This window comes from Achroia grisella, unplaced genomic scaffold (assembly GCF_030625045.1).
Source record: "Achroia grisella isolate CSIRO2021 unplaced genomic scaffold, CSIRO_AGI_Agris_v1 utg544, whole genome shotgun sequence".
Taxonomy (NCBI): domain Eukaryota; kingdom Metazoa; phylum Arthropoda; class Insecta; order Lepidoptera; family Pyralidae; genus Achroia; species Achroia grisella.
Genome location: NW_026712929.1, coordinates 2,014,500 through 2,158,678, shown reverse-complemented (window position 1 = coordinate 2,158,678; position 144,179 = coordinate 2,014,500). Strand labels below are relative to the sequence as shown.

Below are 144,179 nucleotides of genomic sequence, written 5' to 3'. Positions count from 1 at the left end.
CTACAACACAATCAAACAAATTCACTAATTAATTATTCAAAGTAGCAATGTACCCATATTAAGTAAGTATCCGAACCAATATTAGATAAGAGTCCATGAACACTATTAGTTTTTCGCTTACTTAGTAGGTAGAATATTTAACTATTTGTATTGCTTCATTAAGTACCTACAGTCTTCTATTACCAGACCGATATAGATATATCCACGATACCTAGAGGTACCTATTTATCAAAGTCATAATTATAATATATTAGATACTTACATGGCTTTATAGACTTGACCTTTTATGTGTCTAGTATACAAGCTGACCTCCCACCTAGGGAAAGGGGTAACCGTCGTCGATAGATATGAAATACCACGGATATTATGAACATCACAAAATACACTGTAACGCTTATGAGGGGTAGTACACATGTATTGCTAGTCTAAATAGCGAACGTTTTATATTTCCGTATTATAAGTAATTTCTTGCCATTAAAGGTAGCTTTAGCATTTAAAATGTTTAATGGCAGCTTGGCCAGCAGAACAGTGTTTAATTCCCTCTGTGTATTTATATAACTAATTCAAATTAATATTTACAGCTACTTTAATGTTTTAATACAAAATGCAAACATGAATTTATACTTAATAATATACAATAGAGTAGGTAAAAATGTGTACCTACCTATAGTTGATTTTTATTATTATGCTAAATTACATAAGGCGATACAATTTTTAAGGCGCAATGTAGAAGAAATCACGAATAAACAGAAAATTAAGTTAAAATATTGTACCTAGATTAACATAAAATTCATCTGAAATTATCTAAACATTATTTAGGTTAGCCAAAACTTGTATTGAAGTCTGTCTCCCTATTTCCACAAACTCTACTCTTTACTACTAAACCATATATATAGTAGGTAAGTAACTTACTCGTATGTAAAAATGTCGGTATATGCTATAAACAATTAATTGACTTTGAATTAAAAAAATTGCACAAATTGTATTTAAAATTTATATGGAAACACCTATATACCTATATCGTATCAATATTATAAACGCGAAAGTTTGTGAGTATGGAAGGATGTTTGTTACTCTTTCACGCAAAAACTACAGAATGGATTTTAATGAAACTTTACAGCAATATAGCTTAGGTATACATCAGAATAACATATAGGTACTTACATTGGCTATAAATCCTACGCGGTTGAAATTACGGACACAGTTGCTAATTACATACACCTAATATAAACATGTAAGATAAGTTATAAGATGAAAATAAAATAAAATAATTGTAATAACATCTGTATTTTATTTCACTTTCGTAATTGCAAACTTAGAACTCCTATTTTCTTGACATATAACGAAAATGAAGTATTTTGTATACCTAATATAATTTAATATAGTAACTATCTCATAATTTCAAATTTAGGTATTTGTAGTAGGTATATATATCAATTTATATATATTAAAAATAACATATTTCAATACTGTTTAAATTAATTAGGGAAATAGCGTGAGCGACTCAACTAAACGGAAAAAATGGCGGTTTATTTTATAATAACTGACGTTAATGGAAGGTAACTTCTAGCGTAACTACGAAATGATGTAAATCATGTGAATGAAAATTCTAATATGTAAAATTATTAATTGTAGTACCTAGATAACTTTATTCTATATTTTAGTTCAAATTTCTACAGATAAACATCTATCTTCTATAAATACTTCTGTTTTATGTATTAATATAAATTTAATTCTTATCATAATTCCGTATCAGTGACAAATCTATTTATATATCTCTAGTTATTGGTAAAACAACAACAGATGATAAAAAATAAAACACTTATAAATAAATTTATAGGATATGTACTTAATAAAAGTAATAAAGTAGATATGTAACTAAAATTTAGTGTGCCTACTTAAATAGCTATACTTACCTAATAGGCATATACCTACCTACAATGTACTTAGGTATATAGGTACAATTAAATGGCTTACCTTTATTTTCATACTAATTTTATATTTACTCTATTAATGTTACCTATATGAAATATGTTTGTACTTATTCACAATCAAGTTGTCATATAAACATTTGAAAACATATTAATAATATTCAAATTAATTAGCTATATCTCACGACGACATACATAAAACTATTCAAAACACAGTTGCGCACTGCACCACCAACGATGTTTCTCGTCATTCAGATATTTATATTACACAATTTACAAATAATTAACATAATTAATTAACACGACGCGAATGTGACTTAACTGTATAAGTCGACGGTTGAAACTAAACCAAATTTTGTGGTAATGTCGTTAGTTATTTTTATAAAACATTTGTAGGGCCAATGTCACGTATTGTGTTTTTATACTGCCCTATAAACGACTTGTCCCTTATGGTATTGTGGGGTAACCCTTTAGTACAATGATAACGTTTTTACATTGGCTTTTTGCTCTACTTTTTACTCGATACCGCAGTTACGAAATACATTACCGATCATTATTACAGTTGTAGTAAAAAGTTAGCAAAAAAGCGCACAGTTAGGTACAATTGTCAGGTTTGGATAAAAAATGAGTTTGGATTGCAAAGAAAAAACCATTTAGGCACTATGAAATGCATAGCGTTTTATGAAAAAATTACAGCGCTTTATAACTATGTACATACCTATTACATATTCTACATTATATGCTTAATTTTACTGTGCTTATTTAGACTATTAATTAAGCAATAAATTACTTTGAATCAATCTCTAACCGCTCTACATAAAATGTTGCTTACTTATGGATAAATAAATTGTTAAACATTATATACCTATATTGATATAATTAATATAAGTAGATATGCATTTATGTAAAATTTTCGCAATTTCAATTATGTAGTTTTTTTATAGGTATTGCACTGTTATTATGCAATGCGGGTACACTGGTGGTTGGTGACTTTAGATAAACGTATGATCTACATACGTATGTATATCTTTTTAAAATCCATTGTTATTTACCTATATTCTTTATTTAATCAACAAATAATAAACTTCTGAACAATGACAATTCAATAATTTTATAGTATAATCCTAACCTATTTCGAATTAGTAAAACAAAACATAACTAACAATAACTATAGCTAATATGAACATAATTTACTTATAATAGGTACTGAATAATAGATAGATAGATAGATATACCATTAAGAAAAGGAGTTATCTAAAAATTATTTTTGAATTTTTCACATAAAATTGATCAAATTAATAATCCCCTTCTTTGTATTTAAAAATAATGAAATATAAATATGACATAGGTATAAAAAAAAATTTTAGAAAAAAGGCCTTTCCCTCACCTTTATTTTTCCAGCACTATAAAAAGTTAAATTCCTTTAACATAAATATAAATCCTATCTATTCCTATAATGTACAAATAAATCCATACTATCTTTCCCCTGTAAATTGTGGGTAAAAACATGGATATAATAAAAAGTTATTTTTTTAGCTACTACTGGCTGTTATACTAGTGCGTTTGTGTGAGTAACGTTGTAAATACGAGTGAGGGACGTGAGATGCGTGCGACGCTGTACTTAGTAGTTCTGCTATTTGATACTAGATAGCGCTGTACAGATTACTCATTCTTGAATCAACTTAAAAGGTAAACTATGGAAAAATATATTTTAATGTAAGTAATTCGATAATTTTCAAATATTATTACTTAAAAGAATAGTTTTTAACGAATGTTGTTAAACAACAATAGGTTTTGGTGATTGATAAATTTACAATAATTCGTTTGGTGTTTTTTTTTTAAAATACACAAAATTGAAACATAATTTTATAAATTAAGGTATAGATTTCTAAAAGAAAAAATATAAAATAACCTACCCAGTGCTGCCACTCGCCATACGGAAAACCGTGGAACTAATAGCCACTTCCCTCAAATGATGTTGCCGTAACGACTGCGCCATTCAGAAAGCTATAAAACGTAATAAAAACATAGTAAGGCCTGTTTTTGAAGACAACCCATAGACACTTACGACATTTGAAAATTGTCGCGACGTTTAATGTGTTCTAAGTTGCACTCGTATATTTTATAGCTTATAAATCGTTTTCGCGCCAACTTTAATTCAAAATACAAACCGTAATAGATATATTTATTACGTAATGTAGTAGACCACCCATAGCAGTAATATTATAACTTAGCGCACTTGTTTGGTAATAATTAAGATAAATAAGTATAGGTACTTAGTAGATTAGTCGTTAAATAGGCATCTGTAGTAATATTAGTATATACCTAACCATAGTGTACTACCTAATTGATAAAAACGGGGCAGGAAATTACTAATAATGGCATGTTAGATTGACCTCCACGCGATTCATCCCGGAAATTAATGTGGTTAGGGGAAGATGGGGGAAATACGGACTAACATAGGTATATCTGCTCAATCCTAACCTTCCGCGTCCTGTTGCCATGATCACGCGTTACATTTCCCCATCTTTAATGGCCACCAAATACTTCTGATAGAAGGCTATACCCACGTTACAAAGTAATTAAAATTTCATATTTCTGTTAATTTTGATCCAATTTTTGGTATTTACTATTTTGAGTGTTATTCATAAAGAATAAGTGTCAGTAAAAAAGTCATATATTCTGTCGATTGCTATGTTAATGAGGAGTAAATAGCACAATCGATTGTCTTGATAAATTTTGTTAACCTAATTTTGATATATTTTCTTTCCTAATTCGATTGGTTTAATTGCGGACAAAGTATCTAGGGTAAAAACGGATGACGTATTTCAGGAAAAATCTCAACGAATTTCGGCAAACATTCATAACTTTCAGGATTTAAACAAAACAATACCTGGATATGTAATATTACCCAGTTTAAGTCAGTAAAGCTGGTGTAAATTAAAGTATTACAAACTTAACTAGTCCAGCTCCCTTACTAACACTTAGTGAGATAGTGCAAGTACCAACTCTACCACTTACTCGAACAGATTGATACAAAATGATTATTTAAAAAAAACAAACAGTTCCATCATTTTCACCAGCGCGCCGGAAAAATTAAACCTAGAGCAAAAAAAAGAAAGAGACAGTGAAAAAAAAATTGAAAGAGAAAGAACCTGGATCAAAAAATGTCTAAAACTACAAATTGAAAATCAAAAAACACTAGAGAAAATCGACAAAAGAGTGTAAGAAACTTAAACAATTCGAATGTGATAAAGAAAATAATGAATATTTCTGCATCTATTATCGGGAAAAGTATTGCGACCGAAGACCGAAAACTTTATATAAGTTTAAAATACAAAAATTGAGCACATGAGAATTGCAGTGCTGGGTCTTCTTCAAGAGGATACATTTTTGAATTCTGTAAATAAATTGACACTTCGTCCGTAAATAGGATGTTGTCTACAATTAACCCAGCACTTGTCCATATTTATCTACCCCAAGAGCAATGGGTAATTACGGACATCTATGTTTTTGTTTTTTATTGAAAATTAGTAAATTAAAGTTGATTGATTTATTAAAATAATTAATGTTGATTTTATAGGTATATAACTATAGTATAATAACGAGTAAAGACATACTGATTATTATTAATTGTATGGATTTTAGTTGTAATTCCGGTTAAGCGTCCGCAATTCCCCCATCTTCCCCTAATTCCTGATAAATTCATCACGATGGGCTGACTGATCACATGATCTTCAAATGGTGCTTGTACCGGTAGCACAGGCAGATACCTACACAATTCCATATTTATCCATCAATTGACAATAAGAGGTAGATATAAACTTACCTTAGTATCTAAGTATCTACCCAATTCTGCGTCGCTTATTTTTGTCGCCAAGAAGCTTAGTAAGTCATTTAGGTATTTGCATTAAAGACGTACCTAGGTATCTATAATCTAATATATTTACAATTATTAATGAATTAATTTTCATTTATATATTATTTATAATTCAAATAAAGTGCTCTAACAGTCATTTGGTCAATTTATTTTTTTAATTAAATCCTGCTCTTGCTTTATAAGTAAACTGTGTTTCAGTATAAAGGGCGAGATGGGCCAGTGATATGAGTGAGTGAGTGTGAGTCACTCACTCATAATTTTACATTGTGAAACTACTTGCAAGATGTTTTGACCCTGTGGTACAAAACATCTTACAAGTAGTTTCACAATGTAAAATTTAAGTTTATGTTTGCGTTTATACCAATAGTATTACCTGATTATAGCCAAAACTTAAGATAATATTTCAGAAATGATAAAAAATGGTCATTATAGGTAGGTAATTGATTTGCCTGCAATTAGTGAGATATCTAAATATGAAACTCATGAAAAGTTATTTTAAAGTAGGTAGGTACCTAATACCAAATCGTAGTAAAAACTTATGTTTTTACTAAATACACAATACACAATATAATAAATACACAATAATAATAAATAAATTGTTTTATAATCAAATTATTGTTCGTAATAAGATGTACCTATATTGCTCAGGTGGACTATTATTATGTTTAGCATTAGGTACCTATAGTTACCATAAATAAAATATTTATTCATTACTTCAATAGGCAGGTATAGGCAATATATATGTAGATAAGTATAAGTAGGTATACTTATTTTCTACTACATCTTCATTCTAACCTCTGAGGAATATTAAATATAATAATGACGAATTTTAAGAATCTATATAAAAGAATTGTTTATTCACTCTATCCGATTTCCGTTGGATACCAGAAATTCAGAGCAATAAATCAATATAAAATCAACAGATGAATAATATAACGCTTGAAAGATATTTTAGTACGTAGCTTTTTGTGAGATAGTGCTAATTTCTGTCAAGTAGTAGTGTGTGTAAAGTATAGATTTAAGTACAAATTTTGTGCAAATTGTGTGTATGTTTTAATTTAGAATTATTGCATTTAAATACTGTTAGCCTATTTAAATTGTGATACTTTATAAATTTCAGTAAACACCTACCAGTATACCTACCTATATAATAATAATAATAATATAACACTTTATAGTGTACAAAAAAAATATAAATAGGTACAAAAAGAACACTGCTTCAATGTGCTTAACAAAAGGTAGCTTTATCGTTTAAACCAATCTTTTAGATACAACCTCCAAGATAGAAACAGTGAACAGAAAAAAAGGTGACGTAGCCTTTATTAGGTAGATACGTAAAGGCATCTATATGAAGACTGTAACAAAAAGTTAGAAATATATAATGAGGGATTGCAAATTGAGAGGCATGACAAATTGGTTTATTAATTTGGAAAAGATCAAAAAAACGTGTAACGTTTTAGGTTACCTAATATTTATTCATTTATAGCCAATACAATTAAATACATTTATAATATTCCCCATATTAAGGAAACAGAACATTGTAAGTAGGACCTACGTACTTAGATATACGTATGATTAAGATCTTTGTAGATAATTGACTGATTATTTCATTTCATCATTATTGCCTTACCTTATCCCATTAATAGAGTCAGCGCAGCATCTCATCTTATTGCACTTGCATCTCTAACAAATTATTATCTAGCAAGGGATTCACTATTCCCTACTGCTAATAATCCTCTCCTTCTCTCCCATTATATTATAGTATAACAAACCTTTGTGTATCTTGATATAATTAGATAGATATATCAAATAATAATAATCTCAAGACAATACATACAACGCCCCATGTAAACCCAAGTTTCCTAAGCTAGCTAAAGCTTGTGTTATGGATTGGTACTACATAAATGATACAAATACATAGATAATTTTTTTTAGTAAATAAATCATAACTCTTAGGTAGATATAGGTACATAAGCCAGCCGAATATAATGGAGGTATATCTAAATTAGTATATTAAATTCGCATAAGGAGTTTCTCAAATTGATCACTTATTTAATTGTCTATATTAAGTAAAATAGAGTTTTACTTTTTCGTTTTACCACATTTGAGTTGGTAGCTCCGACTCTATCATTAGATTTTTTTAGTGTTTTCATAAGACTAAGAACTCTTGTCCATGTAATCTGTAATTTATAATCTGCAACCTTACAATCGAAACACAGCTTACAAAGCAAGCTATTTGGTAACTGATTAATTAATATTAGTAAACTTAAACTTAGCCTATGTGTATACCTAGGTACATGATGTTTAGAAAATAACTAGGTAGGTACACATTAGTTTTTTAAGTAAGAGGTATACCTAGGTATATCTAATAGGAACTTAGAAAATACAACTGCAATATAATTACAAACTTTAGTCGAAATAGCATAATAAGTAGGTATATATAGTATTAAATCTAGGACCATTTCAGTTTAGGTATTTGCACCTTAATGTGAAACATTTACTTAACTTGTATTTACCTATTTAGAATATGCTAATATTTGTGTCCGTTTATACTATAAAGTATTACGTGTAGTCAATAGATGGCATTACTGTACTAATATATACCAAACCCTTTTTTATGTAAGCGAAATTTATCACAAAGACCCGCCCGCACCAGGGGAGGTGAACTGGTTTCTACTACCGGATTCCTACGGGCTAAAAAACCTTACCATACTTACAATGCTTTAACTTTATAGGCCACAGATCTTTTCCCATAAGACAAGGTTACCAAGGCTACTAACCCCAACATTGGCAAATTGTTTAGGGTAGAATTTTCGTTATTTTGATTTTCTCTTCTGTTATACACTAGTGTATCAAGAGGTAGCTTCAATTTTTAAGGGGAAAGAATAGGATATAATAGAATGGAAAAGAATAGAAAACCATTTATTAAAATAAACTTAATTTAAGCACTTTTGAATAGTCATAATATTTTTTTTTATCTACCGCTCGTTCATAAAGCTGTCTCATCACAAGAAGAACGAGCAAGAAACTTGTGTGTTGCTCTTTTAAATAATCCTTGTAAGATTACATTTACAAGCCGAAACATGTGAATACAAACTACCAACCATCACTAATTTATTTGGGTCAAATATAAATAAGATTAAATAAGCTAGAAATATATAGCAAGATTAAATGAGTCATAGTGATAAAAGGAAAATTTTGGGGTAAGTATGAGTTAAATAACAGAAAATAAAAATTATTGCCTTGACAATTTTTAATAAAATTCAATTTAGCTACTGTTTGCATACATTTCCTTTTAAGTATACCAAATAAAATTTGTTACTTCTGCATTTATACTTTTTAGAAATAACTGTTTTAATCTAACTCTTTAAATAAAAGCTTTCAGATTTAATATGCATAGATGTACCTACCTAATTATTTAGATTCTCCTAATTGATTAAAGAGGTTTTATTGTAGCAGTAGATAGCTACCATTGAACATTCGTTCCTTTTACCTACCTGTAGGGTTGTCAGTTAGCCATATTTTAAAAGTTATAAATACACTACAAGAAGTCAAAGAAGAATTCAATGTTTATTAGAAAATAAGAAAACAGTTCATAAACACCTATCTACCTACTACCAACAGACTATACTGTAGGTACCTTAATTTAAAAAAATTGGCACTAAAATTAAAAAAAAACAGAAGTATCTGGCCTGTTATGCTATTTAGTTAATTAATATCATCATTACATAGTATAAAATAAAGTCGCTGTCGCTGTCTGTCCCTATGCATGCTTAAATCTTTAAAACTATGCAATGGATTTTGATGCGGTTTTTTAATATATAGTGATTCTAGAGGAAGGTTTATATATATATACCTAATACACCTAATAAAACCTTATTAACCTTATTAATATCAGAGGAGTGGAAATATTACAGGAAAAACTAATTTAATTATTTTGTTTTTCACAATTACAAAATTTTGGTAACAGCTGGTATTTGGTAGTAGTAGGTAGGTATTTATTTAATTATTACTTATAACACTGTACTTGTAACAATAAATGTTTTGTGTTTGTAAACCCACATATTGTATACATAGGTATATTAGATGTTTGCTTTGTAGACTGAATGTGCCAAATAAATATACTTTTCTTTCTTTTTACTAAGTATACCTAGTAGGTACATATTTGTACCATAGTATGTTATCCAAGTAGCTAGGTACATTTATTTTATTAGTTCTTTACCTTGTGAGTACCCAGTTATTACCTATACTAGGTACTATGCCTGCAGGTAGGATATAAAAGAGCTGGCTTACCATAATAGATAATTCACAATAAACGATACAAAATATAGGTACCATAGGTATCTACAATTTACTATTTACTTAGAGTTACTAGATACTGCGTGTGTGTAGGTAAGTAACATACCTACACCCAAAAAAATTCGCATGATTTATTCACTGATGTTAAAAATCATTTACAACATATTTTATTTATTTATTTAATCTTAATTTCCCATATAACTATAATTTTTAAGTAGGTATAGATTTACCTACCTATATTTTAATTTAATTTTCTTCCTTCATATTTGGTTCCACATTATAACACAAATATTGTTTAAATAAGTAGATATACCTATTGTATTTTACGAAAAGAAAAACTTCCAGGATAAATATTAATTATATAAATAAGCCTAATACTTAATGTCGTAAAAGTAGATAGCAATTCTGTAATAATAGCATGTAAGAATCTCATAGTCTAGGTAGAGAATGTCATAATGTCTAATAGGGTTAGTTGTTAAATCTATGTAAATTGGGTAAAAATATTTTATTTTATATTTTTCTTTATCTATGTATTCTATAATAATCCCAACGCCTGGCAAATCTATAGGTATAATTATAGTAATCAATATAATTGTGAACCCTAAAGAATAACACTTTAAGCATTTTGATATACTTATCTACTTTCCAATTGTTTACTTACTTATAAATATATTGGAAGTAAGTATACTTAGTACCTATACCAATATACTTACTTCCAATATATTTATAAGTAAGTAAGTAGGTATATTTGTTGATATACGAATCCTTATAAAGTTATAAATAAAATAGGAAATGTATCAATGAAAAGAAAATAATTAATGGAAAAGGAAGGAGAAATACGATTGCGCCCGGAAAGAACGTCTTCCACACTCCGAACTCCCCAAAGTACCTAATCGTTAATCAATTACGTATATTGTAATAATAGAATCAATAATTTGCTTGTTTTATATAGTAAGGAGCGTCCTTTTCATTCCAGTTCTTATTTTCAATTGTTTTTTTCTTCTAAATTCAAAATTTTAAGTGGCCATATATTTTATTTGTGGCCAGTATTAGGTCTATAGGTAGGGTTATACATAGGTATTTACATAAGTATCTGTATATCTACTTAATAATAAAACAATTGTAAAATGGACAACATAGTACTTACATAATTCTAACCATTGTTACTTTGACATTAACCCCTAAGGTCAATGACCATAACCTAATAAAAATAGAGCAAATTTTAAAATGAGTGTATGTAATAAATATTTATTTAAAATAGTTTTCTGTACCAAATTAAAATATTTGTAATAGAAATTCTATTAAAAAGAAATAATTGTCTAATGGACGCAACGCTTCCTATCCCATACGCCATGTTCATACACTAGTCAAACCAAACCAAAGAACTAAAACACATGCTCCGCCTATTTCATCATGGTGGTATTTCTACCTTGGCAGCTTCTCATAAAAACTGTCACAACTAACAGCCATCTGTTTATCTCCCACCGAACGAGATATCTACATATAACTCTACATGTATCAAAAAGAGATATCGACTTATGTGCGAGAGAGATAACTATATTTCAAGGTACACTCCACGACGCAAGGTAACATCTTTAGCGCAAACTAAATAAAAGTAATTTGCATTGCAGCTGCCACCTTATCTCATGAACAAGAGGGTTCTATTTGAGTTGCGCTACTGCACTGACGTTATCATACAACTTGTGTTGGTTGGAAAGAGAGCGGTAGCGATTCGGTTTGTATATTAAAAAGAGAGCGAACATATACAATAACCAATGGTCATAATGTAGTAAAGTTCATACAATATCTTAGTGAAAACTTTGTAGTGTACTTTACAAGATGGCGCCACTTGTTGCAAACAGACATTGTATGAATAACTATAATTCTTTTACAGAACTCAAGAGAGAGATTTCAATAATAATAGTACCTATAACATCCATAACATACCTACCTATTTTGGTATTATTTCTAATTGTTTTTGGGTATTTATAAAATACCTAATGTAGGTATATAGATATCTATCTAAGTGTCGTTATATTGATGCGGTGTAATAAACAGTAGGTATCCTTATTAGTAAGGACTGAAGTAACGGGTTTTTCAAATAATTCTAATTTAGATATTACTACAGTTGCCTAACAACTACTAATAGTATATATATTAAAACTATTAGGTACCGAAACAAGTAATAGGTAATCTTTAAAAATAGCAAATAACAAAAATAAACCTTCTAATAAAGTGAATGAGCATAAAAAAGGTAAAATATGTACACGAATTATAATTTTTTGCTTACTAAAATTGTATAAGTTACATATTTTTAGGTTATAACTTGCATCTGCTCTGACTCTAGGTAGAGCAAGGTTCTAATTTAGTAATTGATAGGTTATATACTAATGACATAGAAGCATGATAAAGATACCTACATAAAACCTGAATGAGTACCAACATTAGGTATTATAAATAGAGAACTTACTGAAAGTATATAAGATATTTTTGTATTTAACTCAACATAGACGACAGGAAAATTCGTCTATTTGTTTATAAATGAATACCTACACGAATATAAATGAAAAGAAGTAGAGTAGGTATTTAGTTAAAATGAGTCTGCAAGAGATTGTTTAGATATAATTATAGAACTGTTTGTAATGCACTTTCTACCGCACAGTTTTTTTTTATTTGTTCTGTGTCTGGGCTTTATAAAGAGTTGTTATTGTTAATCTGAACTTTGCACGTATTAATGAACTCATTATGTATTTCAAAATATACTTACTGATGTTGAAAGAGGCGCGTAAACGTCAAACTGGGAGGAGAGGTGATCGCGTGAGCGCGCCGCGGCGGCTTGGCACGCGGTCCGCGCGACAACTCCAACAAACATCGCTCAAACATTGTTTTTACACGAAAAAACATGAAGTTTCACACAAAAAACACCATAATATTTCGGTAAAAGTGCGGAGCGAACCGAGATGTGTCGTCCGTGGCCGCGTTCGCATCTAAACGGCCCGAGTTTTATGTTAGATTACAGACGTAACTTTTATAGATCCTCGGTGCTATATAACGCGGTGGGCGGGTTTAGGGGAGACTAGCTCTTACTGGGCGCTAGTAAGGAGCATAATGGCATGGCCAGACCGTTGCACGGGTGTCATTAAATGTCGCGCGACGAGGGGCGAGGCGGGCGGAGGTGTGTGGGTAAAGTTTTGGGTATTGATTGAATATGAGACGGATTAGTCACTAATGATCAACAATTGGATGTTTGGCGCCTTATTACTGTTATGTTTAGGAGTTATTGTGGTGGGGAGGTTTCTATATAATAATTAAATAACTACTTTAAAGTCAATAATCAAGTAATATCTACTTAACATTTAGTCTTAAAACATATCTATTTGTTAGTTTTAATAAGATCTTCTTCGATCCAATTTTTTATGCAAAGTAATAAACTTATCCATTACTTATTCTCAAATATCCCCTACAAAGAAGAATGTGCACATTGGCAAATTTTGAGGGCGTTGAATTTAAACTGAACTCGACAAATGACAACACGCCGGTTAACTACAGTTCTGTTGAAGGTTAAGAAATTGGCGCCAAAGTTATAACTTTGTATATAAATACCTACTTAGTTAGGTACGTTACACAGTCGCATATCATTTTAATAAACTAGATATATAAACTAGATATATTTTGAATATAACTTTAAAGTACATAGATACATACGTTTGTGATAATATACAATAAGTAGGTAGGTAGGGAGGTATATTATCTACCTATTTAATATTTAGGAAGGTCTTAATAAGTGGCTATTACCTCTCTACGTAAATGCTTAGTTAATGTGTAAGTACCGTACCTAATACTTTCTGGATAAGAATAAAAAGCCTGAGATTAACAAAAAAAATCAAAATATGACGATATCTGAGTAATAATTTAGGTACTATCTAACTGAAATAGACAAACACTACGTAAAATTATTCAATAATATATTATACGAAACCCTACAGAATTCTAGTCTAATCTTTTAAATCTAAATAGACATCATAAGTATGAGTTTGTTCTGATGATATCTCTATACAAGTTACCACACCGATATAAGGAAGAATATCTGGTACTAACTGTTATTTGTATAGCAATAGAGTTGAAAATAAATTTCATAGGGTATTAAGGTGACCATGAGCTCTATTACCTATATGGGTAGGGACGTTCACCGTACACGAGTCGACAAAAACAATTAAGTTTGGAAACAGAGCATAAGATTAGGAGTGTTCCAGTTTCTGTCATGTTTCTTGTTACCAACACATAGGTAGTAGCTAAAAACGTAGGTATTAATATAGGTAGGTGTTTAGTTATGTAATATATACGGTTATATAAAAATAGGTTGGTAACTGGAACACACCTAAAATTTTGATCACCATGTAATATGGCAATTTTTATTTAAATGGTAAGTAATACGAACATATATAATTAAATATCCGTAGCTATTAGGCTACTATACCGACCTAATCATATATTCAAATATAGATATAGATATATTATATTATCAACTCACGAGTCCCATGATAATAAATCTAGTCACGCCCTTTGCTACGTCAACCTGCTAGCTATAGGCATGTCCTAATCAGTATCTCAATCTATGATAATAGATAAGCAATGAACGATCAACGAACAGAATAAATACGAGACAAACTGCTTTGCTGGGCTGGCGGTTCAACTCACCGTCTTACTTCTTATGATAGACGGTTCGATATCTCACACGGTCAAAAAAATTGCATTCATGGGTTTAACGTTAATTGTATTCTATGTATATTATGTACTTAAATTATAAAAAAGAATTGTTTGTAAATCCTAATAATATGCTCTGCTCTGACGAAGGTTATTATTATTTAGGTATTACGTATAATTAAGAAAAAAACTATTTATAGTTCCTGCTTTTCACTGTTATTGCGGTAGACAATAAACAGAAGTGCATTTCTGTATTTACCGAATACTAAAAAATCTAATTAATTTTTTAATCTAATAAATTATCTAACATTTAATTTTCCACATATAAATATAATACTTATATTAATGTTTTATGATTAAAAATAAACCGGTAGTTTCTCTCAATATTGTAGATTTTTATACAACAAAAAATTTTGTGATCCTGATTTAAATTTTAGATAGAGCGAATTGTCATCAATGAACCGATGTTAGGTTTTTTTAAATAAACCGGTTCAATTATAGCAACATCTTATATTCGTTTTCGGAATTATAAAGACTAACGTGTCAAGTTTACTGTGCTAAGACAGCGAAAAGATGGCAGTATTTTCCATTCCTGGAACAGTACCAATGTGAAACTAGCATTACACATATAAGAGGTAGAGAGTAGAGAGGTCTTTAAACATATAAGAGGTTGTATACAATACTGATGTAAAGCTACACTAACACTACAATACCTAATACAAAATTTTAAAAGGTAATACGAAAAATATTTTCGTATGATAGCATTGTACTCCCGAAATAAAGAAAAAAAGTAGTTCCATTATTCTCTACAGGTAAAGTTTATATTATGATTAATTGACAAATTTTTCCTGACTACCCGAGAAAATTTACAAAATTAAGTAAAAAATCGTTTATGGAAAGCTCTTCGAATTAGAACAAATCCGGAGACGTCAGCTAGAACGGCAGCCTTACCAAGACCATTCACATCACTTAGGTACAGCCTACCTATCTATAAGTTCATATATTGACAGGAGTAACAACGCATCACTTATTTATATAAGACTTATACACATTATTTAAACGTAATATAATGAAATAATGAAATAGATACCTATGTATATAAAAATATACCTATCTAATCTATCTAGAAATGTAGAGTCAATTTTTAATTTTAATTGAAAAATGTAAAATTGAAATATTTTTATATATTAAATTTTCTTATCCTTATTTAATTTTAATGAGGTGTGGTGACCCTAGCACCTATCGGCAAACTAGAAAAGGTTGAGTTTCACACGTCGACGGTATCAGATCGATCGTGGACGCAGCTTCGGGCGCAATCAACTGGCGTAGTTTGTATTCGAATCACAATGTTGGTACGCTTCACTTCACAATTGGTACCCTTACACTGGCGTGCAATATAACCAGAACCATTGTTAGGTACTAATAATAAATCTATATTGTTAATTATTATTAAATAGGTTTTGTAGTAAATTTATACGATTATATATATGTTTTAAAATTATACATTTTCTAACCAGATAAATGTATAAATGGCTTAGGTGTCTATAAGTAAGGCAGCACTTTCAATTCTAATTTCTTAACATGCATTCTATGTTGCTAATTATCCTAAATCCAAGACAGTACCTAAATAAAGAAATTATTAAATATTAAAAAGTAAGCAATACCTACTTTCGCTTTATAACCACAAATTGATGTTGATGTAGGTACTACATTAAAAGTTTCTCACTGAGTTTTATTTCAAACGATCAATCAACGTAAAATATATTATTTATGCAAATTTATCTCGAGTGAAATTATTGGTAGCTTAGATTAATTAAACGATTAATATTATATTAACGACTAGGCAATAACTTTGTAGTAAAGAAATTAAAGCACATTTTCTGTTATCATTCAGATAGGATTATAAAATTAATGGATTAGATTATTATATACCTACGATGTATATTATTATAGATATACTGGCTATTTTATACTAAGTATATTCACTAAATAAAATATACCTATATGTACATATATCTGTTTTTACAGTGGTGTGGTGTAGGTAGTGTAAATTTAAAGTAATATTAAAATACTTTGCTTCACGTAGTACATAATAATTAATTATTGCTTTGTCTCAAAGAATATCAAGTTATTCTAGTTTTATTAATTATTTCTCTTACTAAACATAAACTCCAACAAAATAAATATTTTACCATTACGAAATTGTTGATATATCTACGTGTAAAATTTCAAACACATTATTTTGGCCGTCAGTGTACACGTCCTCTACCTATACGTATTCGCGGATAAATTCATCCATTTATATATAACATAAATACACATCCACAAAATTGTGCTCACATGTTTCGAGTTTCTACCTGAGCGGGCGATCTCGATAGGTAGCTACAGACGACTGCAGAATATCAAATTATTTTTTCAACAGGGGAATTTCCTGACCATTCACTGTAAGGGACGCAGTGTTACCATTGTTTATGTATTTTATAGATGTGTTCTTACGTCTTTAGATTTATAATAAATATCTTGGTAGGTATGTAGGTATATCAAGTATTCATTTTTGTTAGGTAACAGTCTTTATACAACTAGCCATCCACGTGTAGAAGTAGGATATATAGGATAAGATACTCCATTCTATAAAAATGAGTAAGAAGTTGTCGAGCATGACTTTGCTCGCACGTCGTTAATATGTAGTTTTCAATAATTATTTCTTAGGGGTTTGTCATATTATTTAATATTTTTTCCCCTATTTCAACTTCTTATACTACTTACTTTGATTTGCGTTGATAAACACAACATATAGACAATTTTATTACTACCTACTTACTACTTGCTATATAGTTTGTATGTATTCTTAATTACACGTAATAGGTTTATTTACATATTATTATTTATTGCCATGCATTTTAGCACCTGCAGAATAATTTTGTAGGTATATGTGATGTTTAATTTCGTTGATCACATTGTAATGACCTCTTTATGCAGCAGGTGATTGGTCGATGACATATCTTTATTATATTAAGTTTGGTAGCACAGACAAAAACAAACATGTTCACAGCTTATCTACCTAATTAAAAACTACCTACCGATATATATGAAGCATATAGCTACAGGATGTTTCAAAATAAATATTTGATATGTATAGCACTTATGTTTACCATAATGCCTTTAAATTTTAAACTTTACCTCTGATACGTACCTAAATTATAAAATTTATAATAATTCATGTGGTATACCTACCTACTTAACTATCTATAGAAAATTAAATATATTAGACTTAAGTACCAATCCTAAAAAGAAAATGTACAATAGTATAATCGGTAATCATCTAGGTATGTATCTTTAAACGCAATCATCTCCTATAATGAAAATATAAGAAAATTCTAATTATCTAAATACGTTCTAATTATCTAAATACCTAACGTATTTAGATAATTAGAATTTTCTTACATTTTCATGCAAAAGACCATAATTAACATGTCACATCTTTAAGTTTGAAGTCATTATAGAGGGTTGTTGATAATTTTATAGTACCATAATTATAATAATAGATAAAAGTCTTCTCCAGTGGTATATTATTAATTTTATTAAAAAAAAAAATCATGAAGCAATACCTATTATTTCTTAAATTGTTGGTTCAGTTGTAAGAAATTGGTAATAAAATGAAAACTTGTTTCACTTGACGGTTCGTGTTTAGTGTACGATAATTATGATAACGAATTTCCGCTTAATCAAGCTTCGTTAACAAAAACAAAGTTTATTCAAAATATAAAGTTAAAGTAATGTCAAATTTTCACAAACAGCGTAATATAAGGTTGGGAAAATTTAAACACCGCAAAACACGTCTGAGAAAATTAAAATCCTCAACCCTTCACGAGGAAATTTCCTGCCGCAAAAAGAGTGCCATTAAGGGGTCTTAAGTCTTACTCCCGTTTTAGTTCCCTCCGCGGGGGTATTGCCAAAAACAAAGAGCTTTTGCAGACGGGCCGAGGGGGGTGGCAGGGTCGGTGAAGCGCCGGGGGAGGGGAGGGTCGTATGGCTCTACGGCTGTAACAGTTTTACGATCGGATATACGGAGTGCTCATGCGCTGTGCAGTTAGGTGTTCGTCTAGAAATTTGCATCAGATTATCGAGCCGTCCAGTCCTCTTGCAGATAGGTATATATTATTGGCTAGATTATCACAGCATTTGCATTCTTCACTGAACTAGATAATGGTAAGTAAATTGGTACTACATTACAGTGTAGGAAATAGATACAGACGTCAGTACATTTTTATATGTACCTAAATAATGTTCAGCATCATAAACAATAAAGACAACAAAATGTCATTAAAGACGAATAATTGTTTCTTATCAACTATTAAATTATATACTACCATATCAACTATTTAATTGTATAATAAACCAATGATTACTTCTATAAGATATTTAGGTACTAAGTACTACCTAAATAGCTCTTAGAAGTACCTACCTACCTACGTATCAATATGGAGATTTAATAAAAAAGTAAAAAGATATTTTCACAACAATCTAGTTGTAAGTACGCAGTTATATAGTCAAGTGTAGTAGCTAATTGTTACAGAAATTGAAGTTGCTATTCTTAATAATGACTGAATTTGAATAGGTAGTTAATATATACATTGATAGTTATCTATTTCTTCTAACAGTGTGTGACATCACATCAACTCGTTACGTCCATTGAAGTCAAGTGACGAAACGGATGATTATTATTTTATTAGACCCTGTCTATAATTCATAATTACATCAATTGTCACAATAGCGGGACGTACGCCGCGTTTCAATTGTTTGTCAATTAGATGAGACAGTTTCGAAAGTTTTTATTGTAGATATCTACTTACGATGTTTTCTTGGAGGGTTACTAAATGATAATATCATGAAAGCAATGAATATACATATGATTTAATTTATACGACACATATATAGGTAGATTGTAGGTATAGGTTTTACTTTGACAAACTGTAATAATATTAATTCCAAAGATGTTACTAAGACGCATATATTTTTTAAATTTTATACATACTTGTAATAATCATTTAATTAACTCTCCATTGTATACCTCCTACAAAATAGGATTGTTTTTTAGGTTTCACGAGAATTCATTCTGGTCATCCTGATTTGCACAGCCAGACGCATAGCTGCCTCTAATTGGTTATTATTTGTGAATTAATGCTATTTACAGAAGTACATACCTTACATAAGGTATTAATAATAATATACTTATAGTTTACATCTATGTTTATTATTTGAAGCAGAAATGGAAATAAAACGTTGCTACAAGACAGGTTAACCATTTGTATATTTTAGTACATAGATAAGTTATATAAAACGCGTAAAGGGAACACTTATCTATTCTACTTAGTAAAGTTCAATAAAAAGACATCACGTTGGACTTGTTTTCTCAGAAACAAAACGAACAGCATGAAAATAAGATCACTCCAGACTCTACAAAGTACAGATGTGGAAACCACTGAACAATAAATTATATTTTTAATATATAAATATACGATCAACATTACATAGGAAAAGGAAAAATTGAAGACCTTAAGGTAAATAAGAAAATAGATGTAATAATAGGTACGCACGAAAATAAAACTGATAGTGATATAAGTGTATTGTATTTTGATAATCTATTAAGTTATCTACAGACTGTAACTATACTGTATAACTAATTTTAAAATATTCCTGATTTTATGAAATAGTAGTCCGAGTTCCCTTATACATTTTATTAGAAATATTTTAATAATATTTTTTCTTATATTTTTTGTAAATTCAAATTCATGCATACAATAGAATACCTACATTTTATTATTTAAGTGGCAACATCATAAATTAATTGGAAACTTCATCTAAACAACTACTGTGATTTTTTCAAAATAGAAATTATACTAAAAGGAGTTAATGCGGTGAGATACGTTAATCCCTTCTTTGATTTGGAGCTAAGAGGGAATTTATTACTGCGGCATACGACAATGATGAACCTTTTTTTTCTATGTCCATCTGGCATCAGTCGAAGACTATGAACAGATTATCAAGTAATGATGAACCCAGATACGATATTTTAAACAAATAGAATTCTATTTTACCAACTTATTGTGAAATATCAACAATAAAAAGACATGTTATTAAATCAATTAGGTAAAATATCCTTGATGTATTTCATGTAAGTATTTAAATGTATTAATGTAAGTAGGTATCTACACTATGTAATAAAATTTCACTACACACCAATGAAAACTATCACATTAAAAAAATTCAGTACTTCTGTTCATATTTATTCCACAACTGTACCGTAAGTTCGAGCTAAGTTTAGAATGCATTCGTGAAGGGATAAATGTGATCCGACGCGTCGGTTTTATCCGTCGATTTATGAACATTGTCGTAGGTGCAACTCTGTTGCAGATGTATCCAGTAGATAGGTACCTACTATAATAATAATCATTATACCTAACGTATAGCTACTTTTGTCTGTGACTTAGGTAAGTTAAAATTAAGTACCTAAGTGAGTGTCATTGACAGCAATATCACAGATATTAAAGAACTTCCTTATCTTGTATTTAAATATTTACTGCTAACAATAAACTAAATATTTAAAAACCTATTTAGTTAAAGCTCGAGGGGGAGACAACAAACATTTTTAGTACATATAATATATCTACATTATAATTCCTGCAGGACAATATTAATTGTCTTGATTCAACTCATGACTACAGTTTACTTATAAATGGAAAGTTCAAAAAAGTAATGAAGTCACAATTAGGATGAATAGTATAAATGAGAATATCTTACCTAAAAGAAGAAACGGTGATGTAAATTAGTTATTCCAGTTAATTTACTATTACCTACATAAGATAGAATATAAATTATGTTTGAAATAAATTCTAACACAGTTATGTCCTGCAAAATACAGAAAACTTACTATAACATACTTGTACTTCAACAGTAGGTACCTAAGTAGGTAGTACCGAAGTAATTCCGAGCAAAAATATTTTATCGTTCGAAATTTAAATTCTTGCCAATTGAAAGTCACGACAAGAATGGATTATGGAACCGGTTTTACAGAATTAAATACATTGTGATTGCTGATAGAGGAGGTTTTTATATGCACCGGTCACGAATACCTAATACCTACATATAGCACATATTTATTATACATATAGGTATATACACAAATTCCATATTACATATGGAATTACAAAAGAATGCTTAAATAATAGCATATCTGCATAACTATAGATCTATAATTTTAATCTATTATAATATTATGTAGGTACTACAACTTATGATGATAAGTGGTAACTGTTGACTATATATTATTAGCTTTTTGGCGGCTGAAATGATTTAGACTGAGGTTTTAATAATTTAGACTCACTTTTTAATAATTGATTCGTCAAAATTGCCTTGCCATTATCTCATTATTTTAGGCGTAGTATATCATCTTTTTGCACTGATTTCTATTAGCCGTCATATCTGAGCTTACTCTCCTTTTATACATATTAACTTTTTAAAAATTAAATATTCCTTAAAAATGAATAGAAAAAAATTAAATTATATGAAAAACAATTTAAAATAAAAGAAATATTTATTTCTCGCCGTCACTAAATAAGAAAGTCTGCATTAAATAGGCTTTAACTTTACGTAAAATAAAAATGTTAATTAAATCCAACGTAGCCTGTGTAAAGGTACTATTAAGTACGTAGCTAAACGAAGCATCCGCATAATTAACTATAAAATGACCACTAATTAACCAATTAACTATATAAAATATGCAGAGAGCAGCAGTCGTATCTGCGTACTTAATCGAACGAGCAACATTGTAAGCACCAGACATATAGGTATTTAACTTATGTGTTTATATAAACGGACAGACGTCTTTGGCTAATAGTGAATTAAGTACGATTCCGAAGACGAAGATCCGGGTTCAATGGGTTGAAAAAAATAAACATGAAAGATATAGTACAACATGGGTCAGGTCAGGTTTAATTTTTAATTGATAAATCAATAAAAATTGAAGAAGTATTCAAATGATTATTACGGTTTTATTTATCCTGCCAGTTTATTTTTTTTAGTGGGGTAGTTGTTAAACATATCTACCTACTAGTAGCATGTTCCATCCCTGTTCCGCATTCCGAACTTCCTTAGTCTAAGTAGTTTGTATCACCGGCTTGTTTGCTGGAGTAAAGGGCGCTTGATACCTAATACTGGCAACAAATAAAAACATGTGGCCACTTAAATTTCGAATATGGAATAAAAAAAATTGAATATAAGAACTGGAATGCAAAGGACGCTCCATATTTTTAACTATTAACTAACTTGTTTTAAACAAGAAAAATATGGATTTATTTGATATAATATCTATTTTTTAAGAAAATATACACTTTCGAGTGTGTGGCCACAAAACTGTACTACACATCGGGATGTTCCTTGGCAAAGGTGAGTAAGTTCCTTTTCCAATAATTATTTTGTTTCAAAATATGCAGTCCACTCTCTATATTTATTTATTACTTTACAAGGATTAGTAATCCAACAATCCCCATATAGTAGGTACAAGTAGATATACTATAGGTACTAGCAATGTATCATATCAATTGAATAGGACACGTAATCACCTTTGGAAATCGTGTCAAAGGGAATCAGACCGTGATTAATACTTAGTGATTTTTTTACCATGTCCTGATTGACCAGACTTTAAGTACACTATAATTATTATCCTTCAATGTTGCCTCGCTAATGTCTAGATACCGTTAGCACCTACAGGTTCAATATCATATTATAAAAAAAAACAGAAATGGCAATAAATGAAAAAAATTGCAATAATATTTGCTTTATTTGTCATATTTGAATATTCTGTCAGTATTTACAAAAAATCTGTTTATTACTCACTCTACGTCTACTACGATTTCCAGGTAGCTTCCTAGCCTACTTGGCATGAGTACCAACCCAAAAAACGATGGGCATTCTTATGATAATGTATTTATAATGAACTCTTATCGCATGATTAAATACTTGTATCATGCGTTCAGGCAGTGTTGAATTATATAATTCTAGATAACTATGTGTTTACTATAAAATATGCTCTTTTGATCTCCTTCTCTGTGTATTTGGTTAAAGATAAATAGGTACCCAATTAAGTAATACATGAAGAAACCCCCCCATTTCTAATTATTTCATTCTATTATAAAAATATAATTTTTTTATAACATTAATGTTATGCGAAAGTATGCCTATTTGGCAGTCTGTTTATACAATGTTCACAACTATTCGATTGAACAGATGTTAATAAAATTTTACATGAATATAATTTTACTGTAACAATGTGAGAAATAACAAATGTAATATGTATGAGTACATACTTGGTTAGTTGAAGAACTGTTTGTTCAGTTTATTCTTTACTAATAAATGGAAAAAGAATACTATTTAATTTTAATTTTAATAATTACCTTCATATATAAAGAACAGACTGGGACGAATGCCTATTGTAACAGCATTATACTACACACATACAAAAATTACACACCACACAGAAACACACTCGCGCACAAACAATGAGTTAAACTCACTATAACAATATTTTTTTAAATTACTAAACACTATATTCAATTTTTAACACACTACACTAGTGTCACGAATGAGTGACGACCACGTTTTGTTATTCAAAAGTTACAAGGCCGTGTTCTAAGTCTAGGTTAATTTGCATCAGAATACTCGCTCCCGTCAAGCGGATGGCATAACAAAAACAAAGAAACAAGTGTGGGTGCCCCACTTTCTAAATAGGTTTGATTTTTTAAATATTTAGAACATAGTTCATTACATACATGAACTCAAATAATTTTACTTTAAATAAGGTAATATATTTACCGCTTGCGACGTTTCCACTAGTCGAGTCGAAATACAGTAGAAAATATCAATGATTAATATTTATTTAACTATCCTCACTAGGATGTATCCCAATACAATATCGCGTCTATACTCACGATATACACACTTATTGAACTTCAAAATTTAAATTTATTTATTACTAATAGACTTTAGATGCTTGCAGATGACAACTTCCAGTCATCTTCCCAGTTTGATTTTGAGTATATTTTATATCTATTGCCTCAATTACCTACTTATGAGCAAAAATGGCGGCCAGTGTAGATAGCTTTTGGTATTATACATACGTATGTTATTCCCTCCAATGGAGTGTCCCAGGATTCAGCAGATGAACGGTAGTTACTTATTTACCTGTGATTTTGACAACTGCTATGTGTTCTTTAGTATTTTCATGGAAATTGTATTACTACAAGCAATTTCCATGAAAATACTGGGGAAAATAAGGGGTTTACTATGTGAGGAGGCAGATAGTAGATATCACGTTTTATCATAAAATTTTTCGTGTTAGGACCCTAATAATTAATAATGTGTACTCGAAAATGTTTATAAGTAACTATTATTACTTTTAAATCAAGAGAAACCATAAACAATATGATAAATTGTACCCTTTAACCGATAGTACGTTGTGACCTTTCCCTTATATCTATAGTCTACGGCATGTGAAACTTAAATTCTATCATTATCTGTAGCAATATATTATATAATTTTATTGAGCACACATAAAGAGTATTTTTATGATTTTGTATTAGTTTAACAAACGTTTTGAACAATCATACGGGATTGTGAAACTTTTGATAAAACTGCTGAAAAATTAATAAAACTATAACAATATTTTAAACTTATAAGATGGTACCTACTATAATAATGTGTAATTACGGCTTAGGTATTTCACTTTTGTCTATTATAGTTTGACTCAAGACAACTGAACTGTAACTGAAATTAAATTTGCATTAGAGATGACCAACTTTGATTGGTTAATTTATAATTTATGAGTATTATATAGGGTTGATACTGCTTGAAATTGCATTTTGAGTTTAGCGTGCATTAACACTCTGACAGGATATGTAAAAAACTTACAAAATATTAATATTTTCAAATACAGATTTAGAACATGATTATGGGACGAACATGATAAGAGAATCATAGGCAACATTAGAGAAAAATGAAGAGTTCTAAAAATAGGATGTAATAGGAAATATTTTTGTGATGGTTTGAATACAAAATCAACTTAAAATTATAATAAAAATGAAAAAATTGTCCAATTAGATTACGTTACTTATAAGTATAATAAAATAATAACGCAACACGATATTTTCCATGTCTAGCCACAGTTGTAATATGTCAACTGACCCTTAATTATGTAGACGTAGGTGATTACGTCATAGCCCACATAATGGAATACATATAGAATAAACTTCATAACTTCATTTAGGTAATTTCTTTAATAATATTTATTTGTTCTTTAGTCATAATGATATAACTATACCTACTACTTAAGACTAATTTCATTCGTGGTGAAAAAAATAATACTATGTACTACTATAATACTACATACTATACCTACGTACAGCACCATTTTTTTAATTTTTTATAGTCAAGTTGAGAGTAGTCCTACTAATGTGTAAGATAGGTATACCAAAGATTGATGTAAAAAATTAAAAACCAGTGTACCTAAAACATTTTTTTTATTTCACGTGTCGTCCGCCGCAGTGACCTACGAATGAACTCGCAGTAGGTAACGTGATGATTTAATAAATATTATTGTTTTCGCAATTGAAAGTCATCATAATAAAACTTGGACTTTAATATGACCTCATTACGCTCCAGGTTAGTTTATAAGATTACTGTTTAATTAACCTTTTCATAATGTTCATCTATCACGCTATATTTTATTATTAAAATTCTACTTGAAATTTGTTTTCACGTTCTGTTTTACTCTAAAGAGGGAAAGGAATTAAGAAATAAATAGATTTCTACTATACCTATACCTATTATTGGGGAAAATATAGAAAAGATATTAATAATAAATTATACCAATTTTAATATTAAAATTCTATTCACTATTATGCATATTTTATTGTAATTATAATAAACAGATTGTTAAGAAATTGGTAATTAATGTAATACTAAGTATTAGTTTAGTAGAAACTATTACATAATATTAAAATTAAATTAAATTTATCTAGGATGCCGCGATCGGTATTTTTCACAGGAAAAAAGCAACAGGGCTATTGTTTTGTTTTTTCTTGTAAAGCTGGACAATCGACGTTCCAAATTTAAAATTATTAATTTCATTTTTAATGAATACTTAGGTATTCCTATCACTAATATTAATAAAAATAAATATGTTTTCTAAGAACATTACCTACTTGTAATAATTTTAAAGACATACTTGGATATAAAGTCGTCTTATTACCGTATACAACAACTACAACTCAGATGGACTGAGGAATTTCGGGACGCTTCTATTATTATGGTAATGCAGTGAAACTACTGAGGCTGCTCGTTCTCATTAGATAGAATACATGAAGGAGGGACGGGACCAGAAAACTTTAACATTATAGAGATAATAATAGATAATAAACCTTTAATAATTTTAGAAATTAAGAGTGCAAAAAAATTATACACCTTCAGAGTATTATACATATATGAGGTAGTTAGAGGCGATGATAATAGTTACACGATATATGTAGCTCTTAACATCGCGCAACATTTGCTCTCAGGTACTTATATTCAATTCATCACAGCAGTAGGCGAGGCTACCACCATCTTTCTGATTACTTTTGTTGCTGACATTACCGGAGAGTCAGAAATATTATTGTATAAATGATGAATATTATAGAAATATTATGATAATTTAATAAACATTTTTTTTATCTGCATGACACGAAAACAATCTAAGTCGGGGTACCAAACTCTAAAACCACAATCACTATTGTAAAATAAATAGGATATATTTTTTTTTATTAATTTGTAATAAAAATAAAATTATTACTACTGTGCCAAATAAAAAAATCAGTCGAATTTATATTAGATATTCGCTCTTGACCGATTTTTCTGTATATAGAATAGATAGTAGTAATTTTTATTACTTTGCTTATTTATATCTATGACTGTGGCGTAATATAGAGATTGGGCAGAATAGTGTATGCTATTGAAGTCGTAGTCTATGTGCATGTATTTTCACATACAAACCTTCGGGAATTCATTTACCTAATGATAGTAAAAAAAGTAATACAATTGCGTGGCTTAGAGATAAGCAGAGTAATAACTGAATCAGAGAATTCTCTTTGAAGATACAAAGAAAATTCTGTTCATAGATATTGTGTTAAATAATTACTTGCTTATTACTTGCATTTCCTGCGAAAACAGTAAAATAATTAAATTGTACGTACTTTATAGATAGATAGTAGACATACCTATATGGGTAAGTTAAATATAGATATAGGTATAGCTACATATCTTCTGATTAGGAAATGCTGATCTCGCGTATGTCAATTAAACTACTAGTGAATAATGCCAGGATGCGCAACGAAATCAGGACAACTAGCCCTATGTATAGTAGGATATAGGTAGCACTGTAGTTTACATAGGGATCTCGTCGAAACCAATTTACTAGTACTAAAAAGGAAGTCAATAAAATCCCCCATTATTAGTAATCTTTTCCTCCTTCCATTGTCTGTATAACATAATCAAACATAAAATGATTTAGAATCGTTTCACTAAACTTGATAGAGCTATCATCTACAATTATGGACATTGGGGTAAATATAAAAACCTTTATAAAAACCTTCACGCAAAGGGCATGTGTCTCTATGATTATTTATATTTTACTGGGTTATATATTTACAAAAAAATGTACCTATTTAAGTATTTGTATAAGATTTTGCGTAAGATAAGCTCTGCGATCTTGAGATTAGAGGGCGCTGTCTTGATGGAGATGTATTGTCCAGGGTCCATTTATTATTATATGCAATTTACAATATTGAAATTCTTGTAGGTTTTTGTTTTACAAGGCATAGCATGATTGGCACTATTAATTGCACATGTATAAGTTCCATGTATATATTAATATAATGTACTATTGCAACATTGTGTAATGTAAATTATAGAGATAAATATCTTTATTTTGTAAAAGGTACCTATACATATTTATTAACAACACACATATGTAAATACCTATCACAGACACATAAATTGTTATCTGTAGTAGACTGCAGTGTGAGTGCCTACAGTACAACTAGTAGATGCATTTATTTGAATAAATGTGATACATTCTTATAATCTTAATAATATTATAGAGTATAGATGGATGTTTGTGACTCTTTAATGGAAAAACTACTTAACGGATTTTGATGAAATTTTATACATATATTTTTAGCTTATACATCAGAATAACATATAGGCTATAAATTTTATGCGGGTAAAATCGCCACATCTGGTAGGTTTATATATCTATAACAATATTATTGTACATGTTATTATACATATGTGTATATCTATGACAATATTACACTTGTTTTTGAAACCTTATGTTCAAATGCATTATCTATTTCTGGAGTTCGTACCAACTAGTCATTGTAGTGTACTATAGCATCATCTTGATTCATTATAACAAAATAAATCAAGAATAAATATTGAAATATCTCGATGCCTCGCGATTAGATACCTCTGTCTCGGGTGCACGCAGATCCTACCTTCCTTCCTTCACGTCGATCCTCACATAACACAAACTTTTGTAGGTATATAAGAGCATGACTAATTGTGTTAATTTGGATATTTTCTGCATATATTGTTTTTCAAATTTAGATAAATATGTATTATTATCAATCGTTTAGTACCCATAATTTAATCTTACTAGTTTTTACTAGATGACACTGTGTGTGTGTGTGTGTGTGTTTAGAGGTAAAGTAAATATCAAACAGCATATTTAAGACCATTGTCAATAGTTTGGGTGAAAAAAGTATCATAGGAATTTTGATGATATTTTAATGCAAATAAGGCAATAGTAAGCCTTCAATGACCCTTTCCAATTCTGAAAGAGATTGTTTCCATACAAACGTTGGGTGTCTGTTGTTATGGTAATTTGTGAAAGTTCGACAATCCTTTAGTCATGCTTGTGAGGGTGGTTTCTGTTACATTTCCTAGGCAATATAAAAAATTATTATTCAATAAACTGGAATAACAATTCTCTTATACACTACTAAACAGCAAAAGTTCCTAAAAACATACTGCAAATCGATAGACTCTTCTATGTACTTAATTTACACTTATATTTAAGGTAGTTTTAAGGTATTTATGGAGCCAATGGGTGCCTGTCTTAATTAATGTGACTGTGCCTGTTAATTCTATTGCTGCACACAGGGTTGTGTAGTTTAAATCTATTTTGATAGAATTCTGATTTGATTGTATGAAGATATAGGAGTGAACTCTTTCATTCTTCTCTATCCTACTGCCCAAGATCTTGATCCATGAAATTCTTGTGACGCCTTTAGCAAATGATCATGACCTGCGGTAGTCGCTTAATATCAGGCGAAATATATGGTATATTGTGATTTTAGGTACCTATATAAAAATAGAAACTTATCACAATGCTGACATTATCGTATTAACCATTAGGTATATATACGACTATACCTATTATACTATATGACCTGCAACAATGATACAATACGATACAATGACACAGTGCCTTTGAAAAACTAAACAAACAATATGTATATAGCTATAAAGTTATACAAGAACCGGTTGCCAACTGCGAGAAATAGACGCAATGGATCTCAGTATGGAGAAGACGAGCTTAGAGTTTTGACGTGTAGAACGCTTATGAATATAAATTGATAGCACTAGATATACGCAATGATCTTGAACATAAATAGTATGTAAATGAATAGGTAGATTGATACTCACGTGCGATGCTGAACAGACGTCGCGTCGCATATCAACAAGTCGCAGTCGCATCGTGCTCATGTCGCATGTCTCGTGCGTCTATACCGCATGTCGCGTCTTAATCGCATCAACACACTGTACGGTGCACTCGTTCACAAATGTCCTTCCGTCTTGACACTATCACTCGCGTATCTACGCTCGCGAATGCGGACTGATTTTTTTTTTCTCGCGTAACGGCCCATTAAACTTGTAGATTTCTATCTCACTCACTGCCACGATAGCAATAAGAAGCGAGACAAAGAAAGGTTGTGGTTTATGGGTTGTTGATAGAATTGGTATCCGCTACGTAACGTACCGCCGCCGTGTTGCATATTTTTATATGATGTGGCTTTGCACTGGCGTGCGAAATATGACTACTTATATCGCGCCTGCAGCGACAAAAATAAAAAAAAAACTGTAGAACACATTTAACAGACAATAACTATGTAATAATTTTATACTCCTGAAGTAAATTAGATTAAGTTGAAGTATTCGGATTTGTATGTCTTTACATTATGTATACAGATTTACTATTTACGTGCCTTCTACACCTAACTCCTTCTAAGTTGCAGAACCTTAGAAATTTCATCAAAATGATGAAATTTTGTATTATTTTATAGGTTTTTGAGTTAGTTAATTAGGTTTGAAAATATAATTGGACATGGTTGGTGATGTTGCTATCGGTATATTACCAAATTTGATTTGTTTTTTTTTTGAACAATTGTCAACATTTTTATATACAGGTCCGGCTATTTATCTAGGCAATAAAAAGAATGGCTCAAATTTTTGTAATGTTTAAAAATAAATTGCATTAATAGATCTATCTTATTACCAGTTCTAGTCCCATTCTAGATGAAACTTACCTAAAGAGTAGACAAAGAAAAATCTTTAATGTAAATTACGAATAATTAATTCGCAAACATTTTAAATTCATGATTTTTTGTGATTGGATCACTAGAACGTCCAAACCAATATTTAAGTAATATAGCTTATTGTTTATTTATATGTAATATATGTTACACTCCCAGTATTATGAAAAAAATTGTACATTAATCTCATCTAAACATTTTTTTTATCTTAAAAGCCCTCACCTGAACAAGGCCACACCGTACGGAATTATAACGCCAAAAGATGTTTAGGAAATACCTATAGGCGTCACCCAGAGCGCAGCCGTACATCTTGCTTTATATCGGCCCCGCCAGCATTGGAGAGCAGAACATCAAACGACGTTATTGCCCCCGGACGTGCCGACCGCTCTCGCCAGAAAGGGATGGGGATAGAAAAAAAAAGAGATGGGAGATTTTTGCACGTCCAATTCTTTTATTATTCTACACAACAAACATTGGGTCCGAATATTATATGCGAAGTACGACAAAGTTTGGCAAACTTAGTTGTAGGGACAGAACTTCATGCCATCTCTACATAAACATTTGGTGGATTTAGTTACCTATACTATTCACTATGTTCAATACTTGAATTTATTCTTATTATAGTAATTAAGAGTCCAATTTTATATTGATTACAAATATATAGATTATTAACTCGACTGAATGTTTTTATGAAAAACATTCATAAAAAGAATTAACCAGGGATTATGCTCCTTTTCATTATCACTTCCGTATATAATAAGGAATAATATTGGAATAGTTCCTATTGTTATCAATTTTTTAGATTAGATGAATAAGTTTTGTTGGTTACTGTTAATGTTAAGACTATCAGTTGTGTTAAAAATTCAATTATTTTTTTAACACCTATTATCTATATAAAAAATAAAAACCTTGTAATAAATATCTGATACAAACGACAAATACATATGCAATATTAAAAATATAGCTTCAAGATGAAGTCGACAGAATGTGTTATGTTATATTATTTTTTTAATTCTATAGTTAGAAAAAAGGTATTTAAAGAAGAATAAATACATATTGAAACTCATATACAAAGTTGAGCGTTCTTAAAATATAATGGAACAAATACCTCCCTATTTAGATTTAATTATCGTAATTATAAAAATTATGGGTTTATAACTGTATAACAGATGTTACGGTTATTATGGATTTTTCACATATTATAGGAAATTACTGACTTTCTTAGACAGACATCAGACTTAAAACAATGATTAGTATCATTACATGTACACGTGTAGATGAAGGAATCCATTATTAGTTAGCGAGTCGTGTTAAGTGCTATGAAAGATTAAAAAATAATGTTGATAAACTACATCTTATATATTGTTAGACGTTGCACTATTATATTGGCCTACTTTTTTTCTATATCGATTGAAATAAAAACAGAACTAACATGTACATACATATATAACGTGTACTTATATAAAATATTACATACATCTACTTATCAAAATTGAATCCTTCAAATACACGTACGCATTATAAGCAACAGCTCTGCCATTTTATTTACATTCGCGCAAATTGAATCTTTGGTTCGGCGCCAAGAGGAAGCGCGTTCACATATTCATCCCGGCCCAAAGGGGGGCGAGGGGGCCAAGATTCGATTTGCCTAATAGCAGGCGTGAGCCGGGGCTCGGGGGCGCACTCAATTACGCAGAGTGAGCCGAGGTGTCTCGTAACACTCAGTACATAATTACATTATCTGGTAAACGGTTAGAGAGGTTAGAGTTTTACGTTTCGTGAAAAAATTCCAACGACATTTTCAGAGAGGTCTTTTGAAAATGAAAAAGTAGGTTAGGTTGTTAGATAAACATTTTTACGTTATATTACGTAGACAAAAAAAAATATAAGGATGGGCTTCCTGCCACATTATTTAGTGTTTATTTATTTAAACTTTATTACGTTTTGTAAAATTAGCAACCTGACGTTGTAAGGGCTTAATCCTTACATCACCAACTGATTTGATCCCTACTTATTTTTTTATATAGGATTGAAAAGTTGATTAAGTTTTGGGCTACATACATAGCGCTGTGTAATATATACATATATACTAGGTATATGTCTACAGGTAATATGATGCGGACAATACCTACAACTTGTGATATAACTCCGAGTAATTATTGCTGCTCCGTTTACACGTTATACTGCTATCTGCCATGTAGTTATTATCCTGTAGGCTCTACACTGCTCTATATTTGTTTGAAAAATCAGCAAACTAGACGTTTATTTAATTTTTTTAACACAACTAGCATATCCGATATTCTACTTATTTTGGTAATTACTTATTATCACAGGGTATTTTATGTATGGGTATGTAAACTAAATATTACAAAGACAACGAAATATTTTAAAATTTCAGTGACATTGTTTTATCTTTAGACTGCATAAACGTATTAAAACAGGTTTGAATACCAAATTCTCGTTGGTGGAGCCAGTAAAGATTATTATTAAATAATAATCAAAATATTTAAACCATATTGAGTTTACAACTTCTGCATAAAAATGTACAAAAATACTTACATTTCCATAATTGGACAAATAAGTGTTGCTATAAAAATAAATAAACTCAAATCGAAGACGCCATTGGGAATCTGCGGTATTTGCGTTTATGATTATAAAATATACGTAGGTACATAATGAATGCTAAATCCATATTCACCAAATGAGCAGAGTTAAAATCCTTATTAAATTTTCTGCACAATTATCTCTTTCGTAAGAACTTTCTACAAACTATTAGAAATCAAATAAGAAAAGTTTAATGAAATCGGTTAAGAACGACGAATCGGTCAAGTTTTGGCATACTAAAGAAAATAGGGATTTATTTGTATACGTGTATATTCTTTAGATTTTATGTCGATCTAGTTAGATATGTAACGTAATACCTATACCTAAAGGTATTAAAGTTTAGTTTGCGGAGCGACCAGAGGAAAAGTGTAGAAGCTCTGCCAACTATGCTGTACTAAAACTTCTTGAATTAGTAGTAGATCACTTCGCTAGGCTCACTCTATCTGATTATGTGAATATTTTGGGCACTAGACTATTGTAAAAATAAAGTTCTTTTACAATAGGTAGTCATCAAGTATTTAGATTTATATAAAGACTGTCTGTTGTCAAAATAAAGAAAATAAGAAACCTTATCTGTCTTACATACTTCTGCCATCAATCACTAATGGCAACGCATAAGAAGCGCCATAGTAGATAAGTACATCACTCGTTGTATCTATAATTCTATATACATTATTCTGTTTCTAGTGATGTATGTATTGGTGATAATTATATAGGTACCTACTATTATCTGTTATCCACCAAGAGTGTAATTATACTAGGTTTCAGTGTATTTTAATTGAATTTCAGCTCTTACATACTAGTTATTTATTTTACTTATAGCTATAAATATTATAATAGTTGTTTTCGTTGCTCACCATTTGTTAAATTTAATTTGGTATTAAAAATATTCCAAATGCTAAAAAATATACCTACTAGCCTTAAAATGTTTTCCTAATATCCTTATTTATGATAAAATTAGGTACTTATATGTCTGGCAACGTAAACACGGTCAGAATATATGCCGTAACTTACACTTAATCCGTATTGGCTTTCAACATTTAATGTAGTACTGACGGGGATAAAGGCAACAAAACCGAAGCATAACAAAATGATCCGTGTTAAGGTTTTATTAAACTTTTCAAGATAAATAAGAATGGGACTTAGGCAACACTACACCATATCTGGATGAGACGACTATTGAATATTAACACAAGAAATCCACTGGTATTATACCGGGGCTAACATACCCATAACACTGTACAATAACACTAAACCACTGATTTCATTATGGCTGCATATTTACCTACTTTATATGTTCGCGCCGACTTACAAAGTAACCTTAATGTCATTGCTTAAGATATCAGAATAAAAATACATTTGTAGGTGTAAAATATTGACGATATTTTATCGTAATTAACGCTTGTATTGCTCAAGCGCAGATTTAGCTAAAGGGAAGCGGCAAGAGGACTACGATCAGCCAATAGCAGCAAGTTCCACATTTAAACTTGTAATGCGTCCAATTTAAATGGAACCATGGATGTTTCCGTATCATTTGGCGTAGAGGACTTGTTAAAGAAGGGAGAAGGGTCGTGTAGTAATGGCGGGATAATATAAAGTTGTTTCGGTTCAGTTCATTTATATGCTAATCAGTGAGGAGGCGGCTTGCTCCAGAATAACCGGTAGGTAGAAATGGTAGAGCTGCGTAAGGGCATTGCTTTGTATATGTCATGCTAACTTGATCTACAAAGTGTACTTTGTTGATATATAAAAAAATGTACAATATATATATCACTACCACAAAATATGCGAATACAAGACAGTAAATATTAAAAATAATATTCTGTACTGAGTAGCCAGCTGGTGTGGTAAATGCCTAGTAATCCTTCCCTTATTTATATCAATAAGCTTATTATGATATGGGATTGAATAAAAATAATAGAATTTTAAAATTACCTACCTACATAGTTAACTATATTCAGACCCACCTGATAGATATAACCTTATATCTATTTATTTTATATTATCATCGTCGCAATGTGAGTAAAATTAAAGTTTCATAGAATATATAACGATAGCCATACTTCCCCCAATTTATATCATTGAAATAAAGTAACAACGAACGCATTATTAGATCATGGCAGAAATATTAGTGGGTGGTCTAAGACTGTGTCGCGAGTACTAGGTACCTATATATTGTTAGTTACAGATACAAAATTATACTTGGACTCTGTAGGTGTCTATTGCTATATAAATACATTAAACTATAAAATTCAGTTAGGCTCTAGATGGCGCTATATCTGCAATGTACACTGTAATAACGGTAGAGACAAACTTTAACAATTTGAATGTATTTTAGAATTATTTCTTTTAGAATAAACAAGAATGAAATATTTTCTATAATTCTACCAATGATTCAATCACATACAAATTTTTTTGTAACTAATACTCACTTTTAAAACAGCAGCATGGTGTTTCGAAGACTTCCTCCACTAGATGTCGCTATATAACGATGGATATTAAAAGGACTGTCGTATATTATATAAATTAAAATATTCCTAGCGAACTTGTCTATTACCTGTTATTTTACACGGTGTAAAATAATATATTTTTTATATAAATAGAGCATTCGTGTGAGATACATAGATATTACGTAATTCTACATTAAACCAACTGATCAACTTAACTAACTAGCAAGCTATTTAGGTAATTTTTTTTATGAATTTTCCCTTAAAAACGACTGTAACTATATTCAGACTTATAATAAAATATTAACTATGCTAAGCACTACAGTCCACCTATAATAATCCCGTTTGTAATTAATTAAAGTATTGTTAGGTTTAATTTTCTTTTTCAGATTAGTAATTATTTTCATTCTAGACAATCCAACAGTTGTACCTATAGTATTTTTCCAAATTTGTCCATACCTACCTAAATGTTCAACCCTGGTCTTACCTAGGTACGTAGGTAAGACCAGGGTTGAACATTTAGGTTAAATTTTGTGGTACTTACTCAATATAGGTACTTACGAGTAATTTGACTAGTTACTGATAGGTATAAGTGTATTGTATTGTCCAGCCTACGTTATGAGTTACCATTCCTGAAGACCTTAGACTGCATGTTTAGTTATGCTTCCAGACCCACTAATTTTACTGCCATATCTCACCCTTCCTCACAGATGTCGACAACACGTAGCTTATATCTAGATGTCGAAGACTAGTCAATCTCGGTATAGATTATTTTATTAAGTATTTAATTCAATTAGTAACTACGTTTGTGGTTTGTTTCTCTTAGCTGATATAGATAATCAGTTGAACATTGATATCTCATCCGAGGCAGACGTTTCATGTTTACCCACACGAAACAGTACAAAAGTAATAAATGCAGTGTACATGAAACCATCAATTATTTATTCAGATGAATTTGGCATAGATAAATATTTAAAATTATTAAAAATTTGACGTTCATAAGCGGCTAAAATGTATTAAATATTTTTGAATTTTGAATTTTTAATAATACTTTATGCAGATGAAAATTTATCGAAAATTAATCTACCACGTTATCTAATCACGAAACAATCCATTAAAGTGCAACTTAGTAATATAATTGTCTCTGTTCATTGAAACGGTTAATATACTACTTATATACTATAGAACAATTAGCTATCACCTAGCTATCTGGATCCTTTGTGTTATTATCTGTGTTTAGGTATCATCTATAAGTAACGATCCTGTCTATAACAAGATTTGATAGTGATATCTATAAAGAGTCTTTATACTTACTAGAACCACAGATAACATAATATTTGCTAGAACTTAACTTATTCGGTTTTTTGTAGGGAAGGCGTTTTTAGTTAGTTTTTAATGCAGGTTTAATTTAGTTGTCTGCAATTTTGCATAAAACGGTTTGTTGTATCTAATATCCTGTCTACAATATAACTAATACAAATGTGCCTGTCATGTATTGAGTTCATCACAGTGCCAATAGGTGTCAATGTCTCGGACTATCTCAGTTGAAATAATAGTCGTGAAGATATTTTAGACAGCATATAGTGACGGACTAAAGCTACAATATGGTAATTCTTTTCATCCAAGGAGGATAAAAGTGATTATTAGTGATGTAGACTAGTATACGTACTAATGTTACTAGTGACCTCGCTTCATATTTATCCATTCACAACTCTTTACTATCCAATGGGTGTCATAAGGGGTGACAAAGGTAGCATATTACATACTTATTGGTGCTAGAGGGGAAACCTTGAAACTAAAGCGCCTAGCTAGTACAGTAGGTAAAAAAAATTTTCTTGAGAACCTTAGTCAAACAGTGTGCTGACAAGGAAGTTTTAAAAAAAAATCTGACTGTTCGTAGTAATCAGATAAAATATTTCAGCTGAACCCTTTTGAGTATCTACTATTAATATAGGTACTGTTAAAATTTAATTAATTTATCCACTGGTTAGTATTAAACATTGCTACTACACCTGTAAAGATAAAATTTTGTCGTAAAGAAAAAATAACCAAGACACGACGAAGTATTTAATTTTTTCCCTTTCATACATTCTTTTCTAAATTCGTCATAAAATTGTTGAGAGCACATTCATTTTTAATTATACATTATTACTTAACAAAACCTCACATTTTCTGGCGTGATTAACTACTTTAATTTATCTGTACAATAATAATTACGAGACCTTTAATTATTACAATATAGTATAGATAAGTATGTTTCTATTCATAATGTCTACTGAAATCGTTGAATATACAGTCCGTATTATTAAACTACAATATGTGAAGGCTTCATCTGAAAAGCAATCAGCCTGTATCATTGGAGAGTGACATGTAAACCAATCGATAAATATGTTAACTAAGTACTTGGCCAATATCAAAAGGTGATAAATTTTAATCTAATTCATGAGCATTTTCATTTCAGTTGCTTTTCAGATAAAGTTCGTAAAGTAAAACAGACAGGATTTTTCTTTTTCGGCTTATTAGGTAGAGAAGGATTGTTGCTAATGTAACAATCATATAAACTTAGTCATCGAGTCATCGTCTAGTAGCAAGCGCACGGCAATATGTGCCTCGCTTAAATTGAAATTCGGTCACCTAGACGAGGTCGCCATTTTGTACAAAAACATCTAATTATTCACTATAAAATTACGGGACAATACAGATTTAATGAATTAGATCCAAGTGAACTACTAAGTTTACAAGAAAACATTTATTACATAGATATAATACGATAAAATAGGGAAGATGAAGGTAGCTAAATAGTACAAAGATGATAATCCTAAAACTGGGTTGAATCAAATTAGATTCTAAGGTCAAATAATAAAATTTGTAAGAATTTGTACACGATGTACATACTTATAGTACAATACACAATATATTCGATGTAGACAAAATACAATTATTTTAAAATTTCAGTTATATGCTCGTGTATAAATAAATAATAAAATATTCAACTAAAACAAAAATAATAAAAGTAATAAGAGAGGCTTAAGCGAACAGTACAATGAACCAATAGGGGACAATATTAATGCACTTGCCCATAATACCTAATTGATTATAACATCAACTTCAATATTTAAAAAATGACATAACAGTAACTTAATGTATAATTCTACTGGAACCAAGTTAAAGCTTTGTCAGAAATCCATAATTTAAATAACAAAATTTACGAATTATCAGATAAGAAATTAAACAGTAATAAATATTTGATCATAATGCGATTGCCATGTTTGCATACTTTATTGTAATATATTCGATATTTAGAGATGTGATGCGTCGTTGGTAGCGAATATAAACTATATAGTACTTACATACAATGGCTGCTACCTATCAATGTCGCACGAATATCATATCACTATGATAGACATCTATAAAACTGCCACCGAAGCAACCCGAGTAATTCAACAATTTGGTAACGAAAATAAAATGTTAACTGATTATGACTAATCACCCTCTGAACAGCTTTACGAATACAACAATAAGCAGTCTCACAAAATATTTTACAAAATTTATTTCAATAAACTATCTAGAAACTATAATCATGGGTGACGTCTTTAATGTTCGTATTTCGTACTTAAATAAACAAATACATCAGCGCTATACTAGATATTATTAATATCAGGAATCGTTATCTATTCATGTACTTAGTCTCGTTAAAATTACAGAACATTATTTCGTAATTAATACTATACACAAATCGACAACACAATAATTATCTTACTATGAGATTCTCTGGGACTGGAGCGCTCCTGGCGCTTGCTCAGCGTCCACATTACGTACGAAACGGCATAGCGTGAGTATAACGTTCCTTTAGTCTATCCGGTAACAAACATTGGACGTAAACGAATCCTCTCGTAACCTTCAAATATTAAGTACGACCACTTTCACACTCAAGTCCTATGGAACTTTCCTTCCCGGTTCGTCTAATTTAGCTGGCTATACCGTGATGAAGGGGATAAGTCCCAGAGAAAGGCGCGGGTCACTGATGGTGTTTGGCCGGTGCGGCGTGGTGCAGCGCGACATGGTGCGGTGCATGATGGTGTCCGCCGTGGTGGTTATGGTTGTTAGCATTTGAATTGTTGTTGTTATTCTGCGCCGCCTGCGCCGCTTGTCGCTGCGAGTTCTTCTTGTTTTTCATCCGTCTATTCTGAAACCATATTTTCACTTGCCTCTCGGTTAGGTTCAAATTCCGCGCCAGCTCCCATCTCTTCTGTTTCGATACATAAGCGTTGAAAAGAAACTCTTTTTCTAGTTCGAGAGTTTGGAACTTAGAATAGGGTTTACGTTTTTTGCGGACCGTCACTTGACCAGTCCAGTCGAGGGGGTTTGAGGATCCGCATCCAACACCGACGCCCACAGACATCGATAGAGAACCTGCGCAAATAAAAAACATTTCAGAAAAACAAAAGCTTAATGATAATTCTAAGATTGCAGTCGACATACGTTCATTTCCTCTTACATGAAATAATTGAATTGATTCGGTATCTAATTCGTAAATATCTATTGGCACGACTACACTGCTCTATAACGCAAACAAATGGTTCTAGGAATGTCTGTGAGGAAATCATTATCTATCAACGAAATTTTTAGATTCATATAGGATATGATGATACCTAGTGTCTGGAACGCTTCTGCCTTTGTTTATTCGTCCGGCGTTCATTGTAACTGCAACGTGCATTCCGGTAGACGATCATACGTTACGTTTTAAACTAGGCATTGCCATGTTGTGTTCATAAAAACAATTGGAAGCGAGCGTAGCGTACGCCGCGTTAGAAGTTTCACACAGAGGGATTTATGTGAGCGGTCCTTTTGATGAGATCATCGTCAATAAACTTTGTATGCGAGCGGGCGACCTTCTCGTTATTCGATGCGTGCAGCACACTGCACCATTTCCTATTATACAAAATGGTACTAACATGAACATTGCGAAATAGATGCCTCATTGTCTAGCAGATGAATGCGCGTGTCGTAAGCGAGACTTACATCTCCAAAGGAACCGACTAACACACATACACGACGACTTATGTCAGTCAGCTCAGTGACTTAAATAATTTATTTAATATATATAATTATACTTGTCTGGTTGGGCAGTATATTTTGTGCAATAACTTACTGTGACAGATTTTTTAATTTTGCTACTTTCAATTAAATACTTTTACTCTACTAACTCTTTCTTACTCGGGTATTAGCGATCATTCAATAATTTCTACAGGAATTAAATATTTTAGCATTTGATATATATCTGCTTCAGATAAACAAAATAATAATTATAGTATTATAGAAAATTGATTCAAATCTAAACTTCGGAATTTACATGCGAATGGGAGATTAGTTACAATAGATGTTTAAGAGAAATAAATTATCCACCCTACCTACAGTTTTAGAATCTGCGGTGATATCAAACTTAGATTTGTTATTTCCTTACCGAAATGTACTGAACAATAACTAATTGTTTCTTCATTTCTTACACAATTACAAATTGTTTAAACTTTAATTGTTTAAACAATAACTAATTGTTTATACTTGATAAGAAGTATTTATTTATAGAATTGAAATCCTATATAAAATCTTTAATTGTTCTATGTTTACATTTCACTCGAATAGTTTGTGACAGTAGTTCCGCCCACTCCATTTTCGTCTCCATTAAAGAAGTGGCTATACTAAGCTTCATAAAACTGCCCTACCGCAAGTCGCCTACGCTTATAGTAGATATTTTTTATATGCAACTCGAATATTTTACAAATGACGTGAACCTACAAAGTAGTAGTTAATTCATGCATGGGTAAGTATAACAAAACAAATTAGGAAATTTCAAAATACATACTAAATTAATAGATATTGTTTTCAGTAATCACGTAATATAACTATTTGTAATGGATTCATTGTTTTACAAAGAATACTAGTATTTTTTTAATAATTGTACCTATATATCTTCGAATATGATAAAGAAAACAGACAAAAATATTATAAAGAAAACACTGGTTACAATTATTCATATATCTACATATCGAGTCTAGTTGGCTAGTAAATTCCTGGAAAGAATCGGCGATTGTTTAAAGAGAACATAATGACAACTCGAGTTGTCAATTATGAGGGGATAGGTAGCGATCATTGGCTATAAAAGTGCGGGTTCTTCGCCCATAAAAGTTTACCTACCCGACCGCGGGCATTGTCTTCTGTGTGTACCAACATTACTTTGCTGGCTGACAACCATCGACCAATCGTAACTGAAAGGGATAAGGTTGAAAATCAACAACTATTGCTTGTTGTCAATTGCCAGCCAGCAATGATTGAATGTAATTTGAAAGTCCTGAGTTGTTCTAGTACCTACAAGCAATCTGATTTACAGTTTGTTAAATAAGTATAGTTAGGTATATTAGAAATGAACACTTATCTAACTGAAGTTGTCAATTCAAAACGAAGCTCATGTACATGCTCATGTCACTAACGGGTCGTCCTAGCACGCTCTTACTATGGGCCCGTTCCACCAACCGTTTACTAAGCCGTAAATGCACAAATCAAAGTCAATGTCAACCTCAGGTGGGTCATAAACACACAATCATAAAGTGACGTGAACACTCGTATAACTTTTTCAACAATTGTTTCCTTTTAATGGGCCATTATATGCGCGTTTTACGCAAAATTATGTCAAGTTACACCTCTGCCGTAACAGAGGCACGATAAACCCATCTTTATGGTTAGCCGGCGATCGAAAGTGAACTAGCGACGAGCGTTTATGAATGGAGCCTTTTTATTGCTCTCATATTGACATGGCGGTTGTAGTTTCGTAATTACTACTTACTAGCGCGATTTGGGGAAGAAACCAGTACTATTGCATGTCAGTGACGTCGTCGCGGTTTTATGATTCATAAAAGTGATATGTATCTACTACAGGCGTGGAATGAATCGCTCGGGTACACTCCGAAGCACTCCGCTGCCGCTACGTAGACTCCTGTCTAGTTTTTTATCGTCTCATCAGTCTATAATGTGTTTATTGTAGCAATATTTGGTTTATTGCTACTACTCAAAGATCAGTTTATTGTCTTAACGCTCAGGTATCGTGTTTATTTATTAGTTATACATTTTTATTGGCGCTTTATTTTACGTAAACTTTAATTTATTGTCGGTTGTAGAACGCCGTTTTACATAGCCTATAAAAAGGTGCTTACGGTACGTTTTTAAACATTTGTAGCACGTGTTTCATTCATTCATCAAATTTATGGTGGCCTGTGGGAAAATGTTTTGATTTGGATGTTCAGTCGCTTTCTATACAGGGCTTAAGGGCTTTCGTGCGAACGTTATGCCAATGTTTATTTATCTCATGAACGATTTTATTGACATGTTTCGTATAGCGGCCAAGGATTCAATATTTTGGCGTAAGCAGGATAGTATATAGTAGCTGGTCATGTAGTTTTAGTGGTAGTATCTACATATCGTATGTAGGTACCTATTTATAATTTTATTATCAATTAATTATAACTTATTAGTTTGAGAAATAGGCAATCTGCATATACATGGGTATATTATATCTGCACATGTTTAGAAGTCTTTTCTATCATTTATATAAATTTACTAGCTAAAGGCTTAAACTCGTTAAATAAATATTTCATACCTATACTGTTACTAGAGCGGGAACACAACTACTATTTTAATAAAAACCAAATACTAGTAAAAATGTGTATTCTTGCTTGTCTACCATTCTTTTTATAAACTTTATATTTTTTATATCTATTTTTTATAGGTCACTTTTGACTAACTAATATTGTTTTGTTAATTCTCGCTGTAAGCCCTTTTGTGAAGAATACACATTTTTACTAGTATATGGTTTTTATTAAAATAGTAGTTGTGTTCCCGCTCCAGTAACATATACTTTGTCATCAACATCTTGTTCATGCTACTGAACGCGATTTTCAGCCTTATAGTTCTAGTTATAAGTAATTAATGTCAATTTATAGGTACATTTTTAATTATGTACTTTGACAAGTCTACATATTTAAATTAAATATTATTATTATTATCAATCATTTAGAATAGTATCTACATACAAACGGCTATAGAACCTAATAAAAAATAAAAGTAGATATCTAATTATACAAATCCAATAATGACGCAGTATGCGTAATCGTGCCAATCAAATGAAACCAAACTTTCAGAGAAAATATGCAGTCAGACAGTGCAGAAGAGTGCATCAAGTGCCGATAATACAGCAACACCCTCGCACCCACACTTGCACGGTTGTTAGTGTGCGCGCAACGCACACACTTACAAACACGGTTGCTGTGTGCTGCTGCCGCCCAACGCCATCTAGCGATAAGAAGGCATCAACTACGAGGGTCAAGGCTGGTAAACTCTTAATAAATTATTTACAATTAAACTTATCTACGTTTAGATTGTCATAAAAAAGCTTAATTCTAAAATATAAATATGACCAACAAATGAATATTTCCCGGACATGGCTCTCAAATTAGCTTAGGAAAGTACAGAATTTTCTAGCTTACATTGTATTTGTTTATGAATTCAGGGAATGTTTTGCTCAATTCAATGTTTGATTCTAGAGCACACGATAAGTTCAGTTAAAGATTACAAACAGAAAGTGTACTGGCCGGATGTTGAAAAATGTATTGGGTGCCACGTTCTGGGAATATTCCAAAATATCTATGAGTAATTAATTAATGTTACTGACCCGGCAGAGATCCTGGAGGTGGGTAAGGCGCGCTGGATACAGTCTCTGGCGCGTAATTTCGTAGGCCATATGCATCGTGGGAGAAACCAGACGCCTCGGAGACTGCCGTCCGTCGTTCTTCGCCACTGACGTATGGTAAAGGCTGGTCACCTCTCGGTGCTCCATATGGGTAATTCCAGCAAGGTTGCGAGAAGCCCTGGTGGCAACCACCATCTGCATAGGGTTTGTACTCGCCGCTACTCGTTGGCCAGAAAGGTAACGTTGACTTGCGTTCTCTTTCCACAGGTAAGTTATAGTAGGTAGGACCGGTGGGGTACTGCTCAAAGGAGCCTGGCGCGTCAGGTGGGTATCCCCAGGGCTGCTGCGCGTGACGTATAACGCCCGGTTCCGGCTCATACCGCTTAGCAGGAATGTGCAGTGGCGGTTGTGGGGGGTTGGAGCCGACAGAGGCCGGCGAAGCGCTGGATGCGGAGGGCGGTGCAGCTGCCGGTGCGGCCGGTGGGGAGCCCCCGGGTGGCGACGCGTGCGCTTCCTCGTACAGCGCGCCGCCGACCCCGTTCATCATGGTCCACCAGGCCGGCCCGGCGGAGTGGCCGGATGCGGGCGCTGGCGACGCGGCAGCCGCGTCGCAGGGCGCGCCGAGGCCCCCGACATGGTTGTCAGGGTACAGGGTGGCGGCCGGGCAAGCCACGGGGGAGCGGGAAAATCAGCAGCCGGTTCACGCGCGCCGCGGGCACATCGCACCGCGCACACACGCGTCCCACACACGGCAGCGGCACATGAAAATTAAAACGCGATTCCCGATTTAGCTAGCCGACCGGACGGGAGTTGACCACAACGTTAATGTTCAAAAAGTACAAGTTGGATTAAAAAAGTTTTAGAATTTATTTGAAATTTTTCAGAATATCCATCGAAAAGTCACTGATATGATAAGGAGTCTCGTAACCTCGAAAAATTGTCTATTTAATTAAAAAACTGTCTCTATTTGATCGCAAAGTAATGTAAATTATCCACAGACTACTTTAAATTGGTTCTATTGGAAAGAAGTATTTTTTTCCGTGACGCAACAGTTTTCTTATTTTGTTAAATCGTCTGGCTAACGTTGCGATGTTGTCGCGAGCGTGTCGTGTTTATAGCGGAGAGAGAGGAATACGCGGAGCGCGCAATCGGCAGCGCGGTCGAGCGCGGAGTGGCGGTGGCGACGTGTGGTGGCAGCGCACACAGGCGCGCGCCTTCGGAGCCCCATCTAGTGGCGGGCGGCAGAACCCGCGCACTCGCCGCACCGGCTCACATCAGCCCATAGGCGGGCGGCTGCTGCGCCCAAAGCGATTGCCAGCGCTCTATTTATTTTAGTTTGAATATAGTAGAGTTCTTGCACAGACAATGGAGATATTCAATACACGCCTTAAAAGCATTTTTGTAACAAACTTTAAAATATTCAACAATGTCTAATATACATAACATAACAGTCCGCATTTTAATTATGTACTAAATATCAATAAAGAAATAAGACACTTTATCTAATTTATTAAAATGTATGCGGTAGTGATAATTTTAATCATAATTAATAATTTATAGATTATATAGAAAAATTAATAAATTGAGAAAGAAAATTTAATAATATTGATATCTATGTTATTTATACAATTAAAATTAGTGAGGATTTTTTTTGCGAGATTAAATTTGGTTATTATGTACTTACTTATTACTTGTAAATCTATATATAAAGGTATATGCTTCTATATATGTATTATAGTAGCTATAGCATATATTAAATATATAGCATATATTCTGGTACCTAATATCTTCTATCTAGCTAAGATATATCAAAGATCTGCATCGCAAGGGTTGTCGAAAGCTCGAAGCGCGGGTGCGTAGTAAAGCGATTAATGGAGGCAAAATAGCCATAAACTGCCGTTTAACCAAACTGCAAGCGTCATTCGGCCATCGCCGACTTGCCACCAATAAAAAACGCGAGACTTTATGACGGCAACTCACTCACATTTTATTGTGAGTATAAACTTAATTTTATCGTCTGTTAATTTCACCACAAATAATACTAGGTACTAGATTAAATTATATAATTTTATTTTATTGCCATTGTCAATGACAAGGCCGTGGACTAATGCCTTACATTTCGTATTATCTTGATTTAGAATTAGTAAATCAATTTATTTCGTTTTGCTTTGGTATGAGAGAAATATTTGTAAGTATTAGTACTCGTGTTTCATAAATTTATCTGTAATTACTGTAGGGCCGTGCCAATCCTACTACCGAGTACATGACACACATTCAAGTAACAGTACTGAAAAACAGCAAGGCATCTCTCAAGGGTAAGTATGGGTTACCCTTCCTTTCATACACTCACCGACACAAAGCGAACAATAAGTCGTACAACCAATAAATTTGCTTACAAAATTTCACACCTATACACACGTTGTTTACACAAGACACGGCCATAAAATATATCAGGTGAACAAAAGAAAAACATACATGACCCGGTAAGTAATGTAATCAGTTGTTACCACGTTCATTCCTATTATGTTAAATAGCAACCGAATTGTCAAACTAAAATACGCGATTCGGCGATAATTTCCCACACTACACTCAGGTAATTACTACAGATCAATTGTGTGAATATGTGTTTAGTGCCATCAAAAGGTTCATACAGCGTAATAAAATAAATTTGTCATAGTTATGGACGTGTCAACAAAACTAATACCTTGGATTAGGTTACCAATAGAAAATTATTTTCAACACAGGAGTTTCTATTTGAAATTGCATTGCATGTAGAATATATAATAATATTGTTTAAGTATATTTTATGGGATAAATTATACTCTTTGCATCGATAAGTTACATTGTAATATGCATATTAGCGACGTGTAGAATATGAATTAATATACTAGTAATTTTGTAATTTAATATAGGAATACAGTAAACCCTTTGATAGCTTTCAAATAAATTTGAAATATAAATACCTACCTATACTCTGCATATAATTTTTTCCATTAATTAATATACAAATTTATATTAAAAGTAGAAAGTTAGACTCAATTTAATCTAAGTCACTGAGGAAATAAAATATGTTAAAAAATTCAACTTCAGCTACATTGGAAATCAATCGAATATATTAGTCACATATCAATACGTTTAATTAAATATAATGTTTTAATATCTATAAATAAAATCCCGTGAGAATTATGAAATCTACTCAATTATGCACACGTTCCTGTGTGTGTATTACTAAGTTAAGTAGTATTATGACATTCTTTAATCTATTTTTATTCTGATTATAATAGTTTTCAATGGGTAGGTACTTACTACAAATATAAGAAACTGCTAATGGCAAATTAAATTATAATTGCTTGAACCCCCAAGTAACACTATTAAAAATATCACATGATCCTAAATATCACGACCAAAGCAGTCCCTATTGCATTACTGTTCTACTGAGACTAGAGAAACTATTTTTACTCTTGTAATAAGTGTTTGCAATGTTTGTTAGACCGTTTCACCATTAGCTAGTATGACTAACAACAATTATTAGGTGCAATATTCAATCCCAAGTAGGTAGTTTCTCTGAATGTCAAGTATTCTTAAATTATTCATTGTATATATCCAATAAAAATATATAATTAAGTAATTTTTATAATATTTAATGACTGAACAAGTTTGTAATTAAATCTTGGATACCGTTTTAAAATGCTATTGTATTAGAAAGTAGAAACAAATGTGTTATAAAATGGTTCATTATATAAGAATAATTTAATATTTCAATTTATTATAAAAAATAACTGAAATTTACGATGCGATTCAATCTACCTATATACTATGGAATAAGAAATCTTTATAAATAAACATTTATATACCGAAAATTCCCAAAATGGAAGTGACATAACAGACGTGATTCAGGCGTCTTGGCGCGTTGAATGACAGAAACAAACATAGGAACAAGTGTGCGCCTGAGTCGGCTATAAATATTTACGTTTGGAAACTTCAGGCCGACGACGGTCCGTCATACTGCGCGGGCGCATGTAAATAAAAGTATACTTTCTTATCTCCACCATGTGTGTGGTTGGTTGTTGCGCAAACGTTTCTAACTCAGTATTGTATTTAGAGTAAAATATTCCTTCAATACTTACCTACCTAAACGGCAGATAGGTAAAAAACGGGACTTTCAGGTGAATTATTAAAACAATTCACGTAATTCAAGTAACTTGAACGAATAGGTCATTAGGTATCTCTATATCAGCTATTTCTACCATTTAGGTTAGATAGATATGCTAGTATTTTTTTAGGTACGAAAACATAATACTCTAGCCCTTAGGAACACCGCACTTTAGAATTACCACACTACATTTGGTAGTGTCTGTAGGTTCATGTCTAGAAATTATTACCTACCATTTTCTATCAGGATTAGCTTCCCTGATAGAAAACGGTAGGTAATCAGCTTGTCTCTATTAAATATTAACTGTAAAATGTACCTACCTAATACCTATAAGTATTTCTTAGTCTATTAGTTATTTGTTATATGCACGTTAGTTAGATATAATGTTAAATTTATTCACTTAATTAGATAGGTATATATATGTAGATAAGTAGTTTAATGAATCAATATTTTAGCTTTGAAACTAGAAATGCATCGTGACTATAAGATATGTTCAATTATAAATTTTATAGCAATAATGTTAATAACTTTAACATAGAATTAAGTTGTACAGATTATATACTACCTATTGGTAGACACTTTCATTATCTTAATTAAGCGTAGTAAACGTTAATTTATCTAATTTATTGATACAAATTCTTAAAAGGATTTAGGTACTTATCGTATTATTTAAGATTTAGTTTCACTGCAGATAACATAAGATGTCACTAAAAGCTGTCTTGATTTCATTTGTTATAAATTAATTAATTCAAGAATGTATAAATAAACAGAGTACCTAATTGTTTAAGACTAAAACAGACTTAAATATATTCTTTCACGAGTTTGATTTAAGTAATTTTCCATTAAGTACCGCGTTTCTCCTAAATTTAATGTACTAAATATTAAATAAATCGTAGAGATATTTTACGGGTATGGTGTGAACTAAGGACCCGTTACCGGTTATACCTACGTAGGTAGGTAGATATTTATAAATAAATGATTATTATCGATCCACAAAAAGATTAAAACCAGATCAAACGAGGTTAAAAAGCTGTACTTTAATTTTGTTTCGACTTCCAAAGTATACACATAATCTTAATAATTTATTTTATATTTTTATATGAGTGACTTATCGATGAATTTCGTATGAGCATTCGTATACAAATTACGGTAAGACTTTAAAATATGTACCTACATGACCATTATGAGTATCTAAATACATTATAAATTACAAGACTTTTATCTATACCTATCGGATATACAGGTTATGTAGGTATTTTATTACAATACAAAGTAAGTTCACCAACCTACTTGATGTTATGCAAGCTTGCCAAGTCACCATTTGGTAAGCCTGTATAACGTCAAATTCAATCGTAAATAAAGTGACATAATACTATCAATGAAAACATTACTTATATTTTATGGTTCTATATATTTTGTTAGCACCCATTAAGAAAAGTTATATTATTTAAGTTCAAGAGTCACAGTGTGAGTTTTCAGGATAGCAATGAGATCATTAGGTTATAAATAAAATACTATATTAAATCTGAGTTCAGTTTTAATGAACTTGTTAATCTCAATTTTCTGCTAAACGAAATGAAAACACTATCTGCTGTTCATTTTTACTATGTTTTTCATTAATTACATACATATAAATACTTTAATAACAATATATAACCACATGTGGGACAATACCTACATCTAAGGGCCTGGGTGCAGATAACTAATAAATACGGGTTTATATTTATTACTAGGTATATTTTTAAATTGTCAATAGAATTATATTCACCTTGTCGTAAACTTGCGAGCGACGTCTGCGTAAAAGGGCACGGCAACCTGCGAACAATTATAATCCTGTATAATATAGTATAATATACAGCTATAGCTTACAATAAGGGACATAATTACATGTGGCGGGTCAGGTGTGTCCAATCAGTAAGTAGTAAAAACGTTATTGGAGTGCGCGCTTTATTAACATGGTTTCACATGTTAATTAATACGTTAATAGCAGACCTACGTGGTGGCTACTTATTATGTATGTTTAATATGTTGTGTATATTATTTTGTACATATTTTACTGGGTTTAACAGTTCTTGGAACTTATTGTGACAACGAGTGAAAATTAATGCTTTTCATTCATTCATTCGCAAGATTTTACACAACATAGTTTTATAAGAAATATTATTAACTTCGAGTATGAAAATTATATTTATTTACTATTTTTCACAAGAATATTATAAATTAAATAAATTTAGGTAGTTTATCTATTATTATATAATATAACCTAATTTACCTACTTCTAATATTTTCATTACATTTCTTTCTTTCCAATTATGGTAGTAATATTATACCTAGATTCGATAAGACTCAAATATTTGTCAATTCTTCTACTGACTTCTAAATAATAAAATATGTTTATCCAAATGTATTACATTTGCAGCAATCCAACTATTATTTTAATAATAGAAAACCTCATATTACCTATGAGTAGGTAATCTGTATTTATTATTAGTTTTTTTTTTGCAGATACTAATACTACTACATAACTTACTCGTATTACATACTAGTATTTTTAACAACTTGCTGCACAATAGTAATTTATTATTAAAATGATTAGTGAGTGAAAATTTTTATTAATAGATAAACATGAAAACGGTAACGCAATGTTTCAGAATAATGACGTGACTAACAAGCCACTGGAACTCGTACTAAATCATTGCTGAACATTAAACGTCTCAAGCGATCATTACTGAGTTTATTTTTAAGACGAGAGAGTCTGGCACACCCACAATCATCTCATTGACAAAGTTCTACAGTTACCATTTTATTTCCTAGCTCGAGCCTCGATACGAATATAAATAAATCCTTTCTAAGTCATTCGATACGGCGGAAAGTCACGAAGTTTACATAAAATAGGTGATTTGCGCCGAATGCCATGGTTTTTTTTACAGGGTGTAGTCGGGGGTGCGACGTTCCATCCACCTACTTTGGAGAACGAAAAAAAACATGTTTACAAGGTTTTTTTCTCGTTAACGATTGCTGGCTGGCATGGATACGTATTTCGGGATCGTAAATTCTGTTTTGTGTTACCTAACAATTATATGCGCTTCAGTAATGATTGATTTTGAACTGTTTCTACAAGAAAAAGCGTGTGACCCATGTTTATATATAATGATAATAGAGGCAGAATAATTTCTACACAAATTTGTATACTATACAATCTCTTATGAATTTTTTAAAATTCATAGTTATATTTAGGTACTTGTATTTAAGTAAAATGTTATCCTCTTTGGTAGTTACTACTTCTTTATCAAAATACATTTGTTTATTCATATTACGCTTTCAATTCTGTATACTCAAGTTGTGGATAGGTAGTGCATTTAATTAGAGATTAGGGGCTAAGACCATCTATCCGAGAAACTTGAGCCATAGCTCGGAACTTTGACGGCGTTCATCTAACTTTATTTCCATTCTAACTCGAAACTCCTATCAAGAATCGTAAGCCGGACGAACTTTACTGAACTATGTTTTTTTTCATCAAGCACGAGTAAATGGAGCAGAGAACCGATGGCTGAGGGCACTCGACTTGACATTTACGACTCAATTCCAAAGCAGAGGCCGCCGTCCGGGTGTGTTTTCTACCGGTTTAATTAGATCTCCCACTCCCCCCACTCAACCCTCTATAATCAAATCGAAGCTAACTATTAACACAAGTTTGGGGACCTTGTTAAGTTAGTCGGTAGTTATTTAGGGCGTAGTGACAGCCGAGTCCGGCCACATTATACCAAGTTGTCAAGTTCTGTTATCTTGGACACAAGTAGTAAGTACGTGTTACAGGAATGTCTCTCCCACGGTTGGATGCCCAAAAATTTACATAGTAAACGTTTCATCCCATAAGTTATACCCAACGCTTGCTTTAATTTAATTAATAAAGTTATTATATAGTTATTAATGTCCTTATTAAAATTATACGTTCAAAAATAAGGGATCATGTGTAGAGTTTAGTGTGAGGAATTATTGTTGATATACCTACTGTTATAACAAAATCATGTACTTATTCTAAAACTGTATATAGAATAGCACAGAATATAAAAACATAGATAATAGTGTACTACATAATCACATAGTATTTATACTTTACTTATAATGTGGGTAAGAATAAGAAGGTACCCCTATTCGATTTTCTTAAGTAGGTATTTTGCTACCATTCTAAAGACATATCTATATATATGTCTTAATATGGTTTATACAACAATATGAAACACTTATCATATTACCTACATATATAAAACAAACAAACAAGTCATAGGAAATGTTATTTGTATAGTATAACGACATATTTACAATAACAGGGAGTGGGAGGCGGTCCGAGAGGTTAATGGTGCGAAAACTGACTGGATCATATCCCGGGGTTTACGACACGAGAGTAAACGGCCGATTCATTTGCAATTCTAACTGCGACTTAGCGACGTATCGCCTGCGATTGTGCGGCGGTTCGATCGTCACTAGATTCAAACACTACATAATAAATACCTACACACCTTACTTATCGACGCCTGAAAGTGATAAGTGTAGTAAATAAGGTCGTTGCTTATCATTTCGTACTTATCCCATACCTATACTTAGTTGTCAGTTATACCTAAATATATTAACGGAATTTTCCGATAATTTTGTATTTAATATTTTCAGATCCATCTTTAACACGTATGTTGTTAATTATAAGTATACCTGTGTGTATAACAGTTACGGAAACTTTTCTATTAAATAAATATTTTTGTATATAATTTTAAAATGAAATTAGACATTACTTTACAAATCATCGACAAAACTGATGGATGAATATTACAGAAGGTGTATTCTTTAGGTGTATTTCTTTGTATTATTTTTGGTAACAATTCTTATTTTTTTATGTGATTACGGTAATATCGACTTTATTCATTTCATAAGTAAGTTCAAAATTGAAAGTACGTACTTATTTTAGTTTAATTGTGTACCTACATTATATACTCATTCCCAAATAGTGCCGGCCTATAGGTGGCCAGTCACACATTCTAAATTCACCTATTTAGACATCGATCGACCGGTGGTCCCACTTACTTAGTATTCGATCCATTCTCACAGGCTGATTTTATCGGCAAGGACACTTATTGTGATTCGTAAGGCCCGGAATTGATCGACAGAACGATACACAATGATCGTGGATTAAAATGTCTACGGAATTTCTATGACTCGTTTGCGTGAAAACTTTACATGAACGTAGACTACCTACCTACTGATGACGATATCAATGTAAATATTACTTGTTGTGTTATTGGTGTATTAGGGAAGTAATATATATAGACATTTCTTGTGTTCAAATAGTTTGCAACTGTTTATTTTTCTGTATTGAGAAAATAATTTTAATATTAAAATAAAGTAGGTACCTACCTACCGAAAATTTTAGTCACTTGAAATAATTGTACGACAATAAGGCATTTCAAATATAATGCATAGGTAGATATATAAATATTGGACATACCTATGTCAACTTTATATAGGTCTATACCTACCCCATATTTATGCTTTTATAAATACAGATAACTGATTAGTTTATTTCACGTGTAGACTTTTATTTGAAATATTAATAACGTAACAGTACATGGTTCAAGCCATACGTATGTACCTATAAACTCGTTATTAATAGCACGCAAGTACAAACGTGTACACATATATAGACCAGGTATGTACATATCTACATACACAGTTATAAGAGGCACCTTTACAGTGAAAACGTTAGATAAAACCTAATTTATAGGCTTTAGATATGATGTTATTTTATTTTTAATAATTTCATAAATATGTAAATAATTAGATATCTACTATCGAAACATGCAATTTTTGTGCCCAGCATTACATCCAGTAGTAGATAGTGAATGCAATTTGGTAGAACCTTATTATATATCTAACAACCGCAGTTATATTTCTCATAAAGGTTGAACATATTAGGTATATATATTTATGTAGTACTGTATACGTAAACAAAATTAAGTGACTGGGCAATGTGTGGTTCACTTTATATTGGTGTATTAACTTTAAGATAGAAGTTTCCACTATAATTTGAACTCTGTCTGTGATACGTTCTCCACAGTTGTAGAACTAACAATCGTCATTTTGTAGTAAGTATAAGCCAATCCTCGTTCTTGACAAGTAGGTACGACTTCAAAAGGAGTTTCTCTATTTATCTTAATCTTTTTGTTTAGATATGATATCTTCGGCTAATTTGATTTGATTTGATAATCATTATTGATGATTTTAAAATTTCAGGACTATGAGTATAATGTACGCATGAGAAGTAAGAATCTTTGTACATATATATATAGTTGATAAATGTTTTAATTATCTAAACTAATATTATGAATATAAAAAAGATTAGATACTTTTGATTTTCAAAAATTCATCATTATCTGCTAATAGCACTAGAGAACCCTACAATCATTGTAGGTCGTTAGTTATCTATATAAAAATAGTAATTTCATATTCTTTCCATTACTAACCATAAAATGATGACAGAGGATAAAAACCTTTGATTGTCGTTATAGGTAAACTTGAATTCCTCGAAGCGTTTTGCCATCAGATTAAAACGTCGCAGTGAATATCACAATCGCAAGAATGTTGCAACTTTGTAAAAAGGTTTATAATTTGCTGGACCATAAATTAAGGCATTGAATTAATATGACAGGGCAAGTAGGGTTCCGACGCACATAAGTCTGTAGGCACAGGTGTTTGGCGGCGATTGGGGTGTAGGTATACTTATATTTTAATTTTTATGTTATATTGTGTGCTTATTTTATGTTCATAATAAATACATATAAAATTTTAGTGTTCAAAACAGATAAGAGAAATAGGTTAGATCTTCCAGATTCATCATAATGCTTAATAGAATTAATGAACATTGTCTTTTAGTTTATAAATTAAATTGATACCTATAGTATTAATTATGACAAAATATTGTTTTATTTGAAGATATCTATGCCTAATTTATTTGAAATACCTAAATGTGAATAATAATGAGTTTGTTCCCATTTGACGGTTCAATTGGTTGTTGGGCATACTTAAATAAGCTCAGTTAGCTATTTGAGGTACAAAGGGGACCGACTACTTTTCTGTTTTAAATCGTCGCGGATGCAAACTAGTTATATCTTATAAAAATATCTCATAAAATTGTGAACTAATACGATTAATTTATACCTACCAAAATCTACTTAGTATTTAAAATATTTATATTGGCGTATTTAAAAGGAATATACATGTATTGTTTTCTTCGTTTTGGCGGTCCAAAGCTAAGTTTAAACGGACACAAGTGTACACGCAATAAAAATGTAAATGAGTACGTGGGCGATTGCACGCCGCTATTCAGGCACGTTTTGTCGTGAATGCACATATTATGCAGTATCATATCATGCCTACGGCCCTCTGCATTTTGAAGGTTGCCAGGTATACTTTGTAAGCTGTGCCTTTTATATTACTTTACCTACAAATGTAAAATTTACTTTATATTATAAAGCTGGAGATAAAATGGTACATAAATGGCGACGAATTAAAGTGCATATAAGAATTGTAATAATTATAATGAGTAAGTAAGTACCTATCTACTTAAAAAATAATTCCTACCTATCTACCTTAATCTGTACAAAAAGTATTGTGCTATCGAAAGTAAAATATTATTAGATAATACAAATTAAAATGCCTCTCGTTATAAAAAAGTAGCAATGTTAGTTGTGGTTATTGTATTCTTACTTAAATTCAACAAAATTACAATAAAAATTATAGTAAATAATTTGTGTTAAATAACAAAAAGGAGAGTGTGATATATGGGATTTAAATAAATTAAAAATAATGAAATAAAGTAGAAATTCAAACCTTAGTATCATGTTCTGTGTGGCGTCGCCGCCTCACCTGTTAGTAAGGTCGACCGCGAGTTGAGCCGCGCTCGAACCTTACTCGAAACAAGCCTGTAACAATACCATACAAATATTACTTACTTTCAAAGTAATAAGTAGATAGGTACTAGAGATATGTGGATACACTACAAAAATAGCCATTTTGAAACAAAATCAAAATCTTGTAATAGATCCAATAGGTATTGCCTACACCATTTTGTAATAGCTAATTACTAATATTTCAAGTATTACACATAAAAATCCCGTTGAATGTTATAAAATAAAGGACAACAAGAAATAATTCCAGTTTTATAACGGTTGTGTACGCCTAAAGGTACAATAATATTTACAATGTTTTTTTTATTAAATTATATAATAAAAAACTGCATTGTAAATAACATATTTTTATTACCTACTTCAAAGATTTCGATCAGTGTCTTACATTTTCGTAGTGAGCCTTGTGGATGCATAAAATCGATTTGAATCGATATAATTTTAAGAAAGAACAATGTTACATTCAGTGACGCCTACATTTTACCCACAATGTAATTTAAATGCATAAATTACAGTAATAAATAAAGTAAACACATTTTTCGAATTTAACTACGCAATAAAATAAAACAAGCTACCCTTTTTCTCACTATTATCCTTGGTGGCACACGTTATGTATTTGTTAATTGAATTTATTTACTGGAACGGCGCGGCGTTGTAATTATTTAATACAACCAGTGTTACCAACTCTAAAATCCTTAGTATCTTAGTATTATGACTCGTTTTTGTAGGTCTCGTACTGTTGGCATCTCTGACCGAAAATATTTACTTTTCCATTATAAATCTTATAAAACTGCACGGAAAATGCCTACCTGCCATTCATAAAATTCTTTTTCCAGATATATATGTAGCTATGATAAAATAGAGTTATATAGGTACTACAGGGTGCTGAAAATGATTGAAAATTTTACTGCCGAATAGGTACGAACATATATTTTTTATTATTTTTAGCAATATGAATAACTGGTGTTATATATTTTATAAAGCGGTACCAGGTTCACCTAATTTCGTTTCAGCGGAAAATTCAATGAATAAATATTTTCCAATTTTATTGTCTCAGTTCTCTCAAATGAATATTCTGAATCACATTGAAATATCCGAAATGTCACAATATTTATAATATAATTCGTTATTGCATATCACGTATCATACAAAGCACAGATTATTTTTCTATTTTATATTAAATGTTATACATTTTCATAATTTTCCTGTGAATTTCAAAATAAATTCAAAATGGAATTCTAAATTTATAAAGAAACTGCTACCATTGAAGCTGACTTTCTAATTGTCTACCAAACATATAAACTACCTAGATAGGTACATCCAGTTATCTTCAGTAAAAATAAATATTAATGTAAAAAAAAATTATAGGTTCTTTTATTTTTTATTTTGGTTATTTGTCAACAATTACTACATAATACCTATTTACTTCATTTTCTACAAAGTACACAAATTCTTACATCCTGTATATTAAAAGTATACGTGGAGAAAAATCTTATATTTTAGAACACAAATAAATTATTCCTGCACACCCACTGAGTTGTATTCGTTGAGTAATATATTGTATACACGTGAATTTATTAATTTTATGACTCCTTTACAACACTTAAGAATGATGACGTTCTATATGTATATATAAGATTCACTACAATTTCAATATATATATATTTATAGAAGTAGGATATACACTTACATAATCTATAGTATATATTAGCTATGGCCGCGATTATCGTACACGTATAACTTATTCGTGTGTTAACCCATTGCAATAAGACAACAAATAAATGAAAAGTGATGCGTAGGTACTACAATATATTAGTTACAACCTTAAAACCAACCAAATGGGTTAAACCGTTCAAAGATTAGCGCGCACAAATACACACATACAAACAAACAAAATTTCTAACAATTATTGGGTTTCAATAAGTCCCTAAATAATAGTTTTTTCACATACATTTAACTCCTAAGTACCTACAGCGATCAGTTACGTTTTTATAATATATATAGATAAATAAATAGGTATTTTTATTACCTTCTTAAAATAGTAGTAGCTCAGTTCGCATACAAATCGTCCTAATTAACGTTGTAAATTAGCTGAATTGGCATTTCCATAATATGTCCTCTGACATAGCGTCGGCGACTTATTTAAAAAGAAAAAATAACTTCATTTGATATGTCTGATATAAACTATTTTAACATTTATATCTTTATATGTTTTAGTTTTATGAGTTAATTTTGTTTAATTAGCCCAATGGTATGAATAATACATATATAGGTATATATGGAGAAAATTAGATTCCATGAACATGCAATGTTGTATATAGGAGAGATGAGGTGGAAATAATTAAGGCTATAGCCGGGGGGAAGGAACTCTCCTTATACCAATAACCCCAGAACAGCGCCATCTAGTTTCAGGCTAAGCAGGTACTAGACACCTGACATAAATACGTACATGCATTTTTTTAAAATACATAAGTACATAATATACATAGAAACCATTCAGTCGAATACAAACAATCATGCTTTTACAAATATTTGTACTGTACAAGCAATCGAACCCGAGACTATCGGAACCAAGGTGGTGGCTAAACCACTAGGCCGAGGCCGTCAATAATATAATTATAATGTAATATATATTGTCTATTATTTTATGGTTATTGTTTTGTTTTACACCTGTCATATAATTAGTATGTATTGAAGATCCGAAAACGATAGTCTTGTTGGTCGTTTTATTTAATCACTATCTAATTACAATACGGTCCCGTATACTTTCAACTGTTATTACAAATATCTGCCAAAAGATAGATAGGCCTATTAAAAAGTAGTACTGAAAATATCCCTATATATATTCCAAAATTTGATATCAACACTTCCAAGTTCCATTAGCGTATATACAATAAGCGTACACCCCCCAGAGAAAGCTCTAGAAATCTCAGCAATAAATACCCACAAGCGAGAAATTTATTTTTATCGTTTGTACCACTTAAGGAATAAGATTGAAAACTGCTCCCGATATTCCCCGGTAATTTGTCGTATTTTTTCTCTGGGGTCATAAAATATTTACGTTGTTCGAATGAATTCACGAGTGGATTTGTGAGCGTCCTCGTTTACCGCCCCGATATTAATTCATTTTCATGAATAAACAATATTCGAGATTCTTTGTTAAGTGCACTTAGGTACATATTTAGTGAAATACATTTATGGTAGGTATTAACTACACGTAGAATTAATTGTATATTACCTACAAAAAAAAATATTGTTTTTTCCAAGTGAATTCAAATAAAAGAATCATATATTGATATTCAAATCAAATGTCATCCCAATTTCTCTTTTTTTGTTATCATAAAATATGTAAAATTACGGAACAACTGTTACCACGTACTACACTTTCTTTCGTATAAAAACATGAAATCATAAAAAATATATAAAATGAAAATACAAGGTAAGTACATATAATGTATATAATTTATTAGGGCGGTTAACATTTGGCATAACGACATTCCTACCTACTAATAAGTACGTGGTTATGCAAAAATTCAGTGCGACGCACTCGTGTATTTCTGGGAAATGCAACAATATCAGTGATCTCGTTGTCCAGTCGTTACTCGGCGGATGCAGCGATGCACTCACAGATACGACTGGCTCGAATCCACAAAACGCCTACATAACTTGTAGCGTTGTAATGGAACAGGTTATATACAGCCTTGTATAAAATTGTCTCATAGTGCTATAAGTACTTTACATCTGATTCATAACGTATGATAGAATCTCTTTTGAAAGCTATACAGGTAAATACCTAAAAAAACGAGACGTTCACTTAATTAATATAGTTCAAAATAGAAGATGAAGTTAAAAAACAATACCCACTTAAAAGTAGGTATAAATTAGATAAATAAACAATTTTTGAAGATTGTCGTCCAGTCCTAGACTGACTAGAACTTTTACTATAAATACCAGACATATATAGATGCTTGAAGGTATTTTGTTTGGTTAAATATATACCTACTTAATGTAATATTCGCAAATTAAAATATATTTAAGTCCTATATATAAATGTTTAACTTGTGCGAGTATTGAACGTATATCAAAAACGTCCATCAAAAAGTAAAGCAGTGTAGTGTATCACTAGAACAAAGAGTTGGCCAAGCACTGTCATTAATAATCAAGCAATATAATAATGTCAGTACTCAGACATTCATGATAAGTATAACCCGGTACCTTATTATCTCTTTATTATTATTGGTTAAACAGAAACCCAAATTGAAACACGAATCTCCATGCAGATATAACGTGTTCATGACACGAAGAAAACAATTACGAATAAAAACAACTTTATAACTCTGAACTTGACATTAAAGCTATGTTTTGTGACATCTGTGGCACTCTGTAACGTGTAGTACACACTGGCGTGATACGAATAGGGTCAGACTACACTATCTGAGTTTTAAGTCGACGCCTTTTGAAAAATTGTCGGTTCTCGCCACTCTTCCGCCGTAAAAGCGCTAATGTAGAGTCAAGTCTGGAATTCTAATGATTTTTCTAATGGTAAATTGATTGTCTAATATGGTGTGTGTATACTTTATACCTATATATGTATATCTACACAAGATGCATTATGCATTGAAGTTTCCTAAGGGTATCCCTTAGGAAACTTCAACTACAATGAAATAAAGTAAATAAGTAGTGTATCACGCAGTATTGTGTATTCACGAGCTCATAGCACTTCATTATTATAAACATCTTCATCTAGGTATAGTAAATTTACCTATAGATATGCATACAATTGATACTGTAGGTATTTTATAGAATTCACTGTTAATACATGTCGCCGAAGGCAACCTTTTTGATACATTTTTTAATTTTATATTTTGACGTTCTGTTTTTATATTCCGATTGTTTTCTAATGCCATATTCCTTCTCTTTACGTTTTTGCTAGCGAACTGAATACACATATTTTATCTCGGAGCGTGTCTCATTTTAAACCAGCTTTAATACAGTCCTTCCGTCACAATATATATTAAAAATAGTTCTTTACTCAATCGCATGTATGGCGAGGTATTAGGTATGTACTTACCAACTTACATGTGCATGCATGTGCATCTGAGTAAGTTTATGGAGTTGAATATCATATTTAGGGGGCGGAGATGACTGCATCTCTTTGTTTCGCTGGCTTTATGTTTGCCTTTATTGCGAGGTCGCTATGCTCATACCTAAAGTCATATAAAATATTAAGGTGATATCACAATTCTTAATCTACTCAGCTTATATATATTTATATGTATAAAATATATTTCAACTCGTGTATGCTTTTTGTTTAATTTAGATATGATTTTCAGAAACACATATTATCCAAAAACCTTTTTAATCGAATCAAATGAATTTCAATTATCACAACTTTATTAAAGGACTGAATTTTGAAACAAACTTTAGATAACATATCAAAGTATAAAAACCTTTTATTTATTAAAACCTTTTAGATAAGCTACGGCGACATACTAAGTGTATTTTATTTATTAATTGCATTAAAAATTTCTTCACCCATGTTTTCTTTCACTATAGCCGAGGTAGACTTAGAAAAACATAGCCTCCGTTAGTAAGTAGTACCTCTGTTTACTTAATTCAGCCGCAGCAGTGTTTTGGTTGTTGGGATAAGTAAATTAATTACTAAGAGTCAGGATATCTTAGTTCTCCTGAATGGTAAACAATAGGTACGATAATTACTAATTTTGGATATAATTAAAAAAAGGTTAATCTGTAAAGAAAAAAATATTTAGATATGTTTTATTATTTGACTAGCTACTCGCCGCTGCTTCGCCCGGGTTTTTGTATATTATATATATAAACATTCCTCTAGAATCACTCAATCTATTAAAAGTGGATATTCCACTTAAAACTCCATTGCGTAGTTTTAAAGATTTAAGCATACATAAGGACAGACAGCGACAGCGACCTTATTTTATACTATGTAATGATGATACATCTATATTATTAACATAACATAACATAACATTTTCGTTAATTTGGGAATTTTGGTAACGCAGTAAAGAATTGACCGCAGTCACATAACTAATTAAATACCTTGCCAAATCCCATTAAAGCACACAGTATAGCAAGAAAATAATTTAGAAATGTAGAATGTACCTATATCCTACCTACCTACGTACCTATTAATAATACCTTCCATAATAATTGTTATTCAACATGAAAGCTGTTTACTAAATTCCGAGAGTAGGACATACGGTCTTATGTAATTGCCTATACTATTATAAATGTGTGTGCGTGTAGGTATACATATATCACTCAACATATTTAGTTAGGTATTGTGAGATAATTTTTATGAGGCTTATCAACAAAAACAAGTTCATTTTTTATAAGTCGACTCAATATATGATAAATTAATAATTATCTATTTTAGTTGAAAATTTTAGTTTGTCTTAAAGACTCATTAATTTAACAATGTGATATTAAATAATTAATGACAAAATATTTGTTTATGATAGTAGATACACGTACAGTAAATACAAGTTCTTCGAATTGAAAAATATATCATCAAAATACTAACTCTAACTATAAGTTCAAAAAGTATATTCAAATTATAAAAGTTTTAGTTTAGTTGTTTTAGATGTCTATTGTATAATTAACATGATCTACTAATTTTATATCAACGTAAGTCTATAGGTACTCATTCTAAGGAGTTTCTAATCAAGAAATCCGAAATCATCATAGTTGATAAAGTAGCTTTAGTGCTGGATTTTTAAATTATCCTACATATAATAATTAGTACTTCACAAACATCTTTTATTCATCGACGCTTTATATTTTCAGCATATATCAACAATATTGGTCTTACCAATATGATATATACTGAAAATATAAAGCATTAAGAATATGTCTATGAAATAAATAGTTCCATATTTTTTAGCATGTAACTTGATTTATAATGTAGATAACTAACTACCCAATAGTATGTAGTAACCATCGCCTATTCATGAATCATCAAGGATATCACGAATCACGTTATCATGTGACGCCATTAGTTAGATAGTTTAATCACAGATAATATAATATTACATAGTTTAATATTCCGCAGAACTAAGATGGCGTGAACTTGTACTGTCACTGCCTTATCCACCTTTCAACCGAAGCAGAAGTTAGGCAAATAGATACAGACGACTTGGTACAAAGTATAACGTGATAAACATACATAAGTATCTAAATATAGGTAGATATAAGTACTTATATTTAGAAGTATAATACTAAGGTCTTGGCCGCCCGCCGACGCTGCCATGTTTCAATATAATCCGTTTTGACACATGTTCACTAACATTCAGCCTTATATTAAACGGACTTATTTGGGCAAACAATATCGTGGGGTGTGTGTTTCGTAAGTAGACAAATATTGGCGTCAGCTAGATAGTGGGTATCATGGCAACACATTTTCTTTATAGTATTATTAGAAATAAGACCACGAGAAGAATAGTAATATTTTTAACCAGGATGTATATGGACTTACAGAATTGGGCAGGTTAGGTACCTGTGTAAAAATATATATTATATGGGCATAGATACTCACTTTGTGTATGACAATCAGATAAGTACATATCAATGTATTCTTAGATACTTGTAGGTATTTAAATATATTCACCAAAAATCCAATTACATGTAAGTATTCAATAGAATAAGAAAATATTATTCACAAATACCTGATTTATTTAAGGAAATTGTTTTTCTATAAAAAAATAATGTATAAATAATACAATATTTTTTTAAACAACTTTCCCAATACGTATAGGTACAATTAAATCCACTCAATTTCATGATACAAAGAGAAAACGAAAATCCTAAAGTGTATTTTTCTTTCTTGTAGTAAAACCTGCTTACGTTTAGGAAAGCTCGCATATTCCCTTTTATCTTGCTGAATATCCGCGCGTAAAGGCGTATTCACATAAGATCTACGGAGAGGACTAAAATCGCTGAGGGAATAGGGAAAGATGTATGCTCAAAAGGTACGTCTTCTTTACAACAGTGATTTAGAAAAATGTAGAATTAAACTGTTTCTTTGAGAAGTCAATAAGTAAACGGAAATGTAGAAACTAAGTAATTCATTTAATATATTCCCTGGTGTTAAATTAAATTATTCTTATAATGATTTGTTACGAGTTTATTATTATGTTCGAGCGTAGAATGTAACTAATGTGTATAACTTTAGTCTCATTTCAGCACATAAACGCACCAATGTTTATGCAGTCTACGTCTGTTTATACTTGTATGTAAATAATACCTACGTAGTTACCTATAGATGTTTATACATACCACGTTGTTTGTTACATCTGGGCTGAAAATTATTTTAGCCGCGTTCCTAATTCTGGTACATTTGCGATGAGCTTAACAAGAACGGGCGAGCGGCGCGCTTTTCATCTTTGAAGCGCAACATTTACATTTTCGTCTCATTTATTTGCTATTTCGGGCCACGCCACCACCCCCCGCACACCAACGGTACCCCTCCCACGCCCTTGCTCCAATGAATAAGTCTCGGCGTGCGTCAGGCGAGAGTAAAACGAAATTGGGAAGGAACGCTCTATAAAGTCTAATTAAGTTTGAAGTGAATGCACAAATGTAAGGAAATATAAAAAGACCCGTAAGAAAGGAGAATTTATTTTGTGGCCGCCTCATTTCAAGTTCCATTCCCGGCTCCCATACCTAGATTGAAAGTAGTTATTTAAATTTGGTCTCAATTAATGTCTACACATCGACATATTCTAATCACACTCGAGTCGTGTCAATGGAGTGAGGTAATATCTCAATCATTAGAGTAGGTATGCGTCGGCATTATGTATATCTACGTGCGGGTACGCAGCGCTTATTCAGCCCATAAAACACCCGATATCCTTTTAAATGGTCATACATCAAGTTAACCAACGTAAATCAAAACCAACAAAAACATTCTTTTAACGCTTTAGTAAAAAGGAAGCTAGATAGCGCATGATCAGAATGTAATCACGTAATTCCGGTTTTTATTAAGATATTTTACGAAGAAAAAGCCGTCGCGTTGTTATTCAGGGATCGTTCTGTATAAAAATAATGCGTCCCTTTACCGCGAACCTTTTGTTTTGAGGCGAAGGCGGCCCCCGCTATAGATATAGCCGCTTTAGATATTATTTCGTTGTTCGTGGCACCAACAACACCACCCCCTTACTTGTCATTCGCGGCTTGCATTTGTCAGGATGCAACCGCTCTCCGTGATTGAATTTTAAACATGGAACATGAAAACGCTTTTAGCTACGAACTGTGGGTTTTAAAATATAGCTTAGGTATTTTGACTATATGTTTTATATAGATATTATCTAATCCAATTTTTAAACAAATCTATAATACCTTATCTATGCACTGTAAAATATTTTCTTATGGCATTATACGTACATACTTAAGAATATTTGTAACAAAAGCATCGACTTATATAACAAGAAAAAACAATATCAAATTTGATAACATTTGTCATTGATTATTGTTTTTTTTTATGTCTAGCAGAGTTCAAAGTTCTAGGAGAGTCACAGATAACTAAATGAAATACACGTAGTAATACATCAAATGGAACTGTGAAATAATGGTAATAGTAGGTCATTTAAGTAAAATATATAGGTATTTTTGGTTAATAAATGAGATGAGGTTATCTATGTAGAGATATATACATTTTCATTAAATTAAATCGCAGACTCTACAAATAATTCCAATAGAACCCGTATTACCTTCAATCTTTACGGTATGAATACCTCAGCTAGATTTTGTGCGATAGAAAACCAAACCAACCGCTCGCTCTCCGCGACTAGGGACCCGGGGACCGAATATAAATCGCCTTGTTATATTTTCCGGGACATTGGGATTCATGAAGTTTGTGAGCCCTGACGATATGATACTACAAAAATACTATCGTATGTTTGGTACCTCTAGGGATATTTTGATAATTTAGAATAGTAAATCTGAGCTCTATGTACGTATATCTACAGTGAGTTATTATATACATAGTATCTGAAGAAAGTACCTATAAAGTATGTATAATTTCTGGCTGCTAGATAATACAAATATTTAAGATTGACTTGAATTGACAGCAAACGGACATTGCTGCTTACTATAAACCTCCAATAGGTATACCAAAATAATCTATATTATTTGTGATAACATCCACTTTATTATTATATAGATAAAGAGATTTAAACATAATAATCAACATTTGCAATTCCGCCCTCGCAATATCTTGTCATTACTTTCGCAAAATAAACAAAATATCGCATAAAATCCAAAGTTCTGTCTAATATGCAATGGAATGAAGTTCTCTCCCAGCGGGGGTTTTAAAATCCCTCACAGAGTCCATCTCCATTGTAATTATAATGCAAAGAAATGCAAATTTCGCGTAACTATGCTGGAAACGTTATTCAAGAGGCCTCATGAAAAATAAATTGCTACTTAGTACGTAGAACGAGACGAATGTACCTACAGAAATAGAACTAAGGTTCGATATTGGTATCGACGCGGAGGGAATACAAAGTGCCTCTAAATTAAAAGGCCACATGTGCAGACTACGCGATATCCTCCAAATATATACAGAGAAGCTACAATAAAATAACCCACGTACGATTCTGTTTTTCTCTTTGCCTTCCATTCATAAGTATTGGTGTTATGTCATATAGTAAGTATATACAGTGGTACATTGTAAATTATTAGCTGATAATTAAATATATTGATTATTTAAATATAATATTTAAAATAGTGAAAAAAAAACATAGATAATCTTCCATGTTGGCGTCTGCCTAATTTACTTAATAGGTATCTATGTCTACCTAAGTGTGATAATAAAAAATAAACTGCACTGCACTAATAAAATGTACCTACTGCACTAGTATACAGTAAGTACATATAATTACTTAGGAATATAAGAATATATTGAACTTATTCTTATAAGTATTTTGTATCGTCAAATTCTATAAATGTATAAAACAAAATTCATCATTTATATTTAGTTTATCAATAACAACGAATTATCGAAGTATTGAACTAATTCATACATATTATCATGCAAAAAATTTGTACCCTTTTTCAATATTCAACTCAATTTACAAATTGTGTCCTCCATTTCAGAAAGTTTTCGTCGGTCCGTGTCCACGACCTAAATAGACCTTAAGCCAGAAAACCAGTTTTGAGGCAAGAGCCTCGCTGAGACCAAGTTATTAACATTCGTATGTAAATCAGCCATTTTGTTCAGAGCCTCCAGTCAGCGAGCCTTTATCATCTCGTTAGGAGCGAGATAAGTATTTTTTTTCTTTAATTTTTTTTCGAGTCATCTTGCATAGATAACATTTAAGTTGATTCGTGATAAAACTTATGTTTGTTGAAGGTCAGTTCATGTAGGTTTCTCATAGAATAGATAATCTTCAATTTATACAGCATACGCATATCACTGCACTTACACTTACATAAATTTACATAATGAGCTAATAATATCATTAAAACTTTTAGCGCAATGGCAGTATGTTAACCTTATGTATATTTAAATAACTTTTAAGTACTACATAGTTAGGTAGGTACTATTTTTGTATTTTGTTCTGACTCTGTTAAATTTGTAATCATCAAATAGGTTTTAGAGTTATACCTACCTACCTATTTCTAATTATCTATAACTACTTACAGATAATAATAGCATTTTAGAATGGTAGTATATATACAATATTTGTCAAGGCATAGGAAATAAGAAAGCTGAGAAATTTGTTATAGGCCGTAATCGATTCTCATAGCATAATAAATAGGTAAGTACATAATTTGATTAACAGTAGGTATCTATATACTAAAGCAGGTGACAAAAATGATACTTATAAGTTAAAAGTTTTATGTTAACATAAACCCCGAAAATTGTAACATAAAGAAATTTGCATGTGAAGGCAACGATGTTTACTTTGATGAATTTATTGCCCTCAAATGAATTGAATGACAACGAGAACGGGGTATAAAATTAACAAAGAAGAATAGGGTAACAAAAGTGCGTTACGTAACACGAACAAAGGGTGAAAGCCGGCATGAATATGAATGGCTTGTTGGGAGAAATTGGCCCGCGCGGGTCTAAGACACAATTTACAAACTTTTCCCTTTTTTTTAATGAAAATGTTTATTTAACATGTTGGAGTTACAATTTATTTTCAACGTTCATGAATATTACATAATATACCAAAAGAATATACGTAGCAATAGGTATAATTTATTAATCTATTTTATATACTCATTTATTAAGCATTCCATATGGGGCGAGCGGTAGTCACAAAAACTACTATTAAATTATCTTTAGATACATCTACCTATATATTTTTTACAGGTTATATTTATGTCGTGTATGAAAAGAGTCATAAATTGAAAAACAAATAAACGAAATTAGTTCAATTTGGCTAAAATATATATAAAATTTATATATATTGACAAGCCTCATGTGAAAAAAATCTCCCCATCCCGAGTTGGGAATGAGTTTCCTCAATTGTTTTGGGCGGGTATTTATTAAATTACCCGGGGTAACTACAGACCGCGAACTAAGCCCGTACGTCTCTTAATAAAGGTCTAGCTTAATATGGAGTGCGCGTACAAAAACACACATGTGTTTGTTTTGCTTGAATTACATAAAATGCATAGATATACCGATAGCGCTTAGATATAGATATAGCAGTATAGTTACCAAATATGAATACCTACCTAACTGTTTTTTCTCTTTTACATCGGTTCCATGTCCTATTTTGTTAATCTGGTCGGCGGTTATGACATTTGACGGAAACATTAAGAAAAAAACTTTGGTATCTACGTCAATTACTAATTACCAAAAAAAAAGAATATAGTTGATTCAAAGTCACAGCTTATTTTCTTAGTTATCTAGATGGAGTAGGTACATACTCGTATATCTATTTCAATATTAACGTAAACAAGGAAAGTATGTTTTCGTGTTTTTGAAAGCGCAACCGGAGGAATACCACAGCCGCAGCTCCCAACTCGTCCGGAAACGTTATCTTAGCCGAACTAAACAACTCACTCCGAACGAATGAACTATGAGCAACAAACAGACCAAACACAAAAGTAACACACTATGAAATGTGCTCTGTTACCTATGACAAAAGATGCATTCTCTATTGCTATAGTTTTGTAATTAGGCTTTTACTGACGCGAGAAGAGAAAAGCAATGCTGCCTCAGTAAACCTCTCCGTGACGAGTTAACCAGTTACCGCAAAACTGAAACTATTCAAATAACTTATAGTGTACTTTATACGCCGACTAAAATAGATGGGTAGGTATTTATACCTAAGTAGTGGGTACCTATTATCTGATGAGATTTGGTATCACAATATTTATGTTCGATGTATTCGCTATAAAATAATCGACTTAATTCATTAAAATTACGAGACAGAAGATTGTCAGTTATGGTTGTGGAGACTGAATGTGCTGAATTGCTGAGCGTCTAAAGTGCTCGTAAATCTTGTAAGTTCGTCGGATGAAAATACACGACGCGACCCGCTACGTAAAGAACTCGATGCCAATGCTCCCTATTGTAATTATTTGAGAGCGAAAATAAGATTTTTATTTAGAAATGATGTTAAATATATCCATAGGTATGTTTATTATGTTATTTTTGTCTACATATACGTAGATAATATAGGTAAATATAACTTATTGCTATCTGCAGGTATATGTAAATTATATCTTATATACGAAAACCTATCATTGGACGGCTTTATCAACATAATACAATCCAACAAAAAGATTATTTTAAATTTTTATTGTTTATGCGTTTGTGCGCGCGCTATATCTAAGTAGGTACTCAGAAATGGTTTAATAAATTTGATTGCGATTTTGATCCATATACTTAATCGTAGCAATCACCACTAAAATTTGCGTTCGTTTTATATCGGTTTATAAACATAAATATATATACACATAATAAATATATATATAATAAATAGAGACGTTAAAAACACAATGACTCAACTAACTGAATTAAACTCATTAAACAGAAATACTAATAGGCATTCTATATTTAAAACATTCAATGGGTGCGTTCGAATGTAGTTTTTTTTAATACACACGTGGCAAAGGCAACCATGTTGCTACGAACGCCAATCACAGTCCGTTCTCGCGATGGGAGAGAACATGGCCGGTACCTACCTACGTAGCGAACAGTATTATACCTTTACAATTATTATTAATCGAATTCGATTCTATACATATAGTACCTACCCACCGTAGTTGTATTTTAAAATAAAGTGTCTACACTTATTTCTTAGTCATCTATCAATGGATAGATGACTAATCTAATTAAATATTAATAATAATTAAGTACTAATTTCATTAATTATTTTGACGATTTCATTAGATGTAACTAATGACTTCATACTTACGTAGGCAAGCAATGTCATTTACCTAGATCTTACTAAGTGTTTATACCTGAAGCATTGTGTCCTACAAAAATCTATTGTGCGTGCCCTGCTTCAGAATTCGCTACATAAGCTCTTGATGAGCTGAAAATGAGATAAAAATTTTAAAATATTCTTAGAAGTGATGGTTTACATCTCTTCCAGTTTTTATTAGCAGTAATAATTAATTATGTCTTATGTCTAGTCCCAATATTAATATTATTAATTATATAAGGAATACATTATTTTCTACTATCTTATTTAATCGAAAAGGATAAACATTCGAAAATAGATATATGTAGTTAGTTTGGGTCAAGTCCCATTTAGCGTTATCAACATGGTACTTAAAAGCCTATAAATATTTATGTACCTATAGTGTCCTATAGGTAAGTACAAGATATTGATAGTGTGTGACTGAAATATGAGAACAGATGTTCGGGGTGAACGACCCTCTGAATCGTTGCGTCGTTGCGACCGCGCCAGCCGTTGCACGATCTGCCATTGATTTATTTATGCGCCTACGCACTTGTCATTTCATAACAAGTCGATACTGAGATATCTGTATTGATTTAATTAGACATTAACCTATATAGTATATAGGGTAGTATATTTCCATTATGAAAACGGAACAGTGTTTCATAAACAAAGGTAAATACCTAAATACATTTTTTTTTCTAATTCAGTAACACTTATATAAGTAAGTAAGTAACTAAGTAAGTAGGTCATTTGTATGTAAGTATAAAGAATTTCAGTCTAACTTTTAATTGTTTTGTTAGATGCTGAAACTAAAACAACTCTGATTATTTTCTCATGTGGATTATGTTTAAAACTTTTTTCATATAAAAATATTTTAAAACATTGAAAAAAACAATTGAGATATATACCTACATATACACATATGTGAACAGACAACAATCTTTGATTTTCATAAATAGTAGGTAATGTAAAATATAATAAAAACAACCGCCAAATACATACAGGTTATTTATAATCTTATTAAAATATACATATCTACTCCATAGTACCAATACTTATCTACATACATTTAAAATTTCTTATTCCTATAGATACCTAAATACCTACCCCTGAATATCCTACCTGGGATATCAATTACGAAGTAAACTATATATATATATATATATATTATTAATTATTATGCAAATATATATAATGCTACTAATTACCTACTCCTTAAACTATGTACTACCTACTTAGGTATACCTAAATAATATTCTCACATCGAACCCTCAATGATACATAATTAATTAACTTGGGATTTCTTGTGAATATTCCAGATTAATTTGCATTCATATTATATTACCTCACACTAGAATACCTTATCTCAATTCAAGCCTTCTTGAGTATAATTTTTTAAACTCCAATTTAAAAATTCTAATCTCCTACAATTATGACTTCACGTCTAACTGATATGATAGTAAGTACCAGGAGGGCAGAAAAGATAGATGATTTAAGAAAATTACATTATAAAAAGAAGAAAACACAGCCCCTAGGGAGAAGGGCGGCGCGGGCGTTTCAAAGACATTATTATAAAATGTACCAATTTAAATTCAAACATAAACCTTGGCTGCCGTATTGGGACCGCCTCGGTATTGTTATAGCCTGGACCGATTTGATATCAAATGAAATAATATTTAGATCGAGTTATTGGACGCATGTAATATTTCCTTACAACAATGAATTATAGATGCACACCATTTTTTTCTTATATGATTTTTGTCCAACTAATCTAAAAGAAATTTCTGCTATACATTTAAGGTGACAAAAATTTTATTTTAACTATTGAAAAATTGGTAAGTATGTGTTGTTATTTATTAACTATTTTTAAAACCTTTAAATGTACAATATCAGCATGAAAGCATTTGATCTGAAACTCTAAATCTACCTACGAGTTAAGTTTTATTACTGCCTTTTTCTTAAATTGGAATAGCAGACACGGGTTGAATTTACTCTGCAGCGGGAACTTGGCTAATAAAAACTTTCTTTGTTACCCGATACTATCGGGTAAAGAACTCTTTCATTCCACTCGAACGCTCTATTCCAAGGGAAAATGACTAAGACCTCGGCTTAAATGACGGTTAGCTACATCTACCTATGTAGGCACTTCAAGTATGTAGTATAGGCAAGTACCTATGTGGGTAGATATTCTGATAAGCAACGAGGGAAGGTGAACTTTCTTGTAAATTAGTCTTATCATTTTCATGAATGTTATTAAAACTTTTTAAATTAAGTATCAGATAAGAATTTAAATGGCTGCCACTGCGAGAGGAATCAGTGTCTATTTACACACCTATAATGTTTATACGTAGATATAGTGAATTGGTGTTTTTATGAAATTATTAAAGAATTTCTATATAATGCCACCTACATGGATGTAAATTATTGTGGAGATATTTATCTTAATCTGATTAGTAGGTTCATTTACACTACATAACACCAATTTTATATATTATTTATAATTAATAAACCGAGTGTCAATTATCTGTATTTTAGATATCTACAAGCATCCGAATAACAAAACAGTTCGCTAAAACACAAACCTACATAGGTATGACATGGCCAATTTCATGTGAACTGCACCTGCGAGCTTATTAATTAAATTAATAGGTATATTGTAGTATAGATATAACAACGTCTAAAAACCAAGAAAAATTATGTTTTAGGTACCATACCATACAATACGACTTAATATCTTAACTTGTCAGAGAATTTCAATTTCATCGCGGTGTCATAAGGTGACGGGAATGAATGAATATCAAACGGAATCTCTCGGGCTTTCAGCTGCAATTACAAAATATTCTCGCATCCAATTAAAACGCTCATCCGCAAAATTCCACGGGGTCGGAAACTTTCGAGATTCCTCCCCGTCCCCCATTCCCCCCATCCCACGCTCGGGTCGGAGTAGATAACGGCTCACATTCTTCAGATAACTCGTCTAGCAAATGTTTCTTATTCTCACTCTAAATGGAACATCAGCTACGTGCGTGGTTATATTATGTAACAATTTACTATTTTAATCTATGACGCCAGTTTAATTTCTGTTGGCATGTTGGTATGTCCTACAACGCAAATTAGTCGTATAGGTTACAATTCCGCGTTGTAATTAAACGTAACAAGACAATATAAAAGAGTTTAACACCTACCTACATCACTTACATATCTAAAGGAAGACATTGGATGGAATGCGAAAGTCTTTTTTAATCCCAACAACGATGATCTCAGCACGCTCCTCCAATATTTATAAATAATAACATAAAACAATCTAACTGTAGCTCTTAAGAGAACGCTACATAAAGCTCGCCCCGAGAATAAATGGATTACTTGTGTCCGCTGTACGCCATCTAGCGGGGGGTGCGTACAACTATGAGTTATTGTTATTACATGGATTTCCCCGCTTCCGAACATGTTTTCACTTACACCCCTCATGTATGAGGAAATCGTAAAAATCTGGCCGAAATATTTTAGTGAATTGATTGGTTTGGAATGAGTTGCCAATAATATAGTAGAACTATGATTATATTTTTTACTAAAATGACAATCCTTATGTTTCTCTTAATTAAATATACCTAATTAATATACCTTAAATAGGTATATTAGATTTTTCATTTTGTTAGGTTCTTAATTAGGAACGCTCAATGATAGGTTATATATGCACCAATAAGATATATTAATACTATACTTTTCTATACTATATAATATTATTCATACTATATTTATAAATATTTTTGAAAAATCCTATCGTGGCGAGATTAAAAGAAATGTGTTTGTATATTAGGGGTCGTGACTACCTCCGTTAAAGATCGGTACAATGATTTCAAAGGCATTCTTTATTACAAATTTATATTTCTTTTGAATATATTTGAAGGATTTAAGGTAGGTATATACAGACGGCCAAGCTTATTAGTGGTAACGAGGACGTAAACCCGTTCGTTAGCTGCGTGGACGCGGACACATAATTTAGCCGTGATGCTGGAACACCCGCGTCGAAATGCTACCGGTACTCAGTGCATATGGTTTTGTCATGCTTTTAAGTATAATATATATATATCTTATATTAGGAAAATATCATTACACAATAATTTATCCTTATCATTTTATTTTGTCTTCTAGCCTATAGCATTTCGTAATAGAATGCTAAAGCGAGCATTACACCAACAAAGCGCCCCTATACCTATATTCCGTGTGGTTTCTCGTAGGTAAAATTATTGGGTAAAAATATATAGACTGCTTTCCTTCGTGGTTGAATATATTGAAGATTCTTTAAATATTATGTAAGTATGTAGCAATAGGGAGTTCCCTATTGCCACATACTTACATAATATTTAAAGAAAAAATCTCAAAAACATTTAAATTATTTATAGTTTATAATTAATTTAAATAGAGAGATTTTAGAACGGAAATCAATCAGTAGGTAGATTTTTATAGGTATTTATAAGAAAATAGAACAGGTAAAAAAAAATTCCAGCAACAATTATAAAACAATTTGTCTATGATTTTTCAACATGATGAGATACACTCTTTACTATTTATTCTAATGAATAATTTTCAAACTGTTTGAAACAGGACCAAACAAAACATAGAAATAGAATATAGAAACATGAAATTTTGCGAACCGTTTTTAATTAACTTACCTAAGCAAATACTAAATAAGAGTTTGCGATATATTACAAAGGTAACAATTTTTTTAAACTATCTGCAGGTACACCTATAGCTCTGTAATATTTTTACTTAGTCATTAATATGTTAAGTTTATTTATCTTCGATATATTAAGCTGCTGCATTCAAAGATCATTAATTAAGCCCTCGCCGGCTCGGCCGGTCCAGGCCTTATAATGTGAACTTGGGGACCACACACTGCGCATAATATGGACTCTTGGTTATACTTTATAATTTAATTTATGTAACATAACTGTTTCTCGTATAATCTGTTTTTAATTAATTACGTATTGTTGTGTGTATCACCGTTGATAGTAATTTTAGTTGTATAGGTCCTGTAGGTATACATATTGGTAGATAGGTATATGTAACTATATATATATATAGGTATATATTGACAGATATAATTTTCTCTAAATGAAAACATTACGTTGATTTGTTGAATCCTCTTTACAATTTTATTTTCATAATTCGATAGATAGTGACAAAATATTCACCTACCTACTTTTAAAATAGTTTGTACCTATTGGTTGCCTTTTTTATGTCATAAAAATTTACAATATACGTACGGTACTTTAAAACGTAGTATATAAAATATTTTACCGTCTACTTATTAGGTTTAAGTATTTTTAGGTATATAATTGCAAAATACATACATAAAAATATGTTGTATATGCAAAATTTGAAATTTCTAAATTCTAGTTCAGACCGCAACTTGTAGATATTTTCTATATAAAAAAAAACATACCCCTTCACATCCGCGCCATCTGGTTTCTGACTAGTCGGAACAATATTGGCGGCTCGCCAAGCGTCGCGTGCGCGTCCCATGTTTACTATATAAATAATTTTAACTAAAATTGAAATAGAATTTGCTGACATTTTTCGTTTATTACCCATTGCACTACTTTCTCGCATTAAATCTCTCGCTATACTGACTCTGCACCGACGAGAGAGCTAGCTTTCTCTTTGTAGCAAAAAACTAATTTGAATTTATATACAAAATTGGGTCAACAGACTAACCTTTCTAGGAAGCGTTTGCGCAACTTTATAACCATTGAGACAATGGTTCTGTTATAGTTATACTCTCCTTGTACTTTTTATGAGAATAAATTATAACCTTTGTTCCACTTTAGAAAGACAGATGCTGCATAGGTGTAACTAATATAAAAAAACTGGTATAAATAATAGCGAGATTTAAACATATGGTTCTACCACATGTTTAAAATATTATCTATAATGTCAACATCAGTAGCCTGCTAGTTTTACTAAGACCTTTTATAAATTTAGTTATTATTTAATAATAAAAATCACTAGTCATAGAACAATTTTGTCTTGCTCATAGAATATAAGATAGTAACAAAAATAGACTTACTAAGAATAATTATTAATAAATTTGTAATTAAAATGGAGAAAATAAAGTGAACTAATAATCTTGATAAAGAACTCAATTAAATATAATAAGTAATGAAGTAGTAATATAAATAATGAAGTATGAATATGACACCTATCAAGATACATATTTCATTAGTTATACCATAAGTTAGAACAAAACATTTAAATGAGTGAGTAACCTAATAATTTTTTAATAAGAGAAACTTATACGTAACTTCAAACTTTATATTAACTTATGTAATTGCCTGACATAAATAACAAAAACTCTACCGTCTCTACAACTTTTTCATCCACAAGATGAAAGACTAATAAAATATAATCATGACTCAAATGTGGTATTTGCTAATCGAACTCTCCTTCTTATTAGAATTTATTAAATGATAAAGAATAAAGATTTCGTAGGATTTTAAAAAAATCGATACTGCGCCATCTATGCATACACAAAGAAAACGCTGAAGCTTACGAAAGCACAGCTTTGAATCTTGCTGGCTGGATGATAAACGAAAAACATCTGCATATGAAAAGGTTTGAGAGAATTTCGTATCAGTTACTTACAATTTATTTATTTATTTCAGTTGGCAAGATTTTCAAATACCTAAATTAAATACTATAAACTATTAACCAAAATTAGAATTTAAGAATAAGTAGGTTAAGTATTAAATTGAAAAATTAAAGTCATGGGTTGGTTAGTAACCCATACCTACTTGCGAACTTGTAAAATAGGTCAAATAGTATAGATACTTACTATTTAACCTATTTTTCTATTATATAATTTATATGGTTTAGTATGTGTTAGTCTCTACTGTGGGTACTTTTAGGGTTATTTATATAATATTAACCCATGTTGTCCCAATGGACAAAATTTACATATTAATATTAAATTATAAAAATAACATAAATGATATAGCCCATAGGTAATGATTAAGTATTTCTAGTTAGTTGTAAGTAGTCATATAAGTACTTATATGATTTTGTAAAAATATAGTTCGAAACTTTCATAAAGTGATGTGGCTAAAGCTGTGTAGAACTGCAGACTCTAGGTAGAGCCCACCCAGTAAAGCGAAAGGTATGGTAGAGTTACAAAATAATGAGCTTAAAAGTTTATTTTAAGCGCCATCTCTACGTACTTGAAAGAACTGCTACATGCAGGAAGTAATCGTCAACCTTTTTCACTTTATTATTAAACTAAGAAAGTCATTTTAAACTGTGATGGATCCATATGTCAATTCTGTATAGCTGTTATTTTATAATTACAATACAATAAATGATAACTTCTTGTGAGCTATTCTCTCACATTTAAAAAGTGATTAAATATTCTAATAATTAAAATTTTAGTAAAATGTATCAGGTTTTATGACTAAAGGCCTAATTGTGACTAGATAGACTACGTATTTAAAATAAGTCTTTTTGTAAAAGCATGAAATGAATTTCATGTTATCTATACGTGAAGTAATACAATATTATTAATATATAATTAAAATTATTTAAATTTAGTTTGAAATCATAAATGTAAATACTATGTATTTAATACGAATTTTAAAGAATTTATGTACATAAAGAATATATTATACTTTAAAAAAAATTAAAAACTAACACCAAATGTTGATTACACCGGACTACACCAGAGACCCTCCCAATAGAATACAAGATCAACACACACAGCCACATTCTATACACGTGTGCTCGGGAATTTCAGTCTGCCATACTATACACGCGACGCCATGTTACTTTAGACGCTATCTCACTCACACATCTGTAGAAACAAGTGAGTAGCGTGAGATAGAATTTTTATTGCTATCTCTTTTATTCGAACTTTAAATGGGAGAGTCAACATTGGGCATTCTTTGGATTTGAGAAGGGGAATGAAAAATTCAAAAGAATCATGGCGATACCGTTCGATGCATACATTGGTAGGTCGGGTGGCGACCGAGGATTCGACGTTTTTGTAATGTAATGGCCGAACCGGTATGTCAGTAAATACTACTTTTAAACTGCTTACCTTTTAGGCTACGTCTTCCAGTTTCTCGAAATAAATTTTGTTCGCGTCATATCATTTTGATGAGATCTGAAATATGAAAAAGATTATTTGGTAATAAAATATAATACAAGCATTGAGGTAATACTGAATAATTAGAATTTTTATATATAATATAAGTAGGTGCATACTAATGTTTATATGTAGATAAAGATTATACAGAAAAAGCTCTACACTTATACATAAATGCAACCTACCGATATTATTTCGCCTCTAGCATCATTTATTGATGTAGCTACCTACCTATATACGACATATAAGTCTATATGTATACCTACATAACCTGTCTGGACAGCTACTTGTATGAAAAGCAGGTATCTAAAAGTATTTACACTTAAATATGAAAGATAAGCGAGTTTCATAGTTGCCAGCTGCCTCTTGCGCGAGACATAAATTAACGTGCAGTTAACATAGTGCAGTAACTTGGATTATTTACTGCCACATGTCTTAAGATAATCTTTACTAAGTGCACATTTACTGGTCGGGAACCCGGGACCCCGGCTTGGCGGGCCACTCTGCTTTATGTTAAGTTAAGCAAATATTAATGGCGGCAAATTTACGATAGCTCTAAAATGGCGACCGTGATCTCGACTCAACGCTTTTTTATAATTATATATAGGTTCTATGAAAATTCTGGGATGTCATTTTCTTAATCTCTTTCTAAACACAGTTCAGTCAATTGAAATTTATATACGTAGTTGGGGGAAACATATAAATATATAAGTATATTTATGTTTTTCCCCCAATTACGTATGCCACAACTACCAACTATATATGGGTAGTACCAAAATTTTTTTATGGATGATTCTGGAATGATGCCACTGTCTGCGCTAAAGATTTGCGCTAGAGGGGCACCAGTAGCGGGTAATAAGATGAGCAGAAAGTCAGGTCAGTTGACGCACCATGACAAATTCTCCAGGAATTGTTCACCATAGTTTCCAGGGGGAACTGCGTAGACATAAATCATACTTGGCACATTGATAACGCGATAGAGTAAATATTTCACATTATTAATAAACCCTTTTCCCCCAGTAGGTACCTTAACATATGTTTAGTGGGACTCTACGTCGATGACTCTACCTCACTAAATACAACTGTTTTTTATAATATTTTGGTTCAGTAAACTAATAGGTATTTAAATTTATCCTCAACATTAGATAGGTACTTTACATACCAGTAACACACATGTTGATAAATTAGCAATTATCTGTTTAAGTATTAAATATTTATAGGTACTTACGAACCGCAAAAAAAATTTTCGTATACATATAATAGACTTAGAATATTGTCAATAAATATAGGTTTCTATATCAACCTATTACACTTATTATCATTCTCATAATTATTGTGTGTTGATAAGGACAAAAACATTGAAATAATTAGATAGATATTAAGTAGTCTATTATGTTAAGTATATTATTTAATTATCTACCTACTTATATATTGAATAATAATATTTTATCTAGGTCTCAGTATCTACAGTATGCCTACCTAATAAAATTGGCTATTTATGCCATACTAGCTGTGCCCGCAGTTTCACCCGCATAAAATTTACAGCGTATATGTTATTATGATTTATAAGCTATATTACTATCAGAATCCGTTCAGTAATTTTTGCTTGAATAGTAAATAAACATCCATCCATCCTATATATCGATACTCACAAACTTTCGCATTTATAATATTAGTAAGATGTAACAGTTAATGGTATTGTCTGGTATTATAGACAATGTACGTAAGTATGTCTTATATACACCAACTACCTCGTATAATAATATTTATTTACACTTGCAGGTACTACATAACTCTAAACTTTCACTGAATATTGACTATTAACTTGCTACCTATATTAGATAAGTAACCTATAATGATCAAGTTACCACTTATAACAATTATAACATAAATTAAAATTGCAAAAAAGTTGAATGAAAATTATTTAAAAGGTCATCTTGTAACCGTAGAAGCGTGAGAGTGCAAGCGATGAGAGCGCCCTCACGCGTCCCTGTGATTGATACGCAATAAACTGAATTTATTACGAGACCGCCATAAACGCACGACCGAATGGCTAATCATCTATTAATCGCAATTTAACGCATCAACACTGTCAAATAATACTTGAAAGAACAAGCGATAAAAGTTTATTGCGCTCGTAGCGAAACGCGCGCGAAATTCTGTGACTGTGACGTAGACAAACTGAAAAGTTTTAATGAAACTATAGAAACTTGAATCTCAGATTAACTGTAGACTCATAGCTAATAGTATTATGAAGACTACCGATGTAATGATACTTTAGAAGTAGGTATGTGTATTGTAAATATATCTACAATTATCCAATTGACTCCGTAAATATTAGGTTCCACCTATTTACCTACTACCTATAAAACCTTGTTTACTCTCAGTTCACTTGCGTAGTAATGAACAAGGAAATTATCTAACATAAGGAAGTGAATACTGAATAGTATTCTATAGGTACCTACCTATACCTATTGCATAAAACGGAATCATTAAAATCCATTAATTTATTTTTATAATTATATATAATATATATATCTCTTTTTTAACCATTTTACTTAACTAACACTTTTTTAACTAAAAGATTAATTATTTATTTATGTTTCGCGTTGCAGTGCACTTAATTCTCGAGTGTGACCGTGTAAGCGATATAATAAAAAATACATAAAAGCACACGGAAGGAGGTACAATGCTCCATAACCTACCGCAAATTATTGACATTACAACTCTGTGATTGTTTCTTTGTTTATCAAATAATTTTTATTGGAGCCGCCCGGGCCGCCTTTATGTGAAGGCAGAGGTGGGTGATCGGACATCAACCTTTAAATTGGATAATTGCACCGTATTATTGTCCCAATATCAGTAATTCTTAATTGAAATGTAGTTACAATTTGGTACGTTACCACGAAGATTTTTCCAGCAATTGACAAATCGTGGTGGAATTACCTAATTAGGTACCTACTCTACTACGCGGAGTGATCTGATTAGGTAAGTACATAGGTTACCAACCAACTAAATTTCGTACCGGAGTGCCTTTGGATAAAATACTATAGATTTTTCTAACGTTGTATGTTTACAGAGTTCATGATTTTATAATTTTTGTTTGTTTCTACCTACCTATATATGTTTGTTCGCATTATTCTCAGAAATAACATTACCGATGTCACTTATTTCTATCTATATATTTATTTTATAATTTCTTATAAATATATTATTATATAAGTTATCGTTTTTTTTAGTTTCAATAATTTCATTTTCTAAGACCCTATAAATAAGTTATGATCATAACAAGCACGCATGATAACACAGATTGTGTCATGTGATCAGCGGAAAAAGCGCAGCGCAGAACTCTCAGCGGATTTAGATAATGAGCTTTCATAGGTGAGCGGTTTTATTTCCGTTCAGCCGCTCGCAGTCGTAAACCGAATGACTGGATACTGGTGTGTCGAGTCGAGCGCAGAGCATTATGTTACGTTACGACTGGCACTGCGTGGAAAGAAGGAAACTGTCCATTGAGATTGGATTTTGTTACAATTTATGTAACAGAAAGAAATTTCTGATTTTAAAATTATAAAAATGTTGTAGACTTGATTGTTTTCTAATTTAATTGTCATAAAAGGCTCATAATATGCTCGCCGAACTTAGGATACAATAGGAATATAATATTTAGGTATGGATTATAATTATATTATAGCAGATTGAAAATTCAACTCGGCTCCTATTGTATCCTAAGTTCGGCGAGCTTGGTTAGGTACTTTTAAAAGTACTGGTAGGTACTTAAAGAATTAAACTTCGTTAAGATTTTACCAAATAATTCAATACTGTCACTAATGGGTCTCCATTATTAACAATCCTCTCTCGTCCACATATATACTTAATTACTCTTACCTAATCACAGTAAATATTAGTTTTTAAAGTAGGTGTACTTTAAAAATTAATATAAATATAATAGATACTGTGATATTATTAGATACTGTGATATTATTTTTACATTTAGGAATATTGATATTTCACATAAACACCTATAATAAACACGAGACACGATAATACCTACAGTCAAAGATGCGAGCGTATCTATCACGGGCCATCGCCCAAACACCGGTTGTTTAGTGATGTTGTAAATCAAATCATCAATTATCGACAATAGTTTACACTCGTGACGCCGCCGTGTAAACAATCCGAGCATTAAAACTTGCTACCTACGTTTTATGGCTATTCAATTTGGGGGAAAATCGATTTTATTTGCTTGACTTTCAATCGATTCACGGGTAAAGTCGTTCGGAGATTACTCCCGATGTGTGTATGTATCGAATTTTTCTACTCGCGGAAGTGGTTGGCGGATACGGCTGCACGAGGAAGAGATGCTAGTGGTGCTGGTAAACAACATGACCGTTCAGACTTAGTTTATTTGCTTAACCCTTTACGTGCGTGCTGTTGTAAGCGAAGGTACCTACATTATTTCAACGATAGGTATTAACAATTCAAAACAAAATGAATCAAATAGGTAATAATTTAGATAAAGACACTTGTCTTGTATATATCAATCTAGTGTCGTTAGTAGTTTAGGTATATATAAATCAAAATATACGTACTATATGTAGGTACCTATATAGCTAAGAACTATACAATACATATAAATAGCTAGGCTTACTTACTCACCAAAACAAGTTTCCACGAATTTCACGTCAACACTTGCTAATAAACTGAGTGGCTAATGTCACAGTAAGATATAAAATCACTCTTAATTCCCGAGTGTGACCAGCGACGTCATCGAGCCAACTGACTCCATATACCATCTCCAACAATGGTATCACATATTTATGCTACTAACAAAACACTAACAAATTGATATGTTTATCTACAAAGGACTATAAATTCATTCAGTTCGGGCCCACCCTTTAAAAGGGGATCCACCCTTCTGATTTAAAAAAATTGCAAAATATTATATAAATAATAAAAAAAGCTATCTTCCCCCAGTGTCCCCTCGACTTTGATATAATTTTGGTTAACTCGCAGTTCCGGGGAAATGGTCTGTGAAGCTTTTTGAGATTCAAATAAGTTCCTGCATTATTCATGATAACTATGTAGTTATTATAGGTACCTACGTAGGTAAAGTGGAAATGTATCACTTAGTTTTGTCTGTGTAAAAGCCTATGTAGCATTTAATCGGGATGTCCATTAATGAGAAGCTATTGTAGCTAAAAGAAATAATACAAATTATTTTAGAGTTGTAATTTGTTGTAGTTAGACTCAGACCTAACATCAAAAAATAATGCTCAATATACCTACATATGCAGAATACTCCACTTATATATATATAGTTGTATGAGAAAATGTAAACAGTTATTTACCTAATGTTACACAAATATACGTATATACGTTTAAAATAATATAGACTAGTCATCTAAATAGTACGAAGCAAAACACGGTTATCTGCTTTTATGCTAAATATCTAATATAAATATTAGTTAATATTTATAGATTTATAGAAGATTTATTTAGAAGATTATTTAGATGACTAGTCTATATTATTGTAAACGTAAATAAGTGAATGCATGAAATAAAGAAAAAAGAATATTTAGTGTTTATTTTGCACATCATAACTTACTTGTAGTGCAGAATAATATTTATTTTTCAAGATTTATATATAATTAAAGATTTAATAATTAGATATAACCTTAGTTATAGATAAAATTAATATCAAATTGTAAGTATTTACTATATGCACATTAAAAATAATATTTTTTTACAAATTAGACCTTTTTTTTAATAGGTAGGTTGGTATTCAGCATAACCCGCAGTTTCACACACTCCCACCCTTTTAAAATAATGTCTTAGGCTCAACCCTAAATCGGACACCAGTAAAAAATGAAACCCCAAGCTATTAGAATAGGGGTGTCCTGTGTTTTAATTTAAGTTTGATGGGAAAAGTTTAGATTGTCCCGGGCTGTGTAATGTTGTAATTGTCGACTTATTGGACGGGAGATGGGTAGATAGTGGTAGGGTAATGGTTATACCTATTTACCCCTTAAATGATTAGGTTAGCCTATACCTATATAAATAGGTATGCACAATAACATTGTTATCTTGTTGTATTGTACCTATACATATAATAGTAGTTTACTTTTTTTGTTCCGTTATTTAATATTTAACACGAATCTAACATTTTATTAATTTAATATAAATATAGGTATAGGCTAACGTTCATCATAGCAACAGAAATTTTTATGTAGCTTGATACCTATATCATTTTAAGTTTACTCACAAAATAAATTTATTTAGTTTCTTACTATAGATATAATTATTCCACAATAAACAACTAAATCATTCCTTTCCATTGTCGTTGTGTCATTAATACAGTACGAGTTATTTAATGTCATAAAAAAATAAGATTTAATTCAAAATTTAACTTATTACTGTACAAAATGTAACCCCTTAACTGAAGTTATAACTTACAATGCCTCACATTATTAGGTATGTACTCTGAATTCCAATCTCCACTGGACGCATTACCGTTACGTCTATATTTAAAGTCTTTTCTTTCCCGGTTAGCCAGCGAAGCACTAATTCCGTATGTTTACGACGCTGTCCGCCAGATCAGCGTTCCAGATGCCTCTCCCACGCTGCCAACAATGTCCCTTCACACGAACATCGTCGCTGCGTAGGCGTTTCGACTACGGCAATATGTAACCAAGATTACACATACCCATAGCGTAGGCAGCGAACATTCTTACCGAAATTTCCAGTTTATCTTTTTTTGTTTAGTTTATGGTCACTCAAAATGCGTTTTGCATATTACAATATAAATTATTATTGTTATTAATCTTTTTGTTACATACTTAATTTTTTTATAACTATTTTCAACCTACCATCTAATACCTAACTTATTATACTTAGGTATACAACCTATAAACATACCTAATAATGTGCTAATTAGGTAAAGGGAATTATTTTACTTTATTAAACGAATGAATATTGAGTCTATTATTCAATATTGAAGTTTATATTGCCATTTGAAAATCACTTAATATTCCCTACATGAGTCGATGCTCGTAATATCATTCGATTCATTATTAGAGAATGAATCATTTATCAATACGTACCTATACTAACGTACTGTTATACTATGAGCATATAAGGCAAGTTGTTATGTTTCTATCGAAAAATATTTATTAAATGTTTAAGCTAACTAGTAGATAAATGTGATAAATATACATTCAGGTAATATAGTAGTTATGTCGGTTTTTTTAGAGATCTACTATGACACTAGACATACATTCCTTACACCAATATATTCCTTACAATAATAAAAATAAATAAATATATATGTTTACTGCCGTAATTATGGACGATGGTCAGGGACAATGTCAATTAACAATTTTGTGGTGCAGTTAGAATATTTTCACCTCTTTCGCAGAAAGAATTTATTTTATAGGTATCTATATTATATTTTCTGTAACTAACGAACGTCAATGTTATCTTAGAACTAGTCTATTAAATAATAAACTAAACTGTAATTAATTTACCAATGAATATATTACAGTTATCCACAAAAGACAATAGTTAATTTTTATCTTATGATATGAATGTAGAAAACACAGATATATAGCCAGTTCCAAAATAGATAACTAAGCTGAGAGAAAGATGTGAGAGTATTTTAAACACATTAGGTAAATAATAATAATTACCTAGCTATAAAAGTGGAAATTGCAAAATGAAAGTAAACTGTACAAAGGCCTGAACGAGCATTAGTCCAACTATCATAATACAAGCTACCTATCCGTTATACATTATAAATCTCAACTTTTTATGTACCATTAAACTGTTTTATTAGTTATTAACACGTGTTAAACGGTTAAAGACTGTAACGTCCGTAGAAAACTCCGATCATTAACATACGAGTGTGATAATACAAAATAATCCCTGTACAAATTATGGGTTACCAACTCATTACTGTTATTGCTTGATTAATATTGCCGGGGATGTAGTAAACGGCATGGTGATAAGTGTAATAAAACTGCTTCAATACGACTCATACTTGACTTAATAGTGCAAAGGTACGGTAACACCTTGGTACTATGTTTATTTTGTATTATGACAATTTGATGGAATGTTATAAACAGTTTTTATTATATACAGGTATGACAATCATGTCACAATATAATATAGTACATTCTATATATATGGTATCTATTATAATATGTTTGAATATATAATTGTAAAAATAGAATTGATATATTGTCTACCATATTTTGCTACTTTTCATTAAAATTAATAAAGTGAAATCTAGAAGTGAAAACTTTGCAAATTATTTTACATACACATATAGTGAGAGGGCTGTTATGTGATATTTAGTTAATTATAGTATTTAACTAAAAATGTTAGCTATTATTTAGTTTTTAATATACTTATTGTATAATCTTTATATCATCGTATATGTACAGGTAGAACCCACATCCTATTAAAAATATTCGATAATTACTAAGTAAGTACTCATTAAAATTAATTGTGTTCACAGACAGTTAGCTACAGTTAATTTAATGTAGTTACCACAATAATATTATAGTTACGCAATCATTACGAGTTTACGGCCATCGTTGAAACGGAAAAGAAACCGACAATGTTATCAGTGTTTATTATTAATTAATTAAGTATCACAATTAAAGCTATATTATTGTAATTAATTTATCTTAATATTGTTTAATAGTACTTGATTTCTAGTATCAAAAGCACACAAAATCTTGGGTTATCTGTGAATATGCCTATAAAAATATTAAGAAGTATCTAATGCTTAGTAGCACAGTATCAAATTAACATTAATAACCAGCATAAATCAATTATTCGTTTCAAACAGTCATCGACTTTTAAATCGTAATAAAATGTACAAACGGCAGTCAATTTATTTATTGCCTCAAAGTTGTAAAACGATATTACACGCCATAATGACGTGTGTTATTGGCATTTATTTCATCCATTTTACCATCAATGACCACTTGTTAAATGTTTATGATTATTGTTTAATTAAAATCAAATTTGTTACACTAAACAAATAAACAGTGATTGCGTTCAGTGTGTTTAATTGTTTAACTTATTTAACTGACTTAGTAGATATCTAACTGGTAAAGTTTTAATTTTTCTCACGACTTTAAAACATAGCTTAGGTAAAAGCGATGTCGTTAACACGTTTATGTACCTACTGACCATTATATAAACGAGCTAAGTTTACAAGAACCCGTAACGTAAGCAACATTTGGCAACATTGTTGCCGAGACCGATGCACCGGACCGTGTATAAATTTCCGCTTGATTTATTTATTGCTCGCAAGAAAATGTCAACAATGCAACATTCTTAAAAGTGAAACGAAAAGAACTGCTCGGAAAGGGTGCGCGAGCATTGTGTACGTACCCTGTTATGTAAATGAGTACCCTGAAACCGAAAGTGTGGACCGGACTCAACAATAGGAACAATACTTACGTAACCTTTACATAAATTATCCATACGCATTAGGCAAATTACAAGCTTTTGTGCAGAAAAGGTTTGACGATAAAAATCATCTAAACAAAACCAGTTCAAATGATACAAAAAAGTCAAATCATTACCCTATTATACGCCGCTTGGTCTTCAGTGCCGAAAGAAAGGAATTTGCATAATATTGGAAACTATTTGGTCAACTGTTATGGGTTTTGTGGTAAACGTTACTTTCGTTTTCTACATTCACACCAACACTATTTGTATTTTAGAAATAGTGGTGCCTTAGAGGTCACACGAAGCGGTTTAGACAGTGATGACTCTAATTTAAATTTTCTGAGTATCATATTTATATACAAACGTTACCTATTTCTTTAATAAGCAAACAAAATTTAAGTCAGTTAAATAACTTCTGTACTCGTTATTAATCTACAATCGCGTGTTTGTTTCAATTCACACGATTGCCTAATCTCGTGCAAGTTTGAATTACGACTCGATTTCTATCGATGTCGACCGTGCTGGGCTCCGAGCCCAATTTGGTGCGTGATACTGAAGTGTTTCAATACTAAGTGCGCCTGGGACGGAGCGTGAAAAACTTCCATAAAGAGCGATCGTGTTGTACATATTTTGATAAATATGTTACCAGTTGTCATGATTTATATTCAGGTGTGTTCGTGTCACCGGATAGTTAAGTTTTTACGGCCATGATAGAGGGATGGATGAGTGGAGTCGACGATTTGTTTATCGGTAACGACGAGGCGACAACAGTCGATGACACGGTATCAGCTATGTCGCCGAACTCTTTATGTAAGTGTTACATTTAGTACCATATTTATTGCTGTTAGTCGATCCGAGCTAGTGGGTCGTAGGTTAAGATATGCATTACTATGAATATACAAAATACGAGGTAAAAGAAATCTTAAGTCCTTATTTAATATATAATACATATCACTGTTAATATAAAATTACAAACGTAAACATAATTAAAATGCAAAAAAGACTTTAATAGTGATATTATATTTGGTACTATTGCCTAAACTAGGTACTTTTCTACTTGATACTGTAATGATTCGTTTACTCCACTGATACTTGTCAACACATTTTTGAGGAATTGATTTCTGCGTTGCACTCTACCTTGGCGTACCTTTACTTTAAATTTTCTATCTAGACGATGTATCTTATTAAATTTTAATAAGTGTACCTATATCATTTTTAAAGAAACCGAATGAAGTAGGATTACTGTTATGTAAAATATTTTATAGTAAGAGATGTAATTATATCTTTACGTTAAAATATATTTTTTTTTTATTCTTAAACCACCAAACCTTCTCTGACATAATAAAATCGTTCCACATTTTAGAAAAATGAAAATCATAATCTATTTTTACGTCTATATTTTCACACCAGATAAATATGTCACAGACGCTCCAACCTAACCGCAGATCTGGCTAACTCAATCCAAGATGGCGTCTAAAACCGCACGAACTCATTCATCAGTAGGCCTGTCATAAAATAGTATTACTCGGCCGGATCACAGGCTGTCGGCCATCGGGCATGATTACTACGAATCACCATAAATCAGGCCCGCAGAGGCCCGCAGACTCCACTCTAATTGCGATAGATCACATTGACTATAAATCAAACTTTCGGGTGTATGCGGCAGTTTTTTTGATAGACTTTGGATGTCGTAAATTGCGAAACTTTGGAAATTAAGAGGGCGGTTTAATTCTAGTATTAGAAACTTGAAATTTTCATTCTATTTACAACTTACTATAGTATACACATTGTAATTCATACCTTACAACTTTTAAAAACAATAATTTTTAACAGCACACTATATAATAAGTGTTCTATTTTGTTTAATTCGAGACATGTGTGTCTTATATATAATACATTAAAAAAAAATTAAGTTCATGGAGTAAACTAGAACAAAACATAAAATTTATTTATAATATATGTAATTTTATTTTGTTTAAGTCGATATGTCGACTTAACTAAATAAAACACTCAATATAGGTACAACTAGTACCTTTATAACTACCCAAGAAAAGTTTCAGTATATTTTGTGATTAGCCTATACCTATAGATAGGTCTTAATTTTAAATGCATCTAATATTCTTGATTGCATTACAGACAGTCTTTCGTAAACATGAGAAGAGTCATGTCGACGCAGCTATATACATTATTTACTATATCAAAACTAGGTTATCGTAATTTATTCTACGGTAAATTATACTTCGAGTCAATAAGAGTGACATTTTGTGCATGACGCTATTTTATTTGACACCACAATTTACGCAGCACTTAGTTTCAGCATTAAACAAATAGGCATCTATTTATACTCAACATAAAACTATAAGTGGATCGCGTGTCTATATTGAATAAAGTAACATTTAAAGATGGTCAAACAATAATCTTAGAAAAATTGTCTATAGACTAGCTTAATAAATTATTACTATAACTCAAAATATTCCTGATATAGGTAGGTATATTAAGGTAATTTTAATAATAATAAGGTATATTTTTATTATATTCGATGTCTATTAGTAGATACGAGTATGTATGATATATACTAGTTTCATATGAACTTACACGAAACTTTAATCGAGAAACCAAAATACATTTAACGGTTGATCAACACACTGTATTATAATCAACTCGGCTCGCTATCAAACAATTCCGTTCTTTAATTAGTGTAACGTGTCGAACAAACACTCGACCCTACCTTACATACATAAATACAGCTATTTCACACGTACAAACTCATCGAGAGTTAATCCAACGTAATTGATTCTCGCTAGGAGACCAATAAATGGTTATTGACGGCGCCAATAAAGTCCAACAATTAATAGATACCTTCACGATATAATATCTATAAATTCTTAAGTTTAATACACTTATCATTTTATATTTCGGTGGAAATCAATACAACTTCATTGAAATTTTGCTGACATGCAATTGAATGGCGCTTCTTCTATGTAAGTATAAATATGTACTACACTTCAACTTGTATCGTGTTTAATATGCTATGAAATCGAATGGAGAAAACTATCATTGAGATACTACTTACCTCTCTTTTGTGAAAGTTTTAATAGTGAAACATTTTCTAAGTAGAAAACGTAATTAAAGAATTTAGAAACCTAAATGTACTTTATGATCAGCCAATATCAGATTAAAGTAGAGCCTCACTTGTAATATAAATAAATATATGTGTCTGTAATCTATCTATTATCTATATATTTACTGATAAAAAATTATGAAGATTTCAAAGTAATTTAGGATAAAATATAATTTTAACGGGATGTAAATACCCTTTGTGTTGTAGATAACATAGTTAAACAACAGAGTTATTCTAAGATAAACAAATGCGCTTTAATATAGCTAAACATATATCTGGTTGCTAAACACTATTTTACATTTATAAACTGCATAAAATGAAGTAAAAAGAACTTTAGAGTTATGAAGATATAATTGTAGTACAAGCATATCTTCAAGTACAAATCGTCTTTGCAATGGATGGCGATGTATGTAAACAAAGGTTTCGTTTGGGCGAACTGCCAGACACACCAATTCTTCAGACGAAATTTAATTTGACTTAAGTACCTACTGCTTTCTAACCGTGCCTGAAAATAGTATTATTCGAATTTTTCCTCACTTATTATAATTAATTTATTTTTATTATTACTAAATTCAGTAAAATAAATTAGAGTGTATTGAGAGTTCTTCCAATTTCTACATATTTACAACATGACTTTAAGAATATAGAGAAATTACATATCATCGAAAGAAATATTGTGAGTATACTGTACATAAAGGTCATGGGTTCAGAAACCCATTAACATATTGCGGAGAGCTGATATAACTGACGAAAATATCCTGTTACCTAGATACCATAACGACTGAGTAGATCTTAGAAGTTAAATGGTCTATAGATATAGATTAACAATTGATATGACAGAAATAACAATCAAGTTTAGGACTGAAATTCTATATCTACATCTAATGCTCTTTATCAAAATTTAAAGGAGTTTTTAGTCTCTTGAATTTAGAAATTTAAACAGTTAATAAGTTTAGCTATTTTAAGAACCTTGATGTCTAGTATTTTACATGCATTGGCAAATACTTAGATACCTACAATACGACAATAAACTCTATGGGCTCCGTAACGTTGAAAATAGAGGTCACAAGCTATCGTAAATTATACTTTATAGCACCAAAGGGACGGTCTATTTTCGTTCGGAGACCGCTGTGAACATGGACTCATATGGACGCCATGCCACAAATGGCGACTCACGATTTGAAAACAGATTTATGATCGGCCACGATAACGGGCTTGCGATAAAAATTTTGCCATTCCATGGAAGTGTGTAGGTACCTATACGTCGTACCAACATACCACAATGCACAACGATTTCAAGTCGATGTTACGAAATAGTACCTAATGCAGCTGCTACGCCATTATTTCGATTTATCACACCGAGATTTGATTTCCGATTTTCATTGAGTTACGCAGATATGTTGCAATACTTGCAATACAACATGTCAAAAATAAATTATTTCACCTAACACTATAAAATCATGTGAATTCAATATGACCCCGAAATGAAATTAAGTTATTTGTCGGTATCATCACCGTTTTGAAATTCCAAACAAACTCTACAGAAATCAAATCATAGTATAGTAGAGTAATTTAAATTATAACTTATTAATATTTTAATTTAATTTAAAGAACACTTAGTACCTATAGTATCTATATATAATATAGGTAAGATAGAATATTATTCACAAATAAAAAAAATATAACTGATACATAGAGAATGGCTGTTACATTCAAACGTGTTACACGATTATTGTAAGGTATTCTAACTCACGAATTTCAGTCGTGGGGGATTAGATAATAAAACATTAATTTTATTTGTACCTTAACTCACGATTTATTTCTATATGGCCTATTTTATCGCCTAAGTTATTGATAAATATGTTACCTATTGCTAGCTTTTTATTAATTTATATATTGTAATTTACACGCATAAGTATTTTTATATATAAACTGGGCTGTGTTTAGAGAAAAAAATTGCTGTTTATATAAAAATTAAACCAGATATAATATGTAGGTACGAAACAAATATATTCATTATATTGTTCTATAATAGCTACAAATATACCCAGTATCTATGTAGAATAAAGAAAATGTATTTTCAAAGTTTTCAAATCAATGAATTCTGAATGAAAAGAACTCTATTTTGTTACTACACCTAGGTACTGATGGCTGATTTCAGCCATCAGTACTGAGTACAGTACCTCTATTGCATCGTGTGCATGCATCTTAGATATATTGGTAGGTATACAATAGTAGAAATCTACCTATTAAGTAGATAAATAACATACAGTAACATGAACGTGTCTATCTATAAATAAATGCAGATGAAAGAGCAGCCGGCCTCAGATTGTGGTGTCGAGGTCGCCGGACTCGCTCTGTGCTAGGTATATAATGGTTTTCATATACAATACCCTATGTATATATGTTAGTATATAGGTACCTACTTACAATTTAAATATATCCCTATATATAATATTATGTGCATGACTGAATATCAGGTTACCGTGGCCTTTAAAGGATTATACAGTACTAGCTTTGAGGATAAAGTTGTGATTGTAGTCAGCCCTGTTTTTAGACTAAAATATATTTAACAATAATAAATACTTAAACATATTGAACAAAATATAACAGAGAGTTGTCTGTACATAGATATATTCATGAATAAACATTATTAAGAGTCTTTATTAAAGTAATAGAACCCAAAACAATGTTTGTAAGTTTATTTATCTGTTATTATTTTTATATCAGTTTCTCTACGCGCTAATCTCAGAAAATGCTTAGCCAATTTGGGTGTGGTTTTTACCAATGTTCTTAGCTTATTTTTTTTATAATTTATTAAATTTCAATTGATTATTTATTAATTTATAATAGACAAACAATATGAATACGAAGTAACAAGATCAGGTAATATTAAAATATGTAGAATACAATCCATCATGGAATAGTGACATCATGACAAGTCATACAAATATATGCAACCATTTAACTTCCGTACTGACACCAAGGTCTAATGGGTTAAAACCTGCTTTAGGTTATTATCATAATGAGATTGACATCATATAACGTGTCGATAATACTGTAAATCTCATAATGTGATATATGGTTTAAACCCTACCTATGCCTGGTATAAATGGAATTTTATTTTGTAATTTACGTATAGATAAGTAAATTTTTAATCTTCTCTTATTTACCTCACCAAAGAAGTATCTAATTATGAATAGAAATAGTGACCAATGTCAATTGTTGCAATTTTTTTAGTAATATAATTAGAATAGTAAACGGTAAGCTGGGGGAGGTTACCGTTTACCATTCCGTCACTTATACAGCATTACATGTACGTATATACGTATATATAACTTCATTGTCGTTCCTGTAATATTACAGGAACGGAAATGTCTAATCTGCCATTCCACAAAGATATCATGTCTCTTATTCTGCAGTTCCACTGTCTAATCTGTACCTTACAACCGAAAAAATCTTACGAAGCAAGCTGCTTGGCGGGTGAAACAGATGAAACTGAGGTACCTACTTACTCATGCAGACGAATTTTTACAGTATAATTTATATAGTAGTAGAGTTATCCCACGAGTTAATGTGTATTGTGATAGATATATATGTACATACATAGTTACTCATTCATATCTAACTAGTACCGGCTCGTAGTACCAGTACATGACCGTCAGACTATTTTCCATTATTAATAAACAAAAAATATAGTTTCTTGTCTTCATCAGTTACATTTATTCAGTGGTACCAGAAGTAGACTTTGACCAAAGTCGTGTGTGCGAGCAATTATTCCTCACCTAATTCAGGCAGTGGTAAAGCAGATTCTTTCTTGTTTTTCAGTTAAGGGGTGATGCTTAGTTATCAAATAAGTGCACTTAAATTCAGATTTACAAATAATATAATATATAGATACATAATCTACGAAATACAACACATGTTTTATTTTCTCAATACATACATACAAGTCTAATACTTATGTGATATTCTATAGGTACTTTGATTCTCTTTTACTTCTCTAGTCTTTAGTAATTTTTTGCAATTATAAAAATAATATACTTACTAATAGTCCGAAAACATATTAATTCTTCATGCACAATAACTGTTGAATCATATAGGTAATACAATGTTATCAACATGTAGCTACGACTTATAATGCACTAATTCAATGTCCTTGATCGACCTATGAAGTACATAAAAACAATCAATGCTATATATATTCCATGAAAACGATTTTGAAACACGTATGTAAATTAATTTTAAATTCCAACTTGAAATTAGTCCGCCATCTTAACCGGGCGTGCGTACGCGCCTGCGCGCCGCGAGCACCGCGAAATTACAGGCGGTACACGCTGGCCGCTTGCGCGTTTAAAAATAAAATAAAGTTAAAACAACGTCATTTTGTGCACGTGTGTGTGAGGGCAAGTATTTATTTATAGGCTAGTAGCTATGTAAATATAACGAACGGCAAGTCCGGTTCAGTATTTCTTGTGGTTTGCGAAATGTCTTAATTCACCTGGCCTGCAAACAATACCCCAAGCAGCCTACCATTTTATTCATGTAGGTCCGAATGGCTAGGTAAGTAAGTTGAAATTAAATTCTTTTTATGACTTCAGAGTTTATAATTATACGCCATTAAGTGTTTATTAATCACCAGATATCTCTATAGGTACTTAGGTATATTTCTTTCTTTTTCAAGATCGATTTATAATTGAAAAAAAAAATCTAGAACCCGTTTAGCTTAGTGGATAAATGTAAGAAAATTACTTTACATTGGCTAAACTATAAAATTAAAGTCCTTACTAATATGTGAAAATATGTTAGTACCTACTAATCAGGTTGTAAAATAAATATTAGTAGGTTCAATATCTACAGTATTCAGTGCAGGCATGACGTAACATATTCTTCTAGAACTTAAAATCAGTTAGGTATGAATTTAAATGCTTCCACTATGTAGCCAGACATCTATTTAAGGTTAGCTCATATCTACCTAATTAATTAGCAAAGTCACAAAATGGAAATCGGCCATTCCACCCTGCCTACACCGTCATTATATGCATACAAATTAACACTAATCAGATTAATTTACATTTGGCATAGCAACGTAAGTATAATTTTATTATAATCGATAAAGTTCACCGGTTGGGTGCTACGGGGAAGGATCAGCAATACGTGTTGCTAAAGCATTTAATTTATATAGGTACTTACATAATATCCTATGCTGCCATATATTGATATTGCAAAATTAATAAGTAGGTATAGTTATAGATTATGTTATCTGTGGTTATAGTAAGAAAATAAACAATACACAAGAGTATCAATATAAAGAACTAAATGGTAGTACTAATGGTAGAACTAAATATGTTGTATAGGTACAAAGTATTTTAGGTGGGTAAATCTGTCTAATTTATTCGTGGTGGAAATATTACTACGTCATATAGTTAGTGTTATATTAGGTATATTGATGGCCGTTACCTGATGGAAGATACTACCTTCTATCATGTGTTTCATTTGATTAATTATCATTTTACTATTATAAATATAAGACCATAATGAGTCAGTACCTATATGAACTTACAATTGAGTATGTCAGCGTTTACTAAATTCATTGGGTTCATTGGGTATCCTTCGTAGAAGAAAAGTATCATTTGCTAATGGACACTTTACTATAGGTCGATATCTATACCTACTCAGTAATTGAAATTTCTTACCTATGTCTTTAGGTATAACCATTGTTAAACTTTGTTTATTTATTAATTTTTATAATTTAAATACATATACCTAGTACATAAATAGTCAAAGTAACTTTATTTTTGCCTCTATCTTTACATAAATAAGTTCGGAGAATGGCAATATAGTATTTCTTATAAGTAGGAATGTAGGAATGTAGGTAAATTGAAAATTGTTAAAGAATATTACAATTGAAAAATAATTTAGATCTATTGCTTATATATGTACACATATCTATGTGTATTCGAAGAAGTTATATTTTTTTGTTGGGAATACATACTTATAACCTTCGTGCGAATATAAAATAAGGGTCTATTTACTTATAGGTAGGTTGATAAGTATTATTCTGCCCACAGTACCACCAATAAAGCAATATTTATTACCATACTTAACGAAGGTCGATAACCTGCACGGGTTCTTTGATGTCAATTACATGATGTATCAACAAAATGCAAGAGCATAGAATAAGTAGGTAGTCTAATACCTTGTACATTAATGTAATGTTTTGTCTAGTAGAACCTAATTGTATTTACATATTTTATTAACACTGTGTACTTTGATACACTGGGGTAGATTGATTACCAAAATTATTAATTGGTAAACAGCAGTAAAATTTGACTAATTCCGTTTTGAATCTATACGGATGAAATATATAGAGACTATTTTACAAAACATCGAGATACCGTAGGCACTCGTTATAATTACTTACAATGGGTCATGATAGGTAGAGAAGTAAATAGGTTGCTAACATATATAAGCAGTGAGTAATTTCACCTAAATAAGTAGGCATTTAAGGCTTAGAGTAGACGTGCGTAGTGCGGCGCTTGGGATTAAGTCGAGCAAGATATTGCAAGACGATATTTCAGAACGCGCGAGTGGCAGGTCGTCGACCTCGCCGCCCCAGCCGCCGCTACATCTTGCGTATAGGGCTACCAGTTTAGTCGTATGAAAGGAATATTCTGGGTTAAAAGTATACATATACACATGCCGGTCAAATTAATATATATAATTACATACATATTAATTTGACCTGCATACCACATAATACACACAAAGAGAGAAATATCTACCTACCTCTTATACATCTAATTCAGTATAATGAAACCACCAAGTTTCTATAATATGTAAAATCATATCATATCATATCCCATACGGTTATACCGTTTATAGAGCAAAAGACTTTATTCAAAAGGGACAAATAAGGACAAAAGGGGCGAAATTGGAATAAGAAAAACACGCAACGTAAGTAGCTGGTAGATAGACCCAGTCAGATAGATCTTGAGCCACGTTCATCAGCACTCCCCGTCTTCAGCATTTATACATCTGGGCGGAACACAACCATAGGTAGTTTGGACTTATTGTCGTGTATTTACACAATTCGGGAAATAACTGCACTTACAGTTATTTCGTAATAATACATAACTATATTCCGGCGGTAATATAAGAAAATATATAGGACACACTCAGTGGTAGCATAGAGCGGCAACGGAATAGAGCGATTGTTCGTACTATGAGGGTAAGTAGATGGAAGTCAATATCGTACTTAAGTAAGAGCTATATAAAGTATTTACAAATTAATTATATCTAAAGACATTGGCGTAAGCACAATAAATACTGCTTAATATTTTTTTAATTAATTGAAAATATGTTACTAGCTTGTAACAGATCTCTTACTATTATATTGCAAAATTTAATATCAGAATAAATAGAACCATAAAATAATAGAAGGATTCGTCAACCTAATAACATTTTTCTATACGTGTATTCGTAACTCGTGCTAAACGGATAAATTGATTTGGACAAAATTTTGTATTGGCCTATACCAATTGGCTCGTTGATGACCTAAAAACACAACTGGACTAAGTCGCAAGGTAGGTTACAATATGTTCACTATGAAACTATGTTCTAGGCTTACATTATATTCTATATCTATATATACAAGAATACCTACACATGCTGTACAGCACACGCAATATAAGTTTGATGAATGAAATTACTACGAGATTACCTTCAGATGAATATTAATTGATTTACCTATGTATTATAGGCATAGGTACATACCTACCTAAATATATACCTATTTAAAAAATAACGACAAATTGTTACTTTGTAACGTATTTTAATCACTTAACAATCGAAATAATTAAATATGATTCTTTTTTCCTTTTCTTATTTAGAATTAGAACTAACTTACATTTTCTCTAAATATCTCTCATAAACAGAGAGAAAAAATACTTTAAATTATTGTGTCGAGTTAACCACTTATGAATAAAAATATAATCTCAAATCAATAAATTTTCTTAAACTGATATCAAAAGCCATTATCTTTCTAAATTATCGCAGGTAGATAGGTAGGTATCGACCCTTATTAACAATAGTAGGATTGATAGAATTTATTGGTAAACAGAAAAATAAAATAAAAAACGTCTTCGTTATCCCTTATTTGATTTTAAGTTACGATTATGTTGCAGTTCACCAATACAATATTAAGTTTGTATAGATTTAAAAAATGTTGGTTTCAAAGATGTTTTTATTTAATTGATTTGTAGTAGGTACCTATTTACTGATTAGAATCTAAAGTTATGGATGCGTTTTGTAACACGTAGTCCAATTTATTACGTATATTTTAAAGGTGTGCACAAATAACTTTACTAGTTCCCCAATTACTTAGATATATTTATTTAGAAATTTTAGAGATAGTTTCGTTTTGCTGAATTTTTGATGATTGTATAATGACATATGTAGGTACCTACTATGAATTGTGTTCAGTATTATGAAAAGTATTTTAATAATGTGTCGACCTTGAATAATTAATTGACCTATCTACTATAATTAAAGTCCTTAGTAGTTTTGATTATTGTATAATAATTAATTATTTCAGCAGTGGGATAAATACTAGAAACTTGCCAATAAAGTAGAGGTCGATAACACCGAGCCCAAAACTAAATGTAATGTAATTTAATCAAAAATATTAATTAACGTAAAATACCACTTCTACTATTTTACTTAATTCAGATATTAGATATATTATAGGTACCTACCTACATTGTCATAACAGACTGATTGAATATAAAATTGTGCGGAACCTCAACGGATTTGAATCTAACACATATTTTTTTCAAAACGATGTTATCTTCTATTTTGTAGCAATCATCCCTATCATCCCCTAGACCATTGGAGTAGCATCCCCGGTCCCCGATCCCCGCCCTACAAGACAATAAATATGTCAGAAGATATTACAGCGTGAGTCGGGCCCCGTCTTAAGTAAATTATTACTCTAGAACTTTTGCTGATGAGCTCGACGCCGTACTTTTCGCGTTTTATTGCCGGAGGCTTAATCCAGGGTTCACTCTCATATTGTTGATAGCGGTAAAATAAATCATATTTTAATATATTTATATGTTAGCTTTCTTTTTTTTTTGCGTATACCTAATTGAAATAGTAAATAAACTGACGGCCCACTGGCTGCCCGCCTGCCCACGGATGATAAACAGTAACCATCGCCTATATATCTGCACGATCAGTACTATCAACTGCTAAGTATCACCCATGATACCCTTAAGCATTGTCATTCCAGTGGACTAAGATATTATGCCTCTTACCCTGCAATTTGACTCACTAACTGTACCCTACAACCGAAATACAAAGCAAGCCGTTTGGCGGCTATAATAGGTGAGAGTAAAGTACCTACTTATATACTTTTTAAAGTCTACCTCGGTGACTAGGAGAATACCTAAAAGGAGAAAGTGGTCGGGTGTATTTTTATAGAACATTATTTAAAATTTTCACCACTTTTTCCACAAAGTAAACAAGTTCCATTCCCTTTGAAGCCCCAAACGAAACCAGACGTCACTTTAAATAATAAAAGAAAGACCTAAAATTAATAATTTGACATTCGTGCTTAGGTCCCATACAAACATACGGTTTATTACCTACCTACCTACTGCTGTTTGGCTACTTTTGGTAAACAGGCGACTATGGTGCATGCGTGTCTTATCTAAATTGAATTTTAGTTTGTAACTGAATTCAAACACGCATATCGATAACAAAACAAAATCAACTTTTGATTACCCGCTGCGGTATGTTACAAAATATAAGAGAAGTAAAATGTTTAGGTACATTTCGAAAATATTGAATATATACGAGTACATAAAATAATTTGTAATACAACGAGGCATATTAACTATTCATACCTATTACAATGTCCAAGATAACTCCGCCTTATTTTCCAGTGTAATCAATGTTCATGAAAAATTAAGAATTAGGTACCTTGATCGCTTTAGGAGGATAAGCGTAGGATACCTATCGACATAAAAGTTTCAAAGTTATACCTAGTTAGCTATAGATATTGTAACATATTTGCATTGCTGCACCGATTTTGAATAAACTTGGAGATAGGTATTTAGTAATTTATAACATGGAACTGTGGAGTTCAGAGAGTACCTACTTATCTAGTAGTTTTAGTTTAATATTGTTTCTACCGCTACACTTTAGTAGCAGGTTTATTTTATATACCTAGATAACCTATCTGACCTTCTATTATAGAAATATACCAGTAATAAAGAATAAAAATTATAAAATTATTAACTACCTAATCGAAATCACAAACAGGGGATAACAAGTAGATAGACCAGAAACCAATTTTCGTCTCTAATTTAAAACTTCTGATTAACTAAGAAAGTATTTTCCAAATATTCAAGAGGGAAATAACTAGACTAATAGAAAGAAACATTTATCCCCAGTAAGACACTTATACCTGTAACTAAGTAGTACTTAGGTAAGTAGACTATTGAAAGGAAAGCTCTCTACATTTAAAGTAAACACGGAGAGAACACTAAAAATACATTGTAACCCACACTTCTTACAAAGCAAACAAAACAGTTTCCCGCAAAAAAAAATCAGGAAAAAGCACGCCAGAGAAAAACAACGCGACCATAAAAGAAAGAGCAGAGTTGGCGGGCGAAAAGCGGCTTGCTCGCTCAGCGTCCTGGCGACCGTCGCTATTGGCCGCCTGCCGCCCCCTGCACCCAACTCCCCCCCTCCGTCGGACCGTAACTCACTGTTCACTTGTTTTTACGGCCGCCATTTTGTGACGTTCGCTCGCGCGGCAGCCCGCGCTAATCCATACGGATCGGCATTCGGCTGTGTGCGTGACCCGACCGCGCGATTTTTTACCGGTCGGGTTGGTTGGCAGCTAACATTAATCTAGGATTCTATGAACTCAAATGTATGAGCTCTTTGTATTGGATTGAAGCCAAGGACCATGTAATAAATTAACAAGCACGAGACTTGTAGTAAATTTAATATCAGAAAATATATTACTTAAATATTATAACTAACTCAAGATAAGTAAGGAACTATAATAATGTAATCAACTATTATAACATAATAGTAGCCAAATATTAAATAAATGGTTCTCTGTATCTTCGAAAACATCAAGAATTTTCATCTCTACATTTATCTCTACCAACAACACACGTTCATTTCGTATCTAATAATTTCACCAAAGAAATATTTGATGAGTATACCTACTCACCTCTACCAAGGTATAGGGGTGAATATTTATTAGTAGTGAAGCTAGTACTTACTAGTACCTACATTTGTAAAACCCACGAAATTTATTATCGGCTGCAATATCAATAAACATACCTACTTACCTGAGTATGTGAATCTATTAGGTTCACATACAAGTAGAAATAGTCTTTTAGTAGGTAGGTAGTCCAGTATATTAAAGACTAATGTCATTAACACATCTACCGTAATTTATTCAAACAATTGGCAGATACAATATATAAGTAGGTATCTACGTATATAAGATTATTTTACTCCAGTTATTGGGTATCTCGATAGTGGGTAGTAGATAGTTGGGTACCTCTACCGTCATTTTACAAACTATTTCTCACTAATAACCTCCATTCTACATTAACATGCAAACGATAAACGCTGATCCCATTACAGCACATTACTACGGTCCCCTATCTCCCTAATGAGGGCCTGGCATCCATAGATGCATGAGCACTCATAATGTCCCAGCATCCCTATCTTTACGTCTTAATCCCCTCATTACGTGTAGCTACAAATTTAACGGTATATCTACCTACTATGAATTGTATCTATACGTAGATATTATTACCTTATATTTATACCTACTATACCTACAAATTTGAAAATCAAACTACCACACTCTACGCATATTATATATTTAAGACTAATATCTACCTATATATAGATAGAACTGTCTAGGTAGATATTAATTTTAAATGATATAACAGAGTCGTAAAAAAGCTACCTAAGTTATTTTTTTAGATAGATAGTTGAAATATTCCTATTCATCTTGAAATTATAAAAAGCCAACTATAGATATTGTTAGATACCCAAATTGGGCAGAAAATACGAATTAAGATATCTAAGTAGATCTCTATTTACAACAATCAATATCTGAACTTTTTTTTTAACTAGGCGTCTATAGTAGGTACAATTAGGTAATTTAATATTAGTATAGTAACGTATAATTATTTTTAAAATCTTTTTTAAAATTATTATACTTCTATGCCCATTTTTCATATTTAGGACATCGATTGTACTATGATAAATTATTGTAGTACCTACTTAGATCTACTTAATTGTAAATCCCATGGTATCTGCTGTGTATCTAGCTATCCTCCTACTTCACTGTTTAGATTAATGATGAAAGTTGTTGCATGAAGTGCTAACTTCTTTACCGCATTAGATATGTAGGCAAGTACTGTTACATACAAGTAATGTACGGCGGATACCTACAAAGCAGTAACTTCTTATGTCCCTTGCAGCAACTTAGCTTCTAGCGGAGGCCAAGAATCCATAAGTATGGTGACTACAAAGTTTGATATCCCGATGTCGTGACACAGAATATCGTTTGCTTTCCTAACTTTCATTACATGCCTATTTATAAATATATCTAGATACTACATCGAATATACCAGGTATACCTAGAGGAAAATTAAAATATTTTTAAAACCTTGATCTGCAGATATTTAAATATACAAAAAACGTATTCTGACTATGAATTTGAAGATTAATGAACCTATAATAGCGTTAAATTAAAATTAAAATCAGCTTTAGGTACAAATTTGAAATGTTTAGAATTAATTGTCTACCTAAATAGGGCGTATTTTCATTTAAAAGGTAAATGAGTAAAGGTTCCTAATTATTATTTCAAGCCACTATCTCTATGAATAAAGATGTGATGTATACCCTTTCCAAGTCTGCCTAGAATGGACTATTTGTAGGTACGCCTTTTGAATTTTTTATAAATCTCAGCAGCTCACATAATAATCGTCGAATATTACCGCTTTAGTTACACCTGAATTGATAATGTTCAATGATAGTAGATATTAAAATTATCTTGTCTAGTCGGTCAGAAAAAAATTATTGATCCAAGTATTGCGGTATTTCTAAATCCAATTTCTGTTTTAAGAAGTTAAACTGCCATCTCCGTAGGCAACTGATGATGCAGTGGAACGGTCAAAGTTTTATAGAGAACGTTTATAGCAGTAAAAGTGAAACGATGCTGTAAAGTGGGCAATTGTCGCGCAATCAACTCATGCGTTAACGTCTGAGGTCCTAGGTTCATTTTCCGGGCCTATAGGTCAGCTGTACATTTTCTTGACACTGAGCTTAAAATGAGCTTAAATTTAAACATTGGAATTTACAACGAAAACGTGATTATCTGTCTAACTATCGTTTTTATATATGCCTAACTTAATTTATATTTATACTAAGCAGGTATATAATTTCACAGTGAATGTTAGAGTCAGTCAGTTCATGTACGAATATATTCCTATTTCATCGTGATGCCAACAATAAAATCATTCCACTACCCATCTAAACATCGAATAATACACTATTTTTGTCTTCATATGATAATTAAAATAAACAAAAACTTATTTTACTCATAAAGAAATTAAAATCCTTTATAAATGAAAGCAAACTCAAAGCACGAAACTTAAACAATACTTACAACCACATTTACATAATTTATTTGTCAATGTTTTGCCGATAATACATTGTCCCATCATTACGTAACATGGTTTTGTTAATTGCCGCAATAAATATATTGTAATTGTGTTGTTGTTACTTTAATTTTATGACTCGTTTTTGTTGTGTCTACCTTTTTGTACGGCATCTTGTACCCAACCTACCTATACGATTCTTATTTAGATGATTGGTACATATGAGGCAATAGCTCCTAAAATAATCTCCTAGACGCATCACCATAATCCATAACATTTAACAGTAAAGTCACCTGAAAGATTGATGTGTTCAGGAACACCTTTCCTAAAATATCGGTTAGAGGGAAAACTGGGAGCGGGGAGTTCGGCACCATGTGTTGGAGATGGCCAGCCGGGCATGTGCTATAATATAAGCGCGTTTCAAGCCATTCTGAACCTTAGAGTTTAGGAAAAACGGAAATTTAAAGATAGCCCGGTGATTAAGGAATGTTTGTACACCTCGGAGGTGACACCCGAACTGTCGATACATTTCACAATTGTCGTAAACTCCTGGAGACGGAAGGGGAACGCAGTAAAATTATCATTTTATGCCGTTCGACGACTGAAATGACACAGGAATGTTGTAAAACTGATTTATTGTATACATCCCTGGAGTCACATGCTGAATTTTTGATGAGATCTTTGTTTTAAGATATCTAGAGCAAATAGATGGAGATGACGGGGAGGGTTTATTTTTACCACAAGACAAGATTTCAGAAAAGATTTGTGGCTGTTTTGGTACTAACAAAACCAAGAGACGGAATCTATCTTGAAAGATTGAAACGTCCGGTGTTAGAGCACTGTAATACAAACAATCTGAAAAACATTTGAGACGTTGTGTCTGTTCTAATTGAGTAAGTTTCTATAGTTATAGGTACCATCAAATTAGTCTGTAAATAATAATAATTCATAGATAATAAAAACAAAGAACTTTTTTATAGGGTAAAACCCGGATAGATCCCGCATTAGGATAGGTGCCGTATTTTCAAAAAACCATACTTCGAAAACTCGTGACTAAGAGTTAATAGTATATGTAGGAGCCTAAGTCACGCATCTTAATTATCCACGGACTGTTGTTCAATGAGGATGTATTTCGCTTGTATTTCGAAGTATTTCGCCGCGAACTTCAGAATAATATAAAAATAGTTAGTATTTGCCGTTGTGTAACTTTGTAAATAGTATTAGGTACATTATGTTATATTTTCTATTACGTCAATAAATATGGCTCATTAAGTGTGCATGTAGATATAAATGCTAGCTCTTTTCATTTTACTTTATTTAAAAAATACTTAGACATCTGTCCCTATCACAAAGGATAGTTGCCTTGAATTTTCGAGGTATAGGTGCCCTTAGTGCCCTCTTATCTATCTCTTGATACAGTTTTATTGAACGAAATCCGGTCTATTTTAATTGAAATAATAAATATAGTTATGTAACTCTAATATTTACTAATAGCAATTAAGAAGCTATACCTATATTTGTGGAATAAATGCTTTAAAAATTTAATTATTATAATTTTCGTTATAAAATTATTTAAAATGATAACAATAAAAGTATTTTTAAAAAAGTGTTTCATTATTCTACCCATGTCTCTTGGAAGCAATTGCTGTTTGAGGAGTAGGACGACCTCATATTTGGTTACGTTTTTCGTTTAGGTACACAGTATAAAGGGCATCTATCCTTCTTAGCATTTTCATGGTGGGGCAACTATCCATACCGATAGGCGTCTATCCTCAAACAAAGGGCTCCACAAAATACTCAAATCTGTAATAGATAGGTCCAAAAAACCAAATAATAATTCACCATAAATAATTAAACTAGTTACTCACATAGAAATTGTTCGTATAAAAGTAATATTTAAAGAATTAGAAGGCAATTACAAAAAGAGGCGCATCTATCCGGGGTTTACCGTACATACGTATGCAATAAGAATATAGAACTCCGTTATTTATAAAAATATGCTTAAGTAGGTATCTCCGATTTAGCAACCTAGGATACAAGGATTAAATAATTTAATTGATTTTCGTATTCTATTTTATTTATAATAGTTTCACATGTTTATATTAGGTATAATAATTTAAAATCATAACAATTTCACCTAAACATATAATTATTATTTCTTAAATAATATCTTAAATATTTTATATAGGTATCTACGTAATTTAATACCTTTATCTATTCAATTACCTAGGGATACATACCTACTATATTATCTTCTTTTATTTCACTTAATTGGTAGACATACTTAAGTACCTACCTACTTACATAATTTGGAAAATTTGATTAAGTCGACCAGTCACAGGCATATTTTATTGCCCTATATTTCCTTATTAACGCTTTCCTCGATCCATGTAATCAGGGATTTTGTTATTAAATGAATTGGCTTCTATTGTAGGAAGAGAAGAAGCAATTTTATGTACTACCATGTGCCTACATAGCATTTTCTAAATGTTTCAGATAGGTAAAAATTTTGTTATCTCTAAACGAATTCCTCTTTCGCCTGTTTACATTATTAAATGTTCACCTACTCGTATGCAGTTACTTTAAAGAAACACACAACAAATAATTATTGCTTACACTATTTAAATTATATTACACCATAATAATCAAACCAACGGTATCGATGCAACGATCCAACGTACGATTAACGCGATAAATGAATGAGAAAGCAATTGTCACGACCTCTCGACTTGCGAAAAACGCATTAAAACAAACAGTGCAGTAAAAATAAATCTAACTGCCTATAAAAACTGCCATAACTATCACTTAAACGCCATTGTGCTTCGTAGCGCCTTTTATCTCTCTACTACCGTCGAAATGCAGCAACAATGTGCATTCTAATAACAATGTATAACGCAAATATTATCAAATGTATTCTAGACGCTATCAAGACGCCGTTAAAGCACTTAACTACAATTTATAAGCCAGTCCACTCCGGCGCGCGAACAAGGTCCGATGAGTTTAATAAATATTTCATAGCTCATTTACCTCGTATTTAATGCACACGTAGGTAAGTACTATCTATTATTGAACAATTGAGAGACACAACCATGTTTAAATACATTGGTGAGACACAACCATGTTTCCCTAGGAAACATGGTTGTTGTGTTTTAGAATTCTTGCATGGTACAACACAAAGGGGTAGGACAATATTAGTAACGAGGACTAGTGGTGACTGGTGGTGGTGACTTTTGACAGCAAAGCACAAGTACTATTTTAGGCAACGTTAAATCCTCTCATTCTCAACTAACGTAAAGTAATTGCATCATTTCATTATCCTATGTAAGAAGAAAGATACACAAAATACTAATAAAACTAACGTAAGTTGATATCAAAGTTAGTTTTGTGGAACGAAATCCCAAAACATTTACTTATTCCATATAGATACGTAATGTTTATTGCACACAGAACCGAACTAACACAATAATAATAAAGACAGTTTATTAGGCCTCTCGGCACGAGCCCTTATCGAGTCCAATTAAATATCATTTTTATTAGGAATCTGTTCGAACGCACCATGGTCACTGTATTCCGTTTTAATTTTAACTTTACTGCATCTTCGATTTTATGTCTCAAGATACTTTTAAATTTTTTTAAGTACCTACCTATATATTTTCGTACATTTATTACCTATATACCTATTACTAACTGTTCCCGTATTGTTAATAATAATTAAGGTATAAGTACCAAAGTTTTTTTTTAAAGTTCACATACCAATTTATTAATCCATAGTAATGAACTTTAACTGCAACCATCCATGAACCTGAAATAGAAAACGTTAAATTAGTCGAAACACTTTTGTATGGCGCAGAAATAAGATGCTAATCTAGACATTTACGACCTAAAATATAATTAAACGTTCCCACATAAAAAGTTCTTTCTCAAATAAATCATCGTAGAAAAAAATAATTGTTGATACTTTAATTTATTTTGACAGTTAGGTACGTTTCAATAAATAATACTATTTTATATGATTTTTCATGAAAAAGTATCATGAGCCATAAATAAACCGGGCGATATTTGCTACAATGAATAAGAAAAAAATTGCACAGAACCAAACGGAGATCGCTTTTCTTCAATGGTTACTTTATATGCAAATTCCTTGCAATAAAAGTGGGAACCCTTCTCTCCTAGCTTTATACAGAGAGCGCAAGTCTCGAATCCGTCGTTTTATGTATTCGTGAATCGACGCTGTTTTATTGGTATCGACTATCGATTCGATTCGTTGCCATTCGAGAATTCGGAAGTAAAGCTGGCTATTTCGAGTATTTCGACTGCTAGACGTGCCTATTTGATCGCTATCAAATTTGATTGCCCCGGATAAAGGTCCCATTTACAATCCGCTTGTTGACTGAAAATATTTGAAGTTTATTTGGGAAAATATAAACTTCATATGATAAATAAGAAAGCATGGAAAAATATATTAAATAATATTTATTATCACAACTACACGTACCATATATAGGCATGAATTTATTTGCAAATGGTATTAATTCGGGATATATGTAATATTTTTTTTATTATGGTCATACTATTTTTATTCAAATTGTTATAAGCATTATTTAATGTTCAACTGCATTCGTAAACAATACAAGTGCTTGGTTAATATTGTGATCATATTTTATTATATCTAAAAAAATGCATTATTCTCTGCTCTACCTATATGGGGATATTCATATGTTACTATTAGATGTGTCGATTACTGTAGATAGATATAACAAGCAAGAGATTACATTCTTGTGAGGTGGCGAGGGCAAGAGCTGTGTTGTGTACGCGACGTCCGACAAGGATCTTATATTTCCATAAAACGTACATTTTACGAGCACACCTGCACCCTTACGCCTCCCTCGCGTCCCCCGCCCAAAACTTAGGCTCTACTATCTAAATTACCAACACATATAGTAGAATATACAATAAGACAACCTCTACATACTGTCACCACGTAACAAATTAAAAGTGTCACAGTAAAACATTCACAAAACGTTCCGCGTAGTTTCTACGATTTAGTTTACGACTGAAGCTTTAATAAAAATCTCTAATAACATTCCGACATCGTGTTCCTCGCATCTCAGAGCATTTATCATAACGGCATTCCCCATCTCTACATGAATAAAAATATAAGTAACTATCCAATTACTCGTCATATCTGTTTTCGTTCATAATTTGTTTTAATATTTTTTCCAGATACAAGGCGATTCAATCTTATAAATTATTATACATAATAAGAGCGCCACCTTATTTTTTCTCTCAATAAGCATGTAACTAGAACCGCGTTGGCTCCACTATAAACTTCATAACAAACTGCCACATGAAGCCATATCTTGTGTATATTATGAGCTTTTTCGTTTAAGCCAGAACATCCACGTCGTTACTTAAATCGTCATAAGAGGAATGCAGAGCAATGGAATAAAGCCCCTTAAGATAATACAATACGGTTACTTTTTCTTGGTTTGTCTTTATGTCTATAAGATATTTATTAACTAAAACAGCACCGCCCTTTAGATGTTTTACTTAACTGTTAATAATTCGAAGGTGTAGATATAAAAAGCCGGCCAACATTTAGGTATTCATTTTTTTTGTTTACTCTTAAAGTTACAAAAAATATTACTCATATAGGTGAATTTCATAGTCGTAATATAGTAGGTTGTTACCTAGTCTGATTAAATACAATAGGTAGGTACTACAAGGCATTCTCTCTACATTGTTTAGTCATAAATTCAATTGAAAAGTCCAATAGGTACAATTTATATCAGATTGTAACCACATAGTATTTCATGTACAGTAGTATATTTCAGGTAGTAGTATGTTGAACAAATAAATCAAAACAAGAACAAATAATTTTGATAGAGTGAGTTCTATATACTAAAAAGAATCAACGAATAGATAATAGATTATACCTATTATCTAATTAGAAGACTGTACCTATACATAAATATACACATATTTTATATAAAGATTATATTACATAGTTACTAGTACTCAGTGCAAAACTTATTATTAAAATTTATTAAACAAATATTTAAAAAATACCATAAAATATTTCTATGATTCTTTCAGTCCATCCGAACGCCAAAGAACCGTGAAATTATAATTGCTCAATATTCATATATTCTATTAGCACATCATTCTCTTATAATTAATCTAAAATTCTACAGCATACAATAAAGTGTTTAAGACTTTACAAACGAGTAGTAGGTATCTGAAACTGGCAACTCATCAGCGCCACCCACTTAGAGTGCATCGCTCAGCACGCCAATAAACTCTGCCCTGAAATGGTCCGTTCTCATTACGACAATGTTGCTTCAAACATCTAAATTACCTATTGAGCAGCCGTCCAACTGAGTTATAGTAGCATAAATTAACTGCAAGAGGTACGCCCTCCTCACTTATTGGACTGAGGTGGCCTGGGGTCGCTTCCATTATCTCTATAAGCGTTGCCCTAAAATATTCGATTATGGTTTACTCACCGGCTTTCATTACCGGTTTCGTGGCGTGACAGTCATTTTGTCTCGGATTTTATTGAAAGGCTTTACTCGAATATTAATGCATTTAATATTTTATCATACTGTGTAACCTGAATAAATAAAATATATAATTTAAGGTTTTTATTGCATGAAGTATATACAGCCTTTAATAAATTTTGAACATGCGCCGGGAATAACAACGAATTCGTTATGGAGGTATTGCAAACAAAAAAAAACTTCTTTTACATGGAGAGAATATAAGCTACTGGAATATAGATATTGCTTCGATATCTAGAATAAAAAAAAATTAAGTATCAAACAGTAATTCAGCCTACCTAATGAAAAGTTGTAAATAATACTTTTTATACATACAAGAAAGTATAGTCATAACTAGATGAATACACTACTTATCACTGCTTTTCATCATCACGATATCGTAAGACGTAATTATGAGAAATATGATTCGATTTTTTTCTTTGAATTTAAACCATATACCAAGCTCCCTGAGCAGATTGAAAATAGTAGGTTAGTGTCTACATCTCATGAACTAGTGAATTAATAATGGACTATCATAAATTAACAAATTATCAGCCCTAGTAGTAGATGTAAATGTAACGAATATATGTATTTCATCGTATAAATAAATTATACTGGAACTACAACAGTGAGCCGCACCCCAGCTACCCGTCTGGCGTCACGTTCAGTTGACAACGTTAGCATTTCTTTTGTGCACGCCCCGAATTGCCGACATAAAACTTCGAGACCTGTTTTGCTACGTGATATCTTCAGTCTTTTTACTGTTTATATTACTCGATGTACTCTTATCAGTGTGTTAGAAATGGATCCACTGCTTTTCATTCTAGAAAAGTTGAATCGTAAAATTGTCTACTGCTGTATCTACTTGTAGCTGTGTCGAAACGAGGAGTGCAAAAGAAATAATAAAGACCCTCGGGCAGGAACTTTCCGAGTTTCGTAATTAATGTTGCAAGAAGATATCGCCGGGAAAAGTTTTTTCATCACGTTCGTCAGGGCGTAATGAGCGCCCCCGCGGCGGTACATCGTAAAAACACCATACAACTTAATAAATAAAACTGGAATTCGTGAAGATTTATCACGAGGTCTACATTGCGATTCGTGACTCGGGCCTCGAGGCGTGTTTTTGCTGTACACGACAAGGATAAGCAACGCGGTAGTAAAAAATAGAGATATATCATAGAGGCGGTACGACGCCTCATATTTACAAAAAGTTCCAGTATGAAATATTTTGACGTTTCTCGGTAGGCGTCGTCGTATGGGAAACGAATGAGTTTGCGGGTGTTCCTTCCTAGAAATACACTCGATATTTATCATGTGTGTAAATATCTAAATCGGTTTGTGTTGCGGTGAAGATGCTGTAGCTAGAGCTTCCTATGAACACTATTATAAATAGTATAATAGATGCAAGTAAAAAATATAGATAAAAATATATCATCTACATTAGTTTACTTACTTTAAAAGCAAACCAGCTAATTTGTAAAAAGAAATTCTATAAGAACGCAGTATTTATACCTATAGGTAGACTATTATATACAATACAGTAGGTACCTTCCTCAAAAAATAGGTACCAAACGCCACAATATATGAAACCAGAACGGAATAGAACCACTAATATCGATTGCAGCAAAGTATTCACTACATACGTATTAGGTAATACGTATATAGTGAATACTTTGCTGCAATTTTAGTAGATTATACGTATTAAATAATTTCTTACGATAACTATATTTTTTTAATTAGGTTAGTAAATATACAAAAAAAACTATTATATACAAACAAACAAACGGTTAGACAAAAATGTCACGTAGTACGGCGGAATCTACTCTACTATCTAATCTACTATCTACTAGATAATATAAAATTACTCTATCGTATTAAATATTATAAATTAGTATTTGGACTCCGTGCTTATATAGGCAAAAAGTAATAATTCGACACCTACCAATATCATCATTCTCCAATACAACATACGAGTACCTATGCCCTGTACATAATACATAATTTAGCACTTGGACAGCCCACGTAGGTAAGTACATTGAAGGTTATATACACACCTCTCCACAAAATAGCACGTTTTAAATTCCCAGAAAGCCGGTCGGATTCAGTCCACGTACCGTGCCGCAGGTGATATCAGGATACACGACAGTCCAACTTTTATTGTTATTCCCACTCTGCGAATTGAATTTGAAACAAGCGAGGCAGCCGATCAATACTAGATACTGCCAACCTCGATATTTACTTGTAGAGTATAGGTATATATATGGACATATTGAAATTTCGTATATACTTAATTTAATATAGAATGGATAGTCAAGTTTAATTGAATTTTATAAGCATCAGTATTAAAATGACATGTGAATTAGAGTCAATAAAGTCTATTGAACGGAAACCAATATTGGGGTATACATTCGAACATATTATTATTATCATCTACCTATATGATAACCGCCTTAATTAGATACAGAATTTACCGATTTAAATAACTTACATTACTTTTTATTGCGCTTCTTATAGTACCTACACCCAAGGAAGAAACTAAATAAGTATTTGTGTTTTTTTTTTATAACACAGGGGACAAATGAGCTTGCGGCTCACCTGATGGTAAGTGATTACCGCCGCCCATGAGCACCCGCAACACCAGGGGAATTGCAAGTACGTTGTCGGCCTTTTAAAAAGGAATTGAAGGTTTCAATATCGTATTGGTTCGGAAATACCATTGCTGGAAGGTGATTCCACAATGTGGTTGTGCGAGGCAAAAAGTTTCTAGAAAACCGCACTGTTGAAGACCGCCATTCATCCAGATGATCAGGATGGTATTTCAGTTTCTGGCGGGTGGTACGGTGGTGAAACTCAGCAACTGGTATTAATCCGAACAATTCCTCAGAACACTCCCCGTTTGTACTATCATTACATACTGTATCATATTACTGTTAGTAATTAAGGAAATGTAATTGTAGCTATTTAAATTTCAGGAATAATTGATACGAAACTTTAATAAAAGTATGTAACTAGTTTTATTAGCATTATATATGCTAATACATACATACACGATCATGGTTTGTCATGGTTTGGCAGATACAGCTTTTATTTTAGAATACGTATATTTTTAAAATCTATTCTATTCATATGCTTTCAAAAGTAATAATAGCATTCGTTGTCTAACAAAACAAAGTGGATCTCGATGGTGTGGCTCTATTTTTAAGAATTTCAGCTTCTCGTCCGATTTTAATTTCGTTTTAGAGCTCGAGCGAGCTCGGCGCTGGCTTACTCTGCCGCTATTATCTGCTCCGTTTTATCTTCAATGTAATCTTGTTAAGAGGCCCCGTATCCCGCACCCCGATCTCCGGCACACCCCCAAAGCCGCCCAGGGAAGCAATAAGCTGAATCCCGGGTTTTCGGCGCTTAAACTAAGCCACGTATTACGAAGGAATTCTTAGTTAAAATAAATATGAGGAAATGAGTAGGAATATTTGGATATAACTAAAGTTTTATATATCATTATTATATAGTAAGTGGTAGTAAATAATTAATTTAATAAGTAGTTCCTCAATGATGAATATTAAATTATATTTTATTTCGTGTGGCAGTAGGTATTTATAGTTTCTAATAATCATTTTATTAGGAATTCATTACCTAATTTTCCCCATAAACTAGGTAATAAAATTTAAATAAATGAACACCAAACATCACGGTTTAAAATGGCTAACTAAAAGATTGAACTTGAGTAAGAAAAAAAATAAATATAAAATACTACGTAAAATTCTAATACACGATATTTAAATTAGATTTAAATAAATTAGTCATACGTAGCTGTATTTTAACGTTTGCTATGAACACTCATTTCAATGAGGGCTCCATATAACCTTGTCTAGTCTATAGCCTCTGTCACAAAAAGATTTTTTTACTTTTGTAATGGCGTGGCGCTATGGTGCATTTTATTTATTTGACATTTCTTACCATATACCTACCTAATGTCAATCATAGTTTTGTCATGTTATTGCAATTTAATTATTATAATTTATAATTTTTATTCCAAATAAATGCCTTTTAATAGATTGCATAATGTGGTTGCGTTACGGATTTAAAGATTGCTACAGTAATCATTGCTGTTAGTAATCTATTTTTTAAGTATAGTAAGTAGCATTTAATATACGAGACTTCACGATAAAGCGAATTAATATAAATGTATCAATTATGCGACTATTTACTATGTATAAATAATTATAACGATAAGTACCTAATCAATTAACATAACTACGTACAACTCAAAGTACAACTATTTTCTTAATAAAATATTTTTATGCATAATTATTTATATGTAACACACAATTGTAGTAGGGTTAGGGTAGAAACTATAATCAGACCTTTTTACGTGGTGTACCATTGTTTTAATTTGTTTAACTAAAGAATAAAAATAGTGTGAATTAAAGTAAATTGTTATATTCCTGTAGAATTAAAGTAATTTATAATCAATCATCATTCAACTACCACCATGGAATATCCATTCCGAGTAAGATGGTTTATTTGTTAAATGCTTTATCATTTACAGGTAACCAGCCCTGCAGTGTCATGGGCAGCCGTACGGGACTTTTATGTGTATTATGTTTCATAACCACTTCATCGACATGTCCAGATGTTTTTGATGTTAATCTCAATAATATAGTAAGTTACTGAACGTGTTACCTAAAGATAATTTTCTACGAACATGAATATATATAGTACCTACATAGTTTCTTATTTTAACTGACTCCATTCTCTTATTATTTATACTTTTTTTAAAAAATACTATATTCGTTGTAGTATAAAAGCAAGCCGATCAGGATGAAAGGAAGAATTAATTTTAAAATATTCTTACCCACTAAGTATGATCGTCTAAAATGTTAAAAATCTATGTCCTAACTAAACACATTTTGTTACTTGTTGAAAATGGTTTAGTTTCATGAATAAGTTTTCTATTTGTTTTTAGGCTTAGTAACCATTTACAATTAACCAGGTATAGGTAATTTTTATTTATTTAATAATAACTTTTAGGATTCTATATGTAATAAATTTATCCTCGTCCTTTTTTAATATATTTAAAGGTTAAATGCAAAATAAATTGTTTGTTGTTATAAAGAAAAATGGTTCAGTATATAATTCTGATTATGATTAGATGGTTAAATTGAGATTTAACCATCTAACTACCAGCATATCTGGGATCTTATCATACTATAAAATCGTATGAAACACAAATTATTCATAAATAATCATTTATCAGTATTTATAAAGTTTAATGATGTTGATGAAAATTGACCCCTCTCAAGCTACAGAAATCATTGTTTTTAAAACATTCTTATGACATTAAACTTTAATCAACATGTATGTGTAGCTTTGATTTGTAGATACATACCTGTACTTAATTACAAATATGAATTACAGTTGAGCTTCGGGTTTGGAGCTAACGCTGGACTTGGACCTTCGTGCCTGGGTCGAAATACTAGTAATGATGAGCCACCTGATACTTTTCGAGAGAAACTAGACTCTGAGAGCTCCGCGTTAGTGACCACAGTGAGATTCCTGGGATGGATTGTGCTAACAGCTGATGTCCTATTCTTAGGCAGCATTATTTATTTCCTGATTCGAATTTTTAAGGTGAGTATGACAAAATGAATGAAATAGGTCAATTCTAATATATTCGACGCAAAAACCGATAAAATTCATTATTTATTTATGGGGTAGTGGCAGGTATGTCACGTATTAATACAAGTTAGGTTATTTTTGTAAGTAAAGAACACAATTTTATACCCTAATTAATTAAATAAGTACACTAATTAAATGAGTAAAGACCCAGATAAAAGGTACACAAAATACAATCTTGAATCCTTCTGAAATGATAACACGCCATGTCGACAGATTACAACTACTTGTTTTTTTTTAATATATGATATAGTTTTTTCACTGGATACATCTTGGCATTTAAAAACTATAAAGTCCAAATGAATAATGACCAGTGATTATAGAAAATATATTTATTTTATCTTCCCTGTGATCAGATATCAGAACATAATCTCTAATTATCATAATTATTTATCTACTTATTCAATCTTTATATTACCTATACGTTTTACAGACAAAACACATAATAGTTTCCTTTGGACAACAGATTAGAAAGCTTTATTACAATAAATGAAACCAGACCTATGTCCTCGAAAGATGCAGATGGTCTATACGTAGCAAGAGGGCTAGTTTTCAAAATTATAATTGTTTTTTTGTTATTAAATTAATTTCGTATTAATTATCGGCGGATAAATTTGTCCAACACAAAACCGAGAACGATTTTGAAACACAATCAGTTGTGGAAAACAAAGTCAGTATATACAAATACTTATCGTATAATAGATTCATATATACCTTTCTATATGGAGAACTAATTAATTGTATCAACCATAAAAGGAGGATCATGACATAATTAATCTTAGAAATAAAAAAATACTAAGTCCTCAGTAAGAGAATATTCAACACAACCTTTTGATGGTGCCACATAAAAATGCGAAAAAATTTATACATTTATATTTCTCAATCGTTTCTAATCTTGGGTATTAGTAGAATTGATCTATCGTAATTGACTTTAATAACATCTTGAATGAATTTACTTACATCAACTCAATTGTTAGGTATTACCGAGGTAGACTTTTAGATTTAGACAGTTGAAAATTGAGATATGGCAATGTGTAATTACAAGTTATGTTATGTTAGTGGTGATATTCATGTAGTAATATAGGCCACGTTTGCTACTTACTATCAAGTAGACTATGAAGCTTACTTCCATAAAAAAGCAAAAAGATAACCTACAGGAAATTTAAAATTCCAAAGTAGGTAGATGCTAAATACATGGTTTGAAATTATTTGTAACTTATAAGTGAAATTTGTTACTTGTTTAACCTCTTTACTTATTTTTCAATGCCAACTTAATTAAAAATAATCTGTTATTTAGTCCAAAAATCTCTATTTTCTGAGTACAATATCTTAATCACCTGACATAACTTGTTTTAAAAATATTCTAATTTTCAGGGACCGGACAAAAAAGCAGCAAAGTATTTATGATCGGTGCCACTGTATCCATAATATTGTCATTCATCTATGGAATATTATACGTGTCGGCGTGTGTTTCAATGGGAGCATCATTCCCTGTTTTCGAATTTGTTTTTTCATTGGTGGATTTATTTCGTAAGTTGTACAGTAAATTTATCGTGTATCTACTATACCTTTACTATACTATACCTTTTATTACCTTTTGTTTATTTTCAGTGTGGACCTACTTTCAAATAGTATTTAATTCCTACAGACGCAAGTAATGGAGCAAGCGATGAATTCAATAACTATAAGTGAAAAGGACATATATAGATGAAAAAACATTGGATCACCAAAATATTAAGAAATGTATACTATTATTGTATAATATATTACAGTTATCTGTTTTACACATATTATTTTCTTAAAATAATGCTTAGTTATTTAATAAACCTAAGATTTTCTCTAAGGATTCTTATTAGTATTCAGAATGTAAATATTAGCTAATGAATTAAGAGACTAATAAATTCAACTAACCCAGCTACAGCACTTTGATAGACAATAGATTTAATTTTGTGGTTGCAGTGAGAACCGTTAAAACTACAACAGTGTCGCCTCCTATTAAACCCTATATGTTACTATAATACCTATAACACGCAGGAATAAAATTACATCGCTAGCTGAGCAATCAATTTTTTTTTACTCATTATGCGGAATTATTATTTGTAGTGTACACATAGCTGAACTTTATTCGTGGACAGTTTTGTAAATAAACATTCAGAATAAGAAGATATTCTGATTTTTTTTATTTACAAACCTGTAGTTGTAGTAGTATATTTTACATCCACAAGTGGATAGTCAAAGGTACAAGAGCACACAGCCTAATCGTACATTTTTAACTTCCTGCCAGTGAGTTTACCTGTCACGTGTTTTAACATTTATTGTCAAGTGAGTATTTTTTTTTAATGTCAGAATAAAGTGTATCAGTCGTTTGTTAGCTAATTGATTTTTTTATTAATATTTTGGTCTTGAAACAAGGTCTTGGTAAAAAAATAAAATGTCAATACTGGATGTTTTGCCTGTGGTGGATAAATGCTGTTGTTTTAGTTTAAGAACAGGAAGTGTACTAATAGCAATATGGAATATTGTGAGTACGATTGATCATATTCATATTGAAGGGAACTAAATAACAATTTAGTACAAATATCCTTTTTTGTATCGTATGACATAGAAGTATCTATCTGCAGAGATGCTTCTTTCATCTAACTATAGAGTCATCTAACTCACAATACCGAAATCTTACTATGGCCTTGCATATATATTTATAACTATTATAGATTAAATACATACAGGTATCAAATTTCTAATATGTAACTAAGTAATAAGCACTGAAAGTATACAATATCTATATATATAATTCCCAATAATATAAAAATATCGCATACTGCATAATAATAATAATGATATTGCAAAGGTACTATCTATTGTATGTAATTTATTATTTGACAATAATTTATACTGATTTTCATTGCAGTTTGTAGTTGTATGTCATGCATCTGCATCTGTAGCGTACCATTCGGCATGCAAACGCACTAAAAGTGATATACCACATAATATAATGTATGCAATTGAGTGGATATCCATTGTACTAGACGTTTTGGTATTTATTGCTAGCATTATATTACTAATTGGAATTTTCTATGTAAGTATATATAAATATATTTTTATATATAATTGATTTTACCGACATACACGTAAAGTTAGCTATTTTTTAAGCTGTGTTTCTATTAAATGGCGAGGCAAGACAGTGAAATTACAGCACAAAAGGCATGACATCTTATTTCTCCGGAATGGCAATGCATAAACGATATCGAGGGTGTCATTTGACACTACTTGACGAAGTGGTGTACAAATATAGAGCCTTGTTTACTTTTGCAGCTATAAGAAAAATGGTCACTGATTCTGTTCACATCGATATATTTTAAGAATAAAACTATACTAGGAAACATGGAAATAATTGCACAGAGTTAATTAATATAGGTAGTTACTAATTGTAGTTACTAGTATTATTATGATACTAAATCATTTAAATTTTATTTTCAGGAAAACCCCAACTTTGTACTATTTTATATATATGTATTGATTTGTAGGATTGTCCTGTCGATTATATTATTGATTTGTTTTTTAATATTTGGATTGGGCAAAATCTGCGAAATACCTTTATTGAATTATATATCAATGGCTTTAGGAATTATAGGTACGTAATTTAAATACCTATCTATTTAATTTGGTTTAGCGCTCACAAATTGTATAAACATTCATTCATGTAAACTATCCATATTTTGTAAAATAAAATTTAATAATTTTGTTTAGTAAAATATTAAACCTTCATTAGTGTACAGTTTGATACAGTCCTGACTCCCAAACTAGAGTGATCTTGGTGTATCAGAAATGGGCTACATCTTCTTAACAACTTTTTTTTTGTTTCAGTCTACGTCTACTTTGTAGTAGTGATTAACAGCTACAAGTCGGAGATATCTTGAGTTCATTGTACCTACGAGTACACATATTATTATTTATTTTAATATGAAAAATATACAATGTTGCTTTGACTTTTAATTATTCTAAAGAATGAGGAATACCTACCACTAGCTCCATTCCACGGCGATATTATTCATTCGTATAAATACAGAACGTCACAAGCTCTATATTGGGACCAATATTATACAACTACAGTTGAAATGTAATTTAATTATAAGTGAGTTATAATATGATAACAGCTTTTTTAGTTACTTCTGTGTACGTGGACTACATTTACAAAATTCACTGCAGTCTCAAAATTTGAAAAAATATAACTATCCAATATTTTCCACTACATTTAACATATTCACATTGACTTCTCTACGTACTTAACTCTACGTAAGAAAAGATAAATAATATTATTTTAATAGTCTTTTATTCTATATAAATACAATTGTAAAGTTATTTAGTGATTTAAGTATGCGACGATGAATATGTTTGTATTTATTTCCCCTAGGGTGCTTTATATTGCTTATACTACTAGTACGTAACTTGCTTCACTGCAGTCTGTCGACTTAAAAAAAGGGCATCTATTCATCTATTCGCTACATTTAATCTGTTACAAATGACGATATAAATGCATTTTTAAATTTAAATTAAATATTTGAAACAGAATTCGTATTGAATTATTTTCGCACATATATTTTCCTTCCATAGAAATCTGAGTATAAGGAATATCAACATATTTATGATGTCATTATTATTCTAGAGACTATTGATCACTTCAACATATTGCTTTATGTTTTATTCTATCTAAATACGCACTTACAAAAACTGTGGAATCATATTTAAGGATTGTTTGAAGAAAACTAAAGACCTTTCTTACCTATCAACTCTAACGATGTAGTACTTATATACCAGATACACATATAGGTAACTGGTATATACTCTATCTAGGATCATTTACTTACACAGTAATATGAAGAAATAATAAAAAAAATGATAGGTTGAAAACAGGATGGGGAGCTTATCCGTTTATTTATATTTACGAGTTCATGTAAGATAATTGAACAATATTTTATCTTCTTTACCTGTCCACATGGGGCGGTATTTGGTATTTTGGATGTTAATTAAAGTGGTCCTCTAGATTTGGTCAAAGATTCCGCCTCTCGTCATTAAGCGGGAATCTTTGCATCAACATAAATGTCACAGCCGTAGAGGTTTTAATTATCATCATGGACCCCTTGCCCCGACCCACCGCGGAGGTGATCTCGTAAAAGGGTTACAGCATTTGAATAAAACAAAGTTCGGGCCCCTAATCTTCCAGGCTTAATTCCGAGCTTTTAGTACATTTAAATTATCTTCAGTATATACCTCCTTTGTTTTCCTTTCTACGCGAAATGGAAAAGTACCTACCTTCTTACTGAAGTATGTAATTAATTAAAGTAAGTATACCTACTTATTAAATACATACTATAACTACAGTATAGGTAGGTACTCCAAAACTAAAAGCTCCAAAACTACTAACATGTCACCGACACATTTCGGATTTTTCTTTGAAAATATCAGTGTCACGTCGCCATCCCCGACGGGGGCGTAAAAAGAAAAGTATATAAAAGCAAAAAGAAAGTATAAAAATATAAAGAAAGTAGCTTCCCACAGATAGCGTTGCTTGGAGCAACGGTGCTCTTTATTACAATTCTGCCAACATTACGTGCGGCTCCCGAAGGTCTTACGTTTAGACGGGAAGTACGTATTTCGATCGTGCCAACTGCAATAAAAAGTTGGCCGGCTGTACATCAAGCACGTGACACGAACAACGATCCAACCTTTGAATTCTCTTAGGTATCGAAACGCCGCGTTATAATTCACTACTGAATCCTTATCTGTATATAGGTAGATATCTACTGAAAATACCTCTGTAACTCTTAGGTTTTTAGGATAATAAAATAATCTGGGCCTACAAATTAGAACAGAATTAGTTATTACTACAGCACCGGAGTTGATACCACAACACAAACTGCATTACAGCCCAATTAATATCTAATGCTCCCAATATTTAGTCGTCCGTCAGACATAGATACTGAGGACAGGTCTTAGGATAACAAAACACAAAAACTCGGCCTATCTATCAGCAGGTGCTATTAAATCATATAGCAGGTTGCCACAACCTACTTAATGTGATTATGAGTACGTACATCATATTGATTAAATAAGTATATCGAGTTCCCTAGACTCGCGTCATTCTTTAACACAGCGTTCAATTATAATAAAACGTTAATACATACAAGTTGGTACTTATGTATAATAAATAACAAGCTTAAGCTAAATATTTTTTCCAGACGGGTAGTACTTAATACTATCAAGGCATTAAAGATTGTTGAACTTGAATATAAATAGCTCCGAGGCCATACTACACTGATGAAATGTGTGAATCGAAAATACTCTAGAACCCTATTGCTTCACGTTACAGCCCAAAATCTTGTAAAAAGGATTCAACTAAGTATGTTTGTCTGTTGTCGACTTCAAGAAACGATATCGCGAGCCCCTCATCGCAGACATCGACTCGTCTGCCACTTGAGGGATATTTTTACTCAAGGGCGACGAACTTAGACTTCTAACATTAGGTATAGTTCTTGAAAACATAATTGATCAAATTCAATGGATAGGTATTTTTATAGCAAGTCGTCACTTCTCGTCTCTCTTCTTCTTTAAAAGAGAAGTTAAATCCGTAAATACTTAGATAGAGGAAAGCGACCAAATATGGAATACCATTTTGATTTTTAGGCATAATTTGCACAAATCTTATAAAATAAAACTTTTTGTGATAATTATTAACAGTCATATATTTGTACTTGATTTGTGAAAATATTAGGTCATATGGATTACTTTGGGGTAAGAAAAATTATCAAAAACTAAATAGCAATAAAGGAATATCATAAATAGTATCAAAAACTAACCTTAACTTTTAAGAGACTCTTAAAAAAGTTTCGTATAATATAGAAAGCAACACAAATTATGTACAAAAATCGCCAATCCAGGTATAAATCTCGGGGCTTACCCAATTATTATATACCCAGAGCCCACACATGAGGCTCTTAATCCATGTTTCCCTTGAGTATCTATCAAAAACAGCACATTACAAAAAATATACTCCGAATCTGCAGAATCTGGAGCTGTAGGTATATAATATACAGCTGTAATCAAGGAATTGGGTTCACTGTCTGTATCAAACAGCATCACCTCCTCATCATTTGAAACTGACGTAGGCTTAGTATTCTCTTTTAATTTCTTCTCATTCTATTTATTATTTTTGTTTTTTTAGCAATAAATTTTCTTTCTTTTATAAACAATGAAAAATATATAAAAAAAAATTATCAAGTCAGGTGATACTTTAGAGAACCATTTATGGAATATTCCATAATTGGATAGTGTAATCTGTCTATATTTGGATTTTCCAATGATTTCCAACTGACATATACATTTTTATATTTATGTAAGTAATACAATATAATACCGCTAAAACATACAAAAGAACATCTAAACAGTATATAAAAGCTATAAAAAGCATACCGTGTGAACTTTCTGTACGTGAAATGGACGTATTCCATATTAGGATACTATTCCATATTTGGTCACTTTCCTCTACTAGCTCTTTCCCGCCATTTCGTCGACTTATTAGTTATTTTTTGGGAAAGAATAGATATTTTCTTTCGCTAAAAATAAAATGAAAGTGTCACTAAGATGGAGATCAGTAATATAACCTATGTTAATATTAGCAATATTAATATGTTTAATTAAGATCCGCCCATTTATTTAATCATTACCTAAAAGATAACAAACAAACAGTCACTTCTTTATTTATACAAGTAGGTATTAGAATGGATTTATAGATAGATATTATACTATTATTGATTATATTATTGATACCAAAACCGAGAAAATTAAATACTTTCTTAAGACAAAACAATTCAATAGTTAACATACACAGTACGGTACTTACGTCTTTATAGCGATTACAATATAAGATATAGGTATCTACTAAGTATCTATCTACATAATATTATATCCGAAGAAGGTTTTATATGTAATGTTATGAATAATGCTCGCGACTGGGGGACGACCGCAGGGGTCTACGAGGCTCCTACAACCATTGTTATGCATAACATTACGCCTACATTACCTACTTGCGACACACTTCTACATTCATCTGAATATCAGTAACGTCTTATACGAAATAGGTAGGAAACCTAACCTAGATATGGATATGCCTCAAAAGATTTTGCAACTGTAGATACCTACCTAAATGTTTTGAATACAGGTAGGTACACCACACAAAATTACATGTGCTTTCATTTTTCTTTATTAATTAAATGTTTATGAATTTTATTGATAATGTATACAATGGTAGGTACTTGTCCAGAATAAGGATAAATTAACAAATTCAAGAAGTCTGTCGAGGAATAATTATGGGACAAAATATAAGTAGTTTGGATACCTACTATATATTATAAACTAAAATTAGGTAGATTTTGCTCAAAATACCACAATGACTGGGACTTGATATTTAAATGACTCCATTTTTTTAGTGTTTTACAGTTAGATACAACATATTCAGACACAAGTAGGTAAATTTGATTATAGTTTGTATATAATTTTTATTTACATTTAGGTTTTCTGAAGTAGATATTTTCTATTTTTTTAATATTTATATTTACCGTGTTATGTATTTAATTAATTTCATTTATTAGCTGAATATATAGGCTTAAATATGACACAAAGTAGACTTGTACTCCGACGGAAAGTTGCCGACGGACCACGTAGTACCCACTTGTTACGTACCAATCTGTAATACTATTTTAAAAAATATCGAAATAACAATCAGTGCTTAGAGTATGCTACCACGTATTGAAATGGTTGCTTCATTATATGTATAAAGATGAGATGATGCGATGGACTAGATACTTCATATTATATCAATGCTACAATGACTGAGATAGGTAGGTATGACTTGCCAAATGTAGGTAAGATTACAACCAGATTTGAAACGCTCTTTTTAGTAAATTGTACTTATTAGAGAAAGGTTATAAGAGAATTCGTAATACCTATATGTTGAATACATAATATAAGTATCTAAAGGATACCTACCTACTGAACACTAGGTACGCCGAATTGCAAAAATAACTCAAATAAGAAACTTATTAGAAAAATAATCTCTATAAAAGCTATGTGTTCTGCGGATTTTCATTATTCTTGTTTTTATTACTCAGGTAGATATATACTTCTTATTTTTTTTTTTATTAAATTCCCAACGCCATCTCTGTAATTATTGAGAATGATGCTTTTATTTCTACGCATGCGTGAAACAAAAATGGCCGCCGATCAATATGAGGATGCCACCCTGTCCCACCCCATTGTTTGGCCTTTACCACTTATAAGCTCTAGTGAAATAGACTCTACTGCTTTGGAATAACAGCTAAAAGAAATAATAGAACAGATAAATCTTGCCCACATCTTTTGTTTGTCGTAGGTAGGTATGTGGGGTAACTTACCTAAATATGAACCTACCTAGCGAAGTATACAAAGCCGTATTGCGGATAAATATTTTTAAAGGAAAGAATTATACTAAGATTTATATAAGATACAGTTTTACTGCAAGATGATAACTGTCTGGTTAATACCATTTGTAACCTTGTTTATAGATAGATATAAATAGTTTGGACTGATAACAATACCTATCTAACAATTATTCTTTTTTAAGTCTAGGTACCTATTACGGTCGTGAATAGAAATAAGTAAGTACATCTTTTTGATATTTATCTATTTCCAAAAGTAATTCATTAATTCTTCATACTCCAAAACCAGAATTCAAAACAAGGAATATATTTTACATGTTTTTTTTAATAGGCACTATTGGAACGGTGCATCTGCTGTTCTAAGCTAACCACCAGTACCTACCTAAAGGATGATTCTGAGCATGAATTCAATCAGTTACCCTATCAAGATGAATACATCAGAAATTAACCGTGGTAGTTCAGAAGAGACCACGTGGATGTCGATCCGACTATATTGCTAGTAATGTGGCCACTAAACGCAATTCCTACTATCTACCTAATAATTCCTGCACCTACATATCTACCTACATAGCACGATGACTTGGCAAGGTGTAATTTGGATCAAACGGTAACATATGGCAAACGGTCAATTTAGATATCTACTTAAATACAAAGTACAGACACAAGTCTCTAATGAGCATGCATGATAAGTATCTAAGTGTATGGCAAACTTGTATTCTATTGTATCTATACATGGGGAGATAAATTTGCCACAGCTAAGTCATTATCTATATAAAATTGTTTGTTGGCTACCATCCTGTCAACTCAGTATTACCTACTGGTAGGTAGGTACCTACCTGCCTGGTACAAAAGAATTTAATTATTTGTATAGCGTTTATTAATTCGTAGGTAGGTTCGTCTTTAAATGTTATTATGTAGGCAGGTAGGTACCTAAGTAGTTAATTAGAAACTGAGTAATCTATTTTGTGAAGAGATTAGATATATACCCACCTATTATATAAATTAGGTAGGTACCTAACCTTGTGGGTATTTATAGATATACCTGTACATTTATTAAGTATCAAGGTACTAATCACTGTTCTTAAGAAAACGATATAAAAATTACCTAAAGTTCTTAAAACTAGAAAATCTTGAGAAAAATACATAATAAACTGTGAGGCAAGCTTACAACCAACCTATGGTTACAAGCTTGCCTCACAGTTTATTCTTCCACTTCTTACCACCAATGAAGTGAAGGAACTTTATTAGTTGCCAGTATACCACAATAAAAACAATTGGTGGCACATTTTCATACTAAATTTATTTTTATCCACGTAATGAAAATCTAAAAAAAAGTATTACTTTCGTCCTACCCTAATTTTAAATTAATAAAAATTTTAACCACCCTCTTCTCCAAACCGTAGAGATGGGTATGCACTTTCTCGCCCATTACTATCCAGACATGTTTGGGGCCAGTGGCGCCATCTATGGACATTTCGTAAAACAAATAAGAATTCCTCTACCTTTAATAGCGACATCTATGTTTCATATATTGAACTATATGTATTAAAGATGTAGTTAGCAACAAGATTACTGAAGTAGCAAATGTAATGTAAGCATGACTATGGATTGCTTTCAAAGGAAACTTTAAATTAAAGCATTTCGTCTACTTTCATGCCTATAGGGAGCAGACGATTAGTCCTCGAATCTGCGTTAGGAATTAGATGTCACTACTGTTTGAAATTTGATAGTTGCAAAGATTTGAAATAATTTAAATAAAAAATACCTGTAGGGCGGACCATATATTAAAAATATAATTTCTATCTACTAGAATTATCTCCATAGAGTAAGAAAGAAGTTAGTAGTCTTAGAGAGTAGTTAGGCAACTATTCAGATTCTCTTTTTTTTATAAGTACCTAGATATAGTGGTCGCAATTAAGCATTCTTTAGATATCTACTGTATAATTATCAAAATACTAGTTACCTAGCCACTTCTAGTTAGGTAATTATACATCTTATTAGATTAATTAGATAGACAGGTAGGTAGGTACTATTTATAGGTAGGTAGGTACTATTTATAGGTATAAGTGGTAGTAGGTACGGGTGGTAGTACGTACCCATTTTTTTTTTAATTGGGTAAGTAGACATAGGCAGATGGATACTGATTTATGAGTAGATATAAATATAGGATTAAAATTTCATTTTCAAAACTGAATCATTTTTTCAGAAGCAATCTTGTTTATTATACCCATCACTGAGTTAAATGGCAATCTTACTAAATCAAAAATGCAAAACTTTTTGCCGCTAACGATCGGTTGCTAAGTAACTCAACGCTTAAAAATTAAGCGGTTCCTCAAACATGTTATTGGCTCAATTCGGCGCCATTTGCAAAGGGCCGGACTCTACGTAGCCCCGCCCACGGACGACGCCCAAATACAACCGCCGTGACCTCCCCGTATATGGACTGCCATTGCAGCTACTCGCACTGATCTTACTGTGGGGGAGGGACTACAAGATAACACGGCTAAATTTGGGACGCTTCAATGTGAAGTATAACCTGCTATACATTGATGTACCTCTAAATTTTGTAGTATTGTTTTACATTCAAATTTTTTTTCGATTGTCGTGGGATTATCCGCCATGATTTGGGAGGGTCTTTATGAATCTACGATTTAAAAGAACCATATCTATAGTCTGTTTTTTAATTCCGGACACTAAATTGACATGTATAAATGTCAAACTTTCAAATAATGTTACCACCTATGGCGGGGTAGTGGTGTACCTGCGATACCGATTTGTTTTATCGGAAACTTTTATTTTAACATATTTTAAAGTATTAAATGACGTTTCCAAAACAGAATTTTAAAATTTACGTACATATACTAGTGTTTCCATTACTGTCATCGTATTAAACCTACAGCATAAATATACATTTTTGTCGTTTCCGTACAAATAGTAATTTTATTCCGTAGGTAGGTATTAATAATATCCGTAGTAATTTTTTTTCTTGCAAACCGCTAAGTATTTTAAATAGGTTTTTGTTTTATGATAAGTATAGATATGACACTATAAAAAGGTAATTTGTTTTATAAAAGAAGGCAGTTAGTATTTATTTTAGTAAAAAATAAAAAAAAATATTTTGTTACAACAACCATATATATATATTTATTCATTTATCTATTAATACCTATATTTTATTATATATATTAATTTTGTGTTAATGCGTTTTATATACCTAGATATCACACATTATTTCTGAATAACCTATAAAAATGGGTAATTAATATTAATTTCCGATGGTGCCACAACCCTATTTAAAAAATGTAAAAAACCTAGCAATAGGTATCGGATATGTCAAATTTGTCTCCGGAATTAAAAAACGGACTATAAACATATTACTATTATCGTGCTTAATGAAGATTAGCTAGGTACCTTCCTATATGCGGCACACGGAATATTGTACATTTTCCTTTTGTATAATGGAAAATGGGGTCTACCTACCTATGATTTAAGTTGACATCTTGACAAAATCAGCATAAGTCATAAGGTCATAAGGTCAGGTTTGTTATCCCATTGTGATGAATTCACTAGAAATTTAGTAGCATAGTTACCAAGAGGGGTGGAGGTAAACCTTACATGCATTGCTATCAAAGGCGTTATTAGTCCATATTACTACCAATATCTTACCCTCCCGATGGCCTCCTGATGATGAAAAAATAATATGGGGATATTTTTTTCAATATCTGTAGGTATCATAATGTTATTAAGTACATGTATTATCTCTATATATATAAGTAGGTACGTAGATCTTTAGAAGGGTAGGTAGGTAGGTAAGTAACTTACTAGTACCTACCTACTTAAGAACTAGCCAATAATTATCCGAAGATATTTATTCCAAATTTTGCAACTATTAAAACCAATAAACACAATATATAGGTATATAATATATAAAGTCCACAAAACGTTTTATTGTGTACTAGCTACTCACCCCGGCTTCCGGTAGGTAGGTACATACAAACCTTCATTTTTTAGAGTAGATAGAGTGAATCACTCTATCTACTCCTAATAACTGCATTAAAATCCGTTGCATAATTTAAAAGCTCTGAGTGAACAGACAGCGAAAGCAACTTTATTTTATACTAGGTATGTAAAGATTTACAAGCATTTACGAGAAATAACAAGCGGCGTAGCCGTTTGCTGGATTTATAGACTCAATAGTTCATAACGCTAAAAATTATTGACTGTTCGCCGCATCAAAATGTTACAACCCTGATTTGTACCCTGTTATTGTGTGAAACAATAAATAAGTGCAGCTTTTGTCGTTTATTGCACGTATTGCGTGCTCTTTAGTTGTAACATCAACTGGGTAAGTAGTACCTACGTATGTAAGTAGGTTGTTAAAAGAACACCTAATTAAAATTAGTGTTGTTTGGTAATTATGATCTCTTTTCATTATGTACTTATACCTAATACTTAATTATACCTCTACATGGGTATATTGGTATAATTTTGTGTTAATATTTATATTTAATTAGAAAACAATATTCAAAAAGTCACCATTACCAAAGATCACCAAATCATTGCTAAATAGGACTCTAATAAGCCACATATATAGATTTAATCATCATGATCTCTTGATTAATTATTTTCTACTAAATAATAAGTATCTAAGTATATAATTAATCTACCTAGTAATTAGTTAAACGAGTATTCAATATAAAGGGGGTAGGTATATATAGGTAATAAATAATACCTAGGTATATATCTCAAATATCATCATTTGAGATATATACCTAGGTATTATTTATTACCTATATATACCTATTATTATTAGATTTTTAGATATTAGCTATAGAGTTATTATTATTAGATATAGACATATAATATTTACGTAAGTACCTAGCGACGTATACCTAGACGTTATTAGTTATGTATATTATTATTGGGTAAACCTATTTCAATAAGGCCTTACTGGTTTTAAAACAATTAGGTAAGTATATATAGTGCATAAACTGTGTAAGCTAGTACATATATTATAAGAAGTAGATATTAGATTTTTATTAAAAATTGGAATACCAAAGAAGCTGACGATTCATTTGTTGGTAGGTAAGTGGTAACTATCACCTATGTGAACAATACTATGGGCATCACGTTATTATACGGCAAGCCGTGATACTACACATTAGTTGTCATTCCGAAGAACTAAGACGTCGTACCTCTATATCCTGTAATATCACTGCCGTATCTCACAGATATAAATGTAATAGATATAGTACGGAATTCTGTACAAAGTCATCCTCTAGTAAAAAAAAACAAGTTTATTAGGTGTCTCTAGAAAATATTGTTTAACAGATTTCAATATGATCTGTACCCTATTCCAGTAAGTATATCTGTTCTGTTCTGCTTTTCTCATCACACCCCGTACCTAATATGAAGTACCTACGGCATGAAGCTTTAACGACAGTGAACACTATAGAGAGTGATTAGGTACCTATATCGTTTTCTGTAAACAATCTTATAAGTAGAGTCACTATGAATTATAATATTTAATAGATATATCCACATATGTACATACCTAAGTATATAAACGGATAATAAAATTAACCTACAGGTATAGTCTGACTTTTACTTCCATATTCTAGAAAAGTAAAAAAACTTAACATACAACGCCTCCTGTCTGGATGTTATACATAATTATATACCTATAGCTAGATATAACCTCTCCCGCTCCAACTCAGTTAATTTCCCGCTTAGTTAACTTTATTACTCAGCGCTGATTGGATATTGATTAGAACCACCGTTCCATCAGTTTAAATAGCGATTCTTTTCTAAAATAACATCGCACAACCACAAATTTACACTCACTATGCGATTGTAATTACCTTCGTGAGCTTTATTACCTCTGTTGATTAAATAAAACTTCGATAAACGATTTTGAGTTTCGCAGTGGGTATTACAAGAGATATTTGGAAAGAGAGATTAATGTTCGATAGTCGTCTCTATATGCGTATAGATGTAATGTTAATTATATTCACGCTACCCCTTCTCTGGTTAAAAAACAGAATGTACCTAATAAATGTTTTGTTTGTCCTTAGGTACACACAGTTCTTACGCGATCAAATATAAATAGGTACACATAGGTATGGTTTTACTTCCATAACATTTCGATGTTAAATATCTTAATTCCTGTTACGGTCATTTTGTAATATTAAAAGACGACCTGCCGTAATGATAATACTTAGGTACTAAATAGACATTAAATTACAGTTAAGTGTTTTAAAATAAAATATTACTTTTTTGTATGATAGGTACTGTAAATTCTTTTTAGGTACTTACTAATATGTGTAATGATATTATCTATAGCAATATAATTGCTATATATAATCTATGCAAAATAATAATCTACTACAACCTTAACCTACATAACTTGCTAGTTATGTTATACCTATTATTACGATGAATAAATTTGCATTCGTACTTCATTAAAGATTTTTTCAGAAATTCTACCTTTATAGTTTTCTGGTAAATATCGATTTCAGTTTTTTAATAAAACCTACCAATTAGTTTATATGTAGTAGATATAATATATAGTAGGTTTTTATATATCAATTCAAAGTTCCAATTATTCTCTCTATTCTACTTTTGACTCTACAATTTTTGATTGCCCGATATGCATCTCTATTATAAAATCTGATTGGTACTTCTAAATACTAGAAACGATTTGGTATATTTATTAAATTTTATATTTTATTTAGAGGAGTTTAGAGGTCTTACAATTTCTTCTTCCATCCTTTCGTTCTAAAAAAATGTATGTGTAGGTAGGTGGGATTTGTAAAACTAGAGGACTAAACTTGATGTCTATTAATACTTGTGCTACTAGCTTTTATATCCACTATACAAAAACATACATAAAATTAATATATTATTGAAACAAGTTTTATCTAAAGAAATTATTTTATGATAGTTATGTACCTATATATATTCTTGTGTAAATATTTACAAAAACTTTCTTTCTACTTCTATTTTAAGAACTGAAGTTTTATCTATTTTTACTATTTACGTTTATCTTCCATATCAGTAAAAGCTCGTAACAACCTATAGTTGATAACATGTATATTTAAGTATCATAACTTCTGTTGTATCTATACTAATCTTAATAACAAAATGATATTCAAATAAGAATCAACATAAACGAAACACCAACCCAACTTCACTGTAGGTAAGTAATAGGCACAGAGCAATCAAAATCATTGAAATGTAAAACTGTAGCAATAACAACAAATCGTAAACATAACTCGAGTGGAAGCTTAAAAATTGACCTATGGTCGTTCAAAAATTCTTTACGAGAGCGTTGCGCAAGCACGGATTGAACCTAATCCACTACTTGGGTGTCTAGTTTTATGTTGGCCGGCATAAAGTGTAATAAACTATGTGTCTGCTGTTAAGAGTGAAGGAAAATGAACTTTAATACTTTGTAATAAGGAATGACATAAAGCAGCAAATTATGAACGGCTCAGTTGACGGCGCACGTGGGTGAATCGGTTATTATGAGTTTACAGGCAGCTTCATTCATTTAGCGAATGGTGCGTGATAGATTGGAATAATTTACAAGACGTCTAGTTATAAAATCAATTATATGACCTTACATATCTATGAGTTGCTATTGTTAGTTTTTATACCTTAACTAACTAAGCATGCGTCTTCTCTCTGTCTATAGACTGTTTATTAAAAAAGATAATATTACAAAATCTTCTGAAATTCAAGTCATTCTTCAAGAAGATAGGTTTTAGTGTGGTTGCGATGCATACTGTGGTTATGATACATAGTGTGGTTACGACGATGGGGACCAATTCTAGATATGACAGCTAATAACAATAAGTACAAATACCTAATTAATAATAATATCTCAGAACAATTCACACAGCGCTATCTAGTTCCAAGCTAAACAGAACTTGTATTATGGGTACTAGACAAATTATATAGGTATAAAAATATATCCATGTTATCATGGATACATTTTTTTGTAAATACATACATAACATACATAGAAAAACCCAGATAGATATAAAGGATAATACTGATGACTATAATACGTTTACAACAGAGATAGTTCCTCAATTCATAACAAAGAAGGCATGGTAGGTACCTGCTTGCATTATTATGTAGGTATATTCAAATTAAGAATACGTATATTCATAATAAGGATAAATCTAAATACACAAAGAAAATCGTGATACTATTATATTTTCTTGTAAATTAAGCAAATTATTTATGGAGTAAAGCATACAATTGTGTCTATTATAATACATAGGAAATGCATAAAAGTCTACAAAATTATAATCAGTTACATAAGTAGCAAATAATAAGCAAGAAACCTGCTAAAGCAAAATTACTGTATGTCTTTATTCTATAGTAGTAGTAGCAACACCCCGATATTATATAGTGGAAAAATCTTTATATTCATAAATATACTATAATATTTTTTTATAGCATAAATGCTGGTATATCGTGACAGATAGCCTAATTTTACATTAATAAATTTAATGTTTTACCATAAGCAATAAGTATAACACCTTGTTCACTGAGAAATATAGAGTAATATCGTAAGTAAATATATTTATTAATATTTTCAATAATACTTTCAACTATTCAGTAAAATAGAATGTCGATATTAACGTTAATAGCGACCTAAGAATCAGATCGTTATATCATTATACCAAATTAGGTAGTAAGTACCCTATATGATCATAAATAACTAATACATTAGTAGAAAAACATCAAAAGGGAACAATAATTTTTTCAGTTAAATCAATTGGTGGCTTACGGTTTAGTACCATATCTACGATATATCTAGGGGCCTAAATCCAACACTTGGTAGACCGACCCCTGATGCCGATGCGCGTGAGACATATAGAAAAGAAATAACTAACATTGAAAGAATATAAGTTAATAATTACTAACAAAAAATAAAAATGGCACCCTAACCAGAGCAAATTACTTTGAAGGTTCACATAAGAAGCAAACATTCAACGAAAAATGTCGAATTGTCACAAACCAACATAACATAATATTCCAAAGGGTTCCCGACTCTTTGTTTTCCAACTGCGATTCACACGGCGTCCGTGTTTGCTTCACAAACAGCGCGGCATGCGACTGAGCAATTATCACTTACCTGCGACACGAGATCACAACACTGCACAGATTTATAGTCGATAAACTTGTATCATCACTTTTACTGGTGTTGTAAATTAATTATGTGCACTATTTATGGTATTGTGTGCGCGATGTAGACGCGAGCTATCGCGCCGGAGGCGAACGACGTAATGCGAGCGTATGGGCGGGCGGGGTACACACTGCCTCGACGGTAGAAGCGCGCGCCGCTCACAGGCTCTCAGCTCAGCCTGATCCCTTACATTCTTCCAATTGTAGCTATCATCCTCCACATAAGACAGGGTCGATAGGGACCCGGGAAATGTATCTGTGACCCTTCGTTAAATGTTTCTTTAATTTTTTATCGCCATGTTGCCTGTTCGCAATTTGGTGCGTAACTGTATATCGATCGTTGAATGGGAACTTTATAGGTATTATCACGTAATAGGTCGTTACTTTAAGATTTTTTCTTTTTAATGTCCTATTGTTGTAGTGTAAGTTCCATTATGGGTTTATAATTAGGTAGTTAATGTCAGATGTAATGTAAACATTTAAGACTGTTATTTTATATGTTGTTGATATATGTGAATAAGAAATATAGTTCTAGGCAGGTAGTTACTAAAGTTCTAGCAAGGTGGTGAATATTTTAAGTAGGTACATCAAGTCTAACTAGTCATGAATATAATTAGACATATAGTAGGTGTACAAGTATCTATTTAACTATGTAAATCTAACTAGACTTTGAAGGTGAACAGATAAATAATAGGTAGGTATGTACCTAAATAGGTACCTTACTTGTAGAACGTAGATTGTAAATAGGTGTCTATCTATTAATAAATGTTCTTGACAAGGTTAGAGAGAAATACCTTTATGTAATAAAAGCATTGTTGGATGTTGTTTTTAGGTAGGTAGATGACTAGGTTATTTATATTCAAAAGTACCTACCTATATTCTACTACCTGCCTATATTCTAAACCTAATTAAGATAAGTACTTATAAACCTATATTTGGCATCAGTCGAAATGACGCCAAAATAATTTAGATGGTTGTAACTTTATCTGCCTAATGAGCATAATAATATTAAAAGTAGGTACAAATTTTTATTTTTAGTGGATATTACGTGACGGCTCGTTGCAATAAATTACGTCACACATTAAGGTTGGTAAGTATATTACCTATATAAAAATCAGTTTAGTTTCTTGTATTTGAATCAACATTAATTCCCAGTCCATTAATATAAGACGGAAAGAACACAACGATAATTATTTTCATATTCCTTGATTGACGTTAGCTAGAGCGTTAACTAAATTTTTGCAATAAATATAATATAAATAATATATTACTATTATTATTTTTAATTATATTATTTTTTGTCGTTGGCTAATTAGCCAAAAAAGACTAGGCAGATCTTGTAGAGAAGTAAATACCTACTAGACAGCTGATAACTAATATTTTTTTTGTGAATACATTAATAATATTATTATACTTAGTAAACACCCAGACCAATACAAATGATTATATTCATGAATACAAAGTATGTACCTGCGACCATCGGAAGTAAACCGCTAAACTACCGCGGCCGCCAAAATACGTACTCTATAACCTATATATATACAATATAACCTATACCTACAGGTGACACTAAGTTTAACAATTATATAACAAAAATGTAAGTCGAAGAGTATTTTAAGTAATTTGTAAAAAGAAGTACAAATAGTAAGACAGTTTTTGGTTTGTTAAAGATATTTTACTGTTAAGCGATTTAATTGAGGAGCAGCCTCCGAATTTATTGGGTGCAATTGAGGTTACAATTAAAACCAGATTCTTATCGTATACCCGAAGAACAATCTCAGGTGTTGTTTATTCAGTTTTAATGGTGGGCTTTTGTTATAATAGCTTAATGATGGAGCCACTGTTCACATAATTATTTTATGGTTTCATACACAGTAACAAACTGCTTTAGTGTGACTACGCTGTTGCATGGTACGCAGTCAATTTACTTTACTGGTAATTTCAAATGCATATTTTAACTTCACTTTTACTTCTAGTTCCCAATTTAATTAAGTATGTGGATGTAATTTGTTGTGCTGAATGCGAAATTTATGTCTATGTTGGAATAATCTTATGTAATATTGTACTTGTACTCGTAGTTACAAAGACAGACATTATAAAGGTACGTATAGGATACTTTCGGCCAATTAATTTCAAACATAAATCATGACAGATATACTTACAATGTAAAATTCTAAGTTTAAGAAAAACGCAATGACTATTACCAATTATCAATTAATAATAATGTTAATTAGGCATATATGGTATGTATATTCAAAGTGTATATAAAGATTTTAATGGTAACCTCCTAAAAATTAAGAAGTATAAAAGACTTAACGGAAATGATAAAAACCTCTTATATGCACTTAAGAGCTCAATTGTGTGTGTGCTTAATTAATTTGATAATGCAAAGTGAATCCGGCACATAACAAGTTAATTCACTTTAGACGTTTTCTTTAATTTATAACTGCAATTAATTAAAAAACATCATTTAGATATCCGTTGGTTAAAACATTATAAACACCTATACAAATAAAATAGCTAATCTTTTCTTAATTAACTAATAAAAAAAGTATACATACATACTGATTTAATAAATAAAATTCGCAAAATCAATGTAAATATTGGACAGTTACAATAGGTGTTCTGCCTAAACTAACTATAGCCTGTAATAATTGAGTGTAACTACACTTAACATAAATCATAATAGTTGTTGCTTTTCAATTCACTGGGATAGGTATACTCCCGGGATATAAGTATTTACCAACCGATGAATGTACTATACATTCATCGGTTGGTCATAAAAACAAATCGGCAAATGATATTATTAGTTATATAGAAAGCAGGCATTTTAGGTGTCGTATTTTGTCAATTTCCTTGGTATGTGAATTTATTTCAATGTGGACACTTTCATCCTATCTAATACAATTAAAAATTTGAATTTACTGGTAATTTTTTTAAACTCTACCACAATAAGGTAGGTAACATATGATATAAAATACTTATAGGTATCTACCTTTTAACAAGATAATAACTTCTTGTAAAAAGTACTTCACTTGTAAAAAGATAAGCAACAGATGCGACTTCTGTCTTATTTATTAAACAACAACTTGCTTTACTAAGCTTTGTCTATCAGATTTCTAGTATAACAAGATAACACGATCGCATAGATTAATGCATTTGATAAATAATACTGTATATTCAAACCCATGCTATATATTAGAATCATAAATTCTATATTCTTCCAATCAGTAACTCTAGTGAGTGTATGAAATCAAAGATTAAGTATGTATTTATTATAATTGCTGTTATTTGGTACATTATGCAAGTTGGTACTTGTGTAGGTACCTAGCCATAGCTAGGGAGGGTCACTGAGTGCGCGTGCCACATTCCACCGTATATTGACTCGGGTCCCGCGCCAACACAAAGTAACCTTATGAACACGGGGCTACTCGGGTACAGACAGCAGCTGAGATTTTTATATGAATTTACATTATTGTTAGTCATTACTTGTCCTCTATTGTATAAAGACCTGCCACATGGACTCTCCCACAAGAACTTATTTTTCTTACTTACATCCATCGATTTCCGGCAACACATTTGAGCAACACTTTTGACACAACACTAATTATAAATAAACAGTATATACAAAGTTATTTATTAAGTGCTTTACTATTTTAAAAAAATCTAGATGGTTAAACTATTTTAATAAACCTTCTTGATTTATTTTTTATTTCGTGTACTACAATCTGTCACAATTTAACATTAAGTACTTAGTATGTTTGTTTCTTGAAATTTTAGTTACATGGTATATATTGAATATTGATGGACCACTACATAGGCTACTTTTTATTCCTATCAATCGCTATATACCTATGTACTAATCACGTGTAGTCGAAATGAACCTAATGTGTGTGTAATCGACGTAGGGGATCAATTGTCCATATACAAACTCGATATATTGCATATTTATTATTATGTGCAGTATACCTGCGTAGCAGAGAATAGCTTAGAAATAGCAGCTTCTATAAAATCAAAACAAAATTTTTCATTACCATTTTATTTTACCATCGCACATCGATTAACTTTGCTCATATGAGCTTCTGTTGAGAAACTCTTTTGATATTAATATATTTAATGTTTTCTTATATTCTATAATCAAAACTTATCTTACTTATTAAATCTTACCATTAAATACATTTTTCCCGTCATAAATAGTTTTACTACATATTTCTACAACAGCTTCACGTCAGATTGTTAAGATGTCTTGAAGTAAAATTCTACTATATAGTTTTTTTTCTGTTGTTGACATTTCATTAGTTAGGCTGTCAACTGGCGGATCTGGAATAAATTTAATCATATTTTTAATTATTGATTTCTGGCATCCATAGGCTACGGTACGTAACAGTTATACCATCAGATTTTGTTTGCCTCTATCCATATTCATATTATAAATACCAAGTATATCTAACTATCTGTCTGTTTATTAAACGGCTGAAAGTATCTATGTTGAATACTTTTAACGAATTAATTTAGTTTCTTAATTTTACTTTCTGTCCATACTCCGTGCAGTTGGATACAGTACGATGCAGGAATGGCGCTGTTTGCGAAGTGCGTCGCTAATTGCTGACGAGACGCACGCGGCGAGGGACGGCGCGGGTGCCGCTTTCAGCTGATAACTACAATATGTGAGAATTTTCACTTCTAATAATATTTTTTTCTATGCAGTTGAAATGTCAAACAACCTGATGGTCCATCTCATAGAACGTGGTTGCAATCTATATCTATGTGAATAGTCTCTTTGATGAAAGTAGTAGTAATTAACGACAGTGACGCCTTCATGCGTTTCAGCCCTAAATAGCTTTTACGTAATTAGAATAGCAAAAAAGGTGCTCTTAATTGATGCCATATTATTATGAGATGCCAGTGATACCACTCATAGGTTACCATATCTACCGGAGGTCTAAGATATTACATCTATATTAATTAGGATTATATAAATATATTAAGTACCTACTAGGTAGTTTATACTCCATAACCTTAAATTTTAATGTCTGTGTGATCCTGAAGGATCACACAGACATTATCAGTGTTTAGGTTGAGACCTAAACACATACAAGGTAGATAATTAACAAATTACCTAAATATCAAAAATATTATATAATTGTCGTTATCAATCATTTAGTCATCTCTACGATAAGTTACCTACTTTAGGTATTTCGTTCACTTTCGACGTATATAAGAAAAAGGCTGTCCAATCTCGAATTTTCCGTTCCGCTCATTTCATTCCATTTTTATAGGGACTACTTTGCTCTGATAACTATGAGATTTATTTTGTTACTCAAGTAACCATTTATTATTTTATTTATTTATGTCAACACTGCTTTTTAACAGTTTGTATTTATACAAAATTTTTAAAAATTACATTATGGACAACATTTATTTAAAAGAACAACATGTAAGTTCCTTGCTCATTCTTCTTGCGATGAGTCTGTTTTTGAAATGAGTGGTAGAATAAAATAAATATGACTATTCGAAAGTGCTTAGTATATAAACATTCTAAAGTTTATTTCCTGTTTTAGGTTGCAAATATGTTCTTGTTTTTTTTTTAACGAGACCTCTATAATATTTTATCAGAGGAACTAAAGACCCTTGATTTAACAAACTAGTCCATGTAGTTCGACTTTGCCAGCGGTAGGTATTCCGAACTATTGCGTTTGCAAATTAACATATGATTTTTTCATAAGCGCTTTAGAAATAGGTATAAAATATTGAAATATTACAAATGATAAATCCTTATAGAGTATAATAGGTACCCACGGCTTTAAAGATGAAAATGCAGTTCAACCAGTTTTGTGTATAATACACGAAATCAACATAAGGTTGTCTTCGGACTCTGGGTAAAGAGTGTAATTCCATTGAAAGTGGATTGTTTTTCTTCGGTCCCCGATTGGATTTATCTCGAGTTTTATGACGTCTCACATCCCCGTCGTAAAGTTTAATACCCGCTGGCTACCGACCGACCGGGGACCGCTCGATCTCTGCTTATCATATTATGAACTTTTTCTACACATTTTTAGAATAACCAAAATAGATGTACGGTGATATTATGATACTTTGTATCCTTATACACTAGTCGACATCCATAATTAAAATACTATACCTACCATACCTGTACCATATTGGTATGTAATATGTACCTCACAAAAATTATACCTATCGAATTAAACACGAAACGCTATACCTATCTGTAGGTATTGTAAATATAAAAAAATAACTAACTATATGAATGTTATTTGCAGAATTAAAACGTTTGCTAGATTAATTTATTTCACCGCCTTCGTCTTTGAGAGTCACAGTTACTTTTTTATCAAAACAGCAATAAAATTAGATCTGTTATGCAACTACTATTTATCCGTTCACAAGTCAACAAAAAATATTTCAAGCAATTCGACTCATCACTTCAAAACAGCATTTCTTTATCAATATGGAGCATGAAACAAACGACACGCCGAATGCCGTCAAAAGGGTTGTTTTGAATAACAAAGCCAATTCGGTAGCGGTCCCTTGTAAAAACCTCTTTTGCATGCTGCAACGTAAATATTTATCCTAACAATAGTGTGAAGGAAGCGTGGCGACAATATGCACCCAGTTGGCTTTCACTTTCAATTTTTTTTCAATGTTTTTAGGAAACCCTTCCTTAAATGCTACTGTTGGCTATTCTCATTTGCATAACACTGGACAAAACAATAAAACACACGTTTATTTGAATGCGAAAAGTGAAAACGGGGTTCAAGGTGAACAAGGCTGGCCCGCCAGTTAAAGTTTCGATTTCAGCTGCATAGCACGTGAGCCTCGTTGTGTCTGCTAGATTCATAACATATAACTAACATAATCCTCTTGATATTTCGAAGTGAAAGCAAGTGCTGTTTAGTGGCGCTAGGTGTAACTTTGGAACTCTTTATGGAAGGTAAAACTTGTTTAAGGCCTGTTTTATTTGTAAGCCAACGCAATGATCTTGAAACGTCTGAATTAATGTCGGCTATGAAAGCGTTTGAGATCTTTAGTTTCTCAGTATAATATAC

The 144,179-nt window shown here is 31.4% G+C and overlaps 2 protein-coding genes and 1 pseudogene across 5 annotated transcripts; 2 read left to right on the top strand and 1 right to left on the bottom strand.

Annotated features, from left to right (window-relative positions):
* Positions 1 to 38,610: 38,610 nt before the first annotated feature.
* On the bottom strand, positions 38,611 to 137,225 carry LOC131847825 (homeobox protein abdominal-B). Of its 3 annotated transcripts, XM_059197484.1 has the most exons (7): positions 137,066 to 137,225; positions 109,983 to 110,031; positions 79,890 to 79,955; positions 57,322 to 57,413; positions 51,212 to 51,258; positions 45,273 to 45,878; positions 38,611 to 40,963 (listed from the first exon to the last, which is right to left on the bottom strand). In XM_059197484.1, exons 4-7 carry the CDS (start codon positions 57,330 to 57,332, stop codon positions 40,569 to 40,571), a joined length of 1,059 nt encoding a protein of 352 aa, XP_059053467.1. In that variant the 5' UTR covers positions 57,333 to 57,413; positions 79,890 to 79,955; positions 109,983 to 110,031; positions 137,066 to 137,225; the 3' UTR covers positions 38,611 to 40,568. The 3 variants fall into 3 exon arrangements, with proteins under 3 accessions (XP_059053467.1, XP_059053469.1, XP_059053468.1); XM_059197486.1 differs by lacking the exon at positions 79,890 to 79,955; XM_059197485.1 differs by lacking the exons at positions 109,983 to 110,031; positions 137,066 to 137,225 and adding an exon at positions 96,572 to 96,826.
* LOC131847962 (uncharacterized) lies at positions 90,110 to 120,185 on the top strand (annotated as a pseudogene).
* LOC131847826 (uncharacterized) lies at positions 120,802 to 122,962 on the top strand. Of its 2 annotated transcripts, none has more exons than XM_059197488.1 (4): positions 120,802 to 120,965; positions 121,353 to 121,520; positions 121,969 to 122,075; positions 122,309 to 122,962. In XM_059197488.1, exons 1-4 carry the CDS (start codon positions 120,876 to 120,878, stop codon positions 122,334 to 122,336), a joined length of 393 nt encoding a protein of 130 aa, XP_059053471.1. In that variant the 5' UTR covers positions 120,802 to 120,875; the 3' UTR covers positions 122,337 to 122,962. The 2 variants fall into 2 exon arrangements, with proteins under 2 accessions (XP_059053471.1, XP_059053470.1); XM_059197487.1 differs by having other exon boundaries at positions 121,922 to 122,075.
* Positions 137,226 to 144,179: the final 6,954 nt, after the last annotated feature.

What these genes read in the sequence shown, in the direction of transcription:
- LOC131847825 (XM_059197484.1), bottom strand. An exon ending in GCTCGCAAGTTTACGACAAG is followed by an intron (nt 45,879 to 51,211) that starts GTGAATATAATT and finishes CCGCGTCGCCAG; the next exon opens with CGCCCGCATCCGGCCACTCC. An exon ending in ACCTCCAGGATCTCTGCCGG is followed by an intron (nt 40,964 to 45,272) that starts GTCAGTAACATT and finishes TTATTTGCGCAG; the next exon opens with GTTCTCTATCGATGTCTGTG.
- LOC131847826 (XM_059197487.1), top strand. Translation starts at nt 120,876, where the DNA reads ATGTCAATACTGGATGTTTTGCCTGTGGTGGATAAATGCTGTTGTTTT. An exon ending in TAATAGCAATATGGAATATT is followed by an intron (nt 120,966 to 121,352) that starts GTGAGTACGATT and finishes TTTTCATTGCAG; the next exon opens with TTTGTAGTTGTATGTCATGC. An exon ending in AATGGCTTTAGGAATTATAG is followed by an intron (nt 122,076 to 122,308) that starts GTACGTAATTTA and finishes TTTTTGTTTCAG; the next exon opens with TCTACGTCTACTTTGTAGTA.